Source organism: Protomyctophum parallelum, assembly GCF_964188405.1.
Source record: "Protomyctophum parallelum genome assembly, chromosome: 18".
In the NCBI taxonomy this organism is placed as follows: Eukaryota; Metazoa; Chordata; class Actinopteri; order Myctophiformes; family Myctophidae; genus Protomyctophum; species Protomyctophum parallelum.
In genome coordinates this window covers 15,601,399-15,745,577 of record NC_139716.1, presented here as the reverse complement: position 1 = coordinate 15,745,577, position 144,179 = coordinate 15,601,399, and the positions used below count along the sequence as shown (strand labels likewise).

The 144,179-nt window shown below is 44.9% G+C and overlaps 2 protein-coding genes across 3 annotated transcripts in view; one reads left to right on the top strand and one right to left on the bottom strand.

Annotated features, from left to right (window-relative positions):
• Positions 1 to 34,697: 34,697 nt before the first annotated feature.
• Positions 34,698 to 132,131, bottom strand: LOC310875988 (SLIT-ROBO Rho GTPase-activating protein 3-like; the record flags this gene model as incomplete). Its single annotated transcript, XM_083789437.1, has 23 exons — positions 131,990 to 132,131; positions 103,523 to 103,718; positions 89,182 to 89,344; positions 77,432 to 77,494; positions 67,862 to 68,068; positions 65,001 to 65,129; positions 63,049 to 63,270; positions 62,682 to 62,783; positions 56,575 to 56,772; positions 55,774 to 55,858; positions 54,847 to 54,874; positions 53,569 to 53,668; positions 49,578 to 49,638; positions 49,003 to 49,080; positions 47,888 to 48,022; positions 45,540 to 45,645; positions 45,030 to 45,254; positions 42,638 to 42,711; positions 41,303 to 41,483; positions 39,371 to 39,505; positions 38,136 to 38,580; positions 35,017 to 35,378; positions 34,698 to 34,905 (listed from the first exon to the last, which is right to left on the bottom strand). The coding sequence occupies exons 1-23, from the start codon at positions 132,057 to 132,059 to the stop codon at positions 34,698 to 34,700; spliced, it is 3,573 nt and encodes a 1,190-aa protein (XP_083645563.1). The 5' UTR covers positions 132,060 to 132,131.
• An 11,121-nt stretch (positions 132,132 to 143,252) lies between these two features.
• Positions 143,253 to 144,179, top strand: part of LOC310875797 (prostacyclin synthase-like) — a 21,675-nt gene continuing 20,748 nt past the window's right edge. For both annotated transcript variants that reach the window (XM_083789171.1, XM_083789170.1), the window contains exon 1: positions 143,253 to 143,381. In XM_083789171.1, coding sequence (XP_083645297.1) covers positions 143,308 to 143,381 — 74 coding nt within the window. In that variant the 5' untranslated portion in view covers positions 143,253 to 143,307. The remainder of the gene's footprint in view (positions 143,382 to 144,179) is intronic.

Genomic DNA, 144,179 nt, shown 5'->3' with positions numbered 1-144,179 from the left:
AAGTTTAATGCTAGAGTTATTGAGCTTCATTTACTGCTATTCTAGCAGTGGCTCACAGCCTCAGCCTCAGCCTCAGCCTGATTACCTCAAAACTCTAATTGTCGTAGTGGTTAAGATGTTGGCTTTCCACGTGGGAGACCAGGGTTCGATTCCCGGCTATACTATAGCACGCAGTTTTTCATCATTTTTGAGGATTTGAAAAAAAAAAAAAAAAGAAAAAACATGGGTTATAGCCCATCGTTTTTTGAATTTTTGAAAAAAAAAATTAACCTCGTTTTTCTACATTTTTGACCATGGGCTATAGCCCATACCGTACGGCATACTATAGCACGCCGTTTTTCATCATTTTTGAGGATTTAAAAAAAAACAAAAAAAACAAAAAACATGGGTTATAGCCCATCGTTTTTTGAATTTTTTTTAACCTCGTTTTTCATCATTTTTGACCATGGGCTATAGCCCATACCGTACGGCATACTATAGCACGCCATTTTTCATCATTTTTGAGGATTTGAAAAAAATGAAGAAAAAAAAAACATGGGTTATAGCCCATCGTTTTTTGAATTTTTGGGGAAAAAAAATTACCTCGTTTTTCATCATTTTTGACCATGGGCTATAGCCCATACCGTACGGCATACTATAGCACGCGGTTTTTTATCATTTTTGAGGATTTGAAAAAAAAAAAAAAAAAAAAAACATGGGTTATAGCCCATCGTTTTTTGAATTAAAAAAAAAAGAAATTAACCTCGTTTTTCATCATTTTTGACCATGGGCTATAGCCCATACCGTACGGCATACTATAGCACGCCGTTTTTCATCATTTTTGAGGATTTGAAAAAAAAACAAAAAAAAAAACATGGGTTATAGCCCATCGTTTTTTGAATTTTTGAAAAAAAAATTAACCTCGTTTTTCATCATTTTTGACCATGGGCTATAGCCCATACCGTACGGCATACTATAGCACGCCGTTTTTCATCATTTTTGAGGATTTGAAAAAAATGAAAAAACATGGGTTATAGCCCATCGTTTTTTGAATTTTTGATTAAAAAAATTTTAGCTCACAGCCTCAGCCTGATGACCTCAAAAGTCTCCTGTCTCCCCTGAGCCATAGGCAGTTGCTTTGGCTTAGTGGTTAAGATGTTGGCCTTCAGTGCAGGTGACCTGTGTTCGATTCCTGGGTGTTACACTCTGATGAACGTGATTCTATGTTCAACTCTTGATTCTTTCAACTTTACTATCTAAAGGCTAACCTACAAAAGATCGCTTCAACAGTACAAAGAGGCAGATGTTACTGAGTGATGGTGTAGTAGGGGTTATTCCGCACAGAGAGTTCATTTTCAAATCCCACTCTTCCTAAAGTTTAATGCTAGTTATTGAGCTTCATTTACTGCTATTCTAGCAGTGGCTCACAGCCTCAGCCTCAGCCTGACTACCTCAAAACTCTAATTGTCGTAGTGGTTAAGATGTTGGCTTTCCACATGGGAGACCAGGGTTCGATTCCCGGCTGTTACACTATCATACAAAAGAAGACCTCAACAGCGCTAAGAAACATCTGATTAATATGATGCTGTGTTATTTAAACTTTACGAACTGAAGGCTAACGAACAAAAGATCACTTCAAAATTACCAGGAGACTTTGCCTGAGAGTGTCTGACTGATGGTGCAGTGGTCTAATCATCAGGCTTTCAGTACAGACATTCCATGTTCAAGGCCTGTTCCTCCCACAGCTCAATGCTGCAGTAATTTGAACTTTTCAAGGCTTGAATAAAAAATAAAAACTCAAAAGCACCAGGAGAAATCTCCTGAATGCCCCAAGGTGCCTTGGCTCAATGGTGTGGAGCGCTTGACCCGTTGCCTCTGCTACAGACAGTTGGCAGGTTCAAGTCCCATGTCATGACGTCAAGGTGCTGGGAAGGACCATCGGGAGACGGTGCTCTCTCCCCCTGTTTCCTGAGATGTAACGGTTGGGGCTTATGTCTGAAAGAACCCTGTCCAGCTAACCTTTTACCATGAAAATGTCGATTAAAAAAAAGATGAAAATGATTAAACAAATATACTATAGTGTGTAGTTTTTTCATTGTCAAAAGTCAAGAAAATGACATTGCCATTGTCCAGGATTATAATCGGGCTCCAGTATGCAAATACACAGACTATCCTGTCAGATGATGTACCAAAATGCATTGATTGCTATTTTATTTTTAAACGTTTGACCTAATTCTCATCTGTAAAACTTTACGTGGACAGGGTTCTTTCAAACATAACCCCTGACCGTTACATCTCAGGAAACAGGGGGAGAGAGCACCGTCTCCCGATGGTCCTTCCCAGCACCTTGCTGTCATGACATGGGACTTGAACCTGCCAACTGTCTGTAGCAGAGGCAACGGGTCAAGCGCTCCACACCATTGAGCTAAGGCACCTTGGGGAATTCAGGAGATTTCTCCTGGTGCTTTTGAGTTAAACAGAGCTAGAATGTTTAAACAGTACTGCTTCGGATCATGTTAAAAGCACCATCGTCCCCGAGGTGGATTCGAACCAACAACCTCTTGGTTTACAGCCAAGCGCACTAGTCCACAGCGCCACACAAGGCTGTTGAGTGTTGAAGCAAAAGTGTGTGTATTGAATATGGATTCGGAGTCCCAGGGGCTTTACTATCTGAAGGCTAACATACAAAAGATCGCTTCAACAGTACAAAGAGGCAGATGTTACTGAGTGATGGTGTAGTAGGGGTTATTCAGCACAGAGAGTTCATGTTCAAATCCCACTCTTCCTAAAGTTTAATGCTAGAGTTATTGAGCTTCATTTACTGCTATTCTAGCAGTGGCTCACAGCCTCAGCCTCAGCCTCAGCCTGATTACCTCAAAACTCTAATTGTCGTAGTGGTTAAGATGTTGGCTTTCCACGTGGGAGACCAGGGTTCGATTCCCGGTTATACTATAGCACGCAGTTTTTCATCATTTTTGAGGATTTGAAAAAAAAAAAAAAAAAAAAAAACATGGGTTATAGCCCATCGTTTTTTGAATTTTTGAAAAAAAAAATTAACCTCGTTTTTCATCATTTTTGACCATGGGCTATAGCCCATACCGTACGGCATACTATAGCACGCCGTTTTTCATCATTTTTGAGGATTTAAAAAAAAACAAAAAAAACAAAAAACATGGGTTATAGCCCATCGTTTTTTGAATTTTTGAAAAAAAATTTAACCTCGTTTTTCATCATTTTTGACCATGGGCTATAGCCCATACCGTACGGCATACTATAGCACGCCATTTTTCATCATTTTTGAGGATTTGAAAAAAATGAAGAAAAAAAAAAACATGGGTTAAAGCCCATCGTTTTTTGAATTTTTGGGAAAAAAAAATTACCTCGTTTTTCATCATTTTTGACCATGGGCCATAGCCCATACCGTACGGCATACTATAGCACGCGGTTTTTTATCATTTTTGAGGATTTGAAAAAAAAAAAAAAAAAAAAAACATGGGTTATAGCCCATCGTTTTTTGAATTAAAAAAAAAAGAAATTAACCTCGTTTTTCATCATTTTTGACCATGGGCTATAGCCCATACCGTACGGCATACTATAGCACGCCGTTTTTCATCATTTTTGAGGATTTGAAAAAAAAACAAAAAAAAAAAACATGGGTTATAGCCCATCGTTTTTTTGAATTTTTGGAAAAAAGAATTAACCTCGTTTTTCATCATTTTTGACCATGGGCTATAGCCCATACCGTACGGCATACTATAGCACGCCGTTTTTCATCATTTTTGAGGATTAAAAAAAAAAAAAAAAAAAAAAACATGGGTTATAGCCCATCGTTTTTTGAATTTTTGAAAAAAAAAAATTAACCTCGTTTTTCATCATTTTTGACCATGGGCTATAGCCCATACCGTACGGCATACTATAGCACGCCGTTTTTCATCATTTTTGAGGATTTGAAAAAAATGAAAAAACATGGGTTATAGCCCATCGTTTTTTGAATTTTTGATTAAATTTTTTTTAGCTCACAGCCTCAGCCTGATGACCTCAAAAGTCTCCTGTCTCCCCTGAGCCATAGGCAGTTGCTTTGGCTTAGTGGTTAAGATGTTGGCCTTCAGTGCAGGTGACCTGTGTTCGATTCCTGGGTGTTACACTCTGATGAACGTGATTCTATGTTCAACTCTTGATTCTTTCAACTTTACTATCTGAAGGCTAACCTACAAAAGATCGCTTCAACAGTACAAAGAGGCAGATGTTACTGAGTGATGGTGTAGTAGGGGTTATTCCGCACAGAGAGTTCATTTTCAAATCCCACTCTTCCTAAAGTTTAATGCTAGTTATTGAGCTTCATTTACTGCTATTCTAGCAGTGGCTCACAGCCTCAGCCTCAGCCTGACTACCTCAAAACTCTAATTGTCGTAGTGGTTAAGATGTTGGCTTTCCACATGGGAGACCAGGGTTCGATTCCCGGCTGTTACACTATCATACAAAAGAAGACCTCAAGAGCGCTAAGAAACATCTGATTAATATGATGCTGTGTTATTTAAACTTTACGAACTGAAGGCTAACGAACAAAAGATCACTTCAAAATTACCAGGAGACTTTGCCTGAGAGTGTCTGACTGATGGTGCAGTGGTCTAATCATCAGGCTTTCAGTACAGACATTCCATGTTCAAGGCCTGTTCCTCCCACAGCTCAATGCTGCAGTAATTTGAACTTTTCAAGGCTTGAATAAAAAATAAAAACTCAAAAGCACCAGGAGAAATCTCCTGAATGCCCCAAGGTGCCTTGGCTCAATGGTGTGGAGCGCTTGACCCGTTGCCTCTGCTACAGACAGTTGGCAGGTTCAAGTCCCATGTCATGACGTCAAGGTGCTGGGAAGGACCATCGGGAGACGGTGCTCTCTCCCCCTGTTTCCTGAGATGTAACGGTTGGGGCTTATGTCTGAAAGAACCCTGTCCAGCTAACCTTTTACCATGAAAATGTCGATTAAAAAAAAGATGAAAATGATTAAACAAATATACTATAGTGTGTAGTTTTTTCATTGTCAAAAGTCAAGAAAATGACATTGCCATTGTCCAGGATTATAATCGGGCTCCAGTATGCAAATACACAGACTATCCTGTCAGATGATGTACCAAAATGCATTGCTATTTTATTTTTAAACGTTTGACCTAATTCTCATCTGTAAAACTTTACGTGGACAGGGTTCTTTCAAACATAACCCCCGACCGTTACATCTCAGGAAACAGGGGGAGAGAGCACCGTCTCCCGATGGTCCTTCCCAGCACCTTGCTGTCATGACATGGGACTTGAACCTGCCAACTGTCTGTAGCAGAGGCAACGGGTCAAGCGCTCCACACCATTGAGCTAAGGCACCTTGGGGCATTCAGGAGATTTCTCCTGGTGCTTTTGAGTTAAACAGAGCTAGAATGTTTAAACAGTACTGCTTCGGATCATGTTAAAAGCACCATCGTCCCCGAGGTGGATTCGAACCAACAACCTCTTGGTTTACAGCCAAGCGCACTAGTCCACAGCGCCACACAAGGCTGTTGAGTGTTGAAGCAAAAGTGTGTGTATTGAATATGGATTCGGAGTCCCAGGGGCTTTACTATCTGAAGGCTAACATACAAAAGATCGCTTCAACAGTACAAAGAGGCAGATGTTACTGAGTGATGGTGTAGTAGGGGTTATTCAGCACAGAGAGTTCATGTTCAAATCCCACTCTTCCTAAAGTTTAATGCTAGAGTTATTGAGCTTCATTTACTGCTATTCTAGCAGTGGCTCACAGCCTCAGCCTCAGCCTCAGCCTGATTACCTCAAAACTCTAATTGTCGTAGTGGTTAAGATGTTGGCTTTCCACGTGGGAGACCAGGGTTCGATTCCCGGCTATACTATAGCACGCAGTTTTTCATCATTTTTGAGGATTTGAAAAAAAAAAAAAAAAAAAAAAACATGGGTTATAGCCCATCGTTTTTTGAATTTTTGAAAAAAAAAATTAACCTCGTTTTTCATCATTTTTGACCATGGGCTATAGCCCATACCGTACGGCATACTATAGCACGCCGTTTTTCATCATTTTTGAGGATTTGAAAAAAAACAAAAAAAACAAAAAACATGGGTTATAGCCCATCGTTTTTTGAATTTTTGATTTTTTTTTAACCTCGTTTTTCATCATTTTTGACCATGGGCTATAGCCCATACCGTACGGCATACTATAGCACGCCATTTTTCATCATTTTTGAGGATTTGAAAAAAATGAAGAAAAAAAAAACATGGGTTATAGCCCATCGTTTTTTGAATTTTTGGAGAAAAAAAAATTACCTCGTTTTTCATCATTTTTGACCATGGGCTATAGCCCATACCGTACGGCATACTATAGCACGCGGTTTTTTATCATTTTTGAGGATTTGAAAAAAAAAAAAAAAAAAAAAACATGGGTTATAGCCCATCGTTTTTTGAATTAAAAAAAAAAGAAATTAACCTCGTTTTTCATCATTTTTGACCATGGGCTATAGCCCATACCGTACGGCATACTATAGCACGCCGTTTTTCATCATTTTTGAGGATTTGAAAAAAAAAAAAAAAAAAAAAACATGGGTTATAGCCCATCGTTTTTTGAATTTTTGGAAAAAAAAATTAACCTCGTTTTTCATCATTTTTGACCATGTGCTATAGCCCATACCGTACGGCATACTATAGCACGCCGTTTTTCATCATTTTTGAGGATTTGAAAAAAATGAAGAAAAAAAAAACATGGGTTATAGCCCATCGTTTTTTGAATTTTTGGAGAAAAAAAAATTACCTCGTTTTTCATCATTTTTGACCATGGGCTATAGCCCATACCGTACGGCATACTATAGCACGCGGTTTTTTATCATTTTTGAGGATTTGAAAAAAAAAAAAAAAAAAAAAACATGGGTTATAGCCCATCGTTTTTTGAATTAAAAAAAAAAGAAATTAACCTCGTTTTTCATCATTTTTGACCATGGGCTATAGCCCATACCGTACGGCATACTATAGCACGCCGTTTTTCATCATTTTTGAGGATTTGAAAAAAAAAAAAAAAAAAAAAACATGGGTTATAGCCCATCGTTTTTTGAATTTTTGGAAAAAAAAATTAACCTCGTTTTTCATCATTTTTGACCATGTGCTATAGCCCATACCGTACGGCATACTATAGCACGCCGTTTTTCATCATTTTTGAGGATTTGAAAAAAAAAAAAAAAAAAAAAACATGGGTTATAGCCCATCGTTTTTTGAATTTTTGAAAAAAAAAATTAACCTCGTTTTTCATCATTTTTGACCATGGGCTATAGCCCATACCGTACGGCATACTATAGCACGCCGTTTTTCATCATTTTTGAGGATTTGAAAAAAATGAAAAAACATGGGTTATAGCCCATCGTTTTTTGAATTTTTGATTAAAAACAATTTAGCTCACAGCCTCAGCCTGATGACCTCAAAAGTCTCCTGTCTCCCCTGAGCCATAGGCAGTTGCTTTGGCTTAGTGGTTAAGATGTTGGCCTTCAGTGCAGGTGACCTGTGTTCGATTCCTGGGTGTTACACTCTGATGAACGTGATTCTATGTTCAACTCTTGATTCTTTCAACTTTACTATCTGAAGGCTAACCTACAAAAGATCGCTTCAACAGTACAAAGAGGCAGATGTTACTGAGTGATGGTGTAGTAGGGGTTATTCCGCACAGAGAGTTCATTTTCAAATCCCACTCTTCCTAAAGTTTAATGCTAGTTATTGAGCTTCATTTACTGCTATTCTAGCAGTGGCTCACAGCCTCAGCCTCAGCCTGACTACCTCAAAACTCTAATTGTCGTAGTGGTTAAGATGTTGGCTTTCCACATGGGAGACCAGGGTTCGATTCCCGGCTGTTACACTATCATACAAAAGAAGACCTCAAGAGCGCTAAGAAACATCTGATTAATATGATGCTGTGTTATTTAAACTTTACGAACTGAAGGCTAACGAACAAAAGATCACTTCAAAATTACCAGGAGACTTTGCCTGAGAGTGTCTGACTGATGGTGCAGTGGTCTAATCATCAGGCTTTCAGTACAGACATTCCATGTTCAAGGCCTGTTCCTCCCACAGCTCAATGCTGCAGTAATTTGAACTTTTCAAGGCTTGAATAAAAAATAAAAACTCAAAAGCACCAGGAGAAATCTCCTGAATGCCCCAAGGTGCCTTGGCTCAATGGTGTGGAGCGCTTGACCCGTTGCCTCTGCTACAGACAGTTGGCAGGTTCAAGTCCCATGTCATGACGTCAAGGTGCTGGGAAGGACCATCGGGAGACGGTGCTCTCTCCCCCTGTTTCCTGAGATGTAACGGTTGGGGCTTATGTCTGAAAGAACCCTGTCCAGCTAACCTTTTACCATGAAAATGTCGATTAAAAAAAAGATGAAAATGATTAAACAAATATACTATAGTGTGTAGTTTTTTCATTGTCAAAAGTCAAGAAAATGACATTGCCATTGTCCAGGATTATAATCGGGCTCCAGTATGCAAATACACAGACTATCCTGTCAGATGATGTACCAAAATGCATTGCTATTTTATTTTTAAACGTTTGACCTAATTCTCATCTGTAAAACTTTACGTGGACAGGGTTCTTTCAAACATAACCCCCGACCGTTACATCTCAGGAAACAGGGGGAGAGAGCACCGTCTCCCGATGGTCCTTCCCAGCACCTTGCTGTCATGACATGGGACTTGAACCTGCCAACTGTCTGTAGCAGAGGCAACGGGTCAAGCGCTCCACACCATTGAGCTAAGGCACCTTGGGGCATTCAGGAGATTTCTCCTGGTGCTTTTGAGTTAAACAGAGCTAGAATGTTTAAACAGTACTGCTTCGGATCATGTTAAAAGCACCATCGTCCCCGAGGTGGATTCGAACCAACAACCTCTTGGTTTACAGCCAAGCGCACTAGTCCACAGCGCCACACAAGGCTGTTGAGTGTTGAAGCAAAAGTGTGTGTATTGAATATGGATTCGGAGTCCCAGGGGCTTTACTATCTGAAGGCTAACATACAAAAGATCGCTTCAACAGTACAAAGAGGCAGATGTTACTGAGTGATGGTGTAGTAGGGGTTATTCAGCACAGAGAGTTCATGTTCAAATCCCACTCTTCCTAAAGTTTAATGCTAGAGTTATTGAGCTTAATTTACTGCTATTCTAGCAGTGGCTCACAGCCTCAGCCTCAGCCTCAGCCTGATTACCTCAAAACTCTAATTGTCGTAGTGGTTAAGATGTTGGCTTTCCACGTGGGAGACCAGGGTTCGATTCCCGGCTATACTATAGCACGCAGTTTTTCATCATTTTTGAGGATTTGAAAAAAAAAAAACAAAAACAAAACATGGGTTATAGCCCATCGTTTTTTGAATTTTTGAAAAAAAAAATTAACCTCGTTTTTCATCATTTTTGACCATGGGCTATAGCCCATACCGTACGGCATACTATAGCACGCCGTTTTTCATCATTTTTGAGGATTTGAAAAAAAACAAAAAAACAAAAAACATGGGTTATAGCCCATCGTTTTTTGAATTTTTGAATTTTATTTTAACCTCGTTTTTCATCATTTTTGACCATGGGCTATAGCCCATACCGTACGGCATACTATAGCACGCCATTTTTCATCATTTTTGAGGATTTGAAAAAAATGAAGAAAAAAAAAAACATGGGTTATATCCCATCGTTTTTTGAATTTTTGGAAAAAAAAAATTACCTCGTTTTTCATCATTTTTGACCATGGGCTATAGCCCATACCGTACGGCATACTATAGCACGCGGTTTTTTATCATTTTTGAGGATTTGAAAAAAAAAAAAAAAAAAAAAACATGGGTTATAGCCCATCGTTTTTTGAATTAAAAAAAAAAGAAATTAACCTCGTTTTTCATCATTTTTGACCATGGGCTATAGCCCATACCGTACGGCATACTATAGCACGCCGTTTTTCATCATTTTTGAGGATTTGAAAAAAAAAAAAAAAAAAAAAACATGGGTTATATCCCATCGTTTTTTGAATTTTTGAAAAAAAAAATTAACCTCGTTTTTCATCATTTTTGACCATGGGCTATAGCCCATACCGTACGGCATACTATAGCACGCCGTTTTTCATCATTTTTGAGGATTTGAAAAAAATGAAAAAACATGGGTTATAGCCCATAGTTTTTTGAATTTTTGATTAAAAAAAATTTAGCTCACAGCCTCAGCCTGATGACCTCAAAAGTCTCCTGTCTCCCCTGAGCCATAGGCAGTTGCTTTGGCTTAGTGGTTAAGATGTTGGCCTTCAGTGCAGGTGACCTGTGTTCGATTCCTGGGTGTTACACTCTGATGAACGTGATTCTATGTTCAACTCTTGATTCTTTCAACTTTACTATCTGAAGGCTAACCTACAAAAGACCGCTTCAACAGTACAAAGAGGCAGATGTTACTGAGTGATGGTGTAGTAGGGGTTATTCCGCACAGAGAGTTCATTTTCAAATCCCACTCTTCCTAAAGTTTAATGCTAGTTATTGAGCTTCATTTACTGCTATTCTAGCAGTGGCTCACAGCCTCAGCCTCAGCCTGACTACCTCAAAACTCTAATTGTCGTAGTGGTTAAGATGTTGGCTTTCCACATGGGAGACCAGGGTTCGATTCCCGGCTGTTACACTATCATACAAAAGAAGACCTCAACAGCGCTAAGAAACATCTGATTAATATGATGCTGTGTTATTTAAACTTTACGAACTGAAGGCTAACGAACAAAAGATCACTTCAAAATTACCAGGAGACTTTGCCTGAGAGTGTCTGACTGATGGTGCAGTGGTCTAATCATCAGGCTTTCAGTACAGACATTCCATGTTCAAGGCCTGTTCCTCCCACAGCTCAATGCTGCAGTAATTTGAACTTTTCAAGGCTTGAATAAAAAATAAAAACTCAAAAGCACCAGGAGAAATCTCCTGAATGCCCCAAGGTGCCTTGGCTCAATGGTGTGGAGCGCTTGACCCGTTGCCTCTGCTACAGACAGTTGGCAGGTTCAAGTCCCATGTCATGACGTCAAGGTGCTGGGAAGGACCATCGGGAGACGGTGCTCTCTCCCCCTGTTTCCTGAGATGTAACGGTTGGGGCTTATGTCTGAAAGAACCCTGTCCAGCTAACCTTTTACCATGAAAATGTCGATTAAAAAAAAGATGAAAATGATTAAACAAATATACTATAGTGTGTAGTTTTTTCATCGTCAAAAGTCAAGAAAATGACATTGCCATTGTCCAGGATTATAATCGGGCTCCAGTATGCAAATACACAGACTATCCTGTCAGATGATGTACCAAAATGCATTGCTATTTTATTTTTAAACGTTTGACCTAATTCTCATCTGTAAAACTTTACATGGACAGGGTTCTTTCAAACATAACCCCCGACCGTTACATCTCAGGAAACAGGGGGAGAGAGCACCGTCTCCCGATGGTCCTTCCCAGCACCTTGCTGTCATGACATGGGACTTGAACCTGCCAACTGTCTGTAGCAGAGGCAACGGGTCAAGCGCTCCACACCATTGAGCTAAGGCACCTTGGGGCATTCAGGAGATTTCTCCTGGTGCTTTTGAGTTAAACAGAGCTAGAATGTTTAAACAGTACTGCTTCGGATCATGTTAAAAGCACCATCGTCCCCGAGGTGGATTCGAACCAACAACCTCTTGGTTTACAGCCAAGCGCACTAGTCCACAGCGCCACACAAGGCTGTTGAGTGTTGAAGCAAAAGTGTGTGTATTGAATATGGATTCGGAGTCCCAGGGGCTTTACTATCTGAAGGCTAACATACAAAAGATCGCTTCAACAGTACAAAGAGGCAGATGTTACTGAGTGATGGTGTAGTAGGGGTTATTCAGCACAGAGAGTTCATGTTCAAATCCCACTCTTCCTAAAGTTTAATGCTAGAGTTATTGAGCTTCATTTACTGCTATTCTAGCAGTGGCTCACAGCCTCAGCCTCAGCCTCAGCCTGATTACCTCAAAACTCTAATTGTCGTAGTGGTTAAGATGTTGGCTTTCCACGTGGGAGACCAGGGTTCGATTCCCGGCTATACTATAGCACGCAGTTTTTCATCATTTTTGAGGATTTGAAAAAAAAAAAAAAAACAAAAAAACATGGGTTATAGCCCATCGTTTTTTGAATTTTTGAAAAAAAAATTAACCTCGTTTTTCATCATTTTTGACCATGGGCTATAGCCCATACCGTACGGCATACTATAGCACGCCGTTTTTCATCATTTTTGAGGATTTGAAAAAAAACAAAAAAAACAAAAAACATGGGTTATAGCCCATCGTTTTTTGAATTTTTGAATTTTTTTTTAACCTCGTTTTTCATCATTTTTGACCATGGGCTATAGCCCATACCGTACGGCATACTATAGCACGCCATTTTTCATCATTTTTGAGGATTTGAAAAAAATGAAGAAAAAAAAAACATGGGTTATAGCCCATCGTTTTTTGAATTTTTGGAAAAAAAAATTTACCTCGTTTTTCATCATTTTTGACCATGGGCTATAGCCCATACCGTACGGCATACTATAGCACGCGGTTTTTTTAACATTTTTGAGGATTTGAAAAAAAAAAAAAAAAAAAAAACATGGGTTATAGCCCATCGTTTTTTGAATTAAAAAAAAGAAGAAATTAACCTCGTTTTTCATCATTTTTGACCATGGGCTATAGCCCATACCGTACGGCATACTATAGCACGCCGTTTTTCATCATTTTTGAGGATTTGAAAAAAAAAAAAAAAAAAAAAACATGGGTTATAGCCCATCGTTTTTTGAATTTTTGGAAAAAAAAATTAACCTCGTTTTTCATCATTTTTGACCATGGGCTATAGCCCATACCGTACGGCATACTATAGCACGCCGCTTTTCATCATTTTTGAGGATTTGAAAAAAAAAAAAAAAAAAAAAACATGGGTTATAGCCCATCGTTTTTTGAATTTTTGAAAAAAAAATTAACCTCGTTTTTCATCATTTTTGACCATGGGCTATAGCCCATACCGTACGGCATACTATAGCACGCCGTTTTTCATCATTTTTGAGGATTTGAAAAAAATGAAAAAACATGGGTTATAGCCCATCGTTTTTTGAATTTTTGATTAAAAAAAATTTAGCTCACAGCCTCAGCCTGATGACCTCAAAAGTCTCCTGTCTCCCCTGAGCCATAGGCAGTTGCTTTGGCTTAGTGGTTAAGATGTTGGCCTTCAGTGCAGGTGACCTGTGTTCGATTCCTGGGTGTTACACTCTGATGAACGTGATTCTATGTTCAACTCTTGATTCTTTCAACTTTACTATCTGAAGGCTAACCTACAAAAGATCGCTTCAACAGTACAAAGAGGCAGATGTTACTGAGTGATGGTGTAGTAGGGGTTATTCCGCACAGAGAGTTCATTTTCAAATCCCACTCTTCCTAAAGTTTAATGCTAGTTATTGAGCTTCATTTACTGCTATTCTAGCAGTGGATCACAGCCTCAGCCTCAGCCTGACTACCTCAAAACTCTAATTGTCGTAGTGGTTAAGATGTTGGCTTTCCACATGGGAGACCAGGGTTCGATTCCCGGCTGTTACACTATCATACAAAAGAAGACCTCAAGAGCGCTAAGAAACATCTGATTAATATGATGCTGTGTTATTTAAACTTTACGAACTGAAGGCTAACGAACAAAAGATCACTTCAAAATTACCAGGAGACTTTGCCTGAGAGTGTCTGACTGATGGTGCAGTGGTCTAATCATCAGGCTTTCAGTACAGACATTCCATGTTCAAGGCCTGTTCCTCCCACAGCTCAATGCTGCAGTAATTTGAACTTTTCAAGGCTTGAATAAAAAATAAAAACTCAAAAGCACCAGGAGAAATCTCCTGAATGCCCCAAGGTGCCTTGGCTCAATGGTGTGGAGCGCTTGACCCGTTGCCTCTGCTACAGACAGTTGGCAGGTTCAAGTCCCATGTCATGACGTCAAGGTGCTGGGAAGGACCATCGGGAGACGGTGCTCTCTCCCCCTGTTTCCTGAGATGTAACGGTTGGGGCTTATGTCTGAAAGAACCCTGTCCAGCTAACCTTTTACCATGAAAATGTCGATTAAAAAAAAGATGAAAATGATTAAACAAATATACTATAGTGTGTAGTTTTTTCCATTGTCAAAAGTCAAGAAAATGACATTGCCATTGTCCAGGATTATAATCGGGCTCCAGTATGCAAATACACAGACTATCCTGTCAGATGATGTACCAAAATGCATTGCTATTTTATTTTTAAACGTTTGACCTAATTCTCATCTGTAAAACTTTACGTGGACAGGGTTCTTTCAAACATAACCCCCGACCGTTACATCTCAGGAAACAGGGGGAGAGAGCACCGTCTCCCGATGGTCCTTCCCAGCACCTTGCTGTCATGACATGGGACTTGAACCTGCCAACTGTCTGTAGCAGAGGCAACGGGTCAAGCGCTCCACACCATTGAGCTAAGGCACCTTGGGGCATTCAGGAGATTTCTCCTGGTGCTTTTGAGTTAAACAGAGCTAGAATGTTTAAACAGTACTGCTTCGGATCATGTTAAAAGCACCATCGTCCCCGAGGTGGATTCGAACCAACAACCTCTTGGTTTACAGCCAAGCGCACTAGTCCACAGCGCCACACAAGGCTGTTGAGTGTTGAAGCAAAAGTGTGTGTATTGAATATGGATTCGGAGTCCCAGGGGCTTTACTATCTGAAGGCTAACATACAAAAGATCGCTTCAACAGTACAAAGAGGCAGATGTTACTGAGTGATGGTGTAGTAGGGGTTATTCAGCACAGAGAGTTCATGTTCAAATCCCACTCTTCCTAAAGTTTAATGCTAGAGTTATTGAGCTTCATTTACTGCTATTCTAGCAGTGGCTCACAGCCTCAGCCTCAGCCTCAGCCTCAGCCTGATTACCTCAAAACTCTAATTGTCGTAGTGGTTAAGATGTTGGCTTTCCACGTGGGAGACCAGGGTTCGATTCCCGGCTATACTATAGCACGCAGTTTTTCATCATTTTTGAGGATTTGAAAAAAAAAAAAAAAAAAAAAAACATGGGTTATAGCCCATCGTTTTTTGAATTTTTGAAAAAAAAAATTAACCTCGTTTTTCATCATTTTTGACCATGGGCTATAGCCCATACCGTACGGCATACTATAGCACGCCGTTCTTCATCATTTTTGAGGATTTGAAAAAAAACAAAAAAAACAAAAAACATGGGTTATAGCCCATCGTTTTTTGAATTTTTGAATTTTTTTTTAACCTCGTTTTTCATCATTTTTGACCATGGGCTATAGCCCATACCGTACGGCATACTATAGCACGCCATTTTTCATAATTTTTGAGGATTTGAAAAAAATGAAGAAAAAAAAAACATGGGTTATAGCCCATCGTTTTTTGAATTTTTGGAGAAAAAAAAATTACCTCGTTTTTCATCATTTTTGACCATGGGCTATAGCCCATACCGTACGGCATACTATAGCACGCGGTTTTTTATCATTTTTGAGGATTTGAAAAAAAAAAAAAAAAAAAAAACATGGGTTATAGCCCATCGTTTTTTGAATTAAAAAAAAGAAGAAATTAACCTCGTTTTTCATCATTTTTGACCATGGGCTATAGCCCATACCGTACGGCATACTATAGCACGCCGTTTTTCATCATTTTTGAGGATTTGAAAAAAAAAAAAAAAAAAAAAACATGGGTTATAGCCCATCGTTTTTTGAATTTTTGGAAAAAAAAATTAACCTCGTTTTTCATCATTTTTGACCATGGGCTATAGCCCATACCGTACGGCATACTATAGCACGCCGCTTTTCATCATTTTTGAGGATTTGAAAAAAAAAAAAAAAAAAAAAACATGGGTTATAGCCCATCGTTTTTTGAATTTTTGAAAAAAAAATGAACCTCGTTTTTCATCATTTTTGACCATGGGCTATAGCCCATACCGTACGGCATACTATAGCACGCCGTTTTTCATCATTTTTGAGGATTTGAAAAAAATGAAAAAACATGGGTTATAGCCCATCGTTTTTTGAATTTTTGATTAAAAAATTTTTAGCTCACAGCCTCAGCCTGATGACCTCAAAAGTCTCCTGTCTCCCCTGAGCCATAGGCAGTTGCTTTGGCTTAGTGGTTAAGATGTTGGCCTTCAGTGCAGGTGACCTGTGTTCGATTCCTGGGTGTTACACTCTGATGAACGTGATTCTATGTTCAACTCTTGATTCTTTCAACTTTACTATCTGAAGGCTAACCTACAAAAGATCGCTTCAACAGTACAAAGAGGCAGATGTTACTGAGTGATGGTGTAGTAGGGGTTATTCCGCACAGAGAGTTCATTTTCAAATCCCACTCTTCCTAAAGTTTAATGCTAGTTATTGAGCTTCATTTACTGCTATTCTAGCAGTGGCTCACAGCCTCAGCCTCAGCCTGACTACCTCAAAACTCTAATTGTCGTAGTGGTTAAGATGTTGGCTTTCCACATGGGAGACCAGGGTTCGATTCCCGGCTGTTACACTATCATACAAAAGAAGACCTCAAGAGCGCTAAGAAACATCTGATTAATATGATGCTGTGTTATTTAAACTTTACGAACTGAAGGCTAACGAACAAAAGATCACTTCAAAATTACCAGGAGACTTTGCCTGAGAGTGTCTGACTGATGGTGCAGTGGTCTAATCATCAGGCTTTCAGTACAGACATTCCATGTTCAAGGCCTGTTCCTCCCACAGCTCAATGCTGCAGTAATTTGAACTTTTCAAGGCTTGAATAAAAAATAAAAACTCAAAAGCACCAGGAAAAATCTCCTGAATGCCCCAAGGTGCCTTGGCTCAATGGTGTGGAGCGCTTGACCCGTTGCCTCTGCTACAGACAGTTGGCAGGTTCAAGTCCCATGTCATGACGTCAAGGTGCTGGGAAGGACCATCGGGAGACGGTGCTCTCTCCCCCTGTTTCCTGAGATGTAACGGTTGGGGCTTATGTCTGAAAGAACCCTGTCCAGCTAACCTTTTACCATGAAAATGTCGATTAAAAAAAAGATGAAAATGATTAAACAAATATACTATAGTGTGTAGTTGTTTCATTGTCAAAAGTCAAGAAAATGACATTGCCATTGTCCAGGATTATAATCGGGCTCCAGTATGCAAATACACAGACTATCCTGTCAGATGATGTACCAAAATGCATTGCTATTTTATTTTTAAACGTTTGACCTAATTCTCATCTGTAAAACTTTACGTGGACAGGGTTCTTTCAAACATAACCCCCGACCGTTACATCTCAGGAAACAGGGGGAGAGAGCACCGTCTCCCGATGGTCCTTCCCAGCACCTTGCTGTCATGACATGGGACTTGAACCTGCCAACTGTCTGTAGCAGAGGCAACGGGTCAAGCGCTCCACACCATTGAGCTAAGGCACCTTGGGGCATTCAGGAGATTTCTCCTGGTGCTTTTGAGTTAAACAGAGCTAGAATGTTTAAACAGTACTGCTTCGGATCATGTTAAAAGCACCATCGTCCCCGAGGTGGATTCGAACCAACAACCTCTTGGTTTACAGCCAAGCGCACTAGTCCACAGCGCCACACAAGGCTGTTGAGTGTTGAAGCAAAAGTGTGTGTATTGAATATGGATTCGGAGTCCCAGGGGCTTTACTATCTGAAGGCTAACATACAAAAGATCGCTTCAACAGTACAAAGAGGCAGATGTTACTGAGTGATGGTGTAGTAGGGGTTATTCAGCACAGAGAGTTCATGTTCAAATCCCACTCTTCCTAAAGTTTAATGCTAGAGTTATTGAGCTTCATTTACTGCTATTCTAGCAGTGGCTCACAGCCTCAGCCTCAGCCTCAGCCTCAGCCTGATTACCTCAAAACTCTAATTGTCGTAGTGGTTAAGATGTTGGCTTTCCACGTGGGAGACCAGGGTTCGATTCCCGGCTATACTATAGCACGCAGTTTTTCATCATTTTTGAGGATTTGAAAAAAAAAAAAAAAAAAAAAAACATGGGTTATAGCCCATCGTTTTTTGAATTTTTGAAAAAAAAAATTAACCTCGTTTTTCATCATTTTTGACCATGGGCTATAGCCCATACCGTACGGCATACTATAGCACGCCGTTCTTCATCATTTTTGAGGATTTGAAAAAAAACAAAAAAAACAAAAAACATGGGTTATAGCCCATCGTTTTTTGAATTTTTGAATTTTTTTTTAACCTCGTTTTTCATCATTTTTGACCATGGGCTATAGCCCATACCGTACGGCATACTATAGCACGCCATTTTTCATCATTTTTGAGGATTTGAAAAAAATGAAGAAAAAAAAAACATGGGTTATAGCCCATCGTTTTTTGAATTTTTGGAGAAAAAAAAATTACCTCGTTTTTCATCATTTTTGACCATGGGCTATAGCCCATACCGTACGGCATACTATAGCACGCGGTTTTTTATCATTTTTGAGGATTTAAAAAAAAAAAACAAAAAAAAAACATGGGTTATAGCCCATCGTTTTTTGAATTAAAAAAAAGAAGAAATTAACCTCGTTTTTCATCATTTTTGACCATGGGCTATAGCCCATACCGTACGGCATACTATAGCACGCCGTTTTTCATCATTTTTGAGGATTTGAAAAAAAAAAAAAAAAAAAAAACATGGGTTATAGCCCATCGTTTTTTGAATTTTTGGAAAAAAAAATTAACCTCGTTTTTCATCATTTTTGACCATGGGCTATAGCCCATACCGTACGGCATACTATAGCACGCCGCTTTTCATCATTTTTGAGGATTTGAAAAAAAAAAAAAAAAAAAAAACATGGGTTATAGCCCATCGTTTTTTGAATTTTTGAAAAAAAAAATGAACCTCGTTTTTCATCATTTTTGACCATGGGCTATAGCCCATACCGTACGGCATACTATAGCACGCCGTTTTTCATCATTTTTGAGGATTTGAAAAAAATGAAAAAACATGGGTTATAGCCCATCGTTTTTTGAATTTTTGATTAAAAAAAATTTAGCTCACAGCCTCAGCCTGATGACCTCAAAAGTCTCCTGTCTCCCCTGAGCCATAGGCAGTTGCTTTGGCTTAGTGGTTAAGATGTTGGCCTTCAGTGCAGGTGACCTGTGTTCGATTCCTGGGTGTTACACTCTGATGAACGTGATTCTATGTTCAACTCTTGATTCTTTCAACTTTACTATCTGAAGGCTAACCTACAAAAGATCGCTTCAACAGTACAAAGAGGCAGATGTTACTGAGTGATGGTGTAGTAGGGGTTATTCCGCACAGAGAGTTCATTTTCAAATCCCACTCTTCCTAAAGTTTAATGCTAGTTATTGAGCTTCATTTACTGCTATTCTAGCAGTGGCTCACAGCCTCAGCCTCAGCCTGACTACCTCAAAACTCTAATTGTCGTAGTGGTTAAGATGTTGGCTTTCCACATGGGAGACCAGGGTTCGATTCCCGGCTGTTACACTATCATACAAAAGAAGACCTCAAGAGCGCTAAGAAACATCTGATTAATATGATGCTGTGTTATTTAAACTTTACGAACTGAAGGCTAACAAACAAAAGATCACTTCAAAATTACCAGGAGACTTTGCCTGAGAGTGTCTGACTGATGGTGCAGTGGTCTAATCATCAGGCTTTCAGTACAGACATTCCATGTTCAAGGCCTGTTCCTCCCACAGCTCAATGCTGCAGTAATTTGAACTTTTCAAGGCTTGAATAAAAAATAAAAACTCAAAAGCACCAGGAGAAATCTCCTGAATGCCCCAAGGTGCCTTGGCTCAATGGTGTGGAGCGCTTGACCCGTTGCCTCTGCTACAGACAGTTGGCAGGTTCAAGTCCCATGTCATGACGTCAAGGTGCTGGGAAGGACCATCGGGAGACGGTGCTCTCTCCCCCTGTTTCCTGAGATGTAACGGTTGGGGCTTATGTCTGAAAGAACCCTGTCCAGCTAACCTTTTACCATGAAAATGTCGATTAAAAAAAAGATGAAAATGATTAAACAAATATACTATAGTGTGTAGTTTTTTCATTGTCAAAAGTCAAGAAAATGACATTGCCATTGTCCAGGATTATAATCGGGCTCCAGTATGCAAATACACAGACTATCCTGTCAGATGATGTACCAAAATGCATTGCTATTTTATTTTTAAACGTTTGACCTAATTCTCATCTGTAAAACTTTACGTGGACAGGGTTCTTTCAAACATAACCCCCGACCGTTACATCTCAGGAAACAGGGGGAGAGAGCACCGTCTCCCGATGGTCCTTCCCAGCACCTTGCTGTCATGACATGGGACTTGAACCTGCCAACTGTCTGTAGCAGAGGCAACGGGTCAAGCGCTCCACACCATTGAGCTAAGGCACCTTGGGGCATTCAGGAGATTTCTCCTGGTGCTTTTGAGTTAAACAGAGCTAGAATGTTTAAACAGTACTGCTTCGGATCATGTTAAAAGCACCATCGTCCCCGAGGTGGATTCGAACCAACAACCTCTTGGTTTACAGCCAAGCGCACTAGTCCACAGCGCCACACAAGGCTGTTGAGTGTTGAAGCAAAAGTGTGTGTATTGAATATGGATTCGGAGTCCCAGGGGCTTTACTATCTGAAGGCTAACATACAAAAGATCGCTTCAACAGTACAAAGAGGCAGATGTTACTGAGTGATGGTGTAGTAGGGGTTATTCAGCACAGAGAGTTCATGTTCAAATCCCACTCTTCCTAAAGTTTAATGCTAGAGTTATTGAGCTTCATTTACTGCTATTCTAGCAGTGGCTCACAGCCTCAGCCTCAGCCTCAGCCTGATTACCTCAAAACTCTAATTGTCGTAGTGGTTAAGATGTTGGCTTTCCACGTGGGAGACCAGGGTTCGATTCCCGGCTATACTATAGCACGCAGTTTTTCATCATTTTTGAGGATTTGAAAAAAAAAAAAAAAAAAAAAAACATGGGTTATAGCCCATCGTTTTTTGAATTTTTGAAAAAAAAAATTAACCTCGTTTTTCATCATTTTTGACCATGGGCTATAGCCCATACCGTACGGCATACTATAGCACGCCGTTTTTCATCATTTTTGAGGATTTGAAAAAAAACAAAAAAAACAAAAAACATGGGTTATAGCCCATCGTTTTTTGAATTTTTGAAATTTTTTTTAACCTCGTTTTTCATCATTTTTGACCATGGGCTATAGCCCATACCGTACGGCATACTATAGCACGCCATTTTTCATCATTTTTGAGGATTTGAAAAAAATGAAGAAAAAAAAAACATGGGTTATAGCCCATCGTTTTTTGAATTTTTGGAAAAAAAAAATTACCTCGTTTTTCATCATTTTTGACCATGGGCTATAGCCCATACCGTACGGCATACTATAGCACGCGGTTTTTTATCATTTTTGAGGATTTGAAAAAAAAAAAAAAAAAAAAAACATGGGTTATAGCCCATCGTTTTTTGAATTAAAAAAAAGAAGAAATTAACCTCGTTTTTCATCATTTTTGACCATGGGCTATAGCCCATACCGTACGGCATACTATAGCACGCCGTTTTTCATCATTTTTGAGGATTTGAAAAAAAAAAAAAAAAAAAAAACATGGGTTATAGCCCATCGTTTTTTGAATTTTTGGAAAAAAAAATTAACCTCGTTTTTCATCATTTTTGACCATGGGCTATAGCCCATACCGTACGGCATACTATAGCACGCCGCTTTTCATCATTTTTGAGGATTTGAAAAAAAAAAAAAAAAAAAAAACATGGGTTATAGCCCATCGTTTTTTGAATTTTTGAAAAAAAAATGAACCTCGTTTTTCATCATTTTTGACCATGGGCTATAGCCCATACCGTACGGCATACTATAGCACGCCGTTTTTCATCATTTTTGAGGATTTGAAAAAAATGAAAAAACATGGGTTATAGCCCATCGTTTTTTGAATTTTTGATTAAAAAAAATTTAGCTCACAGCCTCAGCCTGATGACCTCAAAAGTCTCCTGTCTCCCCTGAGCCATAGGCAGTTGCTTTGGCTTAGTGGTTAAGATGTTGGCCTTCAGTGCAGGTGACCTGTGTTCGATTCCTGGGTGTTACACTCTGATGAACGTGATTCTATGTTCAACTCTTGATTCTTTCAACTTTACTATCTGAAGGCTAACCTACAAAAGATCGCTTCAACAGTACAAAGAGGCAGATGTTACTGAGTGATGGTGTAGTAGGGGTTATTCCGCACAGAGAGTTCATTTTCAAATCCCACTCTTCCTAAAGTTTAATGCTAGTTATTGAGCTTCATTTACTGCTATTCTAGCAGTGGCTCACAGCCTCAGCCTCAGCCTGACTACCTCAAAACTCTAATTGTCGTAGTGGTTAAGATGTTGGCTTTCCACATGGGAGACCAGGGTTCGATTCCCGGCTGTTACACTATCATACAAAAGAAGACCTCAAGAGCGCTAAGAAACATCTGATTAATATGATGCTGTGTTATTTAAACTTTACGAACTGAAGGCTAACGAACAAAAGATCACTTCAAAATTACCAGGAGACTTTGCCTGAGAGTGTCTGACTGATGGTGCAGTGGTCTAATCATCAGGCTTTCAGTACAGACATTCCATGTTCAAGGCCTGTTCCTCCCACAGCTCAATGCTGCAGTAATTTGAACTTTTCAAGGCTTGAATAAAAAATAAAAACTCAAAAGCACCAGGAGAAATCTCCTGAATGCCACAAGGTGCCTTGGCTCAATGGTGTGGAGCGCTTGACCCGTTGCCTCTGCTACAGACAGTTGGCAGGTTCAAGTCCCATGTCATGACGTCAAGGTGCTGGGAAGGACCATCGGGAGACGGTGCTCTCTCCCCCTGTTTCCTGAGATGTAACGGTTGGGGCTTATGTCTGAAAGAACCCTGTCCAGCTAACCTTTTACCATGAAAATGTCGATTAAAAAAAAGATGAAAATGATTAAACAAATATACTATAGTGTGTAGTTTTTTCATTGTCAAAAGTCAAGAAAATGACATTGCCATTGTCCAGGATTATAATCGGGCTCCAGTATGCAAATACACAGACTATCCTGTCAGATGATGTACCAAAATGCATTGCTATTTTATTTTTAAACGTTTGACCTAATTCTCATCTGTAAAACTTTACGTGGACAGGGTTCTTTCAAACATAACCCCCGACCGTTACATCTCAGGAAACAGGGGGAGAGAGCACCGTCTCCCGATGGTCCTTCCCAGCACCTTGCTGTCATGACATGGGACTTGAACCTGCCAACTGTCTGTAGCAGAGGCAACGGGTCAAGCGCTCCACACCATTGAGCTAAGGCACCTTGGGGCATTCAGGAGATTTCTCCTGGTGCTTTTGAGTTAAACAGAGCTAGAATGTTTAAACAGTACTGCTTCGGATCATGTTAAAAGCACCATCGTCCCCGAGGTGGATTCGAACCAACAACCTCTTGGTTTACAGCCAAGCGCACTAGTCCACAGCGCCACACAAGGCTGTTGAGTGTTGAAGCAAAAGTGTGTGTATTGAATATGGATTCGGAGTCCCAGGGGCTTTACTATCTGAAGGCTAACATACAAAAGATCGCTTCAACAGTACAAAGAGGCAGATGTTACTGAGTGATGGTGTAGTAGGGGTTATTCAGCACAGAGAGTTCATGTTCAAATCCCACTCTTCCTAAAGTTTAATGCTAGAGTTATTGAGCTTCATTTACTGCTATTCTAGCAGTGGCTCACAGCCTCAGCCTCAGCCTCAGCCTGATTACCTCAAAACTCTAATTGTCGTAGTGGTTAAGATGTTGGCTTTCCACGTGGGAGACCAGGGTTCGATTCCCAGCTATACTATAGCACGCAGTTTTTCATCATTTTTGAGGATTTGAAAAAAAAAAAAAAAAAAAAAAACATGGGTTATAGCCCATCGTTTTTTGAATTTTTGAAAAAAAAAATTAACCTCGTTTTTCATCATTTTTGACCATGGGCTATAGCCCATACCGTACGGCATACTATAGCACGCCGTTTTTCATCATTTTTGAGGATTTGAAAAAAAACAAAAAAACAAAAAACATGGGTTATAGCCCATCGTTTTTTGAATTTTTGAATTTTATTTTAACCTCGTTTTTCATCATTTTTGACCATGGGCTATAGCCCATACCGTACGGCATACTATAGCACGCCATTTTTCATCATTTTTGAGGATTTGAAAAAAATGAAGAAAAAAAAAAACATGGGTTATATCCCATCGTTTTTTGAATTTTTGGAGAAAAAAAAATTACCTCGTTTTTCATCATTTTTGACCATGGGCTATAGCCCATACCGTACGGCATACTATAGCACGCGGTTTTTTATCATTTTTGAGGATTTAAAAAAAAAAAAAAAAAAAAAAACATGGGTTATAGCCCATCGTTTTTTGAATTAAAAAAAAAAGAAATTAACCTCGTTTTTCATCATTTTTGACCATGGGCTATAGCCCATACCGTACGGCATACTATAGCACGCCGTTTTTCATCATTTTTGAGGATTTAAAAAAAAAAAAAAAAAAAAAAACATGGGTTATATCCCATCGTTTTTTGAATTTTTGAAAAAAAAAATTAACCTCGTTTTTCATCATTTTTGACCATGGGCTATAGCCCATACCGTACGGCATACTATAGCACGCCGTTTTTCATCATTTTTGAGGATTTGAAAAAAATGAAAAAACATGGGTTATAGCCCATCGTTTTTTGAATTTTTGATTAAATTTTTTTTAGCTCACAGCCTCAGCCTGATGACCTCAAAAGTCTCCTGTCTCCCCTGAGCCATAGGCAGTTGCTTTGGCTTAGTGGTTAAGATGTTGGCCTTCAGTGCAGGTGACCTGTGTTCGATTCCTGGGTGTTACACTCTGATGAACGTGATTCTATGTTCAACTCTTGATTCTTTCAACTTTACTATCTGAAGGCTAACCTACAAAAGATCGCTTCAACAGTACAAAGAGGCAGATGTTACTGAGTGATGGTGTAGTAGGGGTTATTCCGCACAGAGAGTTCATTTTCAAATCCCACTCTTCCTAAAGTTTAATGCTAGTTATTGAGCTTCATTTACTGCTATTCTAGCAGTGGCTCACAGCCTCAGCCTCAGCCTGACTACCTCAAAACTCTAATTGTCGTAGTGGTTAAGATGTTGGCTTTCCACATGGGAGACCAGGGTTCGATTCCCGGCTGTTACACTATCATACAAAAGAAGACCTCAAGAGCGCTAAGAAACATCTGATTAATATGATGCTGTGTTATTTAAACTTTACGAACTGAAGGCTAACGAACAAAAGATCACTTCAAAATTACCAGGAGACTTTGCCTGAGAGTGTCTGACTGATGGTGCAGTGGTCTAATCATCAGGCTTTCAGTACAGACATTCCATGTTCAAGGCCTGTTCCTCCCACAGCTCAATGCTGCAGTAATTTGAACTTTTCAAGGCTTGAATAAAAAATAAAAACTCAAAAGCACCAGGAGAAATCTCCTGAATGCCCCAAGGTGCCTTGGCTCAATGGTGTGGAGCGCTTGACCCGTTGCCTCTGCTACAGACAGTTGGCAGGTTCAAGTCCCATGTCATGACGTCAAGGTGCTGGGAAGGACCATCGGGAGACGGTGCTCTCTCCCCCTGTTTCCTGAGATGTAACGGTTGGGGCTTATGTCTGAAAGAACCCTGTCCAGCTAACCTTTTACCATGAAAATGTCGATTAAAAAAAAGATGAAAATGATTAAACAAATATACTATAGTGTGTAGTTTTTTCATTGTCAAAAGTCAAGAAAATGACATTGCCATTGTCCAGGATTATAATCGGGCTCCAGTATGCAAATACACAGACTATCCTGTCAGATGATGTACCAAAATGCATTGCTATTTTATTTTTAAACGTTTGACCTAATTCTCATCTGTAAAACTTTACGTGGACAGGGTTCTTTCAAACATAACCCCCGACCGTTACATCTCAGGAAACAGGGGGAGAGAGCACCGTCTCCCGATGGTCCTTCCCAGCACCTTGCTGTCATGACATGGGACTTGAACCTGCCAACTGTCTGTAGCAGAGGCAACGGGTCAAGCGCTCCACACCATTGAGCTAAGGCACCTTGGGGCATTCAGGAGATTTCTCCTGGTGCTTTTGAGTTAAACAGAGCTAGAATGTTTAAACAGTACTGCTTCGGATCATGTTAAAAGCACCATCGTCCCCGAGGTGGATTCGAACCAACAACCTCTTGGTTTACAGCCAAGCGCACTAGTCCACAGCGCCACACAAGGCTGTTGAGTGTTGAAGCAAAAGTGTGTGTATTGAATATGGATTCGGAGTCCCAGGGGCTTTACTATCTGAAGGCTAACATACAAAAGATCGCTTCAACAGTACAAAGAGGCAGATGTTACTGAGTGATGGTGTAGTAGGGGTTATTCAGCACAGAGAGTTCATGTTCAAATCCCACTCTTCCTAAAGTTTAATGCTAGAGTTATTGAGCTTCATTTACTGCTATTCTAGCAGTGGCTCACAGCCTCAGCCTCAGCCTCAGCCTGATTACCTCAAAACTCTAATTGTCGTAGTGGTTAAGATGTTGGCTTTCCACGTGGGAGACCAGGGTTCGATTCCCGGCTATACTATAGCACGCAGTTTTTCATCATTTTTGAGGATTTGAAAAAAACAAAACAAAAAAAAAACATGGGTTATAGCCCATCGTTTTTTGAATTTTTGAAAAAAAAAATTAACCTCGTTTTTCATCATTTTTGACCATGGGCTATAGCCCATACCGTACGGCATACTATAGCACGCCGTTTTTCATCATTTTTGAGGATTTGAAAAAAAACAAAAAAACAAAAAACATGGGTTATAGCCCATCGTTTTTTGAATTTTTGAATTTTATTTTAACCTCGTTTTTCATCATTTTTGACCATGGGCTATAGCCCATACCGTACGGCATACTATAGCACGCCATTTTTCATCATTTTTGAGGATTTGAAAAAAATGAAGAAAAAAAAAAACATGGGTTATATCCCATCGTTTTTTGAATTTTTGGAGAAAAAGAAATTACCTCGTTTTTCATCATTTTTGACCATGGGCTATAGCCCATACCGTACGGCATACTATAGCACGCGGTTTTTTATCATTTTTGAGGATTTGAAAAAAAAAAAAAAAAAAAAAACATGGGTTATAGCCCATCGTTTTTTGAATTAAAAAAAAAAGAAATTAACCTCGTTTTTCATCATTTTTGACCATGGGCTATAGCCCATACCGTACGGCATACTATAGCACGCCGTTTTTCATCATTTTTGAGGATTAAAAAAAAAAAAAAAAAAAAAAAAACATGGGTTATATCCCATCGTTTTTTGAATTTTTGAAAAAAAAAATTAACCTCGTTTTTCATCATTTTTGACCATGGGCTATAGCCCATACCGTACGGCATACTATAGCACGCCGTTTTTCATCATTTTTGAGGATTTGAAAAAAATGAAAAAAAAAAAAAAAAACATGGGTTATAGCCCATCGTTTTTTGAAAAAAAAAAAAAAAAAAGAACTCGTTTTTCATCATTTTTGAACATGGGCTATAGCCCATACCATACGGCATACTATAGCACGCCGTTTTTCATCGTTTTTGAGGATTTGAAAAAAATGAAAAAAAAAAAAAAAACATGGGTTATAGCCCATCGTTTTTTGAAATTTTGAAGAAAAAAAAAAGAACTCATTTTTCATCATTTTTGAACATGGGCTATAGCCCATACCATACGGCATACTATAGCACGCCGTTTTTCATCGTTTTTGAGGATTTGAGCCACGGACCTCCATTTGAGGCCATTTAGCCTCTCAGACCCATTTGAGCCACTGACCACCATTGTGAGAGTCTATAAATGTAAAATGGTGGTCCGTGGCTCAAACATGTTAAAACTTGTGAAGATACTTGTTATAATGTTTATATATGTTAATACTACTTTGCAGTGATGGGCCAATGAAGCTTTTATGAACCTCTGAACCACTTGAACCAATTGGTTCAAAAATGTGTTAAGCTTTGAAGCTTCAGTGATTAGTGACATCTGCTGGCGAAATGCTAGACTGCATTTAATTTAGGCAGCAGAGACATTGAAACACTTACTACAGGACACAGCAAAACTTTAGTAAATAAACCTATATTATCAGATTAGAATGTTGTTGTGAAATCTTAGAAGGAATGTACTCAAATAAAGACTTGAAGTTGATTGATTAATTTGTGTATTCAACTATTTGGGTAACATGTGAGCTTTATCCTCTAATTCATGGGCCTGGATTGAGTGTGTCTAAATGCCTAAACTGTAATTAAACATTGAAATAAAATAAAATAAACAAACATAAACACACAATAGTGTTTTGTATGGAGCAGTGTGATATATGTTTGTAGGATGGGGAAATATTTGACGCATCTAATGTATTGCTTATGGCCAATTAATACATTCATGTCTTTGAGTCCCATCAATGTAACTTTGCCAGTTCAAGCCCTGTTGGTGATTTTGTGTTTAGCGCTAGTTTGACATATAGGCTATACGGACCCCCATTTAGTGGCATTTCTATCTCTGGGATATGTTTCTTTTCCCTTTTTGCTTCCTTTATGATTAATTCCTGTTCTGTTCTTTAACTATTATAGAAGTGTCTATTTGTATACGTCTCTAAATGTTATGATGAATTGAACAAGGTGGACCCTGTTGTAAACAAGTGTAATGCTTAATTGGGTCGTCCACTAACAGTTAACAGTCTTTGTATTGAGTTTGTGCTTGAAATGTACTGTAATTCTGCAAACTGTTAATAAATATTTCAATCAATCAAAAAAAAAAAACAGCAACTGACGGGTAGGTACTGCAGGGGGTCCCCAGACCCCAGCAACCAACAGGTAGGTACTGCAGTCTGAGACCCACTTAGCTCTGGTCCATATAGCTCTAATGCGTTGCATTTAGACATTAGAGCTATGGACCAGAGCTAAGACTCACTGTGCTATTGTAGGCTATAGGCCTATTGTTATTATAGGTCAGTCCGTAAACACTGAAGTTGGTGCTTTGCATGAAAGTAAGGATAGCACTCAATTAATTGATTCACAAAATACTTTTAATTATATTAGATGAAGCAGACATCCCTGTGATTAAACCTTTAGCATTACACTGCAACCACACTGTGGTTAATAATACGTTTTTATTCACAATGGAATGTTATTGTACTCCTAATATATCATGGAGGTGTATAGTCAGCACAGTAGATTCATATTCCAATCGATCTGGGACGTTGAAATTGTGCAAAACTCTGTTCAATGAATTGCCTCTTCTGCTAGATTAGTTATACACTGTTTATACATTTCTGGCTTGTGACAAAATACTGCAGGATATTATGAGTAGAACTTTTAACCCAAAGTCCAGAAGGGTATTATCTATGAAAAAATGCATTGAATGAGTAGTGCCCATGACATGGGAACGAAACTCATTTTTCTAAGCACTTTTTCATGGGTCCCAACACGGCCTATTTGTGTAGGACAACATTTGTGAACATATACTAAAAGCTGGATAAAGGAGGGGCTATAGCGCTCCTCAAATAGTGAAGACAGACAAGTGAGAACGCCAATTGTGATTGGCCGGAATGTGATCACGATTCATGTGTGATGGCATAAGAGCGCCCCTCACTTCACACAAGTGTGATTTTCTTTCTGTGGCAATTGGAATTTTTTACCAAAACATTTCCATCACAATAAGCCAGCATGGCTTGACTAGAATAACACAGACAGACGCAGACCAGCCTCTGTAGCGTTTCTGAGATTTATTTATTGTCATCTTGTTATTGTCTGTGCAAGGATAAAAGTTACAAAACGCACTACGGATGATAATAATAATAATAATATATCCTGTTTTCCTATCATACATCGTTTTATTTATACAATTAAGTCACCATCGTTAGCAGTGAGTAATTAGCATAATCTTCAGATCAGAACGTACCCATTCAACGTACATATTATACAGCATAATATATTCACAATCCTTATTAATAAACATATTATTGAACATAATATATTCATAATCCTCATTAATAAACATAGGGCCAGGCGCTCTCAACCTGTTTGGGACCAGGGCCCACTTAGACAATGTATTTTTTCTTTTTCTTTCTTCTTTTTTTGTTAGTATTAATGTCGTTTTAAAAACTAAAATCTTCAATTTTTTTAATTTAATTAGAGGCCCCCCCGGGCCCCAGCTCCACAGGTTGAGAATCGCTGAGATTATTTATAGGCAATGAATGAACAACCATCAATTAGTATTAAGTAAGCAATCCCATCTATGCATGTATACTGTATATGAAAGTGGCTCTCAAACCGTTTCACGTCAAGGACCCCAACAACATTGACACTTATTAGCCCGCGGACCCCCGTTTGAAAAGATATGCCAGTGACCCCCATAATATAAAGAGAAGAGTGTTACGGTGCTAGCAGTGATTCTCAAGCTTTTTCATTTCAAGGACCCCCAGTTTGACAAGCATTAGGCTACAGAGTAGACCCCCATTTAATGACATTTCTATCTCTGGGACCCCCAATTTATATTGTAAAATCGATGCACACTCTTAGAGTTGGATAACCATACGGGTCCATTTGGTTCCATTTGCACACTCTCAGAGTTGGAGACCCATAAGGGTCCATTTGGTTCCTATCTATCATTTAGCTGGAGAACCATCTATGCAGGTAAGATACAGTCTCCCCACAAACAGGCTGTAAATTACTGAGTGTGTGCGGTCGGCAGTGGCGTGCACAGATAGACACTAGGGGGTGCTAGAGCACCACCTGCCCTTACAGCAATGTGCCATTAACAAAAAAACTTTTTTTTTGTACAGTGTACAGTATGTGGACCATGGTGACAAAGCTTCTAATATATTATTTATGCTCCAAACTCTATAAATCTCACACTATTAAGGCAACCGGCCGGTTCCACGCGCTGCACAAGGTGCCCTTTTTTCACTTGAGCACCTGCCCCTCTAAATGTCTGTGCACGCCACTGGCGGTCGGTCGGTTGAAACGTAACATACGTAAAGCTTCAGTGATATTCTCGTATTTCTACTTATTTTGAATTTTGTTTTGTTTTTCTTTTGCGGGGGGAATTAATTCCCTACTTTGTCATGTGAGAATGTCACTCAAAACTATAGCCAAAATAGCCTGCTTAGAATCAACAAGCGATTTTTTCATCCATCCACCCATCTTCAACCGCGTATCCGTAGTCGGGTCGCGGGGGCAACAGCTCCAACAGAGTGCTCCAGACTTCCCTCTCCAGAGCAACATTAGTGACTTCCTCCTGGGGGGATCCCGAGACGTTCCAAGGCCAGTGAGTCGATGTGTTTCCTCCAACTGCGCCTCGGTCTGCCCCGGGGTCTCCTCCCAGTGGGACCTGCCTCAAGCTGACTCCTTTCCAGCGAAGAAGCGGTGACTTCTACTTTTACTCTTAAGTAAAACATGCGAGTACTTTTTTCACCCGAGAGCGACCACCGTCCTACGCCTCAAAGGATTCTATAGCACAACTCGGTCGATAATATGCAAAACACAGCATGTAACAAATGCAGGACACAGCTAGGTCCCCGTAGATAATTCTATAAGTGCATTAGTCTCTTTAAGTCTAAGAGGAAACGTGTGTACTTCTTTTCTCGAGGTAACACAGCTACTATTTATAGATAATATGGAGAGATGACTAGTTTCAGTTTCTGCCAGGAGCTAGGCTAGAACCGGACCGATATGTCGGCCATCTTTGATGGACAGTTATGTCGCTGAACCACTCTCAAGCTTTTTTTTCCGTTCAATAAATTCAAAGACAGCTGATATCACAGCACATCGCATTGTGAGCTTGCAGATTGTGTTTTGTTTATTTTTCTTTCCTTCTTTCTTTTTCGGAACATTTTCTTTATTTTCTTTGCATAATGGCTGTTAAGTTAAATGTTCTCAAACAGAACATTTAGACGTAATCAAATAGATTAACACACGTTTTGAAATCGGTCATAAAACATCGGTAATCGGTGGTGTGGGACTTTTTGGGGCAAAAACATAATGTGGCATGGTCGGTCGGTCGGTCATCGTGGCCCTTCACCGGACAGTGTCTTTGAAAGATTAAAACCATTTCAATGAGATGTTCCACGTGGAGATCTTGTTATAGTTCAAGTGCAGAGAAGTATTTTTGTTTCCAGTTTCCAGCATGTCCTACACCTAAAGCAGGGGTGGGCAACTGGCGGCCCGCGTGTTAATATCAGAATGCTGATTGATTTCAGCTGTTACAATTCCAAACACGCTTTAATTACTTCATGACTAGTATGAAATGACTAGTATTAAAATGTTATTTTCCTTTTGTGTCCAATGTAGTTATGTTAACAGTTCATAAAGTTAACTACCGGTATATAACCATAACTAAATGCATTTGAAATTCAATAAAAAGGTTACTTTTCAGGATTCCAATTCAAATATAGCAAAAAATAGCTGATCCACAAGCTCAAAACGATCGGCTATTTTTTGCTAATGTGGTCCCTCTGGAGTGAGTGTGGAAATATACTATTACTGGCCCTCGCCATTGTCAAAGTTGCCCAGCCCTGAATAAAGCATAACTATACCCAGTTACCCAGGTCATCACAGACTAAACTTATACCCACCACACCCTGTCATCACTGGTCTCGTGTTACCAGACTGTTGCCTCTCGCAATTTCCAAACTCAGGACCAACGGAAGAGCCTTCTGTCATGAGTAAAATATAAAGCGGAACTGGAGAGCCTCCTCCCCACTTCTGTTTCATCGTTACAGTCGCGCAAATTTATCCTAATATAAAAAATAAAAATCTAAGCATATATAGCTTGTTGCTTAGCAGAAAAGGAAAACAAATAAATAAAATGTAAAGATATTTTTTAAATATTTTTTTCCGTGAACGGAAATGTCCTTTACTCGGATTTCGGGAGGTGTCGTTCCCGACACTATATAAGCATTTCGGAGATTGTGGAATAGTTGTCGCGAGACTATAGTCATCACAGACAAAACCTATAGTCCTATACCCACGCCCTATACCCTATACCCATTACCCACGCCCGCAGACTAAAGATACTTATTAGTCTGGCTCTGAAGAAGGCTACTGCCGATACGCGTCAGCAGCGTTCGCAAATAAACATGAGAAAATTGCATCTGAGCCAGTCTTGCCATCTTTTAAATATATCCCTACATGTACCTTAGACTTAGCCTGGTGAAACCACTCCCCCTGCTGGACAACATTTGCATTCTGCCAGCAGGGAGAGTCTGGGAACTCTCAGGCGGAGACGATGCACTCCCGTCCAAATCTGTCCGGAGCGATATTATGCGGCTGTATGCGGCCGCTAGAGGCGGGATCAACGCGAGACTTATGACATATTGAAGCACTGCCACAGCGCAAATGTAAAACACAACCTAACAAGACTACAACTCGAAATTATTATGGAGATATCAAATGTTTGTCCCACTGCTTCCGGGTTCATGGTTTCTGCCTGAGAGATCCCAGATGCAGGCAGGAGGAGGAGGAGGGAACTGGTGAACTCAATACTGACTCAATACTGAGTCAGGTTACCTTAGACTGGGGATACAAGATTAGTGGTAGGTGTTCTTAAGGTGGCTGCATGCTTCCGTTGTAGGTGATCACCCGTTCTTTTATTTGTATTTTCTTTTGGCAATTGCCTTGTGTAATCCTGTGGCGCTACACTCCCACTGCCAACCTGGGGAGAGCAACGGACTGACCTCATGCTTCCTTCTATTGCATGAGGAGTCCAAGCCTCTTCTGTTCACCTGACAGGGGGGAGTTTCCCCGGTTGGACGTAGCGTGCGGAAGGAACACGTTATTCCAACCAGCTCCTTTCCCTTCCATCTGGCGCCCCGGCTGGCCAGGGGGAGGCAGTATAGGGACCATGCCATACGTTTTTAAACCCTGCTTCTGGACAAACTGAATTATATAATGTGCATTTCGTTTTTGGTAAAATGTAGACTGTTAATTATGTTTGATACAATTTAACAATTTGTAATTAAAAAGTATGTTAAACACATTAACATTGTCCTAGATTTTCTTTTCTAAATGTTTCGATGTTTAATTTCACTTCGAAAATAGCAAAAAGAAATATATAAGAAGAAGGAAAAAATAGCCGGCCTGCAATTTCACGTGTCGCAGCTTACAGTTCGGCTATTCCCACCATTTGTCGTACGGTAAAGTATTATGGGGCTTTAGCGGTTAAGAAAATGAACCCCCCATGAATTATTATTGTTTATGTATAGTTTTGAGTCCGTCTGTCTGTCTGTCTGTCTGTCTGTCTGTCTGTCTGTCTGTCTGTCTGTCCAGCTTCATACTGTGCACAGGTGCATGATGGGAAGCTGAATTTTTAGTGTTAGTGTAACAACAGCACACAGTACAGTACAATACAGTACAGTACAGTACAGACTACGGCATAGCACATGATGCACAGGTGCATGATGAGGTACAGTACAGTACAGTACAGTACAGTACAGTACAGTACAGTACAGTACAGTACAGTACAGTACAGTACAGTACAGTACAGTACAGTACAGTACAGTACAGTACAGTACAGTACAGTACAGTCTACATTAGTCCGACAGCCAATAGTCCGACAGTCAATACGGACGGGTCTGATTTGTCTTTAACAAAAGGAATCCTGCGTAGATTCTCCTCACAGATGATGAGACAGGGGTGATTCTACCCTGTCGGGACCACCCATCACGGGGGCTCTCTCACATGTTACCCTGCTTGTCGGAGGAGGTGGAGGAGGCCGTGGAGGGGCACGGGGACGGGGCCTTGGGGAACACCCTGTCCGTGGGCGTGCTGCCGGGGGGGGGGCTGCCCAGGCCCGAGGAGCTGGAGCTGCTGGACCGATGCGTCCCCCCCCCACCACCCAGGTGTCCCCCCTGGTGTCCCCCCAGTCCCAGCACGGGCGCGGGCCTCACGGGCGGCCGGACGGGCGGCTGCCTCAGCGGCGCGTTGGGCCGCCGCTGCCCGGCCCCTCCCCCTCCTCCTCCCCCCACGGCCCCTCCCCCTCCCCCTCCTCCCGACAGGGCGGGCTTGAAGGTGGACATGGTCTCCGACGAGGAGGAGCTGCTGCTGCGGCGCAGGGCGGCGTCCGGGTCACGGATCACCATGGTGGTGTGCAGCGGGCTCCCGGGGGCCTCCCCCCCACCCCCGTGGCGCTGGTGGTGGGCCACCCCCCCCGGGGACCCCCCCTGGCACCCTCCTCCCACCACCACCACCGGGGGTGGCGGCGGGGGGTGTGGGTGGTGGTGGTGGTGGTGGGGGTCCCGCTGCTGTTTGAGCGGCTCCAGGGTGTCCAGGACCACGTCGGGAGCGTGCTTGGCCACGTTCTGGCGCTCCAGCTCGCGGAGCTCGTGCAGCGCCGTGTTCATGGTCTTCTCGATGTCCTGGAAACGACCCCACGTGGAAACACAACAACACAACGTTGGACAATTAGTGTTATTATTAGTCAGGCAGTGAAGTAAACAGGTTTCGCTGCCACCTGCTGGTTACTGTCAGAACATAGGATAAGAGTGGTGGAAAAAGTAGGCTACTCTCATTTGTAGTATAAATACTGCAATGTAGAATTACTTAAATATTGCTCCTTACAGTAAGAGAAGTAGAAAGTGATGTAAACATGTTTTCAATGTAATTAGTCCCGGGATGCAGGGATGGTCTTTTAGATCAGTTATGTAAACATGTTATCAATGTAATGAGTCCCAGGATGCAGGGATGGTCTTTTAGAAATGAGTCCCAGGGACATTTTATGAGTCCCACTTCAACAACGTTAGAAGTCATATTTTGCCATTTTTACAAATTGCAGCATTTAACTCCCATTTCATCTTATATGGTGGTTATAATCTGGTTATATGTAGAAAACAGAAGAAGAAATGATTCTTATAACTAAAGCTAGCTAAATAAACTATAATAAAAATCAGTACAGTAGTACAGTAGTGCATCCCGTGGATGCAGAGGTCGTTGTTTTATTGCGTCCCTTAACTATAAACTGTGTTTTGGGATGAAAAATGCACCCTATTTTAATATCTTGCCAGGGAATATTATCAGAATAGGCTAATGTCAAATCTGGGAATACATTTCTTTATGTGTCCAAATATCACTAAAATATCACTAAAATATCTAAAAACACATATTACCCACTATAAAAGAAAACCCAGGCAAGTGTTTCTTGTCTCCCAAACATCATTACAATAAGATTTGGTTGCAAAAGGGGTGAAGTGGCCCTTTAAGTAGTATATGTATTGGCATAGAACTATAGTTCACATCTCTGCCTTGGGGGAGAAAGGCTGAGCGCGGTTGGTTTAGCCGACAAGTAGCGTAAATGAACAGACAGGGATGGTATGAGGACATCTGATTTCATATTTAGAAAGAGCGGTCAGAAAGACCTCTTAGACATGGAAGTGAGTCCCCCACTGGCCAGCAGCCTTCCTCCACTTCAAACGAAAAAGAGAAATACCAATAAATCCACAATCTATTACGAACGTTTGACCTTAAAGTCTCTCCTCTAAAAATGGACTTCAAAGGGATAAAAGACTCTCTTCTATAGACTTTTTGAACAGTAGTTACTCGAGTGCTCGTCCTCATTCTCTGGTTCAGTCATTGCTAATGCCTTGGCTGACCTCCAAAGCCAGTTACATTTATCATTAACTCTGTTGCATAACTCCCCAAAATGGCTGCGCAGTCCGAAAATGGCTCCATTAAAAGAGAAGGGCGTACCGTATACAGTATTACAGTACAGTACACTATACAGTATCGCTGGGAGATTACAGATATACAGATATACAGTAGGGGTGCCCAGACTTTTTAAACTTGAGAGCTACTTTAAAAATGACCAGCGCAACAAGATCTACCCTCTCATTGCTGAAAATAGTTTAAAGAACATGACAAACACACTTTGAATGGGAAATATAGGGGGGGGGAGGAATGGAAATAGTTTTTGTTTATAGGGGGGGGAGGAATGGAAATAGTTTTTGTTTTTATATGTACTGTAACTTTCTATTGCTACTGATCTTTGTGCTCAACACTCTTGAAAACAAAGTAATCTGTTATGGGTTAAAAGTGTACAGTACACTTAGTGTACTGTACTCCGAGCGATACTGTATAGTGACTATACAGTATCGCTGGGAGATTCTGTTCCATCGTGACAGAATCTACGCAGTTTGCCTCGTACTGTATCTGAGCATTCCTGTGTTCTGCCTTCATCTCCTTAACCCATTTTGACCGGACAACGATTCTACTAAATGTCTTCTAAATCATGACAGTTTTCTGAAAACCCCCCATGTTTCTATGACTCAGTGGTGCTCAACCTTTTTCATGTCAAGGACACCCAGAATTATCTGTATTTGGCCGCCGACCCCCATCTGAAAATATGTTGTTTTTTTAGTTGAAAACATTTGCTCTGAAAGAATATATATTCAAAGATTTGCGACACATTAAAAAAAAAAAAAAAAAAAAATAGCAGACCTACAATCTCATAGCGCGGCACTCGGTGCCGCGCTATGAGTTTGTAGATCTGCTATTTTTCAATAGCTAAAGTATAATGCTTAAAACACCAAATGGGGTTAGGGTTTAGGCTAAGGAGTGTTTATCGTGCAAAACGATGCAAAATGCTTGGAATGGATTCAGAATCATGAAAAATTAGGACCTAATTCACGCCAGCATTTTATTAATTTGAGCTCTTATTTTAAGCCGCCATTTCCGGTCAGTTCGCAGTAGACCTAAATTTGGAAACTACACAGAGCTGGGCCGGCCTTGTTGACAATCTGAATCCAGACCGGAGCTCTGGGGAGCTCCACATCGTCAGCTCTGTGCTGTCAAAGAAACGCTGTTTTCACCAAAATGCCATCTGGGACAAGGAATAGGAGATACAGGCGATTGAAGGAAACGGATAGAATGGATTATTATGGCGACGACGATCTAAGATGAACGATCCAGTGCTGTGCTATAACAACACAGCTAGCTAACCGGCTAACGTGAGTAGCATTATGGGTTGCTTGATCGAATGCACTATAAAAGCGCAATTGCCGAAGACATTACATGTTAAGACATTAAATGTTAAGACATTACAGGTAAATCCTTAACCGTTGAGCTTTTGGGCCTGTGGGCCTATTAGTGAGAAGGACCATTCCAAGGATGGGACGACTCACCTCCGCCAGCGCCTCGGCCTCCAGGGCCTTGTGGTCGCCCAGGCTGGCGTGGCGCGGCGTGGCGTGGCTGGGAGACGACCTCAGCGAGGAGTGGCCGATGTCGGCGGCGAAGGCCTTGGCCCTGTCGTGGTGGGCGCTGCCCAACGTGCTCGTCATCATGGCCGCCGGCGGGTTCCGTTGCCGTCTCTCCGGGCTGTCGGTGGCGGTGGCGTTGGGGGGCAGCGGGGGCGGGGCTCTGCCCGAGTGCAGGGCGGCGGCGGCGGCCATCTTGTTGTTGTTGTTGTGCGCTGGGCTGCAGGGACGGGGCATGGTGACCCTGGGGGGGAGGTGGTGGTGGTGGACGTCCCCCGCCATGCTGCTGGACCCCCTGGTGGGGCTGTGGCTGTCGGCGCCGCCCCTGTGGCGGCCGCTGGGCATCGCGGCTCCGTCGGAGCGAATTCTCACTCTGAGGACAGAGAGAGAGAGAGAGAGAGAGAGAGAGAGAGAGAGGGAGAGAGAGAGAGAGAGGGAGGGAGAGAGAGAGAGAGAGAGAGAGAGAGAGAGTCGTCAGCTCCATCGGTACACTGTGGTCACTTTTACAACACAATAACGTACTGGGCTGTTGTCAGACGCAACACAACGTACACAATACACACAACATACACAACAGTAGTTGTTTTCGCTGGTACTTTTATTTACAGATTGGTAAAGTTGGCGAACTGTAGCTTTCTCTGGACGAAGACCTTCTTGGCTGGTGGTGGTTTCATTGTGAATAAAAACAAGTAAGCAGAGCACAGTACTGTAGGCATATATTATACCTACCTGGCTAGGTGAAAACAAAAGAAACCCAATTAGCATTTGAGTACTTGGGTGGGGCCAAGAGGTTTTAAAATGTTAGGAATTCCCCAAAAATCCTCATGGGGGCCCTGGCCCCTTGGCCCCCACAGACTCTATGTCACTGAGGCTGTATCAAAGTGAATGAGCATCAGAAACGATGCAGAGGGGCGGCGGTGGCTCAGGGGTAGAGTGGCGGGATGGAAACTGCAAGGTTGTCAGTTTGAACCCTGTGAGCTCCCCCATAGTTAGTGTCAAAGTGTCCTTGAGCAAGACTCTGAACCCCACATTTAGAACACTTACTGTTCTTATGACGAAGAGATCTATAAGAATGTCAGTGGATGTAATGAAATGAACCCTGGTGTGGTTGAATGTCAGCGTGCGTGCGTGCGTGTGTGTGTGCGTGCGTGGGGTGTACCCACCTGCCCAGCGCGGCTCCAAAGCGGTGCTCGGGGGTGTGGTGGTGGTGATGGGGGGCTCTGTCACCTTGGTACGCCCCCCCACCGGGGGGCTCGGGGTCGCCTCTGTGGGGGACGCTGTCTGAGAAGGCGTCGTCCCTGAAAATACAACAACACCGCCACCACCACGGACCATATGGTTATAAATACAACACCGCCACCACCACGGACCATATGGTTATAAATACAACACCGCCACCACCACAGACCATATGGTTATAAAACCATATAAAAAACAAAGCATATTAAAGAACCACCATTCTTCTGTGCGTTAGAATCTGGTCTCAGGTCAGAATGGGTTAAAGCGCTGCTAGGGGCGAGCCTACTTGTGATGCCAGACAATAGAGGATTGTGTCGCTGTATGTCCAAAGTTACCAAAAAAAAACGAGTTACTTTGCAGATTTATTTTTATTATTATTATTATATTCTCACAAGGCGTCACGTTGAGAGTACTTCTTCCAACACTGGTTATTGTTGTTATTTAGTCACAAAGTTCTTTTTAATAATTTTCATTAGTTACATTTTCATAAAACCCAAACACACAGTCTTAATCAGCTTCAGTTTGAACTTTAAAAAATCACACCTGTGTGAAGTGAGGGCCGCTAATATATTAAAGTCTAACTCATGTTGATTAGGTGATGTAATGGTGATGTAAAACAAACGGTGACAAAACAAACACCATTAACAATAAAGAGACAATATGACGTAATGAGGCACATTACGATGTAAATTTTCCCTTCATTGTCAATGGCGTTTTTAAAACAAACATTGAACTAAAAACAAACATTAAACCTGTATATAGTCCCTCAAAAAGCGAAAACAGCTGATATAACAAGTCGCCTTGCCAAAAAAAACATACGAGGATTCCAGCCGACGGCGGCGATTAGCAGAAGACGCTCTATCTCTCTTAATTAGGCTTTAATTGAGCCATCTGCCACGTGATGAATGTCGATCTGTTAACGGCCGGGAGGGCAGGACATGAATGAATGGATCAGAGTAGACGCTGACCTTACTGTGTGCTACGTGACCTTTAGGAGAGGTAGTGACCTTACTGCTTACTTACATAAAGCATTAAGGGTCTTACGCAAAATCTCCTGGATGGAAACACCTCTAAATGCGAATAAGTCTCCTTTTTTTGCAAAAACACTTTTTAGAAAAAATCTAGAGTTGCAAATTACAGCTATAGGTCTATGTGTATTCCAGCCCTATATACTTTTTTCACGGGGGGTGGGTTCAAACATTTACTCTTTGACGCAATTGGTCAGAGCTACTGTCAGTCAAAGATCTCAAGCATCGAGCGTCACTGTACCAAAGCCCACATACCGTGTCCCGATTGGCCACACCAGTTCTCTGGTGTAGGAAATGGGCGTACAATTGAGCCTCTCCAGACCATAATCCGCCGGCAGGCAATTTTTCGGCTGATTCGGTCTGGCTTATTAGCTAGGCTACATGGGAGGGTGGCTAGATAAGAGAGGGAGAGATGTTGTGGATACATATAAGGTCCCAATTTACTACTACCCGACCCGTCCGATTAATAATAGTGCAGTGTGTTCAAAGATCCCATATGAAGTCTGAATCCTCCCGAGTTGATCGGGGCGCTCCGGCCACTATGTCCATTTGGCCTCAGGGTTTCCTCTGGGTGCCCTCTCTATTCATATATACTCTAATATTAGTACTCACATGTCCTGTACCACGATGTACTGGTGTAGGTAGTATTACTGTACTAGTACTCACATGTCCTGTACCACGATGTACTGGTGTAGGTAGTATTACTGTACTAGTACTCACATGTCCTGTACCACGATGTACTGGTGTAGGTAGTATTACTGTACTAGTACTCACATGTCCTGTACCACGATGTACTGGTGTAGGTAGTATTACTGTACTAGTACTCACATGTCCTGTACCACGATGTACTGGTGCGGTATGAGGCCGTCCACGCCGTTGTGTCGCCCCTCCCACCAGTCCTCCGAGGCCCTGAGGTAGAGCAGCAGTGACGCCCCTTTCTTGAAGGACAGCTCTCGGGGGCTCCGCCCCGCGTAGTCGAACTTAGCGATGGCCTCAATCTGCTCCAGCTCTGGAAGATGATGAACGGACAGAAGAAGGGTCGGATGAATGATGTGCAACCTGACTGTTTCACACTGTTACTTTATGAAGTGTGACCACTGCTACTGGATGAATGATGTGCGACCTGACTGTTTCACACTGTTACTTTATGAAGAGTGACCACTGCTACTGGATGAATGATGTGCAACCTGACTGTTTCACACTGTTACTTTATGAAGAGTGACCACTGCTACTGGATGAATGATGTGCAACCTGACTGTTTCACACTGTTACTTTATGAAGAGTGACCACTGCTACTGGATGAATGATGTGCAACCTGACTGTTTCACACTGTTACTTTATGAAGTGTGACCACTGCTACTGGATGAATGATGTGCAACCTGACTGTTTCACACTGTTACTTTATGAAGTGTGACCACTGCTACTGGATGAATGATGTGCAACCTGACTGTTTCACACTGTTACTTTATGAAGTGTGACCACTGCTACTGGATGAATGATGTGCAACCTGACTGTTTCACACTGTTACTTTATGAAGAGTGACCACTGCTACTGGATGAATGATGTGCGACCTGACTGTTTCACACTGTTACTTTATGAAGAGTGACCACTGCTACTGGATGAATGATGTGCAACCTGACTGTTTCACACTGTTACTTTATGAAGAGTGACCACTGCTACTGGATGAATGATGTGCAACCGGACTGTTTCACACTGTTACTTTATGAAGAGTGACCACTGCTACTGCTACTGTACTGTACTGTACTGTACTGCACTGACCCCCAAATTGACACTAATTAGGACACCTCGTAGTCCCCGGACCCCAGTTTGGGAACCGCTGCACTGCACTGCACTGCACTGCACTGCACTGCACAGCAGTGGTTCCCAAACTTTTTCACGTCAAGGACCCCCAAATTGACACTAATTAGCCCCGCGGACCCCCTTTTGAAAACATATGCCAGGGACCCCCATGAGAGAAGTGTTTTTATTTACATCTCTAGCAGTGATTCTGAACCATTTTAATTTCAATTTTCCAGTTGTACTGTACTGTACTGTACTGTACTGTACTGTACTGTACTGTACTGTACTGTACTGTACTGTACTGTACTGTACTGTACTGTACTGTACTGTACTGTACTGGCATTAGACACAGTGATATCTCACCTTCATCACTGGTGTTGGGTCCGGTACCATTGTCTACCTCGTCCAGAGCACCAGCGTCACTGTGGGGACTCTCACTGTGGGGACACACAATATACACATTATGATCACCAGGTGTCACTGTGGGGACTCTCACTGTGGGGACACATAATAATACACATTATGATCACCAGGTGTCACTGTGGGGACACATACATTATGATCAGGGCTGCACACAACTTTTTTGGTCTAGTACTCAGAGGAGCACCTGGAGGAGTTACTTGGTGCTCCTAAAATGCGGCGACCCGTCTCGCCGGATGGATAAAAGAGGGATGCATGAATAACTTATAGCAAAACAATATTTATTGGATAAGTGGGGAATGGGGAGTCAATGGCGAGTATTGCAACTCTAGATTCATCCCATTATAAAAAAAATCTAGAGTTGCAAATTACAGCTATAGGTCTATGTGTATTCCAGCCCTATATGCATATTCTAATACAAACTTCTTAATACTTCCTAAGGATAATATGAGCATCTAAGCAATATTTAGATACTTTAAAAAAAAAAAATTTAAATAGCCAATCTACTAGCTCACAACGTTTTGCGGAGGCGACACGTTGTGAGCTTGCAGATCAGCTATTAATTAACATACGACACGTCGTACGGCGAAGCATACGTCAGGCTTCCCTTTTGTTTTTAGCCGAGGCGATGTACACAGTCAACACAGTCAGATAGTCAGACACACTCCTCGGTGCAAAATAAATAATGTACACTGCCCGACTTTACGATAAAAGCTGGGTGACTGAAATTATTTGTCCCTGTATAAAAGGTGCAGTTTTTATCGGCCAGATTGGGATGCTCACGACATATTTTGCACCACATCTCGGATGATCTCGCTGCGCTCAGCATTAGTTTGGAGCCAGCCGACATCATCCAACCACTTTTCCGCAAACACACGTTTTCTGTGAGGTTCAGGTGGTGGTTCCGTTTGGCGTCTCTTCGGAGGTGATGGTGCTGGAACACCAAAATAGTTACTTAATGGCGCTTGCTTCTTGGACATTTTGACGAGAGTTTGGCTGTAATACTGTAAGAATAATGTGTCGGGTAACCTTTTCTCCGAGTCCGTAGTAAACTCCTGTCCTCCACCCAGTAGCAGCACAGCATGCATGGATTTCCCTTTTTACAGGACTACCCAAAAAATCTATTTTTATTATTACAAATAATCCAGAATGTGGCAGCTAGAATACTAACAAACACCAGAAGAAGAGATCACATTAGTCCAGTCCTGTCAACATTACATTGGTTACCAGTAGCATTTAGAATAGATTTTAAAGCACTTTTATTTGTATATAAAGCACTTAACCTAACACCTAACCTAACACCTTCATACATTAAGGATTCCATAAATCTTTATGTTACCACTAGAACACTCAGGTCTTCTCCACTCTTCTTTTAAAATTACCAAAAGCTCAACATAAGAACACCGGTGAGGCCGCTTTCTGGGTCTATGGCCCCAAGTTGTGGAACACCCTACCACTGCACCTTAACCCATTCTGAACGGGAACCCATTTTGGTGTTAGCATCGTGTCGTGCTTTAGCTATTTAAAAATAGCAGATCTACAAGCTCATATCGCGCCACCGAGTGGCGCGCTATGAGCTTGTAGGTCTGCTATTTTTTTAAAAATTGAAGAACGACTGACATTTTTAGAATCTGATCTCAGGTCAGAATGGGTTCATCAGACCAGTGTGTGTCCGGCGGAAACCTCGTATGAATCTGATCTCAGGTTAGAATGGGTTAAAAGGGCGATGTTTTTCAGAGCAGGTTGAAAACTTATTTTTTCAACTTGGCATTTGTTTAGTTTTATCTTGTGTTCTGGTACAAATTTCCTTACCATTTTATTTTTTTTAGTTTTGTATTGCTATTTTTATTTGCTAATTGTATATACTGTGCATTGTAATGATTGACCTCCTTTTTGTTTCCGGCATTCCGCTGCTTGTTATTTTTTATTATTTTTATTTTTATGTGAAGCACTTTGAGTTGCATTTTATGTATGAAAATGTGCTACATAAATAAAGTTTTTATTATTTGGAACCCTCCCTCGTTTGAGTAAGGACGCGCTGTGATTGGCCACAATGGCCAGTGCACTCTCGCAAGACGTGCTGTGATTGGCCAGTAGCCACTTTGAGTGGCAGTCGGTGGGAAATGCTCTCGCCACAGAATTTACTAGTGGGTATTCTGGCCATAATTATCATTCTGGGCGGCCCCAGCTGTTGGTACGCAGAAGCGCTTCCCGGCGTTTGGTTGACAGCGCATTTTGAATTTTGACGACGCATGCGCACTGGCGCACCGCTTATGTGCAGCCCTGATTATGACCATTGTGGGACCACGCAAGGAATACACACATGCACACTGACCAGTACTCGTCGCCGGCCATGCACTTCTCGTACACGGGGCCGTCCAGCTCGCGCGGGCCGGGGAAGATGAGCTCGTGGTGGACGATGATGGTCTTGATGACCTCGTTGACGTGAGCCTGGATGGCCACGGGGTCCTGGCCGTCCGGGATGGGCATCAGCGTGGGCCCGAAGCAGGTGGCCAGGTTGTAGGAGTCCATCATGTTCTCATCGCTGTACTGGGACAGGCTGGGAGGGGGGAAAGACCATGTAGAGTTACATATAGACTATAGAAGACCATGTAAAGTTATATTAAAGACTATAGAAGACCATAGAGTTATTCTGGGAGTACCCGACGTTATTATGCACACACAAAACACAAAGGCTCATGGGACACGTAGTTGTCTGTCTGTCTGTCTGTCTGTAGTGGCTACTGATTGGTTAGGTGTGACGTCATGGGACGTACAGATTGGTCAGGTTGTGACATCATGGGTACTTTGTGATTGGTCAGGTCACGTGTGACATCATACTTACTGATTGAGGAATGCAAACAGGTATCTCATGACGATGACCACCGGTCTCTGTAGAGACACCACCGTCTGGTGGATGAGATGAGCTCGCTCTACACCTGACTCCAGCTCTGAGAGAGAGACATAGAGAGACACACAGAGAGAGAGAGAGAGAGAGAGAGAGAGAGAGAGAGAGAGATCAGATTCTAAAAATGTCTTTGATTTAAAAAAAAACAGACCTACAAGCTCGTAGATCTATGAGCTTGTAGATCTGCTATTTTTCAATAGCTAAAGCATAACGTAATGCTAACACCAAAAGGGCTTCCCGCCCCAAAATGGGTTAATGTCAGAACAGTGATTATAATATTGGTTTCAGCTGTTTACAAATTCCACAACATGCAAAACATGACCCACTTTATTTACTTCAGGCTAAATTAGTAGCTGATCATCGTAGCTCAACACAAGTATAACTAAAGGCATTTGAAATGACATAAAAATGTCAATTTCTGCGACGCATTTTGAGCTTGTAGATCGGGCTATTTTTGCTACGACAGTAATATATGGCCCTAGGGAGTGAGTGTGGAAATATAGTGGCCCTCTCCATCGTCAAAGTCGCCCACCCCTGATATAAAGCTATATGTAAGGCAGTGTCAGTGTAGTCTGGCTGGAAAATAAATAATAATATTATATATATATATATAAACAAGCCCTCAGTAGATGTAGCCCGTTTATTTTTTTGGTAATTGGATTTCCGTGCGTGTGTGTGTGTGTGTGTGTGTCACTGGTCACATGGGGTTCACCAGTGTGTGTGTGTGTGTGTGTGTGTGTGTGTGTGTGTGTGTGCGCATACTGTATACTTGTATACTGTACTACAGGGTATTTTTGCTTTCTTCTCTGAACAATGAACATGGGTGCAGTAGGAATATGAATACTGCAGTGATGATACTGTGTAGAATGTCCAATTACACGGGACTATCTTTCAAGATATACACTACGATACAGCATAGTGAACAATTTACAATCAGGAACTCGAATCATTAGACAATCAGACTCATTAACAATCGGAATCGTGATCAATGCTGGCATGTTTTTTGACAGTTTTTCAACGTTTGCAATGTTTAGCAACCATGCACTCCCTCGGGTGTTTGAATTTGTTGGATCAGATGGTCCTCGAGATGCAAGCCACAGACAGGCACGTGCATAATGCCCATTTATGGACTGGACAAGGCTGTATTACCAGCCCAAATATGGACCTGCCTGGCATCAGCGCAAATCTTAACACATCAAATGCTGGAAACGTATCCATACGCTTTTTATATCTCGACCACGGTATGCGCATAGCGTATCTATACGTTTTTATTGTTTTTTTAATGATTACTGTACTTCATCTTTATACGCGCCCGGACCACATAGAAAGTAACACCGATCGGCTCTACAAAGATCCGGTATGTGATCCGTGAGTTAAAAGCCCCCGCCTCCTGAAAAGAGGTCTGGTCTATGCGGGCAGGCCGCATCCATTAGTTGTTCAGGTCCATGCCTTGTCTAAAATTCTCTTTTTCAGAGAGAACTTCAGAGAAGGCATGGACCTGAAGAACTATTATTCAAAAAATAAGGCCTATAGCGACATGTACATACTATATACCGTATGAAACAGAAGACTCTCTGCTTTCATAAGAAAAAAACTAATACTGTAATAATAATAAAAATCACACCCCTGTGAAGTGAGCAGTGCAATGTTGTGCATAATGAATAATAGTTCTTCAGGTCCATGCCTTCTCTGAAGTTCTCTCTGGTGGGCGCAAGCTGCATTCAATAGCCAATTACTGACAAACTGTACATGGGATCAATGTGTATTTGTTTTCCTCCTAAAAGTAGACATTCAGGGCTTTCATTCAGTGTGTAGTATGTATATGATATTATTTGTGTTCATTTTTATATCTGTCTGTCAATGTCTGTCAACTTCAACCTTCCATATCTCTGCTGTTTTTTCAAGCGAGCAGCGTGCAGGCAAAAGCAGGTGTTAGAAAAAGGTCAATATCTCCAGAGTGGAAAATGGTAAAATCATGATTTTTTTTAAATTGAAGTGGACAAGTTAGGCTTTATTTTTTTTCCGTTTTCTCGATTTTTCCGTTTTCCCGATTTTTCCATTTTCTCGATTTTTCCGTTTTCTCTTTTTTTCCGTTTTCTCGATTTTTTCGTTTTTACGGAAAAATCGAGAAAACGGAAAACGGAAAAGTCAAGAAAACGGAAAACGGAAAAATGTGTGTGTGTGTGTCTCACTAGTCGTAGCCAGGAGGTCGGTGAAGCTCTCCTTGGGGAACATGGGGTTCTCCAGTGTGTGTGTGTGTGTGTGTGTGTGTGTGTGTGTCTCACTAGTGGTAGCCAGGAGGTCGGTGAAGCTCTCCGTGGGGAACATGGGGTTCTCCAGGCCTCTGAAGTAGAGCTTCAGGACTCCGGCCACAGCCATGATGTCATGGTCACTCTGGTCGTCCACCAGAGGGTCCTCTCCTACAGGCCAATGGGAAAGGGAGCATTTGTATCCAAAGCACTTCACATAGATTGTGCATTACATTCATTCATTTTTTTTCTCCAAAATGAGTAAATTGCACAGGCAGACTCTTCACATACTAGAGCATGTCTGAAATAAGTGTCAGAGTTGAAATCGACATGTAAATATGAAATAAATGCTTAAACATGTAGCTAGGTGTAATGTTAGAGTCCACAGAAGACATGTAAATATGAAATAAATGCTTAAACATGTAGCTATAGGTGTAATGTTAGAGACAACAGAAGACATGTAAATATGAAATAAATGCTTAAACATGTAGCTATAGGTGTAATGTTAGAGACCACAGAAGACATGTAAATATGAAATAAATGCTTAAACATGTAGCTAGGTGTAATGTTAGAGACCACAGAAGTGTTTTCTCTATAAGCCATATCTCCAAAACTGGTGGGTCAAACTGAACAACCAATATGTCAATTTGAAGCTATGATTCCCTGCTTTCATATGACATGAAAAAACCTTTGTCACATATATATATACAGGGGGGCACACAACCAGTGCGCCAGCGTGCATGCGTCGTCAAAATGTTTTCTGCGCGGTAGATCCCACATATTACACACACAAAGACCCCCCAGGAAAGTGTTGTAAATCTATTCTAAACATCATTAACATATATTCTTTTGTTGCAAAAAGGGGTGAAGTGTCCCTTTAAGCCAGTACAGTACAGCACCACTGGAGTGAATTAGCGTGACTGGTATATTGGTGTCGGAACAACTCTCGGCATCGCACGGCTAAAATAGCCCCCCCGGCGTCTACTTCTGTAGCCACTGCACCACACGCGAGATCCTGACATGCACTTATAGGAGACCTGGGAGGGGGGGGGACGACCAAACACAATTTTAAAGCAATCAGGGAGTGTGCGTGCGTGTGTGTGTGTGTGTGCGTGTGTGAGCGCCCGCCCGCACCCCCGTCCGGGACCAACCTCTCTCGAATGAATTTTTAATGTCGTTGACTTCGAGCTGGGAGCCCGGAACTCTGAAGATGCCCTCCTGCTGCAGACCTGGGATCAGAGAGAACATGACCATTAGCATAACACGGACCACACATATATCTGTCATATATGATTAACCCATTCTGACCTGAGATCAGATTCTAAAAAAATGTCTTCTACATCCTGACAGTTTTCTGAAAAAAGCTATGTTTCTATGTCAGTCGTTCTTCAATTTTTCAAAAATAGCAGATCTACAAGCTCATAGCGCGCCACTCGGTGGCGCGCTATGAGCTTGTAGATCTGCTATTCTTTGAAAAATCGAAGAACGACTGACTGGCCACGGACCACATATATATATGTCATATATGATTAATACCATAACATGGACCATACAGTATGTAACGAGTAATATCATATTGTATCGCCGCTGTCTGTAAAAAACATTTAAAATAGCTGAATTTGCTCTTGTACGAGCTTGAACATATCAGTATGTCTATCTATCTTTAGCTGCTTTTGAAACAAACATTTACTAAATCAATCAATCAATCAATCAATCAGGACCCTACCGTAGAGATTGATGTATCGAATGCAACTCTCGACCACCACCGGTATGGCCTGTCCCGAGTCCTGTGTCACACACACACACACACACACACACACACACACACACACACACACACACACACACACACACACACACACACACACACACACACACACACACACACACACACACACACACACACACACACACACACACACACACACACACACACACACACAGAGAGTCCAGTGAGATCACTCACGGTCATGGTCAACAGATACACTACGACAGACACAGCTGAGTGTCAGCTCGTGGGCCCAACTTGCGATATCTTCACGGCTAGGGATGGAGCTCGTTAACTATTATCCATCAGGCTTTAACTCATTCTGACCTGAGATCAGATTCATACATTTGGTGGCTCTCTAAGGGTTAGAGGAGCGCCCTTGTTTGGCCGAAAGGTTGCCGGTCCGATTCCCCCCGGACGCGCGGGAAAGATTTGGGTGGGGAAGTGATTGGTCATCACTCACCCAGCACCGCTGAAGTGCCCTTGAGCAAGGCACTGAACCCCTGATAACAGGTATACTCCATAAGCTTGTTTATCGGATTTTTTTCTGGTATCGGTTATCGAGCTCCATCCCTACTCATGGCCCACTAGTGGGCCCCTTCCCGCAGGTTGGGAATCCCTGTCATGATACAGATGGACACAGGATTCTATTTGCTCTCGTTTCTTTATGGCCGGATGGGATACTATTCATCTCTGCTTCAATTAAATACATGCATTATTATTGAAATAACATCACAATGGAATAATTTTATTGTATATTACTTGTTAACCCTGGCATCCCTATTCCTGGGGAAATGTTCAAAATGTGTCACAATTTTGGCAAAATAAATAAATAAAATAAAACAAAACAAAGAAAATAACATTTCAAAAACGGAAATAGGCCTATGGCCGCTCTACAATTTCCCCAGCACGTCACAGTGTGAGACACTGTGAGCTTGTAGATCAGATATGTTTGTAGTACTACGTATAGGCCTACTGCATACTACGAAGTATACATTATAAGGCTTTAAGTAGTTAAGAAAATATCCTTTTTACAAATGGAACCCCGCGTCCACAATGACACAATGACACAATAACTCATACACACTCAATAACAACAAACAAACAGCCATGTGCTAGCAAAGATAGAACGGAGGACTGCAGCGACGTTGACACACATGGACGGCGGGGAGGTTAGAGATGTGTTCCAATGGAGGGATGTTTGAGCAGCGATAGAGGGGAGCACATGCAGGAAGTGAATGGCAGATCGAGTGACAAATTACTGCGTGGAAAGAGCAATTATGGGCACTAGATCTTGCCCCGTAAACCTCAAGTTTAGCAGCATATACAGTTAATATACGGTGATATACAGGCGTGATGGTACATATAGTTAATATACGGTAATATACAGGTGTGATGGTACATATACAGTTAATATACGGTAATATACAGGTGTGATGGTACATATACAGTTAATATACGGAAATATACAGGTGTGATGGTACATATACAGTTAATATACGGTAATATACAGGTGTGATGGTACATATACAGTTAATATACGGTAATATACAGGTGTGATGATGGTACAATTCGGGAGTTTACCGGAGTTTGTTGGAAAGTGTGACGGGACTTTCCTGTAGTATACACATCCGAATTCCATGCACAGTGAATGTGAATTTAATGTTGATTAAAGTATTTTAATGCAAATGCACATGGCTGAGTACCTGACTTCTGGCACGGATATTCCGTCTTCCCCTGGTCGCAGAGAGCAGCGTAGGCACACAGGAGAGGAGAGGACAGGAGAGGAGAGGAGAGGAGAGGAGAGGAGAGGAGAGGAGAGGAGAGGAGAGGAGAGGAGAGGAGAGGAGAGGACAGGACAGGACAGGACAGGACAGGACAGGACAGGACAGGACAGGACAGGACAGGACAGGACAGGACAGGACAGGACAGGACAGGACAGGACAGGACAGGACAGGACAGGACAGGACAGGACAGGACAGGACAGGACAGGACAGGACAGGACAGGACAGGACAGGACAGGACAGGACAGGACAGGACAGGACAGGACAGGACAGGACAGGACAGGACAGGACAGGACAGGACAGGACAGGACAGGACAGGACAGGACAGGACAGGACAGGACAGAGAAGAACCAGAACAGGTTAGTGACAGAGACAGAGACAGACCTTTTGGGGGGAGAGAAAAAAGCGGGACGCCTGCCTTGGGAGCAGCAGAGCCCGGCAGCACTGCATGGTGTTTGAGATGTGAGATTAATGACAGGGCTGGCCTGGACCAGACTGCCATCAGGTCCCTATTGAAGCCGTCAGTTCCGGTCTAGTGAGAGCCAGCGGGACACAGATATAGAGCATGTGCTCCCAAAAATATATTCCCCCAGAAACCATCATAGTATATATAGGCCAGGGCCTCCTGGCCCTTAATAAACCTGTGGAAGCTTGTGAACGCTGCGACAGGTTCCTTCAGATCAGTGTTGTTTTTGGCAGCAAATTTAGATTTTAGTTTTAGTCATAGTCTTTTGAATAGTTTTCATATAGTTTTAGTCACATTTTAGTCACCTGGAATGTGTTAGTGTTAAGTCTAGTTTTAGTCGACTAAATGTCATAAGATTTTAGTCGACTAAATCTATGGTCGATTTAGTCGACTAAAATGTATTTTGGCTGGGCTTGATGCCGTCGTAATGACATATTTCACACTGATAATAGCTGAAATAGCTGATCTACAAGCTCACAACGCGTCGCTCTGCGACGCGTTGTGAGCTTGTAGATCGGCTATTTTCAGCATGAAAATCCAGACTATGAATGAGCCTTTAGAGTCCACAGAAGTGAACCTCATGAAGCCACATCTACAAAAATGTCAAACTGAACAACCAATATGTCAATTTGAAGCTACGTATGATTCCCTGCTTTCATATGACATGAAAAATAAAACGAAAATTTCCAATGGCCGTCCCTCAGTCAAATTTGGCCAAAAATGGTGTCATCCTATAATGACAATGGTTGAAAACGGGTGAAGTTGCTCCCGTTTAATGTTAAAACTCCCCAGGGTGCTGCCTGTCTGCCTGCCTGCCTGCCTGCCTATCTGCCTGCCTGTCTGTCTGCCTGCCTGCCTGGCTGGAACCTTAAAAAACCCAAAACACCCCTAAAAATGTCACGGTGACCGACTGCTCAAACAAGGCAATAAAGGAAGGAGAAAGTCAAGTCAGTGCATGAGTGAGTCAACATGTTGGGGGTAAGAGCGAGAGAGAGAGTATATCTATATATATATATATATATATATATATATATAGAGAGAGAGAGGTCAAAGCCAGAGAACCACCCTCCACCAGGTAGCGCTAGCGAGCAAGACACAGCGTAGAGACACACACGCAGTGACAGGCAGTGGTGGAAAGTAACTAAGTACGTCTACTTAAGGAGTACCGTTTTGAGGTCATTTGTACTTTACTTTAGTATATGTCAAATTGTCAGTACTTTTACTTCTACTCCACTACATCTCAGAGACAAATATTGTACTTTTTACTCCACTACAATTATTTGAAAACTTATTTGGATGTTGATTGTAATTACAAAAACAGACTTCTGCCCTATATACATATATAGGGCAGGGATATTTGGAAATAGCGGATCTGCAAGCTCACAATGCGTCGCATCGCGACACATTGTGAGCTTGTAGATCTGCTATTTTCAAAATATTCTGGACATTCTGCATTGTGAGTATACTTTGTTATACTCGTAGTACTTAAAGTACATTTTAACGCCAATATACCTTTGCAGTAATTTTCTTTTTAACTCGGGTACATTTTGAATTCCGAACATTTACTTGTAACGGAGTACGGGAGTAGTATACGTTGTGCATTGCAAAGTACAGGTATTGATACTTTTACTTAAGTAAAACCATGGAGTACTTGAGCTAGTTCTTTTTCCACCACTGCACTCAGATGGATCAGTGATACCTCGATGTAGTTCTCCATGTTCCCGTTAAACAGCTTACGGTAAAACATGCGCGGTCTGGCCTTCCTCATTCTCTGGGGTTTGGGGGGCAGGGAGGGGGGCCTGGGGAATGGCAGATCGAGTGAACTTAACGTTGTTTTAAGTAATTTTTTTAATGCAATCAAATATGACTGATCAAGGCTGTCAAGGCCAGAAAGTAGCTCCCCAAACCCCACTTTGAGCAATGCAGCCAAGTGGCTGAACCTTTCACAGTCTGCAGCGCTCCTCTCTCTCTCTCTCTCTCTGATGTCTTTGGGGACTCCAATATAAAACTAAAAACTACATCAGTTAATAAAAACTTAATTACAGCAACGGAGAGCGTGATGGATTGCGCTGTAGATCTGCAAGGATAAAATGTTAATAAAGGCACGGCCATTTGTCAGAAAGACAATTACTACCACACACTAAAGGGCTAATTGATGCTCCGTGGTGCGACGCGGTTATTGGTCATAGCGTTCGATGTTTAAGCATAAATTAAACATTATGCTTCATCGTCCAAGTGAGTTCTAATGTCTGGAACCAAGTCCTGTGCCCTGGTCTGTCTGCCCTACAGGTCCAAGGGCAGTAACGATGGTCTGTCTGCCCTACAGGTCCAAGGGCAGTAACGATGGTCTGTCTGCCCTACAGGTCCAAGGGGCAGTAACGATGGTCTGTCTGCCCTACAGGTCCAAGGGCAGTAACGATGGTCTGTCTGCCCTACAGGTCCAAGGGGCAGTAACGATGGTCTGTCTGCCCTACAGGTCCAAGGGCAGTAACGATGGTCTGTCTGCCCTACAGGTCCAAGGGCAGTAACGATGGTCTGTCTGCCCTACAGGTCCAAGGGCAGTAACGATGGTCTGTCTGCCCTACAGGTCCAAGGGGCAGTAACGATGGTCTGTCTGCCCTACAGGTCCAAGGGCCGTAACGATGGTCTGTCTGCCCTACAGGTCCAGGGGCAGTAACGATGGTCTGTCTGCCCTACAGGTCCAAGGGCAGTAACGATGGTCTGTCTGCCCTACAGGTCCAAGGGGCAGTAACGATGGTCTGTCTGCCCTACAGGTCCAAGGGGCAGTAACGATGGTCTGTGACGTCATGGGCCGCTATGCTCCATAACAGGCTCGATAAGCCCAAAGCTTATTGATAACGGGTAGTTCACGGATAATCGATAGGCTTGTTATCAGATTTTCTCGGGGATCGGTTATCGACCCCCCCCCCCCCCCCCCCCCCCCCACACACACACACACACACACTGAACATCTTACCTGGTGGTTCCATAGTCAGCTCTTTCTCCTAGGAGAACAAACACAGGAGAAAAGACAAGGAATTAGAACACTGGGCCCACCAGACAGAGAGGGAAAGTAACCAAGTACACACGCGTGTGTGTGTGTGTGTGTGTATGTGTGTGTACGTGTGTGTGTGTTATATTCATTCATTTATGCTACAACTTTTGCATTGAAATAGGAAACCTATAAAAGCAGATCAAGATCCAGCTCGCTTGTACATCTGCTGCTTTTGAAATGTTTTGAAAAGCCTCGACAGTGTGCACGCACGTGCGCGCGCGCGCACACACACACACACACACACACACACAAACACACACTCTGAGCAGCAGCGCGGGCACAGGGCTGGGCGTGCCCGGTTGGCAGATGGGGGAGCTGAAAGGGGGCGTTGTTTAAGAAGAAGCGGGCATTCTATTCAGACGGCCCTGAATGGTGGGGAGTGCCAAGGACCCCTCAGACTCACTGCCAGGCAGCGGAGCATTCACCGGTCACCATGGTTACCGCACCAGAGGCCCAGAGGAGGACAGGCATGCACGCACACACGCACACATACATGCACACACACACATGCACGCACATGGTCCACTGTTGGAATTAAGGTGTCTCCAGGGCCGACGGGGTGGGGGGGTCAGAGTGTGTGTGTGTGTGTGGGGGGGGGGGGGGGTATTTGCTTAGAGCACGACTGTAGATTCATCGCATGCCGTAGTTCACATCCCATCAACACAGACAGACACAGACACAGACACAGACACACACACACACACACACACACACACACACACACACACACACACACACACACACACACACACACACACACACACACACACACACAAATGGAACCAAACGGGTCCGTCCGTTCGAGGGAACTCCCTCAAGGACCCCTGGGGGTCCCCGGGGGGTGCTCACCTTCTCCCAGCGTCTGTTTCAGGAGGTCGTGTTTGGCCTGTAGTTTCACGATGAGGTTACTGCCGTTCAGGTACTCTTTGTATTTCTGTAACACGTCGACACGGAGCAGAGAAGAACACACCGTTAGTTGAGTAAAGCTGTTTAGTAGCCATAAACGTCAAGACGTCTAATTGCATATTAGGTAATGGATGCCACGGGCATCAAGACGTCTTCCCTTGGGAATTCAAAAAGAAATCTTAAAAAATATTTTTTATTTATTTTCATCTATATTTTGAAAATTCCTCTAATCTGGTGTACAGGTGATGACATGCACATTACATGCATAATAGAATTACAAATTATTTCTCTCTTTATAATGGGAGAATTGGCACTCAGAGCCTAAACTGGTGACCACCAGGTGGCACTGAAGGAGTTTTAACGGCCCCAGATGATTCGCTCAGCACTAGAGTGCAACATTGTACAGATTCTTAGGTGTTTCTAGCCGTGTACACTACAGTATGTACGGAATTGTAATTCCGTGTTATTTCGCCGAATACACGTGACATGCGGGGTTAACCCATTCTGACCTGAGATCAGATTCTAAAAAATGTCTTCTAAATCCTGACAGTTTTCTGAAAAAGCTATGTTTCTATGTCAGTCGTTCTTCCGATTAAAAAAAAAATAGCAGACCTACAAGCGCGCGCGGTGGCGCGCTATGAGCTTGTAGATCTGCTATTTTTCAATAGCTTTAAAGCATAGCATAATGCTAACACCAAAATGTGGTTTTAGTTAGGTTTGTGTGTGGGGAGAGAGGAGACTCACGGTGAAGTAGAAGCCCTCTGTCTCGTGCTGGTTGGCGCGCCTCTTGGCCACGCTGGCCTTGCTCATGTAAGAGTCCGACGAGGCCGACTTCACCGACTCGGTGGACTGGCTGTGGCTGAACGCCTCGGAGACGTCGAAGTCCTCCACGGTCAGCATGTCCTGGAGGGTCTGCATGGTGGCGTCCAGCGTCTTCCTGACCTGTAGGACACAGAGAGAGTAAAGCATGTGACGATTAGAGATGTCCTCCTGACCTGTAGGACACAGAGAGAGGGAGAGATGTCCCGATTAGAGATGTCCTCCTGACCTGCAGGACACAGAGAGAGAGAAGCATGTGACGATTAGAGATGTCCTCCTGACCTGCAGGACACAGAGAGAGAGAAGCATGTGACGATTAGAGATGTCCTCCTGACCTGTAGGACACAGAGAGAGAGAAGCATGTGACGATTAGAGATGTCCTCCTGACCTGCAGGACACAGAGAGAGAGAGAAGCATGTGACGATTAGAGATGTCCTCCTGACCTGTAGGACACAGAGAGAGGAAGAGATGTCCCGATTAGAGATGTCCTCCTGACCTGTAGGACACAGAGAGGGAAGCATGTGACGATTAGAGATGTCCTCCTGACCTGTAGGACACAGAGAGAGTAAAGCATGTGACGATTAGAGATGTCCTCCTGACCTGTAGGACACAGAGAGAGTAAAGCATGTGACGATTAGAGATGTCCTCCTGACCTGTAGGACACAGAGAGAGTAAAGCATGAGACGATTAGAGATGTCCTCCTGACCTGTAGGACACAGAGAGAGGAGGAGATGTAACGACTAGAGATGTCCTCCTGACCTGTAGGACACAGAGAGAGGGAAGCATGTGACGATTAGAGATGTCCTCCTGACCTGTAGGACACAGAGAGTAAAGCATGTGACGATTAGAGATGTCCTCCTGACCTGTAGGACACAGAGAGTAAAGCATGTGACGATTAGAGATGTCCTCCTGACCTGTAGGACACAGAGAGAGAGAAGCATGTGACGATTAGAGATTGCTTTTGTTGCCTGTGAGTATTTTTGTAGCCTTGATGCCTTGCTTGTTTGATCCCCTAGTTTTCCCAGTATAGTTTTCCCCTTGCTTTCTTTGTGTTCCTCGTGTTCCTAGTTTTGTTTCCGACTGCCTCTGTGTTTTGTGAATTGCTGTACCTGGACTCCTGTTTTGGTCGCAATAAAAACACTGAACTTGACTTTCCTGCCTCTGCCTCTCATCCTGCATTTGGGTCCTACACTGAACCTGACTCACACCTGACAGGAGAGAGAGAGAGAGAGAGAGAGCTTTTTAATTTTTTATTAAACCAAAACATTTATTTTATTTTTAACCGTAATCAGCAACACTTTGTTTGTTTTTTAAACCCATTCTGACCTGAGATCAGATTCTAAAAATGTCTTCTATGTCAGTCGTTCTTTGATTTTTCAAAAATAGCAGACCTACAGGCTCGTAGCGCGCCACTCTGTGGCGTGCTATGAGCTTGTAGATCTGCTATTTTTTAATAGCTAAAGCATTACATAATGCTAACATCAAAATGGGTTAAAGGACTATAATATTATTTCAGCTGCTGTTGGTAGTCATGGTTGCCAGTTCCCACCTGATGTTGTGAGGGAGTCCAGACTGCTCCAGACCGTACTGAATAACTGCTAGCTTACACAACGTCTTCAGACTAGGACTGAAGTCCAAGACATACAGGTCATCAGGTGTGTTTCCTCCTCCGAAGAGGATGACACGATCTCCCATCATGCAACAGCACATCCTAGACGACGGAGACGGGCCTTTCCCCTTGGGCTCAACCCTCTTCCAGGAGAAGGTCTCTGGACTGAACCTCCACAGATCATTGAGTACATCATTATGCTGATAGTTACTGACGCCACCAATTATGTACAGTTCTCCGTTGTAGGTAAAGGCTGAATGTTTGTAGTGTTGTTCTGTAATAATCTGAGCAGAAGGCGTGCTCAGCCAGAGGTTGATCTCCGTATCAAACACTCTGATGGTGTTGTTGTAATGGCCAAAACTACTCCAGCCCCCAAATACAAACATCTTTGTCCCGATGATGGTAGCAGAGTGACACCAGGAGAGGGGTGGTGGAGTTCCTCTGGTGTTCATTAGAGTCCAGACCATCGTGCTGGTGTCCAACTTGTAGAAACCAGTAGTCCTCAAAGTCATCTTGGTGAGTCCTCCGTGAATATACATGACCTTCCCCAAGACACAGGCTGAGTGGTAGTACCTCCTCTCTGGAACTGTCCCAGAAACCTGTGGTTTGAGCCATGTGTGGGCGTCGACATCAAAGGCATAAAGACCGTTGCACCCATGTTCTGTATAACCTCCCCAGAGGTAGACGGTATATTCTATCAGCACAGCTGTGTGGTCCTCACGCCTGGAGGGAACCTCAATGTGAGGTTCTCCTGTTCCAAGTATCTCTGGGGTCAACTTCCTCCAGCATAAAGACACTGTGTTGAAGACGTGTACCTCAATGTGATCTCTTCTGTCTCCTCCAAAGCTGTAGATCTGGTGTCCGACCACCACAGCAACCTGGTCCTTCCTACGTTCCCCTTCCAGATGTATCGTCCAGTGAAACATTTCACACAGAAGCTCCAAATAGTTTACAGATGCTATGGATGAAAGTCTCTAACTGATGTTTATTGTATCGGACAATTATTTTTAAAGGACAATTACACCGTTGTGATGTCATTGCGTCATATTGTATTGTGCATAATTGTAGGATGGCTTATGATGTCACGCAATCTGATTGGCACTTTGGCAAAAAGAAATCACACCAGTGTGAAGTGAGGGGCGCTAATACATTAAAGTGTAACTCTAGGTGATGTAATGGTGATATAAAACAAACGGTGCAAACACAAACATTAAATACCATTAACATTAAAGGGACAATATGACGTAATGAGGGACAATATGACGTACATTTTCCCGTCATTGTCAATGGCGTTTTTAAAACAAACATTGAACTAAAGACAAACATTAAACCTGTATATAGGAGGGGCCAAAAACTATATATATACCAGTAAGGCACCCTGCGGGTGAGAACTGCACGCGTGCACCTGGGTGACGGCAGACTGCTGGGCGAGCACTGGCGCTTTGGCACGGGGGGGGGGGGGGGTCAGATCAACATATGGAATGTCAGAACAGATCAGCTCCATATATGGAGATCTAAGGGTTTGAGGTCAAATGTAGAGTTGCTGGCCGGCAGTTCTAGGTGATGATCCAGTCTTCTCCATGCATGGTTATACAGGGTTTGATGAGGTCAGTGTTGTGATCTTCATATATGGAGACGGCCATATATGGTGGTGTGACGTGTCACGAGGTGTGACCATATATGGAGGTGTGATGTCATGAGGCGTGACCATATATGGAGGCGTGACCAATTGATGAGAGATGCAGTAATAGTCATAGTCATAGTAAACTGCGACCTTCGGCACAATTTATGTGTGCGTGTGTGCGCGTGTGTGTGTGTGTGTGTGTATGTGTGTCCCCGTGCATACGTGTGTGCGTGTATAAGTGTCCCAAGGTCAACACGTGTGTGTGCATGCATGTGTGTGCGTATTCGTGCATGTCCGTGCATGTGCATGTGTGAGAGAGAGAGAGACACACACAGAGAGAGAGCAGCAGAATGACTCATCACTGCAGTCTTGTGAACTTACGCTAACATTTTCATTTTTTAAGTGGTGCAACCACTTCTACATCCAGCATGCAATGTCCGTGTGCCTGTGTACCTGTTTGTGATGTGTGTGTGTACCTGTGTGAGCACGAGTGGTGTGCGCATGCGTGAAATTGGAACGAGAGAAGTATGTGACATGGCTGCCACCTGCTGGACGCAAACGATACAGAGAAGAAATTGGAACGATACAGAGAAGAAATTGGAATGATACAAATTGGAACGATACAGAGAACCAATAGACGGGAGTTGCACCACTTGGTTCACACTGGTGTGATTTTTACTATACACTGTGGGCTCTGTACAGTAAACTACAGTAGCCTGTTTAACCCAGAGAACATTTGTGCCCCATCATACCATCATCCTAAAATTATCATACCAGTATATGCAGTACAAGATAGTTTAAGTTTTCTCCGTGTCGGTTTCTCTCCGTGCGTGTGCAGACACGTGTGCATGTGTGTGTATGTGCGTGTGTCCCCCCCCCCCCCCCCGAGGGGATCTCATTTGCATAGCTGTGATCCGGGGAAAGGTCACGGACAGGTCACAAGTATAAAAGCCGCAGCATATTGCCTTGTGCCTGATTAGCATACATTAGCATATTCTAATAAGACGGTCTGCCTGTCGACAGAGCGAAGGATCAAAGCATCGTTATGTGGTGTCGGAGTGTTAACACGTTCACAACGGGAACCCCTTTTGGTGTTCATAGCATTATGTTCCACTTTAGCTATTGAAAAACAGCAGATCTACAAGCTCTGCTTATTATTGAAATATCGTGAAAAGCGGATGTTTTTAACTCAAATCTTTGCAACAACATATTTTCAGATCTGGGTCGGCGGACAATTACGTTAGTATTTCTGGGGGTCCTTGACATGAACATGTTTGAGAACGACACATAGGGCTGTATTTTGCGTGTCTTAAGTACGAGGTCTTATTCCCTAACTTGAGTAAACTAAAGACCTGGAGGCGTGATCAATGCCATTTGGCTATTCTGAGTGGCCAAAGAGCATTGACCACGCCTCCAGGTCTTTAGTTTACTCAAGTTATAGGGAATAAGACCTGGTACTTAAAAGACAAATACAGCCCATAGGGTTTTTCCAGAAAACTGTCAGGATTTAGAAGACATTTGTAGAATCGTCCTCAGGTCGAAATGGGTTAAAGAATTGGCAAGATGTCTTCAATAGTTTCCTCCGTTGATTAACAATGGATCAATATGGATCAATGGATCAACATATTCTCCGCGTAGACTAGCATTGCAAAGGTGAAACAGGCTTTTATTATTATATTATAAATATAATAAATTATTATAATTTTATTATTATAATAACAGAGCACTGTGTCAATGTATGACATTACAAAAATGTCAATTGTATCATGAAGTGAAAATAGATGTGCAAGGCTTGCACATCTGCTATATTTTCATAATACAATTTATAATGCAATTGTGTTTATAAATACAATATCTACTGAAGATATCTGGTCACCACGGTAACTACAGTACACGACCCAAACCTCAAGACGTTAATCAAACGAATCAATTATATAGTTGTTTTATTGTTGTTTTATTATTATCTGTTCTGCTAAAAGTAAGACTCCATTAAATGTTGATCTTTTTTCTTTTCTTTTTTTTAATCAATACAGATTATCCATTAATATTAATCTATCTAATTTTAGGCACAAATCTGAAAATAGAAGATCTGCAAGCTCACAACAGGTTACGATACGACACGTTGTGATCTTGTGAATCGGCCGATATTGCCACTATACCGCCTCGAGGTGTACAACAGGGCTTATAGATGGTTCTCCATTATTTGAGGATTAAAACATGTAACCGACAGAATGACGTCCATGAACCCATTCAGCCGTTCAGGACGGTGTTTTAAGCGTTGTGTTATACTTTAGCTATTGAAAAATAGCAGATCTACAAGCTCATAGCCCTAACGCCCTCCCCCTCCCCCACCCCGTCCCCGACGAGAGTGTTGTGTTATCTCAGGCAAATCGGCTAGTCAGTAACTGACAGAATGACGTCACCTCTTGGTAATCTAAAGTAACTGACAGAATGACGTCACCTCTTGGTAATCTAAAGTAACTGACAGAATGACGTCACCTCTTGGTAATCCAAAGTAACTGACAGAATGACGTCACCTCTTGGTAATCTAAAGTAACTGACAGAATGACGTCACCTCTTGGTAATCTAAAGTAACTGACAGAATGACGTCACCTCTTGGTAATCCAAAGTAACTGACAGAATGACGTCACCTCTTGGTAATCTAAAGTAACTGACAGAATGAATCCTGCTCACCTCTTGGTAATCTAAAGTAACTGACAGAATGATGTAGCAGACCTAAAGTAACTGACAGAATGACTCACCTCTTGGTAATCTAAAGTAACTGACAGAATGACTCACCTCTTCGTTCTCTATCTTCAGCGTGGCGAGGCGTGACTGCAGCTGGTGGTGACGCATCAGCAGCTCCGTCTGAACCGGCTGCTGGGCGCTCACCTGACACACCTGGAAACACACAACACGCTTAACGACCTGACACACCTGGAAACACAGACACACGCTTAACACACGCTTAACACGCTTAACACACGCTCACCTGACACACCTGGAAACACCAGACACACGCTTAACGCACACGGTGGCATGACGAGCAACACACAAGACGCCCTCACACATTAAGACAGAGTGTTTTGACTGCGAACAAAGTTTTCTGAGAAACGTATCGTCAACCATGTATCGTGATACGTCCCCTCCCCTCCCCTCCCCTCACCTCGTCCCCCAGGTGCGGCTGGTAGTCGAAGCGTGCCGGCGGGCAGAACATCTGGCTGTGGGCGTCCATGACCTTGAGCTTGTCCCCGCGCAGGTCCATGGCGTCCACGGCGCCCTCCAGCTGGTCCAGGCCCTCGTGGCGCGACGTCTCCAGGCTGTACTCGGCCGACAGGTACGTGCGGAGGGTGCGCGCCAGGCTGGCGTGGTAGCCCAGGTCACAACACTGGAGAGGAGGGGGATAAAACATAGCCCAGGTCACAACACTGGAGAGGAGGGGAATAAAACATAGCCCAGGTCACAACACTGGAGAGGAGGGGAATAAAACATGGTGGTAGCCCAGGTCACAACACTGGAGAGGAGGGGGAATAAAACATGGTGGTAGCCCAGGTCACAACACTGGAGAGGAGGGGAATAAAACATTGTGGTAGCCCAGGTCACAACACTGGAGAGGAGGGGAATAAAACATGGTGGTAGCCCAGGTCACAACACTGGAGAGGAGGGGGATAAAACATAGCCCAGGTCACAACACTGGAGAGGAGGGGAATAAAACATTGTGGTAGCCCAGGTCACAACACTGGAGAGGAGGGGGATAAAACATAGCCCAGGTCACAACACTGGAGAGGAGGGGAATAAAACATAGCCCAGGTCACAACACTGGAGAGGAGGGGAATAAAACATGGTGGTAGCCCAGGTCACAACACTGGAGAGGAGGGGAATAAAACATGGTTGTAGCCCAGGTCACAACACTGGAGAGGAGGGGAATAAAACATGGTGGTAGCCCAGGTCACAACACTGGAGAGGAGGGGGAATAAAACATGGTGGTAGCCCAGGTCACAACACTGGAGAGAGAGGGGGATAAAACATGGTGGTAGCCCAGGTCACAACACTGGAGAGGAGGGGGATAAAACATGGTGGTAGCCCAGGTCACAACACTGGAGAGGAGGGGGAATAAAACATGGGTGGTAGCCCAGGTCACAACACTGGAGAGGAGGGGAATAAAACATGGTGGTAGCCCAGGTCACACCACTGGAGAGGAGGGGAATAAAACATGGTGGTAGCCCAGGTCACAACACTGGAGAGGAGGGGAATAAAACATGGTGGTAGCCCAGGTCACAACACTGGAGAGGAGGGGGAATAAAACATGGTGGTAGCCCAGGTCACAACACTGGAGAGGAGGGGGATAAAACATGGGTGGTAGCCCAGGTCACAACACTGGAGAGGAGGGGGAATAAAACATGGGTGGTAGCCCAGGTCACAACACTGGAGAGGAGGGGAATAAAACATGGTGGTAGCCCAGGTCACAACACTGGAGAGGAGGGGAATAAAACATGGTGGTAGCCCAGGTCACAACACTGGAGAGGAGGGGGAATAAAACATGGTGGTAGCCCAGGTCACAACACTGGAGAGGAGGGGAATAAAACATTGTGGTAGCCCAGGTCACAACACTGGAGAGGAGGGGAATAAAACATGGTGGTACACACTGCAGGGCAGAGACAGCAGTGTCGATTAAAACTAAGATTAATGAAAAAATGTTCGTCGACTACCTTTTATCGCCGAGGAAAACTAAATTGAAACTAAATGAAAACTAAGCTATGATGACTAAAACTAAATGTATTGACAATTGCGTCAACAAATAAAAACTAGACTAAAATGTCAGGAAGGGACTATAGTGGACAAGAGATCAATGCAGTATAAGTTATTTTACACTTGGTTGCATGCTGAAAATAGCCGATCTACAAGCTCACAACGTGTTGCGCTGCAACGCGTTGTGAGCTTGCTGAAAAAATCTGTCATTATGACGGCATCAAGGCTTAGTCAAACTAAATTCAACTGTAGATGTAGTCTAAAATCGTATTATATTTATGGTGGATGTAGTATTTATATAGTATTACTCACGTCTATCATGTAGTATTTATATAGTATTACTCACGTCTATCATGTAGTATTACTCACGTCTATCATGTCGGAGATGTCGTGGATGTAGTATTTGGCCACCAGTGAGTTGGTGGCTGCCAGGTTGAGAAGGTAATCGTTGCGCGCTTTAGTGCATTTCAGCTTGTTCTCTGAGTACTTGGCTTGTCTCTGGAGAGAGAGAGAGAGAGAGAGAGAGAGAGAGAGAGAGAGAGAGAGAGAGAGATGCAGACAGACAGACAGACAGACAGACAGACAGACAAACAGACAGACAGACAGACAGACAGACAGACAGACAGACAGACAGACAGACAGACAGACAGACAGACAGACAGACAGACAGACAGACAGACAGACAGACAGACAGACAGACAGACAGCGTCAATACAGTAATCTTCAAAGTGATTCCTATAGGCCAGCGCTGCAGTTGTGTGTCGATGCGTTTCGTCTCCAACATCTCATTATGGAAACAAAGCTTTGCACAAAAACCCAAAACCACTCAGTCTGCATAGCCTGGACACAGCCTGTCTGAACCCAAAACCACTCAGTCTGCATAGCCTGGATACAGCCTGTCTGGACCCAAAACCACTCAGTCTGCATAGCCTGGACACAGCCTGTCTGGACCCACTCAGTCTGCATAGCCTGGACACAGCCTGTCTGAACCCAAAACCACTCAGTCTGCATAGCCTGGATACAGCCTGTCTGAACCCAAAACCACTCAGTCTGCATAGCCTGGATACAGCCTGTCTGAACCCAAAACCACTCAGTCTGCATAGCCTGGACACAGCCTGTCTGGACCCACTCAGTCTGCATAGCCTGGATACAACCTGTCTGAAACCACTCAGTCTGCATAGCCTGGACACAGCCTGTCTGGACCCACTCAGTCTGCATAGCCTGGATACAACCTGTCTGAAACCACTCAGTCTGCATAGCCTGGATACAGCCTGTCTGAACCCAAAACCACTCAGTCTGCATAGCCTGGACACAGCCTGTCTGGACCCAAAACCAGCCTGTCTGGACCCACTCAGTCTGCATAGCCTGGATACAACCTGTCTGAAACCACTCAGTCTGCATAGCCTGGATACAGCCTGTCTGGACCTAAAACCACTCAGTCTGCATAGCCTGGATACAGCCTGTCTGAACCCACTCAGTCTGCATAGCCTGGATACAGCCTGTCTGGACCCACTCAGTCTGCATAGCCTGGATACAGCCTGTCTGGACCCAAAACCACTCAGTCTGCATAGCCTGGACACAGCCTGTCTGAACCCAAAACCACTCAGTCTGCATAGCCTGGACACAGCCTGTCTGGACCCAAAACCACTCAGTCTGCATAGCCTGGATACAGCCTGTCTGAACCCAAAACCACTCAGTCTGCATAGCCTGGATACAGCCTGTCTGAACCCAAAACCACTCAGTCTGCATAGCCTGGACACAGCCTGTCTGAACCCACTCAGTCTGCATAGCCTGGATACAGCCTGCCTGGACCCACTCAGTCTGCATAGCCTGGATACAGCCTGTCTGGACCCAAAACCACTCAGTCTGCATAGCCTGGATACAGCCTGCCTGGACCCACTCAGTCTGCATAGCCTGGATTTCTCCAAATAAAATAACAAAAAGCGGGAGGGACATTCTTAACATGCATTAAGCCCTATAGAGCGTCGCGTCCCGCCCCCTCGTGAGACCCGGAAAATAAATCCCGTTCATTTTCCTCATACACTTTTCAGAAAGTATTTATTTAAAGACGTTTACGCCGCGGACAAAGCCAACTCTAGTTGTGACAAATCATGACAATAAACACAATGATTTGGGCCGATCAAATACTTAGAAAGTAAAAGAAAATGGCACGTTACAACACTTTTTGTCGCGTTTGTCGAATGTGAATTTGGTGGGGCGAACGGTTCTCGAGTTAAGTGCATTATAGACGTACAGACAGACACGTGAGACGTGGTGCATTTATAGAGATATAAGAGTATCTGGAAAATCGCTGTGCTCTTGACTGCTGTAAATAATTTAGAAGTGTTATGGAGTTATTTGCATATATCCTAATGTAGCAGAGTGTCTCATAATAACCTCCACCCGTTGGCCTAAAAGTGAAGTCTATAATATCTCAGCCGAGCTAGAGGGAATTCCCTTTGGCCTTAGTGGTTAAGATGTTGAGCCCTGGGTTCCAATCCCCCTAATATAACTAAAAGGTAGACTCACTAGACGGCCTTTATTTGATCCTCTGAGGGCTGCAAATTAACCCATTTTGACCTGGGAACGATTCTGCAAATGTCTTCTAAATCCTGACTGTTTTCTTTTATAGCAGACCTACAAGCTCCTAGCGTGCCACTCGGTGGCTCGCTATGTGCTTGTAGATCTGATATTTTTCCATAGCTAAAGCATAGCATGATGCTAACACCAAAAGGGGTTCCCACCCCCAAAATGGGTTATGGCCTACGTCTTTCATACCATAACGTTGTTTACACTTCTCGTACACTAGCGTTGCACAGGAATTGAAGGCATAATGGCCAGAATGGCCACTGCTCTGCATCATTTAGATAAATGAGTCCACACTAATTAACCGTAATGTATACATTATGGATACAGTGTCAGGACAGCTATAGGCCTTTTCGGGGAGGGGTCAGAATAAATGATGGACTTCGTCTCAACTGCTCGTCCAATTAACACATTTTGGGGCAGGAACCCCTTTTGGCGTTAGCATCATGCTATGCTTTAGCTATTGAAAAATAGCAGATCTACAAGCTCATAGCGCACCACCGAGTGGCACGCTACGAGCTTGTAGGTCTGAACGACTGACATAGAAACATAGCTTTTTCAGAAAACTGTCAGGATGTAGAAGACATTTATAGAATCTGATCTCAGGTCACACGTGCTGCTCCCGACGGCCTTCTCCGTATTACCTTCTCCTTCATCTTCTCCATCTTCTTGACGGAGCTGCGTCGCTGCGGCCGCTCGTCGTGGGCGTGGCGCAGCAGGCTGACTCCGCCCAGAACTCCGCCTCCTCCTCCTCCCTGCTGCTGCTGCTTCTCCTCCTGCTTCTCGGCCTCCTTCAGCTTGGACTCTGCACTGAGGCTCTCTGTGTGGTACATGTGGTAGGTCTTCATCACCTAGAAGATACAGGAGAACACCCCGTTAATGTTCTGGGTGGTACATGTGATAGGTCTTCATCATCTAGAAGATACAGGACACCCTGTTAAACCTCTGGTACATGTGGAGGGAGGGCAGAATCCATTTGTACCGGCATACGGCCGACACGATTCAAACGAGCCCACCCGAGTCCAAAACGGTTGAGAAATGGCCGAATGGCCGGACCATCAAAAAAACTTTTTTTAGGGGGGGCTAGTGTGTGATAAATGTCAGCTGTAATCATATTCACATGATTTTGGAGAGAAATGAGACAGTAGAGGCCTGGAGAGGGGAGCTGTATATGTGTCTGACTGTGCCCATGCAGGTGATGGTCGTTATTGATGCTCATTAATACATCAAGGAAGGCAATTATCTTTGCAATGTAGTTAAATAAAAATTGTGAAAAAAACTTTGGGGGGGAAGATAAATCATAAAAAAAAGACAATTCTGGAAAATCATTGTGCTGAAAATATCGTGAAAAATCGTATCGTGAACCTCATATCGTGATACGTATCTTATCGTGAGTTGAGTGTATCGTTACATGCCTAGTGAGGACCAATGAAGATATAGATATGGTTGTAAAAAGGATTTTCACAGCAGAGACCAGGGGGGGAACCTTGGCTTGAAATGACAAGGGGTTGAGAAATAACGGTGCATCTATCTTCTATTTTCAGTGTCCTGTAGTGTACAGCCACATGTATACACGTCAGTAAATCAAAAACAAACTAGTATAATAATGGCTTCCGACAACAATCGTATTTCATGGCCGCATGCAGTGCTGTGTTTTATTGCCCTCGCTGCCGCGGCGCAAATAGGTCGTAATTGCTCGCTGTCACTGTGGAGTTTGACTAGCATTTATTCCATTTAGACCCGATAACTCATTCTACAAATGTCATCTAATTCATGGTAGTTTTCAGAACCTCTGTTTCTACAGTGTGTCAGTGGTGCTCAACCTCTTTCCATGTCAAGGACCCCCAGAATTATCTGAATTTGGCCACCGACCCCCATCTGAAAGTATGTTGTTTCAGGGACCCCCCCCCCTCCCCCCACCCAGAAGCAAAGATTTGAGTTAAAAAAACGTCCACTGTGAAAGAATGCTTAAAACACCAAAAGGGGTTCCCGTCCTGAATGGGTTATATAAATGCTACTCGGGCGTTCAATTTGCATAATTTCTGCCTGTATTTCCTTTCTTTTTATTAGAGGAATGACCTCCGTCTGCCGCCCAGAATGTCGTTGAAAACCTCTGATCTCCATGTCGTTGAAAACCTCTGATCTCCATGTCGTTGAAAACCTCTGATCTCCATGTCGTTGAAAACCTCTGATCTCCATGTCGTTGAAAACATCTGATCTCCATATCGTTTGTTTTTTTTCCCGTAAAATGGTAAGCGGTGCATTTATATAGCACTTTACATAGATTGTGCATTACATTCAACCTATTCTCTCTCTCACACACACACACACACACACACACACACACACACACACACACACACACACCCACACACACACACACACACACTTTGGCTTTGCACTGTTGACTGTTTATGCTTTTCTCTTGTCTTTCTTATGACAAGGCACAGTGATCTTAAATCCCTTTATTTTAGATTGTTTTGTAGTAATAGTACAATATAAACATTACAGAGACTTTAGTTGTTAATGTACAATACTTTAAAACAGTTGTCATGTTGCACACATGCTTAAAATAGCTCTTATTTGCCCCCCCCCCCCCCCCCCCCCCCCCTCGTTGAAAACAATGTATTTCCAACTCCAGCCAGGCTGCATGAACGGCGCTCGAGCGCTCGGTTTCTGCGTATATCGTAACTCTTCTATTAGATGGCTCTGGGTTGGACTAGCCTCATTGGTTATCCTACGTTATGACATCATCACTCAACGACATCACAATGCCATCATCACAACCATGTCCTTTAAAATAAAATGTCGACTGAACCAAAACGTCATTCGGGAATCTTTAAACGGCAAATTGTGAAGATTAGCTGTCAACGCTGCTGAACCGGACGGTCTGCTGTGTAGAAGAGAGGACTCCCAGAAGACACCTGGACCGTGACTGTGCTCACCATCCATTCGCTAACAACAACAGCCATCGGCTTCCCCGATTGGCCAAACCCAACACATCAGATTTGGTTTTGTGGATTCGTCAAACTTTGTGAGTCATTTCTGCCACTGAACCAATAGAAGCACTAGAACAGTACTTTTACAGAGCAATACTTAAACTACGGTGTAAGACATGTTGTGGAGGACGCTGCGTCTGAGTGAGGTTCCAGGGATATTCCAACGTACAGCTGTCGCAGTCGGAGACAAGGTGTACTGCTTCGGAAAGCTCTTTGGCGGACCGGAGGATCAGACCGGGGTGCTCGTTCTCAACACAGTGTCTTTACGCTGGAGGAAGTTGCCCCCGGTGACACCGGGAAGAGGAGAAGATCACCGTGAGGTTCCATCCACGTGCTACGGCTACTCGGCTGTGTCGGTCGAAGATGTCATCTACCTCTGGGGAGGCTGTCGGTACTACTCGGACGACGAGTGCTGCAACGTGCTTCATGCATTTGATGTGGACGCCCACAGGTGGTTTAAACCCAGGGTCTCCGGGTCTGTCTCAAAGGGGAGGTTCGACCACTCGGCCTGTGTCTTGGGGAAGGTCATGTTTATCCATGGAGGATACATAGACAGGCTGGCCGGAATGTCTAATGACACCTACAAGTTGGACACCACCACGATGGTCTGGTCTGTGATCAACGCCAGAGGAACTCCACCACCCGTTTCATATGGTCACTCTGCCACCATCATCGGGACAAAGATGTTTGTATTTGGGGGCAGGGAACGCCAGTCCCACGACGCCATCAGAGTGTTTGACACAGAGACCAACCTCTGGCTGAGCACACCATCTGCACAGAAGCGTGCTCAGCCAGATGTTGGTCTGGCTCTTCCAGAGGGACGCTCCCAGCATTCACACTTTGCCTACAATGGAGAGCTGTACATATTTGGTGGTTACAAATACCAGAGGGGTAAGACCTCAAATGATCTGTGGAAATTCAATCCAGAGACCTTCACCTGGAAGGAGGTTGAGCCTAACGGGAAAGGCTGGATGGCTAAGCTGGATGGGATATGCTGTTGCATGCTGGGAGATCGTGTCATTGTCTTTGGGGAAAGCAAAGCGGGCAGTGACCCGTACATCGTAGACTTGAATCCTAGTCTGAAGACGTTGTGCAAACTAGTAGTTATTCAGCACGGTCTGGAGCAGACGGAGCTAACACATGATGTCCGCTGGGAGCTGGCAGCCATGACTACCAACAGCCAATAGGAACTGGCAGCCATGACTACCAACAGTCTTCTACATCCTGACAGTTTTCTGAAAAAGCGATGTTTCTGTCAGTCGTTAAAAATAGCAGACCTACAAGCTTGTAGATCTGCTATTTTTCAATAGCTAAAGCATAACATAATGCTAACACCAAAAGGGGTTCCCGCCCAAAATGGGTTAATGTTTGCGTTAGGGACAAGATGACGTACATTTTCCCTTCATTGTCAATGGTGTTTTTAAAATGAAAAACATATTTGTTTTCCTTTTTTTTAACTCCCTGAAGGACCCCTAGGGGTCGCCAGACCGCACTTTGAGAACCACTGACCTATAGCAACGCTGGTTGAAATAATAAGATGCTGAAGGTGGAGTGAGATCGATGGGGGAGAGGAAGGCTGCACGCACGCACGCACGCACGCACGCACACAGTGACACACAGTGCATGAAACATGAAACTCTTTCCATTTCCACTAATCCGTGGCGCGCCAGAGACGGATCAATAAGACTCTACCGGTGGTGGAAAGAGTCAATACTCAAGGTTTGAAATGGACGATTTACAGAGTACATTTATTTTGTTGAAATTATCAGTAATTGAAAAAATAAAATTGCAAGATTTTTAATCAGACCAGTGTGTGTCCAGTGGAAACCTCGTATGAACATAGGGCTTATATTCATGGTTCAGAATTATTCATGGTGATACATTATTTCTAACCCAAAAGCAACTTCCTAGAAATCTAGTGGAGACGAAAGTAGAGTATTTCTATTTGAAATGTAACGGAGTCAGCTTGAAAAAAAGGATATCAATGTACTTAACTATTCTGGGCCGGGAACCCCTTTTGGTGTTTGAAGCATTGTGTTACACTTTAGCTGATGAAAAAGAGCAGATCTACAAGCTTACGAGCTTGTAGGTCTGCTATTTTTTGAAAAATCGTGAAAATGTGATGCAAATCTTTGAATATATATTCTTTCACAGCGAACGTTTTAATTAACTGAAATCTTTGCTTCTATACGAACAACATATTTTCAGATGGGGGTCGGCGGCCAAATGCAAATATATGTTTGGGGGTCCTTGACATGAAAATGTTGGAGAACGACTGACGGTTTTTCAGAAAACCGTCAGGATTTAGAATCCTCCTCAGGTTTCAATGGGTTAAGTAGAGTACTTAAGTAAATGTACTGTACTTACATTACACCACTGTGGAAGAAGTACTTTCTTTTTTTTAAGTAAAAGTAGAAATAGTAGAAAAAGTAGAAATAAACATGTAAAATTACCAAGTGAGAAGTAATAAAGGCCATTATTTAAAATCGTATGTGAGTAAAAGTAAACAAGAATTGGTAATTTGGCATCAAAGTACAATTTTTGAAAAGAATGAGCAGATCTACAACCTCACAATGTGTCATAATGCTACACATAATTGTGATGTCATGTTGAACTTTCAATGTTTTAATGTTATTATTATTTTAAATAAATGCCTTATTTCGTCATACAAAAGTGTCAGGAAAATAGGTTTCAACTCGACAACAACGTTCTACCAACCAGCTGTATTCAACTGTAGACAAGAGTGTTGTTTTCGTCGACAAAAAAAAAAAGACGAAAACTAAGCTATGATGACTAAAACCAAGACTAAATATAACGACAATTCCGTCAACAAATAAAAACTAGACTAAAATGTTAGGAAGGGACTAGTGGACAACAGATCCAGTATAAGTCATCGGCTATTTTCAGCAAGTGTAAAAACAGTCATTACGACGGCATCAAGGCCCGCCAAAATACATTTTAGTCGACTAAATCAACTGTAGATTTAGTCGACTAAAATCTTATGACATTTAGTCGACTAAAACACTAAGACATTCCAGGTGACTAAAATGTGACTAAAACTAACGGAAACCTTTTCAAGAGACTACGACTAAAAGTAAAATCAAAATTTGCTGTCAAAAACAACACTGAATTAGACAAACATTACAGTATTATATTCTGTCTTGTATATGTCTACATAATGTATACATATGTATGTCTTGTATATGTATACATATGTATGTATTGTATATTTCTTGTATATGTATACAATATGTATGTCTTGTATATGTATACAATATGTATGTCTTGTATATGTATACAACATGTATGTCTTGTATATGTATACAACATGTATGTCTTGTATATGTATACAATATGTATGTCTTGTATATGTATACAATATGTATGTCTTGTATATTTCCCCTGCCTGTGATAACATGTTGACTGTATGTGTGCATGGGCCAGCCAACATAAATACATACTGTATTTGTTATGAATAATGCACGAGTGGAAAAACAAGAAGGGGAAAAATAATCAATGATAGCAAAGTGCCATATAATGTTACAGAGCAAAGATTGTACAGTACACAACACTGTACACTCTGGGCCAGTATATCTAAGTGCCATATAATGTTACCCAGCTAAGATTATAGACAACATTGTACACTCTAAGCCAGAATCTCTAACTCAATTATATTAACAGTGTTGCCATGTCTGCTTATTATAAGCTGTCTTCTGTAATAGGGCACGGTTGTGGCGGCCATTTTCTAGTTCTAGTTCGATCGATTCAAAACCCATTAATTTGCTTGGTTCTTTTTCATAGACCGGGTTGCTTGTTTCTCTCTCGCAATATCTGCAATATATGCCGACAAGCACTATAATATGATTTATTATTCTAGCATGTTCATGAAACTCAAAGCGTTGTGGAAAATGTAATCCTGCCACACTAATAGCCAGCGCAACACACTATCCTTTGTCCGCTTTCTCCTACCAAACCACACCGTTTGCACACATCTCAGCATGCACAACACCAACAGCATGCCTGTCCAGACATCAACCACTACTTTGCATCCATGCAAACTGTCATATTTACAGTACAATACCCATTTCTATGAAATAACACATTAATGCGCAAGACCACCAGCCTACGTCAAAATCGTCACCACTTTGCCGAGTTACGCCAACTCCGTTCCCTTCATGGGGCCAGTCCAATGGCGCATTGTAGTCTACGGCCTTCACAGTGACACATAATCAGAATGGAACAGAGCCTTCATTAGGCATCATTAACACTGACTCTGTTTGGCCAGAATGGAACAGAGCCTTCATTAGCATCATTAACACTGACTCTGTTTGACCAGAATGGAACAGAGCCTTCATTAGCATCATTAACACTGACTCTGTTTGACCAGAATGGAACAGAGCCTTCATTAGCATCATTAACACTGCCTCTGTTTGTACCAGAATGGAACAGAGCCTTCATTAGCATCATTAACACTGACTCTGTTTGACCAGAATGGAGCAGAGCCTTCATTAGCACCATTAACACTGACTCTGTTTGACCAGAATGGAACAGAGCCTTCATTAGCATCATTAACACTGACTCTGTTTGACCAGAATGGAACAGAGCCTTCATTAGCATCATTAATACTGACTCTGTTTGACCAGAATGGAACAGAGCCTTCATTAGGCATCATTAACACTGACTCTGTTTGACCAGAATGGAACAGAGCCTTCATTAGCATCATTAACACTGCCTCTGTTTGACCAGAATGGAACAGAGCCTTCATTAGGCATCATTAACACTGACTCTGTTTGACCAGAATGGAACAGAGCTTTCATTAGCATCATTAACACTGACTCTGTTTGACCAGAATGGAACAGAGCCTTCATTAGCATCATTAACACTGACTCTGTTTGACCAGAATGGAACAGAGCCTTCATTAGCATCATTAACACTGACTCTGTTTGACCAGAATGGAACAGAGCCTTCATTAGCATCATTAACACTGACTCTGTTTGACCAGAATGGAACAGAGCCTTCATTAGCATCATTAACACTGACTCTGTTTGACCAGAATGGAACAGAGCCTTCATTAGCATCATTATCACTGACTCTGTTTGACCAGAATGGAACAGAGCCTTCATTAGCATCATTAACACTGACTCTGTTTGACCAGAATGGAACAGAGCCTTCATTAGCATCATTATCACTGACTCTGTTTGACCAGAATGGAACAGAGCCTTCATTAGCATCATTATCACTGACTCCGTTTGACCAGAATGGAACAGAGCCTTCATTAGCATCATTAACACAGACTCTGTTTGACCAGAATGGAACAGAGCCTTCATTAGCATCATTAACACTGACTCTGTTTGACCAGAATGGAACAGAGCCTTCATTAACATCAGCGGTAACACCTGTGAAGGAAGTAGGGAAGGGGCCCATGCTCTTTCCAAAATGGCCGCTGTGTGCAGCATAGAGCCTATTGACTGGTAACTCAGATGTCCTATTCGCCACAGCGGTGCGGTAAAAAAGCAGCGGGCGCCGGCCGGCGTCAATGCCAGCCCCGCCCATCTCATGTTCCATGTCAGCAGCCTCACTACTGGTGATCACGTGATCACATGATCCCTGGAGAGAGGAGAGTGTATTTGAACGGCTTCACCCGGGAAACCGGATAAACCGGAGGAACCGGATCCGTAAACCCTGAGCAACCGGAATCGGTTCCGTCACATTTGGAACCGGTTCTACTGAATCTATACTGTACACTGTCAGAGTTTCGGGCCTGTTGAGTCATCCAGTTTTCGTCGGCTACCGGGCGCGGCTCCACTAACAACTTTGGGGAGGGCCCGTCTAGAGTTTAAATGGACAGGTATCAGTCAAAAGGGAGACATAGAAGAGGAAGGACGGATGGGGAAGGATCAACATATGGAATGTCAGAACAGGTTAGCTGCACTGCACTGCACTGCACTGCACTGCACTGTACTGTACTGTACTGCACTGCACTGCACTGCACTGCACTGCACTGCACTGCACTGCACTGCACTGCACTGCACTGCACTGCACTGCACTGCACTGCACTGCACTGCACAGCACAGCACAGCACAGACCAGCCTGCTGAGTGTGCTGCCTGTCAGCCTCCTGGGGGTCAGAGGAACACCTTCTCCTTCAAACTGCTGTCCACAAAACCACTTCCACACCGCGGGAGGAAAACATGCAAATTCTCCCCTTCTCATGTCCCGGTCCGCACCAGGAAGACAACGACCCGTTTGAGGCTCGGCGCCGCTGATAAGGCCTTATTATCTGGCCCGGACAGACGGCTTATCTTATCTTATGCTTTGTCGGGTGCAGTGGCAAAACATAGCCCGTCAGTCTGTGGGCTTGTAGACCAGTGTTTGATTAAAATGTTAGTCTTTTGATTAGTTTGCATTTAGTTTTAACCCATTCTGACCTGAGATCAGATTCTATAAATGTCTTCTATGTCACCTGGAATGTTTTAGCGTTAGTTTAGTTGTAGTCGACTAAATCTACAGTCGAGTCGGCTAAAATGTGTTTTGGCTGGTCTTGATGCCGTCCTAATGGCTGATTTTACACTTGCTGAAAATAGCCGATCGGCAAGCTCACAACACGTCGCGCTGCGACGCGTTGTGAGCTTGTAGATCGGCAATTTTCAGCATGCAACCAATTGTAAAACGACTTGTCTTTTATTTAATCTGGATCTCTTGTCCACTATAGTCCCTTCCTAACATTTTTGTCTAGTTTTTATTTGTTGGTGAAATTGTCAATATATTTAGGGCTGTATTTTGCGTGTCTTATAAGTACCAGGTCTTATTCCCTAACTTGAGTAAACTAAAGACCTGGAGGCGTGGTCAATGCTCTTTGGCCACTCAGAATAGCCAAATGGCATTGATCACGCCTCCAGGTCTTTAGTTTACTCAAGTTAGGGAATAAGACCTGGTACTTAAGACACGCAAAATACAGCCCTCAGTCTTTATTATAGTCATTATAGCTTAGTTTTCATGTTGCTTCCCTTTTTTGTCCAAACATTTTTGGACCACGCACGCACGCACGCACGCACTCGCACGCACACGCACACGCACACACACACACACACACACGCACACGCACACGCACACGCACACACACACACACACACACACCACACACACCACACACACCACACAGCAGCAGAGAGACAGATACAGACAGAAAGACAGACAGACAGACAGACAGACTCACCGTGTAAAGCTCATTGGTGACTTTCACCAGCTCCTCGTGCATCTGTACGCCGATGTCTTTACTCTGCACAAAAACACAAACAGGTGGTCATTTGCATATTAAAAGGCAAAAAAATGAAAATAAGATAAAAGAAAAGAAAAAGAAAGCACACACATTCAAATCAAATGTCTCATTATCATTCTAGACTAACACTGCAATGCACACATTTCATTTCCCTTCCTTGACGCGTTTCTTTTGGTATTATTATTCAGCAGGTGAGGGATGTCGGCTCTCTCTCTCTCTCTATACCGAAACGTTGTCATTTCTTATTTTCTTATTTCTGAAGCACCGTGCGGTCGGTGTAACGATGCCATGAGAGAGCACGCCAGGCAGGAGGAGAGGCATATAAATAGCACTGTGCGACAGCGAGACGCAGCAGGGGGACATTTATTTCCCAAGGACAACACAACACGCAGCAACAGTTACAGCTCTGTGATGGATGGGACCTCACTCAGTAGGCCTTCTGTAGCAGTGTTGCTTTTGGCAGCAAATTTTGATTTTAGTTTTAGTCGTAGTCTCTTGAAATGGTTTAATTTAGTTTTAGTCACATTTTACTGGAATGTCTTAGTGTTTAGTCTAGTTTTAGTCGACTAAAGGTCATAAGATTTTAGTCGACTAAATCTACAGTTGATTTAGTCGACTAAAATGTATTTTGGCGGGCCTTGATGCCGTCGTAATGGCTGATTTTACACTTGCTGAAAATAGCCGATGACTTATACTGGATCTCTTGTCCACTATAGTCCCTTCCTAACATTTTAGTCTAGTTTTTATTTGTTGACGAAATTGTCACTATATTTAGTCTTATAGTTTTAGTCATCATAGCTTAGTTTTCATTTAGTTTCCATTTAGTTTTCGTCAGTGGAAAAAGGTAGTCGACCAACATTTTTCGTCTTAGTTTTAGTCGACGAAAACAACACTGGTCTGTAGCTCATAGCAGAGGGACAGACATGTCCCTCATTCAGTAGGCCGTCTGTAGCTCATAGCAGAGGGACAGACATGTCCCTCATTCAGTAGGCTGTCTGTAGCTCATAGCAGAGGGACAGACATGTCCCTCATTCAGTAGGCCGTCTGTAGCTCATAGCAGAGGGACAGACATGTCCCTCATTCAGTAGGCCGTCTGTAGCTCATAGCAGAGGGACAGACATGTCCCTCATTCAGTAGGCTGTCTGTAGCTCATAGCAGAGGGACAGACATGTCCCTCATTCAGTAGGCTGTCTGTAGCTCATAGCAGAGGGACAGACATGTCCCTCATTCAGTAGGCTGTCTGTAGCTCATAGCAGAGGACAGACATGTCCCTCATTCAGTAGGCTGTCTGTAGCTCATAGCAGAGGGACAGACATGTCCCTCATTCAGTAGGCTGTCTGTAGCTCATAGCAGAGGGACAGACATGTCCCTCATTCAGTAGGCTGTCTGTAGCTCATAGCAGAGGACAGACATGTCCCTCATTCAGTAGGCCGTCTGTAGCTCATAGCAGAGGGACAGACATGTCCCTCATTCAGTAGGCTGTCTGTAGCTCATAGCAGAGGGACAGACATGTCCCTCATTCAGTAGGCTGTCTGTAGCTCATAGCAGAGGACAGACATGTCCCTCATTCAGTAGGCCGTCTGTAGCTCATAGCAGAGGGACAGACATGTCCCTCATTCAGTAGGCTGTCTGTAGCTCATAGCAGAGGGACAGACATGTCCCTCATTCAGTAGGCCGTCTGTAGCTCATAGCAGAGGACAGACATGTCCCTCATTCAGTAGGCTGTCTGTAGCTCATAGCAGAGGGACAGACATGTCCCTCATTCAGTAGGCCGTCTGTAGCTCATAGCAGAGGGACAGACATGTCCCTCATTCAGTAGGCTGTCTGTAGCTCATAGCAGAGGACAGACATGTCCCTCATTCAGTAGGCTGTCTGTAGCTCATAGCAGAGGACAGACATGTCCCTCATTCAGTAGGCTGTCTGTAGCTCATAGCAGAGGGACAGACATGTCCCTCATTCAGTAGGCCGTCTGTAGCTCATAGCAGAGGGACAGACATGTCCCTCATTCAGTAGGCCGTCTGTAGCTCATAGCAGAGGACAGACATGTCCCTCATTCAGTAGGCCGTCTGTAGCTCATAACAGGGGGACAGACATGTCCCTCATTCAGTAGGCCGTCTGTAGCTCATAACAGGGGGACAGACATGTCCCTCATTCAGTAGGCCGTCTGTAGCTCATAGCAGAGGACAGACATGTCCCTCATTCAGTAGGCCGTCTGTAGCTCATAACAGGGGGACAGACATGTCCCTCATTCAGTAGGCCGTCTGTAGCTCATAGCAGAGGGACAGACATGTCCCTCATTCAGTAGGCCGTCTGTAGCTCATAACAGGGGGACAGACATGTCCCTCATTCAGTAGGCCGTCTGTAGCTCATAGCAGAGGACAGACATGTCCCTCATTCAGTAGGCCGTCTGTAGCTCATAACAGGGGGACAGACATGTCCCTCATTCAGTAGGCCGTCTGTAGCTCATAGCAGAGGGACAGACATGTCCCTCATTCAGTAGGCCGTCTGTAGCTCATAGCAGAGGGACAGACATGTCCCTCATTCAGTAGGCTGTCTGTAGCTCATAGCAGAGGGACAGACATGTCCCTCATTCAGTAGGCCGTCTGTAGCTCATAGCAGAGGGACAGACATGTCCCTCATTCAGTAGGCTGTCTGTAGCTCATAGCAGAGGGACAGACATGTCCCTCATTCAGTAGGCCGTCTGTAGCTCATAGCAGAGGGACAGACATGTCCCTCATTCAGTAGGCTGTCTGTAGCTCATAGTGAGAGGACAGACATGTCCCTCATTCAGTAGGCTGTCTGTAGCTCATAGCAGAGGACAGACATGTCCCTCATTCAGTAGGCTGTCTGTAGCTCATAGCAGAGGGACAGACATGTCCCTCATTCAGTAGGCCGTCTGTAGCTCATAGCAGAGGGACAGACATGTCCCTCATTCAGTAGGCCGTCTGTAGCTCATAGCAGAGGGACAGACATGTCCCTCATTCAGTAGGCTGTCTGTAGCTCATAGCAGAGGGACAGACATGTCCCTCATTCAGTAGGCTGTCTGTAGCTCATAGCAGAGGACAGACATGTCCCTCATTCAGTAGGCCGTCTGTAGCTCATAGCAGAGGACAGACATGTCCCTCATTCAGTAGGCTGTCTGTAGCTCATAGCAGAGGACAGACATGTCCCTCATTCAGTAGGCTGTCTGTAGCTCATAGCAGAGGACAGACATGTCCCTCATTCAGTAGGCTGTCTGTAGCTCATAGCAGAGGGACAGACATGTCCCTCATTCAGTAGGCTGTCTGTAGCTCATAGCAGAGGGACAGACATGTCCCTCATTCAGTAGGCTGTCTGTAGCTCATAGCAGAGGACAGACATGTCCCTCATTCAGTAGGCCGTCTGTAGCTCATAGCAGAGGACAGACATGTCCCTCATTCAGTAGGCTGTCTGTAGCTCATAGCAAAGGACAGACATGTCCCTCATTCAGTAGGCCGTCTGTAGCTCATAGCAGAGGGACAGACATGTCCCTCATTCAGTAGGCTGTCTGTAGCTCATAGCAGAGGGACAGACATGTCCCTCATTCAGTAGGCCGTCTGTAGCTCATAGCAGAGGGACAGACATGTCCCTCATTCAGTAGGCTGTCTGTAGCTCATAGCAGAGGGACAGACATGTCCCTCATTCAGTAGGCTGTCTGTAGCTCATAGCAGAGGGACAGACATGTCCCTCATTCAGTAGGCTGTCTGTAGCTCATAGCAGAGGGACAGACATGTCCCTCATTCAGTAGGCCGTCTGTAGCTCATAGCAGAGGGACAGACATGTCCCTCATTCAGTAGGCCGTCTGTAGCTCATAGCAGAGGACAGACATGTCCCTCATTCAGTAGGCTGTCTGTAGCTCATAGCAGAGGGACAGACATGTCCCTCATTCAGTAGGCTGTCTGTAGCTCATAGCAGAGGGACAGACATGTCCCTCATTCAGTAGGCTGTCTGTAGCTCATAGCAGAGGGACAGACATGTCCCTCATTCAGTAGGCTGTCTGTAGCTCATAGCAGAGGGACAGACATGTCCCTCATTCAGTAGGCTGTCTGTAGCTCATAGCAGAGGGACAGACATGTCCCTCATTCAGTAGGCTGTCTGTAGCTCATAGCAGAGGGACAGACATGTCCCTCATTCAGTAGGCCGTCTGTAGCTCATAGCAGAGGACAGACATGTCCCTCATTCAGTAGGCTGTCTGTAGCTCATAGCAGAGGGACAGACATGTCCCTCATTCAGTAGGCTGTCTGTAGCTCATAGCAGAGGACAGACATGTCCCTCATTCAGTAGGCTGTCTGTAGCTCATAGCAAAGGACAGACATGTCCCTCATTCAGTAGGCTGTCTGTAGCTCATAGCAGAGGACAGACATGTCCCTCATTCAGTAGGCTGTCTGTAGCTCATAGCAGAGGGACAGACATGTCCCTCATTCAGTAGGCTGTCTGTAGCTCATAGCAGAGGGACAGACATGTCCCTCATTCAGTAGGCTGTCTGTAGCTCATAGCAGAGGGACAGACATGTCCCTCATTCAGTAGGCTGTCTGTAGCTCATAGCAGAGGGACAGACATGTCCCTCATTCAGTAGGCTGTCTGTAGCTCATAGCAGAGGGACAGACATGTCCCTCATTCAGTAGGCTGTCTGTAGCTCATAGCAGAGGACAGACATGTCCCTCATTCAGTAGGCTGTCTGTAGCTCATAGCAGAGGGACAGACATGTCCCTCATTCAGTAGGCCGTCTGTAGCTCATAGCAGAGGACAGACATGTCCCTCATTCAGTAGGCTGTCTGTAGCTCATAGCAGAGGGACAGACATGTCCCTCATTCAGTAGGCCGTCTGTAGCTCATAGCAGAGGACAGACATGTCCCTCATTCAGTAGGCTGTCTGTAGCTCATAGCAGAGGGACAGACATGTCCCTCATTCAGTAGGCTGTCTGTAGCTCATAGAGGACAGACATGTCCCTCATTCAGTAGGCTGTCTGTAGCTCATAGCAGAGGGACAGACATGTCCCTCATTCAGTAGGCTGTCTGTAGCTCATAGCAGAGGGACAGACATGTCCCTCATTCAGTAGGCCGTCTGTAGCTCATAGCAGAGGGACAGACATGTCCCTCATTCAGTAGGCCGTCTGTAGCTCATAGCAGAGGACAGACATGTCCCTCATTCAGTAGGCTGTCTGTAGCTCATAGCAGAGGACAGACATGTCCCTCATTCAGTAGGCTGTCTGTAGCTCATAGCAGAGGGACAGACATGTCCCTCATTCAGTAGGCTGTCTGTAGCTCATAGCAGAGGGACAGACATGTCCCTCATTCAGTAGGCTGTCTGTAGCTCATAGCAGAGGACAGACATGTCCCTCATTCAGTAGGCCGTCTGTAGCTCATAGCAGAGGGACAGACATGTCCCTCATTCAGTAGGCTGTCTGTAGCTCATAGCAGAGGGACAGACATGTCCCTCATTCAGTAGGCTGTCTGTAGCTCATAGCAGAGGACAGACATGTCCCTCATTCAGTAGGCCGTCTGTAGCTCATAGCAGAGGGACAGACATGTCCCTCATTCAGTAGGCTGTCTGTAGCTCATAGCAGAGGGACAGACATGTCCCTCATTCAGTAGGCCGTCTGTAGCTCATAGCAGAGGACAGACATGTCCCTCATTCAGTAGGCTGTCTGTAGCTCATAGCAGAGGGACAGACATGTCCCTCATTCAGTAGGCCGTCTGTAGCTCATAGCAGAGGGACAGACATGTCCCTCATTCAGTAGGCTGTCTGTAGCTCATAGCAGAGGACAGACATGTCCCTCATTCAGTAGGCTGTCTGTAGCTCATAGCAGAGGACAGACATGTCCCTCATTCAGTAGGCTGTCTGTAGCTCATAGCAGAGGGACAGACATGTCCCTCATTCAGTAGGCCGTCTGTAGCTCATAGCAGAGGGACAGACATGTCCCTCATTCAGTAGGCCGTCTGTAGCTCATAGCAGAGGACAGACATGTCCCTCATTCAGTAGGCCGTCTGTAGCTCATAACAGGGGGACAGACATGTCCCTCATTCAGTAGGCCGTCTGTAGCTCATAACAGGGGGACAGACATGTCCCTCATTCAGTAGGCCGTCTGTAGCTCATAGCAGAGGACAGACATGTCCCTCATTCAGTAGGCCGTCTGTAGCTCATAACAGGGGGACAGACATGTCCCTCATTCAGTAGGCCGTCTGTAGCTCATAGCAGAGGGACAGACATGTCCCTCATTCAGTAGGCCGTCTGTAGCTCATAACAGGGGGACAGACATGTCCCTCATTCAGTAGGCCGTCTGTAGCTCATAGCAGAGGGACAGACATGTCCCTCATTCAGTAGGCCGTCTGTAGCTCATAACAGGGGGACAGACATGTCCCTCATTCAGTAGGCCGTCTGTAGCTCATAGCAGAGGGACAGACATGTCCCTCATTCAGTAGGCCGTCTGTAGCTCATAGCAGAGGGACAGACATGTCCCTCATTCAGTAGGCTGTCTGTAGCTCATAGCAGAGGGACAGACATGTCCCTCATTCAGTAGGCCGTCTGTAGCTCATAGCAGAGGGACAGACATGTCCCTCATTCAGTAGGCTGTCTGTAGCTCATAGCAGAGGGACAGACATGTCCCTCATTCAGTAGGCCGTCTGTAGCTCATAGCAGAGGGACAGACATGTCCCTCATTCAGTAGGCTGTCTGTAGCTCATAGTGAGAGGACAGACATGTCCCTCATTCAGTAGGCTGTCTGTAGCTCATAGCAGAGGACAGACATGTCCCTCATTCAGTAGGCTGTCTGTAGCTCATAGCAGAGGGACAGACATGTCCCTCATTCAGTAGGCCGTCTGTAGCTCATAGCAGAGGGACAGACATGTCCCTCATTCAGTAGGCCGTCTGTAGCTCATAGCAGAGGGACAGACATGTCCCTCATTCAGTAGGCTGTCTGTAGCTCATAGCAGAGGGACAGACATGTCCCTCATTCAGTAGGCTGTCTGTAGCTCATAGCAGAGGACAGACATGTCCCTCATTCAGTAGGCCGTCTGTAGCTCATAGCAGAGGACAGACATGTCCCTCATTCAGTAGGCTGTCTGTAGCTCATAGCAGAGGACAGACATGTCCCTCATTCAGTAGGCTGTCTGTAGCTCATAGCAGAGGACAGACATGTCCCTCATTCAGTAGGCTGTCTGTAGCTCATAGCAGAGGGACAGACATGTCCCTCATTCAGTAGGCTGTCTGTAGCTCATAGCAGAGGGACAGACATGTCCCTCATTCAGTAGGCTGTCTGTAGCTCATAGCAGAGGACAGACATGTCCCTCATTCAGTAGGCCGTCTGTAGCTCATAGCAGAGGACAGACATGTCCCTCATTCAGTAGGCTGTCTGTAGCTCATAGCAAAGGACAGACATGTCCCTCATTCAGTAGGCCGTCTGTAGCTCATAGCAGAGGGACAGACATGTCCCTCATTCAGTAGGCTGTCTGTAGCTCATAGCAGAGGGACAGACATGTCCCTCATTCAGTAGGCCGTCTGTAGCTCATAGCAGAGGGACAGACATGTCCCTCATTCAGTAGGCTGTCTGTAGCTCATAGCAGAGGGACAGACATGTCCCTCATTCAGTAGGCTGTCTGTAGCTCATAGCAGAGGGACAGACATGTCCCTCATTCAGTAGGCTGTCTGTAGCTCATAGCAGAGGGACAGACATGTCCCTCATTCAGTAGGCCGTCTGTAGCTCATAGCAGAGGGACAGACATGTCCCTCATTCAGTAGGCCGTCTGTAGCTCATAGCAGAGGACAGACATGTCCCTCATTCAGTAGGCTGTCTGTAGCTCATAGCAGAGGGACAGACATGTCCCTCATTCAGTAGGCTGTCTGTAGCTCATAGCAGAGGGACAGACATGTCCCTCATTCAGTAGGCTGTCTGTAGCTCATAGCAGAGGGACAGACATGTCCCTCATTCAGTAGGCTGTCTGTAGCTCATAGCAGAGGGACAGACATGTCCCTCATTCAGTAGGCTGTCTGTAGCTCATAGCAGAGGACAGACATGTCCCTCATTCAGTAGGCTGTCTGTAGCTCATAGCAGAGGGACAGACATGTCCCTCATTCAGTAGGCCGTCTGTAGCTCATAGCAGAGGACAGACATGTCCCTCATTCAGTAGGCTGTCTGTAGCTCATAGCAGAGGGACAGACATGTCCCTCATTCAGTAGGCTGTCTGTAGCTCATAGCAGAGGACAGACATGTCCCTCATTCAGTAGGCTGTCTGTAGCTCATAGCAAAGGACAGACATGTCCCTCATTCAGTAGGCTGTCTGTAGCTCATAGCAGAGGACAGACATGTCCCTCATTCAGTAGGCTGTCTGTAGCTCATAGCAGAGGGACAGACATGTCCCTCATTCAGTAGGCTGTCTGTAGCTCATAGCAGAGGGACAGACATGTCCCTCATTCAGTAGGCTGTCTGTAGCTCATAGCAGAGGGACAGACATGTCCCTCATTCAGTAGGCTGTCTGTAGCTCATAGCAGAGGGACAGACATGTCCCTCATTCAGTAGGCTGTCTGTAGCTCATAGCAGAGGGACAGACATGTCCCTCATTCAGTAGGCTGTCTGTAGCTCATAGCAGAGGACAGACATGTCCCTCATTCAGTAGGCTGTCTGTAGCTCATAGCAGAGGGACAGACATGTCCCTCATTCAGTAGGCCGTCTGTAGCTCATAGCAGAGGACAGACATGTCCCTCATTCAGTAGGCTGTCTGTAGCTCATAGCAGAGGGACAGACATGTCCCTCATTCAGTAGGCCGTCTGTAGCTCATAGCAGAGGACAGACATGTCCCTCATTCAGTAGGCTGTCTGTAGCTCATAGCAGAGGGACAGACATGTCCCTCATTCAGTAGGCTGTCTGTAGCTCATAGAGGACAGACATGTCCCTCATTCAGTAGGCTGTCTGTAGCTCATAGCAGAGGGACAGACATGTCCCTCATTCAGTAGGCTGTCTGTAGCTCATAGCAGAGGGACAGACATGTCCCTCATTCAGTAGGCCGTCTGTAGCTCATAGCAGAGGGACAGACATGTCCCTCATTCAGTAGGCCGTCTGTAGCTCATAGCAGAGGACAGACATGTCCCTCATTCAGTAGGCCGTCTGTAGCTCATAGCAGAGGGACAGACATGTCCCTCATTCAGTAGGCCGTCTGTAGCTCATAGCAGAGGGACAGACATGTCCCTCATTCAGTAGGCCGTCTGTAGCTCATAGTGAGAGGACAGACATGTCCCTCATTCAGTAGGCTGTCTGTAGCTCATAGGAGAGGACAGACATGTCCCTCATTCAGTAGGCTGTCTGTAGCTCATAGCAGAGGGACAGACATGTCCCTCATTCAGTAGGCCGTCTGTAGCTCATAGTGAGAGGACAGACATGTCCCTCATTCAGTAGGCCGTCTGTAGCTCATAGTGAGAGGACAGACATGTCCCTCATTCAGTAGGCTGTCTGTAGCTCATAGCAGAGGACAGACATGTCCCTCATTCAGTAGGCTGTCTGTAGCTCATAGCAGAGGGACAGACATGTCCCTCATTCAGTAGGCTGTCTGTAGCTCATAGCAGAGGGACAGACATGTCCCTCATCAGCAGTAGGCCGTCTGTAGCTCAGAGTGAGAGGACAGACATGTCCCTCATTCAGTAGGCTGTCTGTAGCTCATAGCAGAGGGACAGACATGTCCCTCATCAGCAGTAGGCCGTCTGTAGCTCAGAGTGAGAGGACAGACATGTCCCTCACTCAGTAGGCCGTCTGTAGCTCATAGCAGAGGGACAGACAGGACTGACAGCACTGCGGCGACATGGGCATAAATAAGGACATAAGGGCTACGCTTGCATGCAGGCCCTTATTTGTCTAAGACAAATGTCTTCATCGGGAGACAAATGATAAAGAACCTTGAAGGTCTTCATCAGGGCAAGAATTAATTACTTTGTTATTTGCATTGTAATCTCCATAGGGGGGATTCTAGATCAACTCATATAAGTACTGTGTTTGGAAAATAAACATCCCGACCGCTGCACTCATATGGATATGAAGAATCAACTGACGCTATTGCTTAACCAAAGCATCTTGTTTGGAATATAAACGCTTCTAGAGAGAGATCAGACGTGACAGCACCAGGTAGTAATGGAAGATTAATACCTCACAGGTTGTTTTTTTTTTGGGGGGGGGGGGGAAGGACGGCGGGGCGGCGGGGCTTTTCAGAGTAAAACCAGAGGACAGCCCCCATGCAGATAAAGGCTTTTCAGAGTAAAACCAGAGGACAGCCCCCATGCAGATAAAGGCTTTTCAGAGTAAAACCAGAGGACAGCCCCCATGCAGATAAAGGCTTTTCAGAGTAAAACCAGAGGACAGCCCCCATGCAGATAAAGGCTTTTCAGAGTAAAACCAGAGGACAGCCCCCATGCAGATAAAGGCTTTTCAGAGTAAAACCAGAGGACAGCCCCCATGCAGATAAAGGCTTTTCAGAGTAAAACCAGAGGACAGCCCCCATGCAGATAAAGGCTTTTCAGAGTAAAACCAGAGGACAGCCCCCATGCAGATAAAGGCTTTTCAGAGTAAAACCAGAGGACAGCCCCCATGCAGATAAAGGCTTTTCAGAGTAAAACCAGAGGACAGCCCCCATGCAGATAAAGGCTTTTCAGAGTAAAACCAGAGGACAGCCCCCATGCAGATAAAGGCTTTTCAGAGTAAAACCAGAGGACAGCCCCCATGCAGATAAAGGCTTTTCAGAGTAAAACCAGAGGACAGCCCCCATGCAGATAAAGGCTTTTCAGAGTAAAACCAGAGGACAGCCCCCATGCAGATAAAAAAAAAGCAAGGTGCACTTGGACTTGACTCAGAGGACAGGCGAGCTGAAGGTGCAGTTTTTATGCGGTTGACCGCTCCCCAGCAGAGGCAGCTGTGCAGTGCACACACACACACACACACACACACACACACACACACACACACACACACACACACACACACACACACACACACACACAGTACTGCTCGCTGGTAGCGCTGCGTGTGCATTAAGCGTGCGTGTGCGTTAAGCATGTGTGTGTGCACGTATACATGCATTGGCTTTCAAAGTTAAACGCCAGCAGCAGAAAGTTAACGGTGTTGATTTTGTTTGACGAAGACGGAAAATGTTTGTCGACTTCACTGGGGAAGACGAAATAAAAACAAACAAAAAACTAAGCTATGATGACTATGAAACTAGACTGAATGTATTGACAATTTCGTCAACAAATAAAAACTAGACCAACATGTTACGAAGGGACTAGTGGACAAGAGATCCAGAATAAGGACTAGTGGACAAGAGATCCAGAATAAGGACTAGTGGACAAGAGATCCAGTATAAGGACTAGTGGACAAGAGATCCAGTATAAGTAAAAGTCATTTTACACTTGGTTGCATGCTGAAAATACTAACAAGTTGTGAGCTTGTAAATCGGCGTGTAAAATCAGCCATCACGAGCTTTTATTGTAAATCTACTATTTTGTAATAGCCAAAGTATAAAATAATGGTTAAAGTGATTAAAATCTGTGACGCATATACTTTCCCATGTCGTAACGGGGTGATCATTTTGCGGTCACCAGATTGTTTTCGTCGAGGACGAAACCCCAAAATGACAGAAACAACGTGTGGAATGGAATGGAGTAATGGACGTTTTAGTGAACAACGGTGAAACCTTTTTAAAGAGCCTGATGACGTCCTCGCCCACGTGCGCCAGGCGGACGATCACGTTGTTGTTGTAGACGTCGCTGAGCGTGGCGTGGTCGCGGCTCTCCCGCCGCGCCTGGTTCAGGACCAGATACCAGCAGTTGACCGTGGTCAGCAAGCTCTGCTCCTTCCTGTAGGGAGAAGACACAGAGGACAATTTACAATTTAGGCATTTAGCAGACGCTCTTAATCCAGAGCGATTTACATTAAGCAAGAACAAAAAAGCATGGGAATAGATCACATAAAAACATTTATCAAGAAACATGCGTAAGCTAAGAAAGTAACGGTGGAATATCTATATAATGAAACTATACATATAAACTATACATATATACTATACTATGCTATACATATGTACTATATGACGTGCTATGACTACATACAATGCAATTATAGTGCTGTCTACATAACATGCTATAAGTCTGTATCAAATGCTATCTCAGTCTACAGAAATGCTATCTAAGGGGGTGGGGTAAGTGCTATGGGCCATGATGGAGTCTGAAAAGGTGGGTTTTCAGACTACGGCGAAAGATTGGGAGTGATGCTGCAGTTCTGACTGCAATGGGAAGTGCATTCCACAGTTTTGGAGCCAGAAGGGAGAAGACACATCGAAATTAAAAAAATGTCTTCTACATCCTGACAGTTTTCTGAAAAAACCTCATGTTTCTGTATCAGTGGTGCTCAATATTTCATGTCAAGGACCACAAAAATGATATGTAATATGCCCCCCCCCCCCCCCCCATCTGAAAATATGTTGTTCCAGGGACCCTCTCCTCCCCCCGCCAGAAGCAAAGATTTGAGTTAAAATGCTCACTCTGTAATAATATATATTCAAAGATTTGAGGCACATTTTCACGATTTTTCTAAAATAGCAGAACTACAAGTCCATAGCGTGGCGCACGTGCACGCGCACACGCACACGCACACACAACTGATCTCCATTCAGACCCGGGGTTAGAGGTTGCATGCCTGAGGTCACTGTGCTAATGTGCACAGGAATCATGGAAATGGGGCAATTAGATAGGACGCACGCACGCATGCACACGCACACGCACACGCACACACACACACACACACACACACACACACACACACACACACACACACACACACACACACACACACACACACAAGCTGCTGTTAGGGTATATTATAGCATGTGAGCTTAATCATCCTCACACCAAATTGCTTGTGTGTGATTTCATTTTGCAGACGATTAAGGAAGTTCAGCCTTAATGACTCTGAGGTTTGGTTTATTCTGCATCGTTCATGTCCAGAACCACTCTGGACATGTTCTGATCCGGCTTGGATCAATAATGGATCTGATTATTGATATTCTACTGTTGGATCAATGGAACTAAGACTGTACAGATTATTGATATAAAAAAATATAAAAAAGTAAATGGTGCATTTATATAGCGCCTTTATCCAAGGCGCTTTACATAGATTGTGCATTACATTCACCCATTCACAAACACACATTCACACACCTTTACATAGATTGCTCAAGGACACTTCCACACTGACTCTGGGGGAGCCCACAGGGATCGAACTGGCAACCTTGCGGTTACCATCCGGCCACTATACCGCTGAGCCACCGTCGCCCTTATATTCTACTGTTAGACTGACGGTAGGTTCTTGGTTCACTTATGATCATATGACTGTATGTATTGTCCTTATGATCCTATGACTGTACAGTATGTGATGTATTGCCATTGCTTACTGTAAGCGGAGATTCTGACTTTCAGTTGTTTCTTTTTTCATCGTATTGTTCCACTTTTTTGCTTTGGCAATGTAAACCTATGTTTTTCTCATGCTCAATAAATGCATTTGTATTCAATTTAATTGAAATTGAATTTGTTTGTTTGTTCGGTGACACATCTATTTTCCTGGAGTGTTTTGAGTGGTTAATTACTGTAGCATCACATTAGATGAACAGTGATGGCTGTGCGTGGGTGTGTGCGTGCGTTGCGTGCGCGTGTGTTGCGTGCGTGGTGCGTGCGTGCGTGGTGCTTGCGTGCGTGCGTGCGTGCGTGTGTGGTGCGTGCGTGCGTGTGTGGTGCGTGCGTGCGTGCTCAGTCAGATGTCCTGAAAGGACCTTTAGCGACATCACACACGTCTCCTAGAGCACAGGGTTCTCAACCTGTGGTCCAGGGACCACCGGGGGTCCTGGAGGGGGTTCCAGGTGGTCCCCATGCAGCTAAATGACGGACAGTTGCTATTACTATTAACCCATTCTGACCTGAGATCAGATTCTAAAAATGTCTTCTACATCCTGACAGTTTTCTGAAAAAGCTATGTTTCTATGTCAGTCGTTCATCGATTTTTCAAAAATAGCAGATCTACAAGCTCGTAGCGCGCCACTCGGTGGCGCGCTATGAGCTTGTAGATATGCTATTTTTCAATAGCTAAAGCATAACATAATGCTAACACCAAAAGGGGTTCCCCCCAAAATGGGTTAATGTGTAACTCTTGAGAGTGTAAAATGAAACCAAATGGACTCATTTCATTTCACGTTTTTCAAGAGTTACATTATTGCTAAATGATTGTTAAATACCTTCATAAAGACCTTTAAATCCCGCCTAAAGACCCACCTCTACACCTTGGCTTTTAACCCCAGTTGAGTTTTTTTTTTTCAGACCCTCGAACACTCTCTGCACGTCCCTGCGTGCCATTAATTAACCCATTCTGACCTGAGATCAGATTCTAAAAATGTCGTTCTTCGATTTAAAAAAAATAGCAGACCTACAAGCTTGTAAAGAACACGAATTATATCTCCTTATGCAGTCACAGTCCTCGTCTGAAACATCAGTCTCGCTGTGACTTTGCTGTGATCTACAAGCTCACCTGTGACTTTGCCGTGATCTACAAGCTCATCCCAAGCTTTGCTTTATAAGTCTGCCTCCAACAAGGACATGCTGCCCAGAATAGCTGTGCCAGGTTGGAATGCGGTCTTTAAGGATGTGAATAATTCAATAAGGACTGGAATAAGGTTGACTCTTTGTTCTCCGTGCTCCAGGACAGTGTATTTTAAACCCTTTTCATATCCAGGCCCATTATTTGCTCTGCATTTGGACCACTGCAGCCTCTCAGACCCATTTGGACCACCCAGCCTCTCAGACCCATTTGGATCACCCAGCCTCTCAGAACCATTTGGACCACCCAGCCTCTCAGAACCATTTGGACCACTGCAGCCTCTCAGACCCATTTGGACCACCCAGCCTCTCAGACCCATTTGGATCACCCAGCCTCTCAGACCCATTTGGACCACTGCAGCCTCTCAGAACCATTTGGACCACTGCAGCCTCTCAGAACCATTTGGACCACCCAGCCCCTCAGAACCATTTGGACCACCCAGCCTCTCAGACCCATGCATTTGGACCACCCAGCCTCTCAGAACCATTTGGACCACCCAGCCTCTCAGAACCATTTGGACCACCCAGCCTCTCAGAACCATTTGGACCACCCAGCCTCTCAGAACCAAAGCTAAAGGATATTTTGTTCCACGCTGTTGGCAAACAATCAAAATAACAATTCTTCTACATTCTAGAGTCTAATTGAATTACTTCTTTATCCAATCCAATCCAATCCACTTTATTTATAAAGTGGATTTACAACTCAGAGTTTACAAAGTGCTGTACACAAGAATACAACTAAATACACTCTAAACACAGAGAACAGCAGCAAGCACACAAAATAAAATACAAAACGGATACAAAACATGGAGATGAGAGGTTTCTACCCGTCATCAACAACCTGATACAAACAGATACAAAACATGGAGATGAGAGGTTTCTACCCGTCATCAACAACCTGATACAAACAGATACAAAACATGGAGATGAGAGGTTTCTACCCGTCATCAACAACCTGATACAAACAGATACAAAACATGGAGATGAGAGGTTTCTACCCGTCATCAACAACCTGATACAAACTGTGACCATGGAGAGAATGTGGGCCAGTGGTACAGAGAGAGAGAGAGAGAGAGAGAGAGAGAAATCACCCTCTAAACGTTTCACATGCATGCACCCCCCCCCCCCCCCCCCCATCCCATGAGGGAGTGCTCTATTATTTTCTCCTTGTCCCAGTGACTGTACTGTACTGTACTGTACTGTACTGTACTGGTTTGCCGTGCATGACTGACAGCGCTAGGTCAACTCAGAGATGCTCATGTTGACGTTCAGAGCTAGGTCAAGTGAAAGAGCGAGCAGCAATCTGTGATGATGATGCCACGATGACACTAAATTCACCTACCTAGCAGCTAGACATTCCCTATCTAGCATTGATGGAAATAGGGCAATGTCTTGTGATATAGTTTCTAAAACAGAGCGGTGCTCTTCCAGTGTGGAGGCAGTAATGCGTGTCCTGGTTTGGCCTCACATGTAGAACGCTCCCTTTCCAAGGACTAGTGGAGCGGATTCAAAATTATATATATATATAATATATATACTGTATATATATATTTGATGTTGTTGATGAGGTTGTTGATGCCCAGAGCTTCCTTTAGGCTTCACATTAATAATAATAATAATAATAATAATAATAATGGATTGCATTTTTATAGTGCTTTTCTATGCACTACGTGACTACTCAATGGTTCATTCATTCATACATTGGGAGGTGAAGGTTCATTAATTCATACATTGGGAGGTGAAGGTTCATTCATTCATACATTGGGAGGTGAAGGTTCATTCATTCATACATTGGGAGGTGAAGGTTCATTCATTCATACATTGGGAGGTGAAGGTTCATTCATACATACATTGGGAGGTGAAGGTTCATTCATTCATACATTGGGAGGTGAAGGTTCATTCATTCATACATTGGGAGGTGAAGGTTCATTCATTCATACATTGGGAGGAGAAGCGGCAAACAGTCGACGCAGGCGTCCTCACTTCCCACATCCACATGACGGTGGTGACCACTGGAGGCAGTGTGGTGTTCAGTGTCTTGCCCAAGGACACTTCCACATGTAGGACAGGAGGAGGAGCCGGGATTCGAACCGCCGACCCAGGGATCATTGGACGACCTGCTCTACCTCCTGAACCACAGCCGCCCCAAACATTGACCACTAAGAGCCATCTATAGACGCTAATGTTACTGCTGCTGGACTATTTCCGCTAGAAACAGACTGTATGAAATATGACTGACTGACTGACTGACTGTCGTAAACGATACAGACACACCTCCCTGACAATATCACTTATATGAGACGATTTGAAGAGGACCCCACGTCTCTCTCCATAGAGAGACCAACTTCCATGAACCAGGGGATGAGCGAGTGACCTCAGGACTTTCCCTTTTTCCCCTCGACGTGTCCTTTCTTCAAATCTAACGGTAATCTCATACTGTACTGAGTTTTTAGGGTTTCTGGTCACATCACTGAATTGAATTTTAATTCACACATTAATCATGTTACCAAGATTGCCTTTTTTCACCTTAGAAATATTGCACGAATCAGAGCCTATTTGTCCTTGGACGATGCAAAAACGCTAATCCACGCCTTTGTTTTTTCTCGGCTTGACTACTGCAATGCGCTCTTGTCAGGACTGCCTAAGAAAACAACTGACAGACTACAACTTGTCCAAAATGCAGCAGCTAGAGTTGTAACTAGAACTAAGATGAGAGAACATATTACTCCAGTTTTGGCATCACTGCACTGGCTTCCTGTTGTTTTTAGGATTGATTTTAAAATTATTTTACTTGTCTATAAAGCTCTCAATGGTCTCGCACCTCCCTACCTACTTGACTGCCTGCCTAAATATGTCCCAAACCGGCCCCTAAGGTCCTCCACTGCTGGCCTGCTCGCTTTGCCTAAAAAAAATGGCAACTAAAAATAATACGGGGAAGCAGCTTTTCATGGAACAAGCTCCCACTGTACCTTCGTCAGGCAGCCTCTGTATACATTTTTAAAGCTCAGCTTAAGACCCACCTCTACAACATTGCTTTTAAGTGATCTTTATTATTATTATTTTTTTATTCTGCTTGTTTTTAATGTCGTTGCCTTATTTTATCTGTTCTTATCTTTGTACCATTGTCCTATTGTTTTAACTGCTTGCCTGTTTTAATGCTGTTTTGTTTTGCTTTTATTATTTTTTCTGCTCTGTAAAGCACTTTGAGCTACATTTATGTATGAAAGGTGCTATATAAATAAAGTTTATTATTATTATTATCACATCCACGATTCCCCTGGCCTATACCACACACACACACACACACACCGAGCTGCAGGGCATCAAAGCCTTCTTCTAAGAACGATGAGCTGAATGTCAGAACACACTGCAGGGCCCAGGCCGTAGCGTAACGGTCTGGGCACCGGACTGGTGATCCAGTGTGCCGCGGGTTCGACTCCCGGACCCGACACGGCCTTTACCGCATGTCATCCCCCCATCTCTCTCCCGTTTCCTGTCAGCCTACTATCTGTCCCTTAAAAAATCAATAAAAGGCGTAAGCCGCAAAAAAATATCTTAAAAAAAAAAAAAAAAAAAAAGAACACACTGCAGGCCTCTGGGCGCACAAACACACACTCAAGCACTCACTCACTCACTCACGCACGCACTCACGCACTCACTCACTCACTCACTCACGCACGCACGCAGCAATTTGGCCGTCCTTCAAATGAGAAAGCTGGAGAAGCACCGTCAGACATATATACTGTATAAATAACATATAGTAGCGTCTATAAAGGATGCTGTGCCGTGTTCCCAGACTGCCCGCTGAGTGAATGTAAATAATTGGCTGCCTGGCTGCCTGCCTGCTTGGCTGGCTGGCTGGCTGGCTGGCTGCCTGCCTGGCTGGTTGGCTGGCAGCCTGCCTGCCTGGCAGCAGCCTATATGGCGTGAGTATATTGTGTATAAGATGAAATGACATGTCACATGATACACATGCCGGGCAGGGGGAGGTTAAAGACTACTGTACGTGTGTGACCTAGTTGGGAGAGACTTTGCACGACTCTGCACTCTGCCCGAGGCCACCAAGATGTCTGCCTCCATGCACGGGTGGGTCGTCCCCATTCTACTGTAGATGTCTGCCTCCATGCACGGGGGTCGTCCCCATTCTACTGTAGATGTCTGCATCCATGCATGGAGTGTCTCCATTCTACTGTAGATGTCTGCCTCCATGCATGGGGTGTCCCCATCCTACTGTAGATGTCTGCCTCCATGCATGGGGTGTCCCCATCCTACTGTAGATGTCTGCATCCATGCATGGGGTGTCCCCATCCTACTGTAGATGTCTGCCTCCATGCATGGGGTGTCCCCATTCTACTGTAGATGTCTGCATCCATGCATGGGGTGTCCCCATTCTACTGTAGATGTCTGCCTCCATGCATGGGGTGTCCCCATTCTACTGTAGATGTCTGCCTCCATGCATGGAGTGTCTCCATTCTACTGTAGATGTCTGCCTCCATGCATGGGGTGTCTCCATTCTACTGTAGATGTCTGCCTCCATGCATGGGGTGTCCCCATTCTACTGTAGATGTCTGCCTCCATGCATGGGGTGTCCCCATCCTACTGTAGATGTCTGCCTCCATGCATGGGGTGTCCCCATTCTACTGTAGATGTCTGCCTCCATGCATGGGGTGTCCCCATCCTACTGTAGATGTCTGCCTCCATGCATGGGGTGTCCCCATTCTACTGTAGATGTCTGCCTCCATGCACGGGGGTGTCCCCATTCTACTGTAGATGTCTGCCTCCATGCATGGGGTGTCCCCATCCTACTGTAGATGTCTGCCTCCATGCATGGGGTGTCCCCATTCTACTGTAGATGTCTGCCTCCATGCATGGAGTGTCCCCATTCTACTGTAGATGTCTGCATCCATCCATGCATGGGGTGTCCCCATTCTACTGTAGATGTCTGCCTCCATGCATGGGGTGTCCCCATTCTACTGTAGATGTCTCCCTCCATGCATGGAGTGTCTCCATTCTACTGTAGATGTCTCCCTCCATGCATGGAGTGTCTCCATTCTACTGTAGATGTCTGCATCCATCCATGCATGGGGTGTCCCCATTCTACTGTAGATGTCTGCCTCCATGCATGGGGTGTCCCCATTCTACTGTAAATGTCTGCCTCCATGCATGGGGTGTCCCCATTCTACTGTAGATGTCTGCATCCATCCATGCACGGGGTGTCTCCATTCTACTGTAGATGTCTGCCTCCATGCACGGGTCGTCTCCATTCTACTGTAGATGTCTGCCTCCATCCATGCATGGGGTGTCTCCATTCTACTGTAGATGTCTGCCTCCATGCATGGGGTGTCCCCATTCTACTGTAGATGTCTGCCTCCATCCATGCATGGGGTGTCTCCATTCTACTGTAGATGTCTGCCTCCATGCATGGGTCGTCTCCATTCTACTGTAGATGTCTGCCTCCATGCATGGGTCGTCCCCATTCTACTGTAGATGTCTGCCTCCATGCATGGGGTGTCCCCATTCTACTGTAGATGTCTGCATCCATGCATGGGGTGTCCCCATCCTACTGTAGATGTCTGCCTCCATGCATGGGGTGTCCCCATTCTACTGTAGATGTCTGCCTCCATCCATGCATGGGGTGTCTCCATTCTACTGTAATGTCTGCCTCCATGCATGCATGGGGTGTCCCCATCCTACTGTAGATGTCTGCCTCCATGCATGGGGTGTCCCCATTCTACTGTAGATGTCTGCCTCCATGCACGGGGGTGTCTCCATTCTACTGTAGATGTCTGCCTCCATGCATGGGGTGTCTCCATTCTACTGTAGATGTCTGCCTCCATGCATGGGGTGTCCCCATTCTACTGTAGATGTCTGCATCCATGCATGGGTCGTCCCCATCCTACTGTAGATGTCTGCCTCCATGCATGGGGTGTCTCCATTCTACTGTAGATGTCTGCCTCCATGCATGGAGTGTCCCCATCCTACTGTAGATGTCTGCATCCATGCATGGGTCGTCCCCATCCTACTGTAGATGTCTGCCTCCATGCATGGGGTGTCTCCATCCTACTGTAGATGTCTGCCTCCATGCATGGGGTGTCCCCATCCTACTGTAGATGTCTGCCTCCATGCATGGGGTGTCTCCATTCTACTGTAGATGTCTGCCTCCATGCATGGGGTGTCCCCATTCTACTGTAGATGTCTGCCTCCATCCATGCATGGGGTGTCCCCATTCTACTGTAGATGTCTGCATCCATGCATGGGGTGTCCCCATCCTACTGTAGATGTCTGCCTCCATGCATGGGGTGTCTCCATTCTACTGTAGATGTCTGCCTCCATGCATGGGGTGTCCCCATTCTACTGTAGATGTCTGCCTCCATCCATGCATGGAGTGTCCCCATTCTACTGTAGATGTCTGCATCCATGCATGGGGTGTCTCCATTCTACTGTAGATGTCTCCCTCCATGCATGGAGTGTCTCCATTCTACTGTAGATGTCTCCCTCCATGCATGGAGTGTCCCCATTCTACTGTAGATGTCTGCCTCCATCCATGCATGGGGTGTCCCCATTCTACTGTAGATGTCTGCCTCCATCCATGCATGGGGTGTCCCCATTCTACTGTAGATGTCTGCCTCCATGCATGGGGTGTCCCCATCCTACTGTAGATGTCTGCCTCCATCCATGCATGGGGTGTCTCCATTCTACTGTAGATGTCTCCCTCCATGCATGGAGTGTCTCCATTCTACTGTAGATGTCTGCCTCCATGCATGGGGTGTCCCCATTCTACTGTAGATGTCTGCCTCCATGCATGGGTCGTCCCCATTCTACTGTAGATGTCTGCCTCCATGCATGGGGTGTCCCCATCCTACTGTAGATGTCTGCCTCCATGCATGGGGTGTCCCCATTCTACTGTAGATGTCTGCCTCCATGCATGGGGTGTCCCCATTCTACTGTAGATGTCTGCATCCATCCATGCACGGGGTGTCTCCATTCTACTGTAGATGTCTGCCTCCATGCATGGGGTGTCCTCATTCTACTGTAGATGTCTGCCTCCATGCATGGGGTGTCCCCATCCTACTGTAGATGTCTGCCTCCATCCATGCATGGGGTGTCTCCATTCTACTGTAGATGTCTGCCTCCATGCATGGGTCGTCTCCATTCTACTGTAGATGTCTGCCTCCATGCATGGGGTGTCTCCATTCTACTGTAGATGTCTGCCTCCATGCATGGGTCGTCCCCATTCTACTGTAGATGTCTGCCTCCATGCATGGGGTGTCCCCATTCTACTGTAGATGTCTGCATCCATGCATGGGGTGTCCCCATCCTACTGTAGATGTCTGCCTCCATGCATGGGGTGTCTCCATTCTACTGTAGATGTCTGCCTCCATGCATGGGGTGTCCCCATTCTACTGTAGATGTCTGCCTCCATCCATGCATGGAGTGTCCCCATTCTACTGTAGATGTCTGCATCCATGCATGGGGTGTCTCCATTCTACTGTAGATGTCTCCCTCCATGCATGGAGTGTCTCCATTCTACTGTAGATGTCTCCCTCCATGCATGGAGTGTCCCCATTCTACTGTAGATGTCTGCCTCCATCCATGCATGGGGTGTCCCCATTCTACTGTAGATGTCTGCCTCCATCCATGCATGGGGTGTCCCCATTCTACTGTAGATGTCTGCCTCCATGCATGGGGTGTCCCCATCCTACTGTAGATGTCTGCCTCCATCCATGCATGGGGTGTCTCCATTCTACTGTAGATGTCTCCCTCCATGCATGGAGTGTCTCCATTCTACTGTAGATGTCTGCCTCCATGCATGGGGTGTCCCCATTCTACTGTAGATGTCTGCCTCCATGCATGGGTCGTCCCCATTCTACTGTAGATGTCTGCCTCCATGCATGGGGTGTCCCCATCCTACTGTAGATGTCTGCCTCCATGCATGGGGTGTCCCCATTCTACTGTAGATGTCTGCCTCCATGCATGGGGTGTCCCCATTCTACTGTAGATGTCTGCATCCATCCATGCACGGGGTGTCTCCATTCTACTGTAGATGTCTGCCTCCATGCATGGGGTGTCCTCATTCTACTGTAGATGTCTGCCTCCATGCATGGGGTGTCCCCATCCTACTGTAGATGTCTGCCTCCATCCATGCATGGGGTGTCTCCATTCTACTGTAGATGTCTGCCTCCATGCATGGGTCGTCTCCATTCTACTGTAGATGTCTGCCTCCATGCATGGGGTGTCTCCATTCTACTGTAGATGTCTGCCTCCATGCATGGGTCGTCCCCATTCTACTGTAGATGTCTGCCTCCATGCATGGGGTGTCCCCATTCTACTGTAGATGTCTGCATCCATGCATGGGGTGTCCCCATCCTACTGTAGATGTCTGCATCCATCCATGCACGGGGTGTCTCCATTCTACTGTAGATGTCTGCCTCCATGCATGGGGTGTCCCCATTCTACTGTAGATGTCTGCCTCCATGCATGGGGTGTCTCCATTCTACTGTAGATGTCTGCCTCCATCCATGCATGGGGTGTCCCCATTCTACTGTAGATGTCTGCCTCCATCCATGCATGGGTCGTCCCCATTCTACTGTAGATGTCTGCCTCCATGCATGGGGTGTCTCCATTCTACTGTAGATGTCTGCCTCCATGCATGGAGTGTCTCCATTCTACTGTAGATGTCTGCCTCCATGCATGGGGTGTCCTCATTCTACTGTAGATGTCTGCCTCCATGCATGGGGTGTCCCCATCCTACTGTAGATGTCTGCCTCCATGCATGGGGTGTCCCCATTCTACTGTAGATGTCTGCATCCATGCATGGAGTGTCTCCATTCTACTGTAGATGTCTGCCTCCATGCATGGGGTGTCCCCATTCTACTGTAGATGTCTGCCTCCATGCATGGGGTGTCCCCATTCTACTGTAGATGTCTGCCTCCATGCATGGGGTGTCCTCATTCTACTGTAGATGTCTGCCTCCATGCATGGGGTGTCTCCATTCTACTGTAGATGTCTGCATCCATGCATGGAGTGTCCCCATCCTACTGTAGATGTCTGCCTCCATCCATGCATGGGGTGTCCTCATTCTACTGTAGATGTCTGCCTCCATGCATGGGGTGTCCCCATCCTACTGTAGATGTCTGCCTCCATGCATGGGGTGTCTCCATTCTACTGTAGATGTCTGCATCCATGCATGGAGTGTCCCCATCCTACTGTAGATGTCTGCCTCCATGCATGGGGTGTCTCCATTCTACTGTAGATGTCTGCCTCCATCCATGCATGGGGTGTCCCCATTCTACTGTAGATGTCTGCCTCCATGCATGGGGTGTCCCCATTCTACTGTAGATGTCTGCCTCCATCCATGCATGGGGTGTCCCCATCCTACTGTAGATGTCTGCCTCCATCCATGCATGGAGTGTCCCCATTCTACTGTAGATGTCTGCATCCATGCATGGGGTGTCTCCATTCTACTGTAGATGTCTCCCTCCATGCATGGGGTGTCCCCATCCTACTGTAGATGTCTGCCTCCATGCATGGGGTGTCCCCATTCTACTGTAGATGTCTGCATCCATGCATGGGGTGTCCCCATCCTACTGTAGATGTCTGCATCCATCCATGCATGGGGTGTCCCCATTCTACTGTAGATGTCTGCATCCATGCATGGGGTGTCTCCATTCTACTGTAGATGTCTGCCTCCATGCATGGGGTGTCCCCATTCTACTGTAGATGTCTGCATCCATGCATGGGGTGTCCCCATCCTACTGTAGATGTCTGCATCCATGCATGGGGTGTCCCCATCCTACTGTAGATGTCTGCCTCCATGCATGGGGTGTCCCCATTCTACTGTAGATGTCTGCATCCATGCATGGGGTGTCCCCATCCTACTGTAGATGTCTGCATCCATCCATGCATGGGGTGTCCCCATTCTACTGTAGATGTCTGCATCCATGCATGGGGTGTCTCCATTCTACTGTAGATGTCTGCCTCCATGCATGGGGTGTCCCCATTCTACTGTAGATGTCTGCCTCCATGCATGGGGTGTCCCCATTCTACTGTAGATGTCTGCCTCCATCCATGCATGGGGTGTCCCCATTCTACTGTAGATGTCTGCATCCATCCATGCATGGGGTGTCCCCATTCTACTGTAGATGTCTGCCTCCATCCATGCATGGGGTGTCCCCATTCTACTGTAGATGTCTGCCTCCATGCATGCATGGGGTGTCCCCATCCTACTGTAGATGTCTGCCTCCATGCACGGGGGTGTCCCCATCCTACTGTAGATGTCTGCCTCCATCCATGCATGGGGTGTCCCCATCCTACTGTAGATGTCTGCCTCCATGCATGGGGTGTCCCCATCCTACTGTAGATGTCTGCCTCCATGCACGGGGGTGTCCCCATTCTACTGTAGTCTGGCTAAAGCCAGACGCGTTGCCAAAATAATTGCCTGCCGGCGGATTACGACAGTGTGATTTGAGTCTGGCTTATTAGCCAGACTAATTCCAATGCAGGTCATTTCATCCCTCAATCTCTCTCCTCTCCTCTCCTCTCCTCTCCTCTCCTCTCCTCTCCTCTCCTCTCCTCTCCTCTCCTCTCCTCTCCTCTCCTCTCCTCTCCCCCTCTATCTTTCTGTCTTTCCAGTGATGGGTATGACTCAACGGATAAACCAGTGTTGTTTATTACGGTACGTTACGTTATGCGAGGAATCTTCCCGAAAATGAAAAAGTAATGCAGTAATGAACGAAACCCATTTAAAACGTCTTACAGCACGTAGCGTAGCCTATACTATGCATGAGGAGTCCAAGCTGCTTCTTTTCACCTGACAGATGGGAATTTCCCCGGTCGTACGTAGCGCGTGGAAGGGACACGTTATTCCGACCAGTTCCTTTCCCCTCCATCAGGCGCCCCGGCTGGCCAGGGGGAGGTAGTTTTAGAGACCAGGATTACGGCATATCTTTGTGAGGGTATCTACCCTAGGGGACACGGGGAGAACATGCAAACTCCACACAGAAAGGCCCTATCACCAAACCCCGCCTCGGGTATGGGCACTGATGACGCGGAGGAGGGAACACGCCGCCAGTGCCCACAGCGTCCCCAGCGGGAATCGAACCCAGGACCTTCTAGCTGTGAGGTGACAGCACTACCAACTGTGCCACCGTGCCCCTTGCTTTAGCTATTGAAAAATAGCAGACCTACAAGCTCATAGCGCGCCACCGAGTGGCGCGCTATGAGCTTGTAGGTCTGCTAGTTTTGAAAAATCGAAGAACGACTGACACAGAAACATAGCTTTTTCAGAAAACTGTCAGGATGTAGAAGACATTTTTAGAATCTGATCTCAGGTCAGAATGGGTTAAATGTGCGTGGCGTGCGTGGCATGAGTGCGTGTGCGTGTGCGTGACTCACTTGAAGGTCTGGTGCTCTCTGGACGTGCGTATCTTGGCCGAGTACCTCTCGGCCAGCTTGTCCAGACCCCGGGAGTAGTCCAGCTGCAGCTCCGCCTTCCTCCGGAAGAACTCCTGCAGGTCCTGCAGCAGCTGCAGCCGAGACTCCGACTGCTGCTCCAGGCAACGGAACTGCTCCACCAGCTGGTTGCGGATCTCTGCAGAACACGAACAGAACCGAGAGGGCACAGCCATTAGCGTTAGCATCATGTCATGCTTTAGCTATTGAAAAAAAGCAGATCTACAAGCTCGTAGCGCGCCACCGAGTGGCGCGCTACGAGCTTGTAGGTCTGCTATTTTTTTTTAAATCGAAGAACAACATTTTTTGAATCTGATCTCAGGTCAGAATGGGTACAAGAGGGCACAGCCATTAGCCCCTCCGCTAAACCACACCCCCAAACAGCCATTAGACCCTCCGCTAAACCACACCCCCAAACAGCCATTAGCCCCTCCGCTAAACCACACCCCCAAACAGCCATTAGCCCCTCGCTAAACCACACCCCCAAACAGCCATTAGCCCCTCCGCTAAACCACACCCCCAAACAGCCATTAGCCCCTCCGCTAAACCACACCCCCAAACAGCCATTAGCCCCTCCGCTAAACCACACCCCCAAACAGCCATTAGCCCCTCCGCTAAACCACACCCCCAAACAGCCATTAGACCCTCCGCTAAACCACACCCCCATACAGCCACTCCGCTAAACCACACCCTAAAAAAGAGGGCACAGCCATTAGCCCCTTCACTACCTATCTATCTACTACCTATCTACTATACTAAAGCCATCAGTGTCTGGTTTAAGAGCGTTGGTGATAAGACAGAGGACAGGAGTCTGGCAGAGCACCAAGTCCATGCAGGATGACTTCTCTGCTGAGGACAACGAACTGTCCCTGGAGCAGGCAGGGGTTCTCAGACTGAGGGTCAGGACTCTGGACCCCCAGGGGGGTCCCCAGGGGACTCTGGGACACCTGGGGGGGTCCCCAGAAGACTCAGGACACCCGGGGGGTCCCCAGGGGACTCTGGGACAGTCCCAGAGGACTCTGGGACGGTCACAGTGGACTCTGGACTCCCAGGGGGGTCCCCGGAGGACTCTGGATCCCCAGAGGACTCTGGGACGGTCACAGTGGACTCTGGACCCCCAGGGGGTCCCCAGAGGACTCTGGGACGGTCCTAGTGGACTCTGGACCCCCAGAGGACTCTGGGACAGTCACAGTGGACTCTGGACCCCCAGGGGGTCCCCAGAGGACTCTGGGACGGTCCTAGTGGACTCTGGACCCCCAGGGGGTCCCCAGAGGACTCTGGGACGGTCACAGTGGACTCTGGACCCCCAGGGGGTCCCCAGAGGACTCTGGACACCCGGGGGGGTCCCCAGAGGATGTCAAGTGGCTCCCCAAAATCCACAAATTTGATGAACCCATTTAGGACTGAGGTCAGATTCTACAAATGCCTTCTAAATCATGACAGTTTTCTGACTAACCCTATATGTTTCTATGTCAGTGGTTCTCACAGGGTTAAACCTTATGTTTCTATGTCAGTGGTTCTCACAGGGTTAAACCTTATGTTTCTATGTCAGTGGTTCTCACAGGGTTAAACCTTATGTTTCTATGTCAGTGGTTCTCACCATATATATATATATATATATATATATATATATATATATATAGCAAAAAAGAAAAGAAGATAATAAGATATAGATCTACAAGCTGTGATGTCTTAACATGGACAAGATCAAAGAGCTTATGTTTGGCTACAGGAGGAGAGAGAGAGAGAGAGAGAGAGAGAGAGAGAGAGAGAGAGAGAGAGAGAGGGGGTGAGCCGGTTCACATTCTTCTTGGCATCCACCTCACCACCGTAGTGTAGAGAGATGAGTCACCTCCGAGAATATCGACAACAAAGTCTCCAAAAGTTTTGGGGTCTGACAACGGTGGTCCATGGCTCAAATGACCAATAAAAAATGGACCGTCCTTGACTAGCTTTGTCGATCCTCTACTAAAGTGGTTCCTAACCATTTTATACTGAAGCACCACCTCAAAGAAAATCTGTCTCTCCAAGTACCACCATAATAACTGATGTTAAAATACAGCAGCGTAGACCCACCCCTTTGTGTTCCATTCCTATAATAACTGATGTTAAAATACAGCAGCGTAGACCTGCCCTTTGTGTTCCATTCCTATAATAACTGATGTTAAAATACAGCAGCGTAGACCCACCCCTTTGTGTTCCATTCCTATAATAACTGATGTTAAAATACAGCAGCGTAGACCTGCCCTTTGTGTTCCATTCCTATAATAACTGATGTTAAAATACAGCAGCGTAGACCTGCCCTTTGTGTTCCATTCCTATAATAACTGATGTTAAAATACAGCAGCGTAGACCTGCCCTTTGTGTTCCATTCCTATAATAACTGATGTTAAAATACAGCAGCGTAGACCTGCCCTTTGTGTTCCATTCCTATAATAACTGATGTTAAAATACAGCAGCGTAGACCTGCCCTTTGTGTTCCATTCCTAATTAGCCAATAATGCTGCTGCTCTGACAAACCTCAGTCTAATCACTAATCAGCGCAACTGATGATATTTCATTATGTGATTAATCCGTTCTCAAATCGTCTATTAACGGTCTATTATAGGTGTGCTGTCACGCTCATTTCAGCACGGCTGGAGAGCCTATTTCAATTAACCAATCGCTTGGTCAGAAGAACTTCCTGTATAGTTAGTTAGTTGCTGCGAGAGTGAGGTCTAGCCAACACCAACTCGGGATTCCTGGATCGCTGCCCTCCACATATTTCCTATCCAACAATCAGGTTCTAGAGCTCTGCAGCGTTGTCTGTCAGCCAAGCTGTCGCGCCGCAGCACGTCTACATTAGGTGGTACGCTTCTTTCCCCTCCTGGCTTTGCCCTGGGTTGGCTCCCATAGGGTCAATTTACTTGCCTCTAGTTCTGGGTGCCTGACGCAGCAGTGCCCTGCCAGCCTCATCCTTCTCTCTCTGACTTTGTCCGTGACGCGTGGTATAGGTCCTGTATAGTAATATAAATATTTCATTCCACTTTTGTCTTTTTTGGTGCGACTCCTCTGCGTAACCACCAGAGGGAAGGCTCAAGTATCACCAGTGGTATAATATAGTATAAATGGTTAGGATCCTCTACGAAGATCATGCATTGATTGAGCGACTTCACGATTTATACGCACAGCGCGGCCTCGAGCACACAAAAGCCTCTCTCTCTCTCTCGCTCCCACAAGACAATAGGAAGTGGTCGACCCTTTGACCCCTGGAGAGGCCATTCCAGCAGAGCGTGCGTGCTCTTATGGACGTCCGTACGTAGGAAATGTCTCAATGGAAACGACGCCACCCCGCCCCGCCCGCAGAGACAAGACCCCCTTTTGTTCTCTCCTAAATGGACTTTCTGTATTAATGAAAAAGCGCAGCAAAAAATTGCCTCATCACCACAAGCGTGCGTGCGGGGGGGGCGTGTATGTGTGTGTGTGTGTGTGTGTGTGCGTGCCTGCATGCTTGCGTGTGCCTAAGTATGTGTGAAGGAGAGAGAGAGAGAGAGAGAGAGAGAGAGAGAGAGAGAGAGATGGAGAAAGAGAGTGAAATAGTCAGTGTGTGTGTGTGTGTGTGTGTGTGTGTGTGTGTGTGTGTGTGTGTGTGTGTGTGTGTGTGTGTGTGTGTGTGTGTGTGTGTGTGTGAGACAGAGAGAGAGAGAGAGAGAGCGAGGGGAAGGAGCATGCCGAGTGTTTGCCACCCCTCTCGCCTCCATCGTTGCCCGGGAGGCGGGATGGTTACCGTGGATACGGTATACGTGCCTCTGGAGGCATCTCTCTAGCTTCATGCAGGACCGCGTCAGGCTGTCAGGCTGCCATAGCTTCCATTGCGTGCCCTGCACCAAAATAGCAGAGCCACAAGCTCACGCCACGCCACGGGCGCAACGTGCCGTGAGCTTGTGACTCTGCTATCCCCCCCCACCCCAGCTAGCTATAGCTAGGCTGGGCGTGCAGCAGCAGCATGCCGTCTGTTTAGCATAACCCTCCAAAGGGACAAGGGCAACTTTCACTGCCTCTCAACACACAACAACCCCCAGCCTGTGTCTGGAGAGAGACGGAGCAGCTATGGACCTTGTTCAGTAAACGGAGAGGGAGGACGGGGGGCCCGCTGGCCCGTAGCGTACCACATACGGGCGCTGGCCAGCAGCGGGCCAGCAACTGCTGCTTTGAAGCCTCATTTAACCCATTTATAGGACCCGAGATCAGATTCTACAAATGTCTTCTACATCCTGACAGTTTTCTGATAAAAAGCTATGTTTCTATGTCAGTCGTTGTTCGATTTTTTCCAAAAATAGCAGACCTACAAGCTCATAGCGTGCCACTCGGTGGCGCGCTATGAGCTTGTAGATCTGCTATTTTTCAATAGCTAAAGCATAGCATGATGCTAACACCAGCAGCGGTCCAGGGCGGCGCGTAGCGTACCACATACGGGCGCATGCCTGACAGCGTGTTGCAGGGTTTCGAGTCCCGATATACCCGACGACCCTTTGCCGGCGAGTCATTCCCTGTTTCCCGTCTATCTGTCTAACCGTCGGACGGGGAAAAAGACCCCACAGCGCCCCGCCCTGATGACCCACATCGCTCCCAAAGAGGGGACGGGTCGGGGCGGGGATATTGATCCGATGACGATATAGCATTTTTAGGGCAGATACTGATATGATCGACGATGCATTGTGGTAAATGGTAAATGGTGCATTTATATAGCGCCTTTATCCAAGCTGCTTTACACATAGATTACATTCACCCATTCACACACACATTCATACACCTTTACATAGATTGTGCATTACATTCACCCATTCACACACACATTCACACACCTTTACATAGATTGTGCATTACATTCACCCATTCACTCACACCTTTACATAGATTGTGCATTACATTCACCCATTCACTCACACATTCACACACATTTACATAGATTGTGCATTACATTCACCCATTCACTCACACCTTTACATAGATTGTGCATTACATTCACCCATTCACACACACCTTCACACACCTTTACATAGATTGTGCATTACATTCACCCATTCACACACACATTCACACACCTTTACATTGATTGTGCCTTACATTCACCCATTCACACACACATTCATACACCTTTACATAGATTGTGCATTACATTCACCCATTCACACACACATTCATACACCGATTGCGGCGGAAGCCATGCAAGGTACCAACCTGCACATCGGGAGCAATTAGGGGTTCAGTGTCTTTGCCCAAGGACACTTCGACATGTAGACAGGAGGAGGATTCGAACCGCCGACCCACGGATCATTGGACCACCTGCTCAACCTCCTGACTGAGCCACAGTCGCCCCAAATGCATTGGCATTAGTATTATCAACCAATCTCAATATGAGCTAAACGATTGATCGTTTATTATGGAACCAAATGGACCCGTAAGTGTTCATTTAAATGACCACTGAGGGTTCTACTGTGGCTTGGTCTTCAACCAGCCAAACTTCTCACATGTCTCCCCCCTTCTCCGCTCCCTCCATTGGCTCCCGGTCGCTGCCCGCACAGAATACAAAACTCCGATGCTGGCATTCAAAGCAACCAAAGGTATGGCTCCCCCATATCTCACAAGTATGATCGTACCCTACAAACCCTCCCGCGCACTCAGATCAGCCAACGCAGGGAAGCTGGAGGTACCTTCATTAAAAACACCGGGACAACAACGCTCCACACGTCCCAAACTCTTCTCCCTTCTGGCTCCAAAACTGTGGAATGCACTTCCCATCACAGTCAGAACTGCAGCATCACTCCCAATCTCTCCGCCGTAGTCTGAAAACCCACCTCTTCAGATGGCCACCATGGCCCATAGCACTTGCCCTAGCCCTAGCCCCTTAGATAGCACTTTATGTCGACTTAGATAGTATTTTAGACAGACTTATAGCTCGTTACGTAGACAGCACTAGAATTGCATTTCATGTAGTCATAGCACTTTATAGTACTTTATATGTATAATATATAATATAGTATAGTATGTATAGTTGACATAGATACTCCACTGTTACGTATTAGTTTATACACGATTCATGATAACTACTTTTTATATTATGTGATGTATGACATGCTTTGTTTTTGCTTAAATGTAAGTCGCTCTGGATCAAGAGCGTCTGCTAAATGCCTAAATTGTAAATTGCACATCAAACGGGGGGGGGGGGGGGGTCCTTGAAACAGAAGTGAGGAAAACAATCAGTCTAAATAATGGAGATAAGGGGCTTTTCTGCCCGATAGAAACAATATGATAATACATTTGCATTCCCTCCGATATTGCAGCTGGTTATTTTTAGAAGGGTTGCTAAGGGACAATCCATCTGATCAATGAATCTGGCGTCGGTTCGTTGGAGAACAAGCCATCGTTATATTATCCCATGTTGGGCGGGAACCCCTTTTGGTGTTAGCAGCATGCTATATGCTTTAGCTATTGAAAAATAGCAGATGTACAAGCTCATAGCGCGCCACCGAGTGGCGCGCTACGAGCTTGTAGGTCTGATATTTTTGAAAAATCGAAGAACGACTGACATAGAAACATAAAGCTTTTTCAGAAAACGGTCAGGATGTAGAAGAACATTTTTAGAATCTGATCTCAGGTCAGAATGGGTTAAATGAGGCTTCAAAGCAGCAGTTCAAGTGCATAAGAATAAAAAGAGGCCTTTTGAAGATGTAAAGAGAAGTCTTCAATAAGAATACGATACACCACCACCGCCACCGACCTCAAACTGTGGGCCCTTTTCAACCCTTTTCTCATTATAATTGGTCCTCCTCGCGAACGCTCATTATTTTATAAGATGGCACCATTTCTGTGTGCTCACTCTGAGGGCCTGATCCTCTTACACCTAAATAACTTTAGTTCTTGGAACCTTATCCCATTTTGGGGCGCAGAACCCCTTTTGGTGTTTTAAGCATTATGTTATACTTTAGCTATATTGAAAAATAGCAGATCTCGGTGGCGCTGCTACGAACTTGTAGGTCTGCAAAAAAAAAAAAAAAAACTTGAAAATGTGGCGCAAATCTTTGAATATAGATTCTTTCAGAGCCAAAGTTTTTAACTCAAATCTTTGCTTTTGCTTTATGTTCAGATGGGGAGGGCGGGACAAAATAATTTTTGGGGTCCTTGACATGAAAATGTTGGAGAACGACTGATATAGAAACACAGGGATTTTCAGAAAACTGTCAGGATTTAGGAGATAATTATTTGTAGAATCGTCAAAATGGGTTATTGGTGCTTTCACAGAATCTGTCTCGAACCGCCTTGCGTTTTTCAATGTTTTTATGGTGATTTTTCGCCTGCTTTTGCCTTTGGTTAACTGGCTAAACCGGGGTTTTTTTATAACGTTTATAATGCTTTTTTATAACGTTTATTTTTTAATGTTTTTTAAAGCGTTTTTTCATAAAGTTTTTTTCATGTTTCAAAAAGTATATGTATTTGGCCGCCGATCCCCATCTGAAAATATGTTGTTCCAGGGCACCCCCCCCCCCAAAAAAGCAAAGATTTGAGTTAAAAACTGAAACTCTGAAAGAATATATACTCAAAAGATTTGAGGTACATTTTCACGATTTTTCAAAAATAGCAGACCTACAAGTTCATTGCCGCGCTATGAGCTTGTAGATCTGCTATTTTTCAATAGCTAAAGTATAACACAATGCTTGAAACACCAAAAGGGTGTTTGTACAGTATTGTACAGTGACAACTAAAGTCTCTGTAATTTTTATGTTGTACTATTACTAAAAAATACGATCTAAATTAAAGGGATTTAAGATCATTAAAGCCGGGCTGTTGCCTCAGTGAGTCCGCAGCCAAATACAAATTCATTTGGGGTTTTTTTTTACTACTGAGAGCTGCTGCCGTAGAGATCCCACTCCACACGTAAGTCCTGTGTGTGTGTGTGTGTGTGTGTGTGTGTGTGTGTGTGTGTGTGTGTGTGTGTGTGTGTGTGTGTGTGTGTGTGTGTGTGTGTGTGTGTGTGTGTGTGTGTGTGTGCTAATGTTTATTTTCCTCCAACACGAGTGGAATGTTTTAACCCATTCAGGACTGAGACCAGATTCTATACAAATGTCGTCTAAATCAGGAAATCTTCATCTTCATCTTAGCAGTGGTTTCTTCATGCCAAGGACCTAAAAGATGTATTTGGCTGCCGACCCCCCCATCTGAACATATGTTGTTCCAGGGCACCGAGTGCCGCGCTACGCAGCTTGTAGATCTGCTATTTTTCAAAAGCTAAAGTATAATATAATGCTTAAAACATCAAAAGGGGTTCCCGTCCGGAATGTTTTAAACCCTGGGTCGTTAAGATGCTCCGGTTACTTTTTACAAGAGTTTATGAGCAAAGAATTAATTACTTCCAGAGAATTGAGAGAGAGAGAGAGAGAGAGAGAGAGAGAGAGAGAGAGAGAGAGAGAGAGAGAGAGAGAGAGAGACAGAGACAGAGACAGAGACAGAGACAGAGACAGAGACAGAGACAGAGACAGAGACAGAGCTTTGAAGCAGTGCAAAAAAAGAGAAAAGAAAAAAGAAAGAAAGAAAGAAAGAAAGAAAGAAAGAAAGAAAGAAAGAAAGAAGGGGGGGGGAAAGACGAGAGCAAAGATCAGCTCCTAGCTCGTGCGGTCGCTGAAGCGGTCGATCTGGTTATGGTTATGATCGGTTACATAACCTCACGCTTCACGAGACAGTAAACGGAGACGTGTCGGAGCTCATCGAGGGACACATGAAGCCTTGATGTACGTAAACTACATACAGTACTACAGTACGCCCATGTTTGACTATGCTTGTACGTCCTGGTTCCCTAACACCTCAATGGCACAGAGAACCAAGCTTCAAACTTCTCAAAACAAACTAATCCTTCTTCACCTACAGTATAGGGCCCATGACCCACCTCTATGGAGCATTTTGACAGCATAGGCTGGCTCAGGGTGGAAGACAGACAGAGTCAAGCAGTTAAAGATGGGCCTGACTTTCAAAATTGTAAAGTAGGATGTTAATTTACCTAAAAGAAACCCACAAAACTAAAAATATAAGAGTTATCTGGCCGACAGCAGCCATGTATACAGTACGGGTTTAAGTGGTTAAGACGAATGATGGTCCACATTCAACACGAAAGAAGTTTCCCGGTTCAATCCCCGGCTGTCCCCCAGAGTTAGTGCCGAAGTGTCCTCGAGCAAGACTCCGATGAGCAGGTTGGTGCCTTCCTCTGCCTGCGTGTGAATGTAATGTGATAAAACACTTTTAACGGAATAAAATAGAGCTCAGTGGTGGTGGTACCGTAGCTCTGTGGCCAGAGAGAGAGAGATGGGGGAGATCACAGACAGATAATGTCAGAGTGGAACGGCCTTCACACTGTTGGCTCTGACAGGGCTTTCCGCACTGCTGCAGTGAGAGGGCAGCACATCTCCCCTAGGAGAGGAGATGGAGAGACTGTCTGTCTGTCTGTCTGTCTGTCTGTCTGTCTGTCTGTCTGTAGTAGAATATCCTGGCTGGCACACAGCATGTCCAAATGGCCAATGGCACTCCGGGGCCGTGTCTGCAGTTTATCCATGCACGACTAGTCACATGTCACCTAACCCAGGCCCCACACGCTCACTCACATCGTCTGGCACAAATCAAACCCGTGATCCCCACATTGACGCTAATTAGCCCACGGTACCCCCCATTTGAAGAGACATGCCAGGGACCCCCCATAAGACCCCCCATTTGAAGAGACATGCCAGGGACCCCCCATATGAGAAGATCTTTACGGCTCTAGCAGAGATTCTCAGCCATTACAATTGCATTTTTATATCTGGGACCCCGATTTATATTGTGAAATCAATGTTAATGTAACTCTGTGAGTGTACAAATAGGACCAAACAGACCCCAACGGGTCTGTTTGGTCCCATTTGTACACTCTCAGAGTTAAAGACTGCGGCCCCCCATCTCAATTGATTCAGTTCCAGGGACACCCCAACTCAAGTTGTTTGAGTACAAACAACTTGTACTCAATGTCCAAATATGGAAGACTGATGATGTCATGGACTGCGTGGCCCAATCGGTTGAGCAACGTCATTCAATCGCATCATAACGACATCGCATCATGACGACCCCACGTGATATAAAACACATCGTACGACAAACGCAACGTGTTTCAGTGGCTCGTACCAACGCAGTTACCTTTGACCTCGTGCCAACGCAGTGACCTTTGACATCGTACCATCACAGTGACCTTTGACCTCGTACGGACACAGTGACCTTTGACCTCGTACCAACGCAGTGACCTTTGACCCCGTGCCAACGCAGTGACCTTTGACCTCGTATGGACACAGTGACCTTTGAACTCGTACCAACGCAGTGACCTTTGACCTCGTGCCATCGCAGTGACCTTTGACCTCGTACGGACACAGTGACCTTTGACCTCGTACCAACGCAGTGACCTTGGACCCCGTGCCAACACAGTGACCTTTGACCTCATACCAACGCGTGACCTTCCAAGAACGGAGAGAAATGCTTCACTGGACGACACACCTGAAAGGAGGACCCGGTAAGGAGGCCCGTTCTGCTGCTGTGGTGGCGGTGGAGAAGGAGCTGTACTGCTTTGGAGGAGACGGTGACGTTCACGTCTTCAACACAGTGTCGTTACGCTGGAGGAAGTTGACCCCAGAGAACCCCGGGAGAGGAGGAGGACACCCCCTAGAGGTTCCCTCCAAGCGTGAAGGCCACACAGCTGTGCTCATCGAAGATACCGTCTACCTCTGGGGAGGGATATGGAGAGGGGAGTATTTCAATGTGCTGAGTGCATTGGACGTCGACGGCCACATATGGTTCAGACCCAGGGTCTCTGGGGCTGCTCCAGAGGGGAGGAGGCACCACTCAGCCTGTGCGTTGGGGAAGGTCATGTTTATCCAGGGCGGAGACACCAAGCTGACTGAATACACTGATGACATGTACAAGTTGGACACCAGCACAATGTTCTGGTCTTTAATTCATACCAGAGGTCGATGTATCAGTGAGGGTCACTCTTCCACCATCATCGGGACAAAGATGTTTGTATTAGGAGGCTTCTACAACACCATCAGAGTGTTTGACACAGATACCAACCAATGGCTGAACACACCCTCTATAGAATATCCACAGATCATTACAGAAGGACGCTGGAGTCATTCAGTCTTTACATACAATGGAGAGCTGTACATATTTGGTGGCTCGAGCGGTAACCAGACCTTCAATGATCTGTGGAGGTTCAGTCCAGAGACCTTCTCCTGGAAGAGGGTCGAGCCCGAGGGGAAAGGCCCGTCTCCGACGTCTAGGATGTGCTGTTGCATGATGGGAGATCGTGTCGTCCTCTTCGGAGGAGGAAACACACCTGATGACCTGTATGTCTTGGAATTCAGTCCTAGCCTGAAGACGTTGTGTAAGCTAGCAGTTATTCAGTACGGTCTGAAAAAGAATGGACTCCCACACAACATCAGGTGGGAACTGGCAGCCATGACTACCAACAGACTCTCTGGCTGGATAACTGAATTTCTGTCTGAATGTTGGTCTGACTGGAAGGATGAATGGATAAGTCGCTGTCTGCTTTCCTGTATGTATGGCTGTATGGCTGTCTGGCCTGGCTGGATAATTGGCTCGCTGGCTAAACGGATGTCTGTCTGTATCGCTGTCTCGCTGGCTCACTGGATGTCTATGAGTCTGGCTAGCTGGCTAACTGGATGTCTGTCTGGCTGGCTGGCTCGCTGGCTAACTGGATGTCTGTCTGGCTGGCTGGCTCCAACAACCAATAGGAACTGGCAGCCATGATTACCAACAGCCAAAAGGAACTGGCAGCCATGACTACCGACAGCCAATAGGAACTGGCAGCCTGCATGACTACCAACAACAACTGAAAAAACACACTTTGGTGAAGTGAGCCGTGTCTTTAGCATGATGATGACGATGTGTGATGATGTCATCAACATGACATCACACGGTGGGGGAGGAGGGGGGGGGGGGGGGCATACCAAAAAAGCCATTTATACTGAAAGAAACTTTTCTTTTGTCGTAATGCAGGCCCTGACAGACATGACATCATGTCATGGTTGTATTGTGGTAATGCAGGCCTGACAGACATATAGTGACATCATGTCATGGTTGTATTGTGGTAATGCAGCCCTGACATACATATAGTGACATCATGTCATGGTTGTATTGTGGTAATGCAGCCCTGACAGACATATAGTGACATCATGTCATGGTTGTATTGTAGCCCTGACAGACATAATGACATCATGTCATGCTAGTATCATACAGTCAAAGCATTCTTTCATCCTGCCCTGCCCTGATGAATGCCACGCAGAGAGAGGGAGTCGCCTGCCAATCTGCACCGAGGAATGCAGATCTGCATTTACTGTGTGTTTAGTACCACAGGCTGGGTGGACAGGAGAGAGAGAGAGAGAGACTATAGTACCACAGGCTGGGTGGACAGGAGAGAGAGAGACTATAGTACCACAGGCTGGGTGGACAGGAGAGAGAGAGACTATAGTACCACAGGCTGGGTGGACAGGAGAGAGGGACACTATAGTAGTACAGGCTGGGTTGAACCCACAGGGTTCCAACTGGCAACCTTTCCGGCCACAGAAGTGAAACTTTTCAAGCCTGTTTTATCAACTCGCTGTTTCTCTGCGAGACATTATTATTACTCTATAAGCCATATCTCCTAAACTGGTGGGTCAAACTGAACAACCAATATAATGATTTGAAGCTATGATTCCCTGTTTTCACATGACATGAAAAAACAAAACAAAAATCCTGGTCTCTAAACTGCCTCCCCCTGGCCAGCCGGGGCGCCTGATGGAGGGGAAAGGAACTGGTTGGAATAACGTGTTCCTTCCACGCGCTACGACGTCCAACCAGGGAAACTCCCCCCTGTCAGGTGTAAAGGAGCAACTTGGACACTCAGGCATGAAGGAAGCATGAGTTCAAGTCTGTTGCTCTCCCCTTGTCCCCCATAGATGGGGACTAGGTTGCTGGAGGGTGTGTAGAGCCCAGGATCACATTAAAATTAGATGATTGACACAGGTGTGAAAAATGGGTTACAAAATCGTGGGATAAAAGAATATATTAAAAAAAAAAAAAAATCCAATGACCGGCCCACATTGACAGTGGGTCACATTTTAATTCATACGGATGGATGGATGGATGGATAGATGTATAGATGGATGGATGATAGATGTATAGATGGATGGATGGCATGTGACAATGAATTGGGATTATCTCAAGCGGTGGCGATCAGGCGATGGTATTTGTCGTGACGGGCCTGTCTGGAGTTAACCCTCTTAGATGTAAACGCCAGCTCTGAGTGAAGGGATTCATGACGATAGCGTCGGTTGATGCTAATGCTAACTGGAGCAGAATGTAAAGACCCCAGTTGGCCCACATCCCATTCCTTCCGTCCTATTGGCTCTTAAACGCGGCCCTGAGCTGTACAGTAGAGACTAGCCTACTGTAACCTGGTTACAGTAAAGACTAGCCTACTGTAACCTGGTTACAGTAGGCTAGCCTCTACTGTAACCAGGTTACTGTAACCTGGTTACAGTAGAGACTAGCCTACTGTATCCTGCCCATTCTTTATCATGGACTACTCAAAAACATTGCTTGCCTTCTTTAACCCATTCAGGGCGGGAACCCCTTTGGTGTTTTAAGCATTATGTTATACTTTAATGTTATACTTAAATGATCGGATTCGGATCGGGAGCACAAAAAAACCACGTGATCGGGACATCCCTAGTATCAATAATATATCCTTATCCTTATGTATATATTACGTCCAACACGTTAGACTGGATATTGTCTGTGATGTTGGATATTGATATATTGTGGTATGGCATAAACGTGTTCAATTAAGAGCATCGGCTAAATGCCTAAATTATATATTGTTTTTTGAATGGTATGTTTGTCATTGTTGGTGCAAGTAATGGTCCTTTTCTTTGCTTTCTATTGTAGGCATTATAAAGGTTACTTAAATAGTGCCATCTGGGAGAGAACGGTTACTGATCTACAATGAGCTCTTTAGATCGGCTGTTTTTAGCACAGACAGACATTTGGACTCGGTAAATGGAAGAATAAAGAAGGGGGGCCGAGTACAGACCCCTGGGGGACCCCGCCAGGGGCCAACAAAGCATTAGCCAGTATGGGGGGTTTAATAAGTGCTTAACCCATTCTGACCTGAGATCAGATTCATACGAGGTTTCCACTGGACACACACTGGTCTGATTAACCCATTCTGACCTGAGATCAGATTCTAAAAATGTCAGTCGTTCTTCGATTTTTTCAAAAATAGCAGACCTACAAGCTCGTAGCGCGCCACTCGGTGGCGCGCTATGAGCTTGTAGATCTGCTATTTTTCAATAGCTAAAGCATAACATGATGCTAACACCAAAATGGGTTCCCGTTCAGAATGGGTTAAGCCATTTTGGGCAGGAACCCCTTTTGGTGTTATAGCACTATGTTATGCTTTAGCTATTGAAAAATAGCAGACCTACAAGCTCATAGCGCTACGAGCTTGTAGGTCTGCTACTTTTGAAAAATCGTGAAAATGTGTCTCAAATTTGGAATATTTCTTTTTCAGGACAAACGTTTTTAACTCAAAGCTTTGCTTCTGGAGGGTCCCTGGAACAACATATTTTCAGATGGGGGTCTCGGAGGACAATTGCAGATCATTTTTGGGGTCCTTGACATGAAATATTGAGTGATATAGGCCCAGAAACATGAGGTATTTCAGAAAACTGTCAGGATGTAGAAGACATGTATATAGAATCTGATCTCGGGTCAGAATGGGTTAAGCAGGTTAACCCTTGAATGATGTATTCTATAGGGACAACAGTTGACTTTTGACAACGAACCACACCACGATATACGACACAAAGAACGCATAACGTCACTGGAGTACGCCTGCATGTGCAACATGTAGTGGCGTGTCACACCGTGTTGTTTTTGGCAGCAAATTTAGATTTATAGTCTTTTGAATATGGTTTTCATTTAGTTTTAGTCACATTTTAGTCACCTGGAATGTGTCTATAGTTTTAGTGGACTAAATGTCATGAGATTTTCAGTCGACTACATCTACAGTCGATTTTGAGCTTGTAGATCTGCCATTTTCAGCATGCAACCAAGTGGAAAATGACTTATACTGGATCTCTTGTCCACTAGTCCCTTCCTAACATTTTAGTCTAGTTTTTATCTGTTGACAACTGACGTAATTGTCAATACATACCAAAGACTGTAAAAATGGGACCCAGTGCCTCCCTGCTTGACACTCAGCATCAAGGGTTGGATTGGGGGGTAAGAGTCATGTCCAGGGGGTGTACTTGTACATCAAGCTGCCTCACGCTACAGAAACAGGACATAGGCTCCTGCCCCATGGGCCTTATGGCTACAGAAACAGGACATAGGCTCCTGCCCCTATGGGCCTCATGGCTACAGAAACAGGACATAGGCTCCTGCCCCTATGGGCCTTATGGCTACAGAAACAGGACATAGGCTCCTGCCCCTATGGGCCTCATGGCTACAGAAACAGGACATAGGCTCCTGCCCCATGGGCCTTATGGCTACAGAAACAGGACATAGGCTCCTGCCCCTATGGGCCTTATGGCTACAGAAACAGGACATAGGCTCCTGCCCCTATGGGCCTCATGGCTACAGAAACAGGACATAGGCTCCTGCCCCTATGGGCCCCATGGCTACAGAAACAGGACATAGGCTCCTGCCCCTATGGGCCTCATGGCTACAGAAACAGGACATAGGCTCCTGCCCCTATGGGCCTCATGGCTACAGAAACAGGACATAGGCTCCTGCCCCTATGGGCCCCATGGCTACAGAAACAGGACATAGGCTCCTGCCCCTATGGGCCTCATGGCTACAGAAACAGGACATAGGCTCCTGCCCCTATGGGCCTCATGGCTACAGAAACAGGACATAGGCTCCTGCCCCTATGGGCCTCATGGCTACAGAAACAGGACATAGGCTCCTGCCCCTATGGGCCTCATGGCTACAGAAACAGGACATAGGCTCCTGCCCCTATGGGCCCCATGGCTACAGAAACAGGAGATAGGCTCCTGGCCCTATGGGCCTCATGGCTACAGAAACAGGACATAGGCTCCTGCCCCTATGGGCCCCATGGCTACAGAAACAGGACATAGGCTCCTGCCCCTATGGGCCTTATGGCTACAGAAACAGGACATAGGCTCCTGCCCTTATGGGCCTCATGGCTACAGAAACAGGACATAGGCTCCTGCCCCTATGGGCCTCATGGCTACAGAAACAGGACATAGGCTCCTGCCCCTATGGGCCTCATGGCTACAGAAACAGGACATAGGCTCCTGCCCCTATGGGCCTCATGGCTACAGAAACAGGACATAGGCTCCTGCCCCTATGGGCCCCATGGCTACAGAAACAGGACATAGGCTCCTGCCCCTATGGGCCTTATGGCTACAGAAACAGGACATAGGCTCCTGCCCCTATGGGCCTCATGGCTACAGAAACAGGACATAGGCTCCTGCCCCTATGGGCCTCATGGCTACAGAAACAGGACATAGGCTCCTGCCCCTATGGGCCTCATGGCTACAGAAACAGGACATAGGCTCCAGCCCCTATGGGCCCCATGGCTACAGAAACAGGACATAGGCTCCTGCCCCTATGGGCCTTATGGCTACAGAAACAGGACATAGGCTCCTGCCCCTATGGGCCTCATGGCTACAGAAACAGGACATAGGCTCCTGCCCCTATGGGCCTCATGGCTACAGAAACAGGACATAGGCTCCTGCCCCTATGGGCCTCATGGCTACAGAAACAGGACATAGGCTCCTGCCCCTATATGGGCCCCATGGCTACAGAAACAGGACATAGGCTCCTGCCCCTATGGGCCTCATGGCTACAGAAACAGGACATAGGCTCCTGCCCCTATGGGCCCCATGGCTACAGAAACAGGACATAGGCTCCTGCCCCTATGGGCCTTATGGCTACAGAAACAGGACATAGGCTCCTGCCCCTATGGGCCTCATGGCTACAGAAACAGGACATAGGCTCCTGCCCCAATGGGCCTCATGGCTACAGAAACAGGACATAGGCTCCTGCCCCTATGGGCCTCATGGCTACAGAAACAGGACATAGGCTCCTGCCCCTATGGGCCCCATGGCTACAGAAACAGGACATAGGCTCCTGCCCCTATGGGCCTTATTGCGAACGCAGTGAGCCACTTACTATGACAGCAAGGGCTGAATGTCTGTGTGTGTGTGTGTCTGTCTGTCTGTCCCGCTGTTACACCACCCGCCCGCCACCAGAGGGCGCAGCTGTAGCACACACACACACAGGGCGCAGCTGTAGCACACACACACACACACACACACACACAAACACACAACCACACACACACAAGCTGCGTTCGCTTCCCGCGTTTGCGCGTCTTACTTGTGGCTACAGAAACAGGACATAGGATCCTGCCCCTATGGGCCTCATGGCTACAGAAACAGGACATAGGCTCCTGCCCCTATGGGCCTCATGGCTACAGAAACAGGACATAGGCTCCTGCCCCTATGGGCCTCATGGCTACAGAAACAGGACATAGGCTCCTGCCCCTATGGGCCCCATGGCTACAGAAACAGGAGCCGCCCCTATGGGCCTCATGGCTACAGAAACAGGACATAGGCTCCTGCCCCTATGGGCCCCATGGCTCGGCAAGGCTACTTACTTTTACCTGACACAGAACTCCATATATAGGAATGAAGGGACACACAAAGAGACAGAAATCTGAAATCTCCATATATGGGCATAAAAGGGACACAGACAGATGGGTGGAAACGGGTACTCTGACACGGGTACAATGGGTATCGCATAGCCGAGTGGGGCAATCATGGATCTCCAACTTCCATTTCCATTCCTTTGTAAAGATGTTTACAATGTGTGGATGCGGGGGGGGGGACCCAGTGTATACTCTCTGCCCCATCTGGTGGAGTCAGGTTAGCACGCGGGCGCGTAACTTGCTTACGGTTACATGTTGGCGCTCAACAGCTGAATTGGCATAGATCTATCATGTCAAAAGCAGTGAATGTGTTATAATTATTAAAGGAGCATTCAGTGATTTGTGCACATGCACATACTACAGTGAGGAGGACATGCGACAGTCCAACAGCACACACACAAAGGCCCGCCCCCTCTCTATCCTGATTGGATGAAGGCTGGGCCACCTAGCCAAAAACGAAACCTACGGTTTTTTGATCCCCACAGGGGTTAACTGGGGACAGGGAGGAACTCCTTATATGGTCAGCACACTCTATAGTAGGGAGGATTATTATTATTACTTGCGCAAGCAGAGCGCGCAAGTAATATTTTCGCCCGGTCTCCTTCGTCGTGACAGCTGTTCCGCCATTCGAGGCTTACGCAGAAAAACATAAAATCTGTGCCTGTGTTGCTGGACCAATGATGACGAAATGACCATATTTCTTACGTCATCATTTAGAGCTAGTCATACGTATACTATATACATAATCAGTAAAAAATTAAATAGCAAATTGTGCCTGATCTGCTGGGACCAGAGTATGTGGTGTGTATGTGTATGACTAGCTCTAAATGATGACGTAAGAAATATGGTCATTTCGTCATCATTGGTCCAGCAACACAGGCACAGATTTGATGTTTTTCTGCGTAAGCCTCAAATGGCGGAACAGCTGTCACGGTTTTTGGCGCAAAGTAACCACAGTATACCGCTAATCAACTTACAACTACACACTTTATACAGTATAGAGTATATATGTATACATATATAGTATATGCCTATATACTATATATATACTATATATATTTCTTACGTCATCATTTAGAGCTAGTCATACGTATACTATATACATAATCAGTAAAAAATAAAATAGCAAATTGTGCCTGATCTGCTGGGACCAGAGTACGTGGTGTGTATGTGTATGACTAGCTCTAAATGATGACGTAAGAAATATGGTCATTTCGTCATCATTGGTCCAGCAACACAGGCACAGATTTGATGTTTTTCTGCGTAAGCCTCAAATGGCGGAACAGCTGTCACGGTTTTTGGCGCAAAGTAACCACAGTATACCGCTAATCAACTTACAACTACACACTTTATACAGTATAGAGTATAGAGTATATATGTATGCATATATAGTATATGCCTATATACTATATATATACTATATATATTTCTTACGTCATCATTTAGAGCTAGTCATACGTATACTATATACATAATCAGTAAAAAATAAAATAGCAAATTGTGCATAAAGTAGATAGGTAGTAAATAGTTACACCTAATAATTAGACATTTCAAATGTTCCTCACAGAGATATTGAGATTCCACCGTTTACAGAAAAATTATACTGTATAACATATTTCAATTCAGTTTATATACCTTTTTTTTCAACACATATAAATGATGTATTTGTCTCTGAAAAACTAAAAAGGGATCCAGAATATATCTACAACGATAAAACAGTATTTCTTATATAGATAGAAACTTGAATCATACTTAATAATACTAGATGTTTATATGTATAAAGTAGGTAGCAAATAGTTACATCTAAACATTAATCATTTCAAACGTTCCTTCACAGAGATACTGAGATTTGACAATTTACAGCGGTCGAAAGGACTTGCGCGCTCTGCTTGCGCACTAGTTGGCCTACTAGTGTGCAACAAGCAAGTATGCACTCGATAGAGTGCAGTTCTAGTTATTATTATTATTATTATTAACAAAACCACATAATAACACAAAAAGTGATATTTGATTTAAGTGAAATCACTGAATATACCTTTAACAAAAAGTAGCTTGGAAACCAACTACCAGTGCAACAAAAACAAAATAGGAATATCTATGCAGTGATACTAGGCGTGTGTATGGGGGGGGGGGGGGGGGGGGGGGGGGGTGACTCACGAGTATGCCACACCTATCTCTGGGAGCAAATTCTGCAGAATGCTGCTCCTGTTCACCATTCCATTCCATTCACAACTCACATGCTGCGGCATAGTAACACTGCTAAAGGAGACCTTCGCCCATCTTCAACACATAGTAACACTGCTAAAGGAGACCTTCGCCCATCTTCAACACATAGTAACACTGCTAAAGGAGACCTTCGCCCATCTTCAACGCATAGTAACACTGCTAAAGGAGACCTTCGCCCATCTTCAACGCATAGTAACACTGCTAAAGGAGACCTTCGCCCATCTTCAACACATAGTAACACTGCTAAAGGAGACCTTCGCCCATCTTCAACACATAGTAACACTGCTAAAGGAGACCTTCGCCCATCTTCAACACATAGTAACACTGCTAAAGGAGACCTTCGCCCATCTTCAACGCATAGTAACACTGCTAAAGGAGACCTTCGCCCATCTTCAACACATAGTAACACTGCTAAAGGAGACCTTCGCCCATCTTCAACACATAGTAACACTGCTAAAGGAGACCTTCGCCCATCTTCAACGCATAGTAACACTGCTAAAGGAGACCTTCATACAGGGCTCCAGCGTGCGACCTATTAGGTCGCATATGCGACTTAATTTCTTAATGTGCGAGTTAAATTTGAACGAGGTCGCACCGGTGCTACTTATTGCTTTCACTCCCAGCCTCAACCATGAAGCACGGGCATTAGCGCGATAATAAAATATTAATTTATTCTCGCTCATTCCGCGCCTTCTCTCTCTCTCTTTCTCGCTCCCTCTCTCTCTCTGCCTGTCTGTCTGCACCGGTCTGCACACGACACGCGGCGTGAGTTCAACAGTGGCGGCGCGCTCACTGATCAACCCCGAAAAAACGAAACTGATTTCAGCATCGGCTGTACATAAGTTTCCCTGGAGCGCACACATTTTACAACTATGATGATGCATGCTGTGCATTGCTGTCGCTGAATCCACGGAGACAGCAGACACGTATGGGGGACTGCGCCTCGCGTCCCCGACCCCAAACACGGTAAACTTGTTGTTGAAAAATAGCTTCCAATAGCTTGTTATTTTGCGTCGAGTAGCGCTGTGTGCAGGCCATAGACTGTATGCAGGCTACATACATGATCGCCTCGAACAAAATACATCTCCCACGTGAAACCTGGTATATTCTTCGTCGTACGACGTGGTGTTGCATGCTGAAAATAGATTTACAAGCTCACAACGCGTCGCGTCCACCACACGTTGTGAGCTTGTAGATCAGCACATGGAAATATGCAGGCTGAGACGTTTAGAAACTTTCCCCTTAACAATAAAAGCACATCAGCTTTCACATGTTCATTCCATATAAAGAAAAGACAGGAGCAAAGTGGGCAAGGATTATGAATTCGGTGGCATTTTACATTGCAAAAGGGTGCAGGAAGAGTGGTCACGTGGGCACCTCAGTGTTAAATATCCTTATTGGCCATTAGGTTGAACATGCCCATGCAGAACTTGCAGAAGGTAAGGGGTGTGTCTCATTTCTGTTTCATATACAGTAGCCAAATGATAATAACGATATGGGAAAAATGCACTATAGGTTTGGGTTAGAAAGTGAGAAATATAACATGTTATGTGCTTAATTTAAGGCATTTATGCTTCAGCCAAGAAAACCTTTGCTAGCCTTGGTGATAAGGTCATGTATTAATACAGCGCTGCGGTGCTATACAAAAAAAAGTTGGTGCTACCTAATTTGTGGTGGCGCTACCAACTGATTAAGGTAGGTGGCACCAGTGCTACCTGTGAAAAAGTTAGTCTGGAGCCCTGCCTTCATACTAACACTGCTAAAGGAGACCTTCATAGTAACACTGCTAAAGGAGACCTTCGCCCATCTTCAACGCATAGTAACACTGCTAAAGGAGACCTTCACCCATCTTCAACGCATTGTAACACTGCTAAAGGAGACCTTCATAGTAACACTGCTAAAGGAGACCTTCGCCCATCTTCAACGCATAGTAACACTGCTAAAGGAGACCTTCATAGTAACACTGCTAAAGGAGACCTTCACCCATCTTCAACGCATAGTAACACTGCTAAAGGAGACCTTCGCCCATCTTCAACGCATAGTAACACTGCTAAAGGAGACCTTCGCCCATCTTCAACGCATAGTAACACTGCTAAAGGAGACCTTCACCCATCTTCAACACATAGTAACACTGCTTAAGGAGACCTTCGCCCATCTTCAACGCATAGTAACACTGCTAAAGGAGACCTTCGCCCATCTTCAACGCATAGTAACACTGCTAAAGGAGACCTTCACCCATCTTCAACACATAGTAACACTGCTAAAGGAGACCTTCATACACTGCTAAAGGTGATCTTCGTATAATACTCTACTCCAGGCGCATGCACAGCACACACAGACAGACATCAAAGGGGGCTTCAGCGGCTGCCCTTTTACCCGTCTGTAAAACAACTGCCCTCTCCAGACCACGAATGCAGCATTTACTACAGGGTGAAAGACATGCAAATGCCCCCTTTGCCTTTTCCATGCCATACCCGAGAATTGCCTTTTTCTGAATTTGAAACGCAGCATTTTACGATGAAAGAATTAGTTTACAAATGTATGACATACACCACATCTCCAGTAGCTAAAAAGAGTGCGGGCCGGGTTTGTGCCTCGGAAATAGCAGATCTACAAGCTCTCAACGCGTCGTAGCATGACGCGTTGAGAGCGTGTAGATCTGCTATAGTTCCGAGGCCACAACCTAGAGTTGAGTTAGACAAGAAGGTGTGCCATATAATAATAATTAATGAGCATCAGCGCAGAAGAGCCTTTACACAAAAGATGAGGCTGAACATTGACGGAGTGGCCGAAGTGGCCCTCATAACGACATGCCTGTTTCTGCTCTGGGAGACATGAATGGCAACAACGCGAATGCCTGCATTCATGAACTTTACTTTGTAAATGCAGGCTCTGTGGTCTAATATGCATATCAAACTGGGGAGTGGGATCCCATTCTGACCTGAGATCAGATTCTAAAAATGTCTTCTACATCCTGACAGTTTTCCGAAAAAGCTATGGTTCTATGTCAGTCGTTCTTCGATTTAAAAAAAATAGCAGAGTCTACAAGCTTGTAGATCTGCTGTTTTTCAATAGCTAACGCATAGCATAATGCTAACACCAAAAGGGGTTCCTGGCTCCTGCCCAACATGGGTGTTAAGAATAGCTTGATATACAGTGAGTGTAGGCCTACCCAGCATGCCTCTGGGTTCTAGTCTCTCTTCCATGCCATACCCAAAGGCAGCATTCAGGAGAATTGCCTTTTTATAGTGTTTTATAATGTTTATATAGTGTTGAGAAAAGCTTGATATACAGTGAGTGTACTCAACATCCCTCTGGGTTCTGTAGTCTCTGTAATGCATGTGATTTAGTCCCATGGCTTTGGACTAGACTAGAACTTCAATAATCAGAAATACTAGATTGTACAAGTGCCAAGTGCACAGCATTTACCAAAGAACAGATCATATTGAAAATACATCCTAATTATATTTCAGAATCTATATTTTGTTCCATAACCCCATGTGACCCAGCAGGAAGCCTGTTGTAATATTTAGGAACTCATTGGCGATAAAAAATATTAATACACTTACGCATGACAGGATCTATTCTCCCGGCAGAAACATCTGTTTATTCACAAAGCTATAGTCTCAAGATGAGATGAGATGAATTACATTAAACATTAAAACACATTCATTGCAGATCACGACATTGCCCTGTGAGAGGGAGGATGACTGATTTAAGCAGTCACACCTGGCCTGAGTCAAAACTAGAACTGGACTCAGAGCTGGGTGTGGCTGCGCACCTGTTGTGCCTTGATCAAGTCCATGATGCACAACAGGTGCGCAGACACACCCAGCTCTGAGTCCAGTTCTAGTTTTGACTCAGGCCAGGTGTGACTGCTTAACCCTTTTTGGAGCGGGAACCCCTTTTGGCATTATGTCATGCTTTAGCTATTGAAAAATAGCAGATCTACAAGCTCATAGCGCGCCACTCGCATGTAGGTCTGCTATTTTTGAAAAATGACTGACACAGAAACATGGCTTTATCAGAAAACTGTCAGGATGTAGAAGACATTTTTAGAATCGTTCCCAGGTCTAAATGGCTTAAATCAGTCATCCTCCCTCCAGGTGTGACTGCTTAAATCAGTCATCCTCCCTCTCACATTCCCCACTTTTGTTTTCATTGATAAATTCGCAGTTTTTTTGTGGGATGCTGCACACGCCGATCAGACACACTAACGGATCGACATGTGGAAACATGCGGTCGGACCATAGAGTATATATATCTATAGAGAAGACACCCGAGTTCTCCTTCCATCCACTTGCATTGAGTTGCTCAAAAGCGCATGAGGTGTATTCACTCCTCCTTCCTGGTAGGAACAGAGTGCATTCTGGGACGGATTGCAATGGTGAGTGGCCCCAAACACATGAACGCGCTGCCGTTGAACACGCACGTGTACGTGTACAATGATAGTCAACGGACAGCGCGTTCATGTGTTTGGGGCCAGGCTGCAATACCTTCATTCGGCCACTATGTCCATTTCGCCTCAAGATTTCCTCTGGGTGCCTTCTCTATAAATATATATACTCTAAGGGTCCGACATGCGCTGCTCCCGTGCTTAAATACGGTCATGGTTAGTGTGGCAGGGGGCGGGGTCAAGGTGTCTGTGAGTGGCGTGACAGGGCTGGCTTTAATTGCCAGCTCACAGACAGGCGCACCTGCAGCAGATTGTGTCAATTAAATGAAGGACAGATGCTGTGTGTATATAAGGAAGCTAATGTGCTTAATGTGTTCTCTGTTATAGTGAGAGGCTGGGTCCAGACAGAGACACACAATACTCCACATTCCTGCCTGTTATTGTTGTATGTTTAATGACACACAGGGACTGTTTAGTTCATGTTATAGGATTCACATTGAGGACACTCTGTGACTTGTTACATTTTAGTTTTGGCTCCTGATGATTGAGATAGTTTGTTTGTTGACCTATTCCCTGGCTTAAGAGGAATAAACAGCCTACTTGAGAACAACTGCCTGTGTGGTGTCCTTTTGTGCCCTGGGTTGTGACCCGCGTGGTCACAGTTAGGTTAGGGTTTGAGGTAGGGTTAGGCAATATACCGCAATATACCCTTTACCGCAATATTTGAAATCAATATCGGTAATATCGCAGAGTATATAAATAATTAGAAATCATTAGAAAGAAGAAAATAAAGGCAGGAGACAACACTATTTGTTTTGTTTTTCTTCTTATAAATTATTTGATCGGCCCAAAACATTGTGTTCATTGTCATGATTTGTCACGATCCGAGTTGGCTTTGTCCGCGGCGTAACCGTCTTTAAATAAATACTTTAAGAAATGCCTATGGGAAAAATGCATTGGGTTTCATTTCCTGGGCCACTCGTCGTTCTGAAAGGGGGAGGGACTGCGACGCTCTATTGGGGTGCAATGCAAAGGGTTTCTGCGAAATTGAGGCGCAATGCAAAGGGCTTCTGGGAAATTGAGGCGCAATGCAAAGGGTTACAGACAGACAGACAGACAGACAGACAGACAGACAGACAGACAGACAGACAGAGAAATGCTTTCATGGTTCATAATTCATACTATAGTGACCACATGCATTATGTATGTATGGCTCTGCTCAGACTGTGACCTTCTCCTCTGAGTCTCCACTGTGTGAACATTTAGCATCTAGGAATCACACGCCGTCTCTTCTGTCCTGGAATCCTACAGTTCCAGTCGCTAGGGCTTAATGGGGTGCAGTACTTAGTTTAGACAGTACTTGGTTTAGACAGTACTTGGTTTAGACTAGTCATTGGTTAGACCAGTCATTAGTCCTACTACAACTACAACCTCTCTCAAACCCTCACCCTAAACCTAACCTCCCACAGGGCAGCACACCTAAACCTAACCTTAACCCATGTCTAACTAATGACTACCCTAAACCTAACCTCCCACGGGGCAGCACACCTAAACCTAACCTTAACCCATGTCTAACTAATGACTACCCTAAACCTAACCTCCCACGGGGCAGCACACCTAAACCTAACCTTAACCCATGTCTAACTAATGACTACCCTAAACCTAAGCTCCCACGGGGCAGCACACCTAAACCTAACCTTAACCCATGTCTAACTAATGACTACCCTAAACCTAACCTCCCACGGGGCAGCACACCTAAACCTAACCTTAACCCATGTCTAACTAATGACTACCCTAAACCTAACCTCCCACGGGGCAGCACACCTAAACCTAACCTTAACCCATGTCTAACTAATGACTACCCTAAACCTAAGCTCCCACGGGGCAGCACACCTAAACCTAACCTTAACCCATGTCTAACTAATGACTACCCTAAACCTAACCTCCCACGGGGCAGCACACCTAAACCTAACCTTAACCCATGTCTAACTAATGACTACCCTAAACCTAACCTCCCACGGGGCAGCACACCTAAACCTAACCTTAACCCATGTCTAACTAATGACTACCCTAAACCTAACCTCCCATGGGGCAGCACACCTAAACCTAACCTTAACCCATGTCTAACTAATGACTACCCTAAACCTAACCTCCCACGGGGCAGCACACCTAAACCTAACCTTAACCCATGTCTAACTAATGACTACCCTAAACCTAACCTCCCACGGGGCAGCACACCTAAACCTAACCTTAACCCATGTCTAACTAATGACTACCCTAAACCTAACCTCCCACGGGGCAGCACACCTAAACCTAACCTTAACCCATGTCTAACTAATGACTACCCTAAACCTAACCTCCCACCGGGCAGCACACCTAAACCTAACCTTAACCCATGTCTAACCAATGACTAGTCTAAACTAAAGTATGCACCCGGGTTAAAGATATTAGTAACTGCATCGAAAAATGAATGAATCGAAGTATATATGTCGAAATGAAAACGGCAACATTGATTATGTATCGTATCGTTTTGCAAAGCAAATAATCGGTATCGAATCGTTTTGCCATGCAAATAATCGATTGTATCAATACAGTATTTAGCAAATTTTAGAAGATAAAAGAAAAAGAGGGGATTAATTACTTACTGTAGTTTAAAATAATGTCAATGTATTTTAAATAGTTACTGTATCGATTTCAAATCATTGAATCGTATCGGATGGCCATAATGAACCAATGTGGTCCATGTATCGTATCGTCAACCATGTATCGTATCGCTGTTAATATGTATCGTTACACTCCTCCTACACGTCGCCCATATTCAACCTCAACTTCTCCCTCTAGATCGGTGGTTTTCAACCTTTTTCATATCAAGGTCCATTATCTTCTATCTATAAATGCACCAAGTCACTGTCTGTCTGTCTGTCTGTCTGTCTGTCATCGTAACTCAGGAAGCATTCACCCCACCGACTTCAAATTCGACAGACACGTTCCACGTCACCACAGGGAGTGCAGTGCCCGGTGTCGAGTCGGGCCGACCCACGGTTGTCCAGAACCGCCACAAAAAGGCCTCTGCCCCGGGCCTCTGGACTGCAGGGCCCCTGCCCAGGGCCCATGTGTTGCTGGCCTGGACAGGGCCCCTGGCCCCCCTGCCCTGTATGATAATAAGAGCGCCCCTCATTTCATCCGGGTGTGATATTTTTGTTTCCTGATGACTGCTACAAAGGCACAAATTAAATTTCCGCAATAAGGACAAACATTGAAGTATCTATTTATCTATGCTGCTGGCTACTACAGTACAAACGTTGAAGTATCTATTTATCTATGCTGCTGGCTACTACAGTACAAACGTTGCTAAATGTCTAAATCCCACCCGACCACGCACGCCTTGCAATGACAGAAAGTTACGCAATAATATAGTAGAGAGAGCCTGACAGACGAGCCCTGACACACACACATAGCAATGTGATGACGCTACTGTACTACAGTAGAGTATAGCCTCCTAGACATGGAACAGCACCGCTTTATTTAATTCACGTCAAGGTCCATTATTTATTTATGCTGCATTTGAGCCACAGGGAACCACCATTTGATGACATTTAGCCTCTCAGACTAAAACCAAAGACGTTGGTTGTCGTCGGATAAGATTGTGTCCACAATTCCATTGATGTTTGTACTATTCGGAGAGATAACAGGCAAACAATTCGTCTATACATGACTAATTGTGTAGACTTTTGAAAAATTAAGTAATGCAGATGTTTAACAATATTTTCACCCTTATGGGTCCATTTGGTTGTTATGCTCTCCAGAGTTGAAGGTCTATAATAATAGCAAGGGTCCATTTGGTTAGCAACTCTGGTCTCTCCATCATTTAGCTGCATGCAAATTGGGGACTACCTGGAACCCCGTCCTCAGGACCACTGGTGGTCCCCGGACCACTGGTTGAACACCCCACACACACACACACACACACACACACACACACACACACACTGACACCAACCTTTAACTTGAGTCTCATATTCGGCGATAATCTCTTTGTCCTTCTTGATCTTCGTCTGAGATGATGACATGTTGTTCTGCTGGACAGTAGCCTACTGGACCGAGCGACTGATCCCACACACACACACCACCGCCGCCTCTCTCTCTCTCTCTCTCTCTTTCCCCTCACCAGTCACCAACAGAAGAGATACGTATTGATGATGCAGGAGGATCGATAGATCGACGTGCGCGCTGTGCGTACCGTGCGTGCCAGAAGAACTTCAGCCAGTCAATGAGAGAGAGAGATTGCATGCATGGATCCGCTGCAGGTCCCAGGCTGCTGTCTGTCGGGTTATATTCCAACACCACCACAGCTGTCTGCCTGGCTGGAGGTTATCCTGGGCTCCGACCGATGATCAGTAGCTGAAGCCTGGCTGCTTCCAGAAGGCTAGCTGCTGCTGCTGTGTGTGTGTGTGTGTGTGTGTGTGTGTGTGTGTGTGTGTGTGTGTGTGTGTGTGTTCACTGTGTTGTGTTCAGTGTTCACGCACCGAAAAAGTGTGCATGATCTGATCCGATCCCGCCGCCCTGCTGTGGCTGTGGCTGTGGGAGCCTGCTGTTGTTGATGTTGTGAGCGATCCTCCGCCGCGGATCATTGTGGCGTCGCCTTTGGGTCGGAACCGGATCGGAACGCAAAGCTAAACTGCTGTCTGTTCTGTTCAGCGGCGGCGGCGGCGCGGTGCTCGCATTGTGTTGTTTTCCACCATACTGGCTCTCTCTCTCTCTCTGCAGAGTGCGGAGAGAGAGCGACAGAGCGACAGAGCTCCTCCCCCTTTCTCTCTCTCTCTCTCTCTCTCTCTCTAAGTATAAGAATGTGAATTAAAGGCATTGATTGATTGATTGATTGAAATCTTTATTAACAGTTTGTAGAATTTACAGTACATTTTAAGCACAAACTCAATACAAAGACTGTCAACTGTGAGTGGACGACCCAATTAAGCATTACACTTGTTTACAACAGGGTCCACATTGTTCAATTCATCAAAACATTTAAAGACATACAAACATTTAGAGACATACAAATAGACATTTCTCTGTAGGTAAAGAACAGAACAGGAATTCATCATATGGGAAGCAAAAAAGGGAAAAGATACAATATACAGTGAGGGAAAATGGGGTGGGGGGGATTCAGATTTTACAGAGGCCAGTTTCGAATTGCAGCCATCCGTAGGTGCCCTTTGAGAGCGGTTTTGAAGGAGTCAAGGGATTCACATGTCTTAATGACTGTTGGTAGGGCGTTCCACATTTTGGTGGCATAGGAGCGAAAAGAATTTAGTCCCTTGTTTGTGCCGAATCTGGGTTGAACATGGTTTGTTGCACTCCCTCTGGTGTTGTGGGTGTGGACTTCGTTTACATTAAGGAAGTATTTAGACAGGTACATGGGTATCTTGGTGGTGTATCGAATCTTGTGGACCAGACCCATTGCAAGATGTTGTACTCTGTCGTCGACCCTAAGCCATCCCAGCCTGTCAAAGTGGGCAGGGGTGAGGTGGGTTCGGGGGGTGAGGCCAAGTAGGAGCCTGACCAGTTTGTTTTGAGAGGTCTGGAGCCTTGTTTTGAGGGCCTTTGAGGTGCTGTGGTACCAAGAGGTGGATGCATAGTCAAAGAAACCTTGTACGAGGGCTCCTGTTAAGGTCTTCAAGGTGTTTTTGCTGACCAGTGAGGAGATCCTGTAAAGGAATCTTGTTCTTTGATTGACTTTTTTGATTACGTTGGTGGCCATTTTATCACCGGAAAGATTGGCCTCCAGGATGGAACCTAGGTAGGTAATTTGATCTTTTCGTGTGATAATATTGTCACCCACTCTAACCAAGAAGCCATCTGCCTTGCTGAGTTTACTATTTGATCCGAAGAGGATGGATTCAGTTTTTCCCAGGTGTAAGGATAGTTTGTTATCAGCGAGCCAGGTGCAGATTCTACCGAGTTCAGAGCTGAGGGTCTTTTCAACCTGCAGTTTGTTCCTGTCCGAGACCAGCAGTGCTGAGTCATCTGCGAACAGGAACAAGCTGCAGTCACAAGCTGAAGTCATGTCGTTAACATATATTAGGAACAGTAAAGGCCCTAGTATGCTTCCTTGTGGGACGCCACAGCTCACTGGGAGGGGAGGGGACAGTGTTCCGTTCACCTCCACCATCTGTTCTCTCCCCTCCAGGTAGGATTGCATCCAGCTCACTGATGTACTATCAAAACCAATAGCTTTAAGCTTGTTAACCAGTATGGAGTGGTTCACGGTGTCAAAAGCCTTTTGGAGGTCCAGCATGACCATGCCGCAGTATTTTCCAGCATCCACCTCGTGTTTGATGTGGTCGCTCAAATAGAGGAGGCATGTGTCAGTGGAGTGGGATGTTCTGAAACCAGATTGGAACTCGTACAGCAATTTATTAGTGGCAAGATACTTTTCAACCTGTTCATAGACTATTTTTTCCATCACTTTCGAGATGGAGCTTAGAATAGAAATAGGGCGGTAGTTGCCGGGTTCTAATTTACTCCCTTTTTTGTACAAGGGGGTTACTTTGGCCAGTTTAAAATCTTGGGGGACCTGTCCCTGTTTGATGGAGAGGTTAACTATGTGGGTGATGACTGGAGCTATGGAAAAGGCTGAGTCTCTGAGAAATTTGGAGGGGATATTGTCATGGCCAGTGGCCTTGTGGGGTTGGAGGGCACTCAGTTTTTTAAGTACCTCCTCGGTTGTTACCATTGCCATTTTGAAATCATCTTTACAAACACCAAGGTTTTTGTAGAAGGCTTTGATGTGCTCTACACCAAAACGCCCAGAGTGGGAGGGCAGTTTGCTAACCAGCTTTGTTGCAATGTTTGTAAAGAAGATGTTCAGGTGGTTGGCTACATCAAGCTTGTCAGTGATGAGGGTGTTATTCGATTTGATGTTTATGTTAGTAAACCTGGTTTTTAGTTTCTGACCACAGCCTAGTTGGTTGTTTAGTAACTTCCAGAGTTCCCGAGGATTGTTTTTGATTTCCTCGGCTTTATCATTGATAAAGTTACATTTGGCAGATTTGGTCATGGCAATTACACCGTTTCTTAGCTTGTTACACTGGGTTTTTAGGTTGCACAGTTTGGTCTGGAGATTACTGTCGAAGCGCTTGGCTAGCATGGACTTGCATTTAAGAAGTTCAGAGCATTTGTTGTCTCTGGCTTTCATTGCAGTCAGTATGTCCGAATTCATCCATGGCTCCGAGCGGGTTTTGACCCTGATGGTTCTCAAAGGAGCCATGATGTTTAGTACTGATGTAAATTTGGTTTTAAAGCCAAGCCATGCTTCTTCGACTAGTGAGCTCCTGAGCACATCGGACCAATCCAGACTCTCCAGTTCTAGGTTAAAGGCCTCACTAGAGTAGGTTTTGAGGTCCCTAGATAGCTAATATGTAAACAAATATGCACCACAAATCAAACAAACGTTCTTCTACAACCAAGCGTGTCTGTGTTGTATAGGCTAGTAACGACCCAGCACACTCAAACAGAGGCTGATGACTCCCCTTGGGCCCCCTCAACTCTCACTATATAACTAGACACGTATTTACCTCCTCTCCCTCTCTCTCTCTCTCTCTCTCTGTTTAAAAGTACAGGAAAAATCTCAAAGTACAGGTGAAAATATAGTACAGGTAAAAATCTCTCTCTCGCTCTCTCTGAGAGAGACGTGGATATCCACGGCTTGGGAAGCCGTGGATAACACACAGCATTTTAACTAAATTAAACAGCATTTATATTTATATTCTAGATGAGCTTTAACTTCTAAGATGAAGTGGCGCTTAATTCCTCCCTGCATGCCTTTTGCTCCTGCATTGTAGGCTACTTCAGTTTGTTGCGTTTATTGTCTGTCTGCTCTTTGTCCACAAGTTCATCTCTCGTTGTGTCCGTTTGTAAAATAATCCTGTAAATGTCTCAGATAAGAGTTGACACACTTTGGACTGCCACCAAACTTTACACAACTCCTCCTTGAGCTGTAGCTGCTAGCCCTTTACTGCCACCTGGTGGAAGAAACACTTCATTGAATTGAACCCAGCTCAGTGGCCTTGTGGTTAGAGTGTCCGCCCTGAGACTGGGAGGTCGGGGTTAGATCCCCGGCCGGGTCAAATACCAAAGACTCTAAAAATGGGACCCAGTGCCTCCCTGCTTGACACTCAGCATCAAGGGTTGGATTGGGGGGTAAGTCCCTGCGACATACTAGCGTCATGTCCAGGGGGTGTACTTGAACATCAAGCTGCCTCACGCTAGGAGATAGGCTCCTGCCCCTATGGGCCTCATGGCTCGGCAAGGCTACTTACTTACTTACTTTAGCATCTAACATTCTAGGGGGAACCTTATCCAACAACGACGTTATTATGTGAGTTTATTGGACATTGTTGCATAAAAGTGGTCAAAGTAGGCTACACAGTCAACTCAGTTCCAGTTGTAGTTCCAAGTGCAGAATGTTTAAGATATAAGTTTAAAGTAGCAATAATACCACAATTTGAAAATACTAGTACATAACAAATGTACTAGTTCTAAAATAGCCGATCTACAAGTTCACAATGCATGATCATGAATCAGCCCTTCTAGATTGAGGCCCGGTGTTTCTATTTAGGGCATCTCTGTATAGGCGGAAATTGTCAAAATGAATGACACTTTTGACTTTTCTTTTCATGAATACAAAAATAGCACATATCTCCAAGCTCACATTGATTGTACAATTGTCAATGTGTGTGTGTGTGTGTGTGTGTGTGTGTGTGTGTGTGTGTGTGTGTGTGTGTGTGTGTGTGTGTGTGTGTGTGTGTGTGTGTGTGTGTGTGTGTGTGTGTGTGTGTGTGTGTGTGTGTGTGTGTGTGTGTGTGTGTGTGTGTGTGTGTGTGTGAAAACAACACTAGACATGTTGGACTCGCTTCAACTCCACAGGTTAAAGGTTTGGAAAAGGAAAATCACACACGTGTGAAGTAAGTGCAGGGGCACTCTTAACATCATACATCATGACATAACATGTCTATTTACTCAGACACATATGATGTAAATTTCCCATTCATTGTCAATGGGAATTTGTGTTGGACAAAAATAGACGATTTGCTCGTCCACATATGGCATAATTTATCCTTTCATTGTTCCCTATGAAATCTACACGAATGGCTGAATATAGCCTTTTTTTTATTATAATTATTTTGTCATTATGACATCATGTGTTCATGACCAAACACCTGTCATGAAAATGTGGTCTCACTTCCTTCCTGGACTACAAAGTGAAGTTAAGCATTATGGGTATTGTAGGAATTCAGCAATCCAGTCAAACCCAAACACACAGACTTCATAGGTTAAAAAAAAAAATCAAAATTGCACATTCCAGAGATTTTTAATTTGTGTCAATTTCAGCGTCTGTGGGGGGGCATTTATATGCAAATATCATGACCAATGGCATTGCAATGAACATCAATGATGACGTTTAGGTAAAAAAAGAACTTAATATTATCCAACAACAACAATATTCGTAGGTTTTGGGTCTAAGGCTAAGGTCTGAGGCTAAATGTGGGGACCCCCAGGGGTCCTTGAGGGACCCACCTAAATGATAGTTTGAAACCAAATGGACCCTTATGGGTCTGTAACTCTGAGAGTGTAAAAAATGAACCAAATGGACCCTATAACCGTATAACAGGTCCATTTGGTTCCATTCAGAGTTAATTTAACATTGATTTTACGATATAAATTGGGGTCCCAGAGATACAAATCTCATTAAATGGGGGTCCGGATCTCCGTAGACTAATACATATCAAACTGGGGGTCCTTGAAATTAAACGGGTTGAGAATCACTGCTAGAGCCGTACACATCTTCTCTTATGGGGGTCCCTGGCATATTGGCATATGGGGGTCCGCGGGCTGATAAGTGTCAATTTGGGGGTCCTTGAGATGAAAAGGGTTGAAAACAACTGCTCTAGAAGGTGTTGCTTTAGAACATGACTGACCCCTGCTGGTGACAGACTCACAGTACACGTCAGACACCAGACTCAGAAAATCCAGGGTTTTACAAGCTATAGACCTCTTATCCTTTAAACCAGGGGTTTGACGATGGCGAGGGCCAATATATTTCCACACTCACTCCAGAGGGCCACAGTGCATATTACTGTCATAGCAAAAATAGCCGATCTACAAGCTCAGTCATAACGCGCCCCAATTGTTTGGTGTCATGGTATATGATCAATATGTCTCAAACATCTATCATTTGGGCTCATTGTCATGCTGCGCTGTCCTCACACGTAGCTTGTGTTGAATTGAAGACACCCCTCTCCTTCACTAAAGCAATTCACTAAATTAGTTCAAGTTAGTGTTAGATGATAAGTATAAGTGGTAGAAAAAAATGCATAGTTAGAACTGCAGGTATAATCTGTGTTTTTTTGTCTTTCAGGATCAGTCGTGCCTCGTGGAGGTCAACTTCAAATGAAGTTCGCAGACCTCACATACCTGGTGGTAACAGACCTCACATACCTGGTGGTAACAGACCTCACAGACCTGGTGGTATAACAGATCTCACAGACCTGGTGGTAACAGGTAGAAAGCAGGCCTTAAATGATGCCATGGGCATGATGTGGGAACATAAAGATCATCATTAGAACTTAATTGCCACCATCGACCGTCACTCATCACCATCCCATCTTTGGTCCAGCCTGTGCAAGGGAGGGATGTCAAGAGGTGGAACTTTCGCAAAGCGAACTGGGCAGGCTTCACTAAACAAGTGAACAAGGCAGTCACTGCTCTACCACACCCGTGTTCCAACAAACTGAACGATGCCTACGAAGCGTACTGCAAGATGCTGCTTTCCGCCGCCAAGAACAACATCCCTCGTGGTGTGCGTAAAGCCTATGTTCCCTGCTGGGATGCCGAATGTGAACACCTACTTCGCTCCCACGCTGAAGCACAAACCAGCGAAGACAGGGACGAAGCAGCAGACCAACTATTTCTCAGGTTAAACGAGAAACGCAGGCAACGTTGGACTGAGACAGTGGAGTCAATTGACTTTACACACTCCAGTCGACGGGGGTGGCAGACCCTAAACAAGCTGACTGGAAGGTCAACACCTCCTGCACAGTGCCCCATCACTGCTAACTCCATTGCGTCGCTCCTGCTGAGCAATGGCCGCTTCCCCAACGCAGACAAGGACTTTACTCGAACAACATCAGCAAGAGTCCACGAGCTGCTCAGGGCCCCAGGGTGCGATTCCAACCTATCCATCAACTTCACTACGCAAGAAATAGAACTGGCCATAAAACGTCTCAAGACTGGTAAGGCACCAGGCATAGACGACATCCACCCGGAGTACATGAAACACCAAGGCAAGAAGGCAACTGACTGGCTCCGTTCCTTCCTCTCTGCATGCCTCCAATGCTCAAAGCTGCCCAAGATCTGGCGCCGTGCCAAGGTGATTGCCCTGCCGAAGCCAAACAAGCCGAGCGACGACCCGAAGGGATACCGGCCCATCTCCCTCCTGTGCGTACCCTTCAAGCTGCTGGAACGCCTCATCCTGGCACGCCTCACCCCAGTGATCGACCCCCAGCTCCCCAAAGAACAAGCTGGCTTCCGAAGCGGTATGTCAACAACAGACCAGGTGACCCTTCTGTGTCACGACATAGAAGAAAGCTTCCAGGCAGGAGAGAAGGCTGGTGCCGTCTTCCTGGACCTCACAGCGGCCTACGACACTGTCTGGCTACGTGGGCTACACATGAAGCTTCTGGAGACCATCCCAGACAAGCACATGGTGAGCTTCATTATGGAGATGCTGAGCAACCGCAGCTTTCGGCTCCACACCAGCAACGGCCAAAGCAGTAGGGTGAGAAGGCTCAGGAACGGCGTCCCGCAGGGCTCGGTGCTGGCACCGATGTTATTTAACATCTACATCCACGACCTACCCCTAACAACATCAAGGAAGTATGGCTATGCAGATGACCTGGCAATATTGCTCAGAAAACCAACCTGGGAAGCAATAGAGGAAGGCCTCTCCGAGGACATGAACATCCTGTCTTCATACCTGAAGGACTGGCGCCTGAAGCTCAGTGTTGAGAAGACTGTGGCAACAATGTTCCACCTCTACAACAGGGAAGCAACCCGTGAAATCAACATCATGGTTGACAACGCCCGGCTAGAGCCCCAGTCCTCCCCGACATACCTTGGAGTGAAGCTCGACAGAACTCTGTCCTTTAAGCAACACCTGGACAGCGTCAAGGGAAAGACCACCGCCCGTGCAGCACTGATAAGGCGTCTAGCTGGCACAACATGGGGAGCGTCCACGAAGACACTGCGCATCTCCACCGAGGCCCTCGTGTTCCCCACCGCCGAGTACTGTGCCCCAGTCTGGAGCCGTAGCCCTCATGTCCAAAAACTGGACGCTGCCCTCAACAGTGCCCTACGGACTGTCTCTGGATGCTTACGAGCCACTCCAACCAACCAACTGCCAGTCCTTGCTGGAATCGCCCCCGCAGAGGTCAGGCGAGAAGCAGCCACACTGGCCCTTGCTCGCAAGGCTCAGCTGAGCGAAGCCCACCTCCTCCACAAGGTCGTCACAGAGACACCACAGCGCATGCGTCTCAAGTCCCGGCGGCCCTTTGCCACACAGGCCCAGGAACTGCTCCGTACAACACCAGCCGACACCTCCAAGGCTTCCTGGGTGAAGGCAAGATGGACGGACCAGTGGAAGGCAGCAGAACCATCCAGGCTTCACCACTACATCGAGGATCCCACAGATGTTCCTGGCCAGCACCTCCCCCGCAAGGAGTGGACAACCCTCAACCGCCTGAGGACGGGTGTGGGACGCTTTGCTGCATCCATGCAGAAGTGGGGTCTCACAGACAGTGCCCACTGCGAATGTGGGGACCCATTACAGACTGTTGAACATGTGCTGACCAGCTGCCCTATATACCGGCCACCGAATGGCGACCGTGGGCTAATTGACCTAGACAATGACACACTGGACTGGCTTGCTGCAACGGAGCTGAAGGTCTAAGAACATACGACAGAAGAAGAAGCCACCAGGATCAATTGCTATCAGCCCCATGTGGCCCTGCATGCACGGTTGTGGGGTTTGTGGACTCTTACATCACAGTCCACAGGGAAATCAGAGTTTGAGCCAGAAAACCCCCAGACCACAGAAAACTGAATGATAAAAGTTCACGTTTTTGGGGTGCAATTGCGTCACAAGTGTTGGACCCATGAAGTGCAGTTCAAACTACACACAGGCAGGCAGATAAAGTTCAATGAAGATTCATTCACAAGACTAACACAGGACATACATGGGCAGAACCCACCATGACATAAACTCTACACTAGCAGCCAGGGGACATAATTAAGTAACTGGGGGTTTAAGTAGACACAGGGATGACAATACACAGGTGAACAGAACTATAACAATCAACACAACCGGCACGGTAACAGCCTTCCATTTCGACATCCCCCCACTTCGACATTGACTTCTAATTGTCGGAGTAGCGGTATGTTCTCATTTCCATAAACAGGACACACACGTGAAATACAATTGCAACACAGACTGGTGGCATGAGACAATGCAGGTATCAACAAATGCCTGCCAGCCAGCCTGCCAGCCTGCCAGCCAGCCTGACAGCCAGCCAACCAGCCAGCCTGACAGCCAGCCAACCAGCCAGCCAGCCAGCCTGTCAGCCAGCCTGCCAGCCTGCCTGTCAGCCTGCCAGCCTCCCATCATGGTTGTTTTGCATCATTCAGGGTTGTTAGTTCACGTCACTGACGGATGACTGAGTACATTTATTAAATTATTATGAGATATGGTTTCGTCATGTGACTCACATGCAGCCAGGGCTATTAACGGCTCTGATCGTGGCACGATAACTATTTTTGAGAACACACACACACACACACACACACACACACACACACACACACACACACACACACACACACACACACACACACACACATTGCGCAAGCAACATACAGAACGTCATCCGGCTTCCATTTCACACCCAACATCATGTGTACAGTACAGCATTGTTATACATCTGGTTGACAACCAGATGTAGCAACAGATTAATTTCACCCCCCCCCCCACCCCCACTGAAAGGCACTGTGTACAGTACACATTACAATAATTATGACAGGAGTGACTTTAGTTTAAACAAGGTGTAATGGCTGTGGAATGTCCCCGGGGCAGTTTCTTTGTGTTTGATATGATATCATACCACACACAACAAAACACCACCAGGTGACAGGTAGGATATTCTATCATCGTTTTCTGATGCCCTCTTGAATAGAGAAGTCTCTTAAGTGTTCATGCATGTATCCATAAATAGATCTCTGTATAGTTCTTTCATAATATTGTGGTTGTTTGAGTTGTGCCGGTGCCAATTAATGTACAATGTGGTCCCATTTAGACGGTGTGAGTATACACACACACACACACACACACACACACACACACACACACACACACACACACACACACACACACACACACACACACACACACACACACACACACACACACACACACACACACACACACACACACACACACACACGCCTTCAGTACTCAGTGTGAGAGTACAGAGAGAACAATGCACTTCCTCAATAATTAACCCATTTAGACCTGAGGACGATTCTACAAATGACAGTTTTCTGAAAAACTATAATGTTAAAAATATGATGTTTCTATGTCAGCGGTTCTCATGGTTTTTCATGCCCAGGACCCGCAAAACCGTCTGTAATTGGCCGCTGAAAAGAGTTATGAACACATGAAATGGTCATTCAAACAAAACGAACACATGAAACTTGTTTTTTTAAAAGGGGAAATAGTAATAAAAAGGTAACGTAGTTTAGAGATAAGGGGTTTAGCATAAACAAAAAGAGAAATGAGAGAGAAAGGGGAGTGGCACCACTCGGTTCACACTGTTTTTTTTTTATTGACCTCAGGCCTAAATGAGTTCAAGGAGTGCAGTTCCAACTTCCAGGGGGGCTACGTCAGTGTTTTGGTGGAAACTTTAAGTGTCTTCCTGGCCGTCAGCCTGCTGTGGTACATGATACTCATGTAGATGACAGAGCTGTCACCTCACCGTGCTCTGACACACCTTCCTTCCTTCTCTCCCACGCCTTCTTTCTTTCAAAACTTGTTCTGTCACCCTGCAGTGTGTGTGTGTGTGTGTGTGTGTGTGTGTGTGTGTGTGTGTGTGTGTGTGTGTGTGTGTGTGTGTGTGTGTGTGTGTGTGTGTGTGTGTGTAGAGTAGTACATAAGCAGTGGGAGTCGCTAGGAGAGAGAGAGAGAGAGACAGAGAGAGTTTTGACAGGAACATGCTATGGACTATATTTCTGCTGATCAATGGACTCCTTGCCCTCGTTTTATTATTTTACTCGTCCCGTTCGAGGTAAGACCTTAATTATCACGTGAATTACATTGATTACTTAATGTAGGTAGTACTTAATGAAGTAATAATAACCATTATTCAAATGATTAATGCATGATAGATACTATGTTTTATTGGACAGTTGTGTCTCATTCTGAATGAGGACACAACTTTTACTTCAGAAAGAAAATCCATATTTGACACTAAACTGTGATGTACTTAATAAACACAAACAAACACCTACTTTTAATAGATCAAATCCATGCAGTGCTTTATAATAGAAAGTGCTGTGAATGCAATAATGTGAGATGCATGTACAATAGAAATCAAAGCAGAATTACAGTTCTATGGCTCTACACACCAGACAAGTGGTTCTTTGACTCATAATTATAGAGTAAAAATAATTATGTGAGCTGATAAATAGCAGCTTTGTCAAAGAGTATAGCAACGGTTCCTTGGCGGTATTCCGAATGGACCCTTGGGCCTTACACATGCATCTTTCCTTCATGATGAATTCCTGTTCTGTTCTTTAACTATAATAGAAGTGTCTATTTGTACGTCTCTAAATGTTTTGATGAATTGAACATGGTGGACCCTGTTGTAAACAAGTGTAATGCTTAATTGGGTCGTCCACTCACAGTCAACAGTCTTTGTATTGAGTTTGTGCTTGAAATGTACTGTAATTCTGCAAACTGTTTATATATTTCAATCAATCAATCAATCTCTGAGTGTACAAATGGGACCAAATGGACCCTTACTCTCAGAGTCTGTAACTGTGTACACATTTGCACACTCTCAGTGTTGGGGGGGGGGGGGGGT